Source organism: Aulonocara sp. 'chitande type north' Nkhata Bay, linkage group LG7 (genome assembly GCF_057382095.1).
Source record: "Aulonocara sp. 'chitande type north' Nkhata Bay isolate Kocher_YH1m ecotype deep benthic linkage group LG7, A_spYH_male_GT1.1, whole genome shotgun sequence".
Lineage (NCBI taxonomy): Eukaryota > Metazoa > Chordata > Actinopteri > Cichliformes > Cichlidae > Aulonocara > Aulonocara sp. 'chitande type north' Nkhata Bay.
In genome coordinates, this window is record NC_141350.1 from 51,152,443 (window position 1) to 51,293,273 (window position 140,831).

At 41.7% G+C, this 140,831-nt stretch overlaps 1 protein-coding gene and 1 long non-coding RNA gene across 10 annotated transcripts in view; one reads left to right on the top strand and one right to left on the bottom strand.

Annotated features, from left to right (window-relative positions):
* Positions 1-47,511: 47,511 nt before the first annotated feature.
* ntng2b (netrin g2b) lies at positions 47,512-121,425 on the top strand. Of its 9 annotated transcripts, XM_086301173.1 has the most exons (26): positions 47,512-48,193; positions 49,496-50,254; positions 63,817-64,460; positions 88,886-89,064; positions 90,131-90,160; positions 91,090-91,278; positions 99,573-99,686; positions 99,860-99,982; positions 100,299-100,394; positions 100,567-100,680; positions 100,815-100,919; positions 101,107-101,211; positions 101,341-101,436; positions 101,526-101,627; positions 102,561-102,641; positions 102,746-102,795; positions 102,871-104,368; positions 105,548-105,628; positions 105,813-105,908; positions 106,069-106,146; positions 106,264-106,359; positions 108,680-108,772; positions 109,912-109,986; positions 114,964-115,131; positions 118,862-118,996; positions 120,104-121,425. In XM_086301173.1, exons 2-26 carry the CDS (start codon positions 50,036-50,038, stop codon positions 120,325-120,327), a joined length of 4,791 nt encoding a protein of 1,596 aa, XP_086157299.1. In that variant the 5' UTR covers positions 47,512-48,193; positions 49,496-50,035; the 3' UTR covers positions 120,328-121,425. The 9 variants fall into 9 exon arrangements, with proteins under 9 accessions (XP_086157299.1, XP_086157296.1, XP_086157298.1 ...); XM_086301170.1 differs by having other exon boundaries at positions 102,746-104,368; XM_086301172.1 differs by having other exon boundaries at positions 101,344-101,436; positions 102,746-104,368.
* Positions 121,426-140,267: 18,842 nt separating this feature from the next.
* The window catches only part of LOC147326160 (uncharacterized), a 719-nt gene continuing 155 nt past the window's right edge, over positions 140,268-140,831 (bottom strand). Inside the window, exons 1-3 of the long non-coding RNA XR_015130595.1 lie at positions 140,692-140,831; positions 140,465-140,614; positions 140,268-140,383 (exon numbers count right to left, since the gene is read on the bottom strand). The exon at positions 140,692-140,831 is cut by the window's right edge and continues 155 nt beyond it. This is a non-coding gene — a long non-coding RNA (uncharacterized LOC147326160). The remainder of the gene's footprint in view (positions 140,384-140,464; positions 140,615-140,691) is intronic.

Consider the following 140,831-nt stretch of genomic DNA (forward strand, 5'->3'; position numbering starts at 1 on the left):
ATTAGCGTGGACCTTTTGAGTTTTGATCTGAACACGGATTATAGGATATTTGCCACTTTTGCCCTCTTGACCCAGGTCACATCCCCCACCTGCTTTCATGCTGGAGTGAGTGCAATGGGGGTCATGGAGGAACACAGGAAGGCCCTACTCTGAGAGAGTACGCAACGCCCATAAAAATGGACTCAGATCGGCCACTAAACAAGCAGCTTTTTTGATTCTCACTAATTGTGAAATGGTTAAACATTCTATGCGTGTTTCTCTGCTGCGCTTAAGTTAAGCCTCCGTACAACCGCAGTCTTCCTCCAGCCCTCAGATGAGCTTCGTCAATTAGAGCACAGGCCAAAGCGCGGCATGTTAATTCACAGTAAAATATTCCTCCTCCGGCGCTAATTAGGTGCTAGCTGTGGTCGAGAAGCGCCGTACACTGAGCAGGAGCAGCCTGTGCTGCATAGCAGTCCCCCCAGTATCGTTTGGCTGACCAAAGCAGCCGCGATAACAGGGAATTATTTTAATTAACTGGTGCCGCCTTCTGCAGCTAATGAGCCTAGTTAAAACGAATCCGACATCTTGCTGCAGCATGCGCACGTTCCTCGAATCTAGAACCAGGACCATGTACTCAAAAAGAAAAATGTGTGGATACCTAAATTACAAGGTGAATACTTAAGAAACAGTACTTGCCTAGATAAGCAAGTACTTTGAGTACCGTGAGCAAAAACTGGCTCACCGGGAGACGATACAGTAAGCATCAGAGAGAGTCAAAGTTCTCATGTGCACCTGAACGCTACATGTGACCGTGATATGCAGGTAGGTACAGCGTACTGAAGACGAGACAATGGCCTCTTGTTCATAGTCTACACTCAGACACCAGAATGATAAATTTCTAGCATGAATGTAGGAGAAGGACACTTTTTTCTTCCGACTGAGTCAGAGTGAGAAAAGAGTAGGCTTTGAAACTGTGCCCAGTCTCCTGTACAGCGCAGCAGAGGAGGGAGAAAAGAAAAAAAAAAACAAGCTGGCCCTCAACGTGGTTATTACTCTTCAGTTGTGTAACAGCGACATTTGCCCCCAGTCTGGAGCACATTCATCTCTACCTCCAAACCACCTGCATTTTAGAACTGCTGGCTATCACATCTTAACCCAAACCACTAAAAGAAAAGAAAAAAAATTTGCTTACATATTGTTTAACCTCCATCTGCTACACATGAATGGAGTGACGAGAGTAGCACAGTAGGCTCGGACACAGATGTTAACTGACCTACTGAGTTGCTGAGAGCAGGAGCCTGCAGCATCGCACTGTGACAATGTGTTATGTGTGTGTGTCTAGTGAGGAGAAAGCACGTTTGCACTGGGGAGGCCGCTGAATTCTAGTAGCTGACGCGGGAGATTAGGGCGACATCACCCTAATGAGGTAATCGTCATCAGGGCTGTAGCTAACTAGCTCCGAGGCAACCCGCACCACCCTCGTGTCCACTCGAGCACACTGCAGATGTCCGACCTCAAATCAGCAACCCTGGCCTCTTAGCGAGATGCTGTTGTTAGTACAGAGGCTCTCATTACCTTTACTTAGGAGCTGAACTTTAAATTAGTCAGCGTGGCATATTCATTAGCTTGCCCGAATTTAGCTCCTCTAACCCACTAAAGTGCAACAGCACACTTCATCTCCACATCACACATCTTGTCGTCATACTTAGCCTCTCATCTAAAACCAAGCGGCGGCAGCAGTCAAGGTCATTTGATGAGAGCGAGAGGTGTATGTGATGTGAATTCACTTGCCGGATTGATTCCTCCCGTACGTCCTAATGATCAAACCCTGGTGGATTTAGAGGATAGTCAGGCCCCTTAATGAGAGTGCGGAGGATACCGGTGTACAGGGAAATGAGATACTGTAAGGTACACGGTGTTACAGTAGGGAGTGCCAAATAAGAGGCTCTTTCATGGCGTGAACTGCTGATCGTGTTAGGAGTGAGAGAGGAAAAGCCCACCTTGTCTTGTTAAAAATCAAACTGACGAGCTTGAAGTTGAATTTCAAGAGCATCTTACAGCTTTCTGTTTTTAAGACACTGTATGTGATGCGTAAGCATTTCCAGTGGTAAGTAGTAGTCTTTCAAAATGACTACTGAATGCTGCTACTGTAGTTCAGTAAGCACATCAGGTTCACAATTTTAGAAAATTATTTTTCCCAGATTTTGAGATCACTGTCTTTAGTACCTTCTTCTGCACAGGCAGTAAAACTGGAGGTTAATGTAATTTTATTTGTAGCACTCAAAGTATTAGAGATAAACTGCCTTTCTAATCAGTTTGGATCAGAAAAACTTGGTAATTTGTTATTACATTTACATTTAAAAAAGTTCTTCTTTGTAAGAGGACTGATCTCACAAGCCATCACGTGGTTCAGCCTTCCATCTTGGGAACCACTGATATCGATTAGCAGCATCGGCTGCTTTTTTTTTGGATGTTTTTGAAAATCAGACAGTTTGTTCTTGTGATTAAATGGTCTTTCAACTGACCAGAAATTCAAGGAAATTTTTCTTATTCCGTAACGTTTACATAAGGTGTTTTAACTCTTTGGGTTCAGGCGATAAAAGGTACTTGTGTGGGGTGGGATTATAATCTGCCCCTTCACCACAGCAACGAAAACAAGCTGAGAGTGACCCAGTCTCTCTGAAGCCGTAACAGGCGCTGAAGGACACCTTGCGTGTTACCGAGACGCGCCAGCAGCTTTGAAATTGCGACAATAATTGACAAGACTGAATCAGAATGAGCTACTTGAACCATACATCCCATAATTACATGCTTTATATTCACCTCAAATGGAGTACATTTTGCTGATGTAGGCCATGCCTTTTTCACTTGTATTTTATTTTTTTTTGCAAACGATGTCTAGTCAAACTACCTGCAACCTCCCTATCATACCCTGGGGTACTTGTCTTGGGTCTAAATTGCGTGGGGCTGCTTGGACCCTATTATAATTGCTTGCAATTCTATTTTTTTCTGCTTTTACTCACTCATTTGCTGCAAGATAGTAACTTGCCAGGCAGGGAAGGGGGGCAATTAAGATCAACCCTAAAATGAGCAGAGGGAGAAGAAGCAGCACAGAGACAGAGAAAGGCAATGAAGTCCAGAATAATGGAATAACAACAAACCAGAAAAGAAACAAGCATAACAAATGTTGGCTCTGAGATGGAGGTCTGTGGTATTTCCTAGTTGGGTCCTCCATAAATCAGACTCCTCTGGATATGTGGACATGAGGGTTTTTGTAGCCCGGAACTCATTTTGGATTTAAACACGTCTTTGCTTGCTATGATTGAGCAAGTGGAGGTGTATGTGTGACAGTACAACACGGCACTAATGAGATCCCAAACCAGCACCAAGCAATGCTGGAATTAGTGCCTTTCACACCTCCTCCTCCTCTTCCCCCTCTACCCAACAGCCCCTTAATTCTCCCAACCCTTTGACTGGCTTTATTAAAACCTGGACATGAGGCAGAGTTGAAAAATGAGCTGAACTCAATCACGGCTTTAGACGGACGCAGTCGGGGTTGTGTGCTCTGAGGGAGGGGAGCGGAGGGAAATGACCTATGAAATACAGCCTCGTCTCAGCCCTCGCTACACACATGTAGAGTTAGAGTGTGGGCTGCGCACACACACTCACACATGCTTGTGCAATCCTACGCGTATACATGCGCATGCCAAGCATCGGAGCAATTATGTGATCTGTGTTTCGTGTAAGAGATGGAAGCGGACAGGGTGCCGTTTCATAACGAAGTCTTTGCTCGAGACAAAGCCCGAGCGGCGACGAGCGCTCTGATTTAACAGATTACAACTGAGTAAACAGCCGCACGCGAAGAAAAAAAATATAATGAAGCAGTTATGAAAATGATACATTTTAAATAAGATATATCAACACAATCTCCTGGTGTCGGCAGCCAACTCACACAGTGGGCCTTACCAGATGACAGCGCTTAGAGAAGTAGAGCAAACACTGTGCTGCTTCTTATCAAAGAGCTCCTGCTGTCTCTGACTGGTTTTAATGAGGGATTAGCAGTAAAAGATAAATAAACAAATTCTGATTTTACTATTCACTCGCGTCTTACAGTGTTCCATCGTTCTCTCGCCCATCAAAGACCTAAGCAGATCTGAGTGATGGAAGATTTTTTGTTTGTTTGTTTTGGGGGTTTTTTGTGTGTTTTTTTGGTCAATGCCAAAGCTGTAAAATCTTACTGGCTCATTGGAGCTCATGCTTTGCTGTTTTCTCATTGATTTTTTGTTTTTTTTTGTGTGTGTGTGTGTGTGTGTGTGTGTGTGTGTGTGTGTGTGTGTGTGTGTGTGTGTGTGTGTGTGTGTGTGTGTGTGTGTGTTAGGGGTTACACTACTTTCAGTGTTTGACTGACCAACTTATTAGCTGTGGCTCACAGAACAGCAGGGAGTATGTGTTCCTTGTCATTAAGGTGCTTTGCTGGGTCATTAGCAGTTGAGCAGGACTGCAGCACAAGGAGGAAAGCAACATGTACACACCCACAAAAATGCACAAATACACACACACGCACACACAGGATGAGCGTGGGTGGGTCACCACTGACTTCAGCCCGTGGCCTCGCTCCACAGATGATTAAAGCCAGTGGTGACACAGAGAAACAAGCGTGCGTGCGCAGGCAAATGCGTAAAACAAACATACAAGTGAGCGTGCTCACATGCAGACATGAAGAGGAAATCTGCACAGCAGTGATGCTGCCATATACAAAGGCAAATAAACAACTTTTGATCAGCTTTCAGGGAGAAAAAAAAAGCTGATCCAGAAACAAAAGATCCTCAAAAAGCGACAAACAGTGACAGTGGCGCAGCACGTTCAGGGGAAGACTATGGGTGGACTGCCCATAAACTGTAAAAAAACAAAAAACAGAGTTCAACTTTAGACAACAGATTAACATATTAAGTCAAAACCTGAAGCTAATCTGCAGGCTGCGTCCCCCTACTTGCTCTCTTCCCCCCTCTCTGCCTCGCCCTCATTAGTCGGGTACATTAGCTTTGCTGCTACCCTTCGAGCCAAAGAAAGAAAATAGAGCCTGCGGCAAAGTGACCTTCTGGGGATGGAGGGAGGCCAGGGGAATTTTCTGACACCACTGATCTCCAGCAAGCTCAGCCTCGCCTCAGACAAAACTCTGATCTGATGCAGCCACCGGTGATTGACGGGGGAGATGGAGTGAATTTTAAGTGTAGTTCCTATGCGAGAGGAGATCATTTGACTACTGACTGACAAGCCTGCTGATGGCTGCTAGCAAATTAAATCCTTGAAGAAATGTCACGAAGGAAGATCTGAGGTGGAGAAATGTCTTGCGTTTGATTAAAGAAGAGGGGGATACACAAAGGATAGGGTTGATCAAAAAAATGGGCTGCTAGTTCCTCGTAGAATTAACCTGATAAACATACTCTTGAAGGTCTTGAAAGCTCTCCAAAGAAATGTTACCCAGAGACACGATCCTTTGAGAAGTACCCAGGGAAGCATAATTGAAAGTTTGCCTTTGTCTTTTTCTTCATAATCACCACTGCAGCTATATCAAATTTTGTGGCCATAGCTTTGGGCGACACTTGAGAGACCTCCAGTGCCCCGGCATTACCGCCCGACCCTGTCACAGTCAGCGCTTCTGCATAGAGCACTGCTCAGCATGTCACATAACCTGCAGTTCACCGTGTATTTGTTTTTTTGCATGCTCATGTAGATAGATAAGAATATATCGCCAAAAGTATTCACTCATCTGCCTTCACACGAATATGAACTACAGTGACATTCTTAATCCATACAGTTTAATATAATGTCAGCCCACCCTTTGTAGCTGTAACTGCTTCAGCTTTTCCGGGAAAATCACGTTTGTGAGGTCGGACACTGATGTTGAATGAGAAACCCTAGCTTGCATTCTCTGCTCTAATTTATCCTAGAGATGTTGTGTCGGGTTGAGGTCAGGACCAGTCAGGTTCTTCCACCCCAAATTCGCTCATCCGTGTCTTTATGGACCTTCTTTCGTGCACTAGTGTGGAGTCATATTGCAAGAGGAAAGGGCCATCTTCAAGGTGCTTCCACAACGCTGGGAGCGTGAAATTTTCCAAAATATCTTGGTATACTGAAGCATTAAGATTTCCTTTCACTGGAACCAAGGGGCCGAGTCCAACTCCTGAAAAACAACCCCACACAATAATCCCAGCACCACCAAACTCTACACTTGGCACAGTACAGTCAGACAAGTACCATTTTCTTGGCAAGTGCCAAACCTGGACTCATCCATCAGATTACCAGATGGAGAACTGTGATTTGTCACTCCAGAGAACACGTCTCTACTGCTCCAGAGTCCAGCGGTAGTATGCTTTAAACCAATACATCCAATACTTTGCATTGTACTTGGTAATGCAAGGCTTGGATGTGACTGCTTTGCCATGGAAACACACCCCATGAAGCTCTCTATGCACTGTTTTTGTGTTAATCTGAAGACCACATGAAGTTTGGTGGTCTCTGCAGAAAGTTGGCGGGCATTGCTCAATATGCCCCTCTGACCCCACTGTGATTTTACGTGGCTTACTACTTTGTTACTGAGTTGCTGCTGTTCCCAATTTTTACCACTTTGTTATAATACCACTAACAGCTGACAGTGGAATATTTGGTAGTGGGAAAATCTTCCGATTGGTTTAGCTGGACAGCTGGCATCCTATCACACAAATGTTTGTAGAAGCAGTCTGCATGCCTAGGTGCTTCATTTTGCGCACCTGTGGCAATCCAGTCTCACATTAAAAAAAAGAACTGATGATGATGGTGCTTGATGTGATCGATAGAAAGACAAGCAGATAGATTGATAGATTTAATAATATGTCGTCGATACTACTGTTTGTACCACCACCTTAAAAAACCTTGAATGTCGGGCACCAGATGCTGCCACAGATTCACTGGCCTTGCAAGATAATAAGGCCCAAACTCAAGCTGACTGAATCGGGGGAATGGCATTTATAAATTACTATAAGACCTGAATTTCAAAATGAATCCTGAAAGTATTCGATTTAAGATCAAAAACATCAGCATGGATACAAAAAAAGGTAAAACTGTAGCCTTTTAAAATGTTTATATTGCATAACCAGTGAGATGATCAATTTAAAGTCAAACGACATTACTAATCTACAGTGCAATAAGCGTCAAGGCACCTGCCAGAAAGTGTAGCTGGTAACCAGTGAGCACTGTGTCCCACATTATGCTTTGTATCATTATTGAAACAGCATCAGGGGCGGTGGGTGATAGGTGGAAGCTGTGCTCATGTAGTCCTCACCATCCTTTGTGTGGCTCTGTGAAACTCTACGCCAGTTTAAACTGTTCACAGTCTGACCGAGCCAAAAGTGAAAAAAAAGAAAAAGAAAAGAAAAACGAAAGAAACAGTTGCTACAGCACCACATTGGCTTTGAAACACACCCCTGTCATCAGCCATTACGAGGAAATGCACCAGCAAAGGAAGCATCAGACTTCAAACAGAGGAACTGTGATCAATACACAACAGCGTGACAAAGATATTTTTCTTTCCCAGAGAGAGCTGATAAAAAAGACACACAGATATGATTCAATCTCCTCAGCACATTTTGCAAGTCCAATGAATTATACAAACCAAAAATAATTTGTTTCTCCATGAAAGTCCTAGAACGACACACATGAGAGTTTTGTTTTTGTTTAGTTTTTAATTTGGTGACACTATCTGCAGAATTTACTTTCCAAAACAGCTACAATCCTTATTGCAATTTTTTAAAGCTTTGGCTAAGATTTGGTCTAGTATAGTAAAAGACCACTGAGTTGCCTTTTGGGATCGGCTGGGACAGACAGTGAATTTGAGGAGCGGTTAAGAAAATGATGACTTTAGTTAGATTTAGGTCAGAAAACATTGTGACTTTTGTGTTAACAACAACTGTGAATCAGTATCAAAATCATGTCTGTTTTGCTGATAGTATGTAGCAGCATGTGGTTAAACTTATCTCACACTATATTTTGGGGATGGGGAGGGGCTAACAACTTGAGACTTTACAGATACCTTCCTAGGCAAAGTATGGGTATGCTACACAGATCTCTGGTTCAGAGCCCCTCTTTGCTTTGGTTTTTGCTCATATTTTCTCCAGACAGAACGGCCTCCTGCCCAGCTGAAGGGAAACTACATAAAAAGCCAATTATCCAAGAGAGTCAAATTCCCATAGTCTCCTTTTTTGATACCCTGAAGTAAGCCCCACCTGTGGAAGCCCCCACACTCCTCTCTGTCCCAGCTACAAGAAAGAGACAAAGGGCCCTTTAGCTAAGATGGCAATATGTATAATGGGAATAAACAAACATGACAGGAAATGATCTGAGAGTATAATTATTACCATGTTGTACATTCTGCAAAAATAAAGACAAGCTGCTGGTTAGGACCAACACTGGCACTGAATCTGCTGCAGCTGCACCCCCTGCTCTCCTCTCCCCTAGCTCTCCCTTCTTCTTCCTCCACCTCTTTCTTTATACTTGGTATGAGGCATCCCTACAGGATTTCTGTGCTTTCCTCTCAGCCTGTTTTGTTTGTTTGCTCTTATTTCTTAAAACACACTGCCAGACTCTACAAGACAAGCCAAAGACTCGGACACTGTGATCTGAAGTCTGGTGGCTGAGTCCAAGGACCAGTGGAAGACTGAGCCGGAACAAAGCTGACCACAGATCTGAGTAATGGAGCATTTAAAGGTGGTACAACAGTTTCGTTCCAGGATTAACTGGCCAACTTGTGGAGGTCACGCTTGGAAAGATGGTGGAGACATGAGTTTAGTGTGGTTTTCTATGTTAAAAGCGATTAGGCCAAAATACACAGCAGCCATACAAATATCTACGCATAGATATGTGGGACTAAATTTGCCTGCGTATATTTTTTTATATGTAGTATGGGACTGTGTGAGTGAGACAAGGGGGAGGGGCGGATGTGTAGGGGAGTGCAATGGTGCACTTGATGTCTTTATTATGTGACGTGGGGGGGGATAAAGCAGGTGCTTACACGGCTCAGCACTTCCCCACAACCGTGCCAGCACCGGGAGCAACCACACATCCAGTCCAGTGTTAATCACCATGTTCCCTGCCATTTCACTTGCAAGCATGCCTGCTCTCACACACGCACACACAGGCACACACAATGAAAAATACAGACACACTTGGGGCGCCCCAGTAGCCTGCAGGGAAATCGGGGGCTAATCCGACAGTGATCTAGTGACTCTGGAGAGAAACCTCTTGCACACAGGAAAGTTGCTGGCTTAGGGCTGAGGAGTGTGTATGTGTGTTTCTGTTTTAGACGGCAACTGGGGACAAGACGTGGACTTGGAACCTTTGACTGGGGATAGCTTTATATTTGCACTGCTGTTGGGATTGTTGTATGGACGGTAATTAACTATAAACTGGGTTCGAATGATTTAAAAAGAGGATAAAATATGTTAACTAACAAAAGTTTACAGTATAGCAATGCTAGTTTTTTCCCGGTGGTCACACCTGGCAATACAACAAGTTTTATCATTTCAAGCTTGAAAGTCAGCCTCAGCCTGAACTCTTTTAGGCAAGTTTTCTTGTAGTTTCTTGAAGTAGTCTTCGGGAGCAGTTCTCCGGGCTTCATGAAGAACATTCAAAGCTCTTCTTTGGATTTTTGTTGCCTTTTGTTTCAATCTCTGTTAAGACAATCTCACACTCCTATAATGTTGAGGTTTGGGCTCTGGGGAGGCCAATCAATGACTGATAGAGTTTCATTCTGTGTTTTTCTGCCAAACAAATCCTTTCAAGACGTTGTTGCATTTAGGGATTATTCATAAATCCACCAATTATGACAAGATTCTCAACACCTCTGGCTGAAATGCAGCCCCAAACCATGACAGAGCCTCGGTCGTGTTTTACAAATGGCTGTAGACCCTCGCTATTGTACCTGCCTTCTGAACTCTCCGCATACAAACTGATGATGATTTCAACCCAGTTTCAAATTTGGAATCATCACTTCACAAGAGCCACTGATTTTCAGGCCAGTTGTTGTAATTTGGGATACTTCAGCCTTCCTGAACAGACACCGTTTCCACTGAGATGTCTTATAAAGCTTGTCCACCACTTTTTCAGGTTTCACGATGTTTTTAAGGATGCACTGCACACCATGTTGAGAATTGCCAAGTTTTCATCTAATAGTTCTCTAAATCGTTGATGTAAAAATGCTTATTTTTTCTGTCAAACTGCGTTATCTTTGGATTTTTACGGGAATCAACTAAAGAAATTTTGGGTTTTGCGACAAGTAACAAAGTGCTTATAGATAAAATGTAAGATAAGATAAGATAACCTTTATTAGTCCCACATGTGGGAAATTTGTTTGCTGTTTGCTATCTTTAGAGAAAACAGTAACTGATCTTTTACTGATCTTTTTAGGTTTTCATACTTTAATGATTCATACTGTAGGGCAGTGTTAAGTGGATTAACAAACAAACTAAAAAAATGCTGTGGAAATGTTTTTGTTTGTTTGTTTGTTTGTTTTTTAAAACAAGGACCAATACAAAGACTGGATTGAAAATAAATGAAAAAGCAGCTAATGTCTAAAGAAGAGCATTGAAAGACCTTCAGAAAGCCTGCAGAACTTGACAGCAAAATATAAATTATTGATGGGTGACTCAAGACTTTTGCATCATACTCTAAGCAAAATGACTGAATGTTTAATTCATGGAGGGAGACATTCTGTAAATCCCAAGAAACAGCAGGATCGGTGGGTGAAACAGGAAACGAGTGCACAACTGTCTATAACTGAAGTTCCTTTAATGGTCACTTGAAGCTTGCTCCAAAAGCACGTCAGTCTCTGTAAAGTCATATGAAAATTCTCATTTTTATAGAAGAAGTAAACTTCCAAAATCTCAAACTTGAGGATTTAAACCTGTAGTAAACAATCCCAAAGATGAGGTCAAAGTACGTATCACTTAGGGACTTAGGAAGATGTATTCTTCCTAACTTCTTATCAGTGTAACATATGATCTGGGGGAAATAGTAATATTTGAAATGTGATCACCCCGTTTGTGAAAGTAAACCCTCAAGAATGATTTTATTGGCACATTTATCATATAAGCACATCATTCAAATCAACTAGTTTTGTAGTTAAGCAGTCAGTTCATCTTATACATAAACCCATGGGTAGCTCATCAGGACTACTGATAAATTAAAGCTGCTGGATAATGCCAATAGTTTTATGCTATTATTACTAAAATCTTAACTCTAAACTGATGATGGGGATAAATTAAGTTAGTGAATCATGAAAGTAATTTCGATATACCATCTGGGAACCATGAATATTTGCACAAAAAGCTGGGTGGATCCAGAAGATATCAAGGTATTTCACCTTATCAAGTGGCAACTGATCTGTCAGTGGTAGTTTATATTCTAGGGACCTTCAATGAATGTTGTCACAGTGATGACATAAATGACCCCAATGAACAGGAACAGCCAGGGGACCATCACAATCAGGGATTCATCTATCTGAGACCACGAATGTGTGTATAAAATTGAATGGAGATTCAGTCAACAGTTTAATATTTCAGTCTGGATCAAAAAGGAAGATTTCAACAGATTTCAACACTCCTTCATAAAAGCAGCGACTTCTGCGTATGTCTATGTTGTGCGTGCGTGTGTTTCTGTACATAGACGGCTCGCATTACTGGCAAACATTACTGTAATCACAGGAAGTGAAAAGAGAGTCGGGTAACAGGGGGGAAAAAGCAAACTCAAACAAAATAGAAATAGACAAAAGATTATAGAGATCAACCAGATATAAAACAATAAGAATGCTGGCAAAAAAGAGAAAAGGATGGCAATAAGAATGAAGCAGATATGTGGAGAGAGCTGAAGCAAGCAAACAGTTTGGACTCTCCTGGGAAGGATCTGTTCATCCCACACATATCGAGGGATGAAAGAGAACAAATGTTCTGGGGCCCACATGTCACATAACAAAGATCGGACCGTGCCACTGCTCCATCGGATCCCTCTGAGCTTCTATTGTTAGAGCACAATTCCCACGGGATCCCGAGGAGAACGATCACGAATAAGCCACTCAACATTTAGAAGGTACAGCGTGAGAGACTCCAGAAATCTACTGGCAGAATATATTTTCACCTGGCTCAGAAGGAGAAGAACAGGTGGAAGTTATTAGAATTACTGGAGATGTTCCAGTGAGCCATAACATTAATTGTATCTTCATCTGTTTTCAGACACATTTTGAGTTTTCACATAAAAACAAAGCTTTAAACATGGTACATTTGAGGAAAATGGGCTTATGGTTAGATTAAAAAGTTATGGGTACCCAAGAAGAGGACCTGCAGCTCAAGAACTTAACTGGGTAAGTTGAGCCATCTGAAAAAAAAAGGTTAAGAATTTGAATGAACTAGATCTGATAGTATTAAAATAGTCTGTGGATTTTACAACTTGTGTAACGTGAATAAATATGAGAATGTTGTGACAAGCCAGACATGGAAACCTTAAACTAAAACAATATTCTACACTTTTTGATGACCACGAACTTAGATTGTTTTTTAGCCAACAAATATTACATTGAATACTGAACACTTTGTAGAAAATGGCTATTTAAATTAGCAAAACAAGAGTGATGTTTCAAGGAGGCAAACAAAAACTAGAGCTATAAGCATGTCTCTGTCCAAAACTGGAGCAACAGTGGAGCCGTTCTCCATTTTTCTTGTATAATCATGTGGATTAATAGCTCTTAACTTCATATCTATGAAATATTATGTCTATGATTCATGGATAAGTGTGTTCACATGCAGTGGCACACTCTACTGCTTTGCTAGCGGTTCTGAACAAACTTAAGGCATAGTTGTTCATGCATCCCTTTAAGCAATCAGAATGTCAGAGAAGTAATGGTAGCTCATTGGCTTGTGATTTGTCACAATTCATAGGTAAGTGCCTGTAAAATAACAGATATAACCTTAACCTTGACATAAAATTGGATGATGACCATATCAGTGTCAAAGTTTGACTAAATTCTGATTGATGCTATAGGAGGAGTAGCAATTCTTGTAAATTCTGAGACGTTGTTGGATGGATGGATGCCTCGTCATGGCATGTGCTCACTGGTTCTACACTTAAATGAGGAAACTATAGAAAAGATAAGCCTCTTAAAGTCACTGTGAAAACTTATCAAAGATCAGTACAACACGTTAAGTCCTTCAGTATGTGTCAGTTGCATTATTTCCACTTGGTAATGCCCTATGACGTCATAGTGCATGATTTTTTTATAGGTCGGCAACTCAAGTTGCGCAAGCAATCATGCAGAGTAAGACACAGAACAGTACTGTTCTCTGCAAAAGAACATATTGCATAAACTTCAACAAGCTATTCATAGTTTTCAGTCTAAGACTGACACAGGGATCAGAAGGGAAAGGCGCTGTTGCATCAGGGCTAACACCAAATGCACCAAAGAAAGGCAGCACAGGCCTGTGACGTCTATTTGATCATCTTTGTCTTCTTCCTGTGGCTGTTCCTTTCTCTTAGGGTTCGCCACAGAAGAGGATGCTATGCCTAGGATCTGATTCTGTGATGGAAACTCTCTGCATGCCCTCCTCCACTACATCCATGAATCTTCTCTATGGTGTTCCCCTTTTTTCCTTCTTTCGAAATCTTTTGTCCAATATATCCACTATGTCTCATCTGCACTTCTCAGCCTTGCTCTAATGTTGTCTTCAAAACAATCAGCCTGAGCTGTACCTCTGATGTACTCATTTGTAATCTTTTGTGAGTTGTCTGTTGACCCCAGGTATTTAAACTCATCTACCATCACCTTGTAGACAACCTGTCTCACATGTATTCAGTCTTGCTTCTCATGACTTTTATTCCTCTTCTCTCCAGAGCATACCTCAGTCTCTTGTGACCAGGAGATATTTTATTTTGTATTCTTATGATCACAGTTATAATCAGAAGTATCAATCATTAATCATTTACCATTGTTGAACCAGTTGACAGAATAATCTTTGAACCATATCTATGTTAACATTAATCTACACAGATTATCAGTACTTTAATCAGTCTATTGTTGTTCTGTACTATTCATGTTATTTGCTTAAAGCTGTTTCACAGTTCTGTAACCACTCAGAAGCCTGTGGGTCCTGCTGGACCCTGCCTTAGTTCTATGTTCAGTTCTGCACGTACACAGGCCTTTAAAGTACATGCACGCTCTTATATAACACATGCATGTGTACACACACACTTAGTAAGAATAGGAGGGTCGTCTGAGGACAGTTTTCTGATAGATATACTTTCACAATAGACACGAATAGATATACACACCACACGCACTGGTTTTCTCTGAGTGCTGGGCTGAGTGGAAACATCTGGAGGCCTTATAAGGAGAACTTGTGGCGTGAGGGGAACTTCCTGAGTTCTGAGAACTGACTGATACTTATCATGTGACTTGACGTCATCATTGTAATAAAAGCCTTGTGAGATGCTTGTTCGGGGGAGATCGGCTCTAAAAGGCTTGTGATGCTCATCTTCCCCATATGTACATATGTATAATAAAAATCACTATTCTGACATCTACTGAGACCATGCAGTCGTTTGTCTTCTCCTCAAAACTCGAATCATGACACTCTCCAGGCTCTCATATACCTGCTCCTTATTCTCACTACAGATCACAGAGTCATCTGCAAACAACGTAGTCCACAGAGACTCCTGCCTGACCTCGTCTGTCAGCCTGTCTATCACCACCGCAAACAAGAAGGGACTCAGAGCCAATCCCTGATGTAATTCCATCTGGTAATATCTTAAAAGAAAAACACCAAAGGCAGCTGAACTTGTAAAATGAAAACAGCAAAGTCCCTGCCAGAAATCCCTTTGCATTCCAAATATCTCGTGGAGAATTCTTCCTTGTACCAATACTTGAATAAAAGCAAAACTAAATAAATAAATAAAGATACATTTTAATGTATTCCTGACTTGGCTGGGTCACTAATGCTGCTGTTTAGAAGGCTTAGTATTGCCAAAGTGTACTAATTAGTTCATATAAGCTAGATACCTAATGTTGAGCCACTGGGCATAACTTTTAGAGTAACTGTAACTGCAGTTGTGATAAGGTGGTAAGAATTTAGTTAGAACCATAGAAGATAGATGCTAAAAAAATATCTTGTAACACACCAAATTAAAATTACAAATAATTTCCAGTGTCAGTTCAAATTCCCCAAACATGCCAATAAACCGAAGTGGACAACGAAGCATTGGTACCATTTCCAGGCAGGTCAGGAAAATGTTGTTAATATGCAATGCCACTAACTTTACACTTTGCTGGAAGGGTAGAAGCTGTAAGTTAATGTATCCACATACTGGGTAGTGTGGTGACTGTCATGAACTTGATGATTTTAAACAGAACATGATGAACAAAAACTGAATATTGTCAAGTAACCAAGGGCCACTTCAAACACGCGTCTTAGCAACACGATAGTCAAAAGGTGGCCGATCATAAAAGCATTATCATTGATCATCCTTTGAAATGTGAGAATTATTTTCACTTAGAGTGACTGAATAGAGTCCTGCTCATTGATACCCAGGATTATACGAGATCACTAAAGAACATTAATTTAGGCTGGTAAAGAGAGTTAAGAGTTACAAAAGAATTTGGCAAATTAGTTACAGAGACGTCAATAAAGCACAATCTACAAAGAACTGTGTGGATGTGAACAATTTACACACCCACACAGCCCTTTAAAAATTCTCCCTGTAGGTGCATTAAAACATTCTCCTGAGATTTAAGTGTTAGCTAAAGTTAACTTTCATGTTTGCCTATCGTTTGTCTCCCACACGTTTTCTGACTACAAAGTTAATCAACAAGGTGTTTTCACCACGGAGATTCTGACAAAGCAGAGAGACCACAAGCCAATCTTAGATTAACGATAGCTGCAATCCATTTAAGAGTTCAGTTTCAGCACTCTGCTATTATTCACAAATAATTACTATACTGACTTATTTTAAATTAAATCATGTAAAGCTTTTAATAATGCTTACTGACCCTTTGTCTGAGGTCTGTATAAATAATGTCGCTATTGAGTATCCATTCTTTTATATCAGTGGATAGATGAAGCCACCAAGTCCAGTATCATCTGATAATAATAGATAATAAGTAATATTAAGTTGGACTGTGGTTGTGGTGACTCAGTTTCATAGTCAGCAAACCAGGATCAGGATACCTGAACTATACCTGAACAGCTACATGCATTATTTACTAATGAGTGATAGCTTGAAATGTCTGGAAAAGGTCTGCCATTTTCTTCTTTACTACTCTTTAAAAAAGCAATAATAATAGGACTAATGATAAAACTAACAATATGTTGATAATTTTATTTTAAACCCAGATGTACAAACCCAAAATGAAGATCTGATGGGTCTAAGATGCTGAAAAGTAGGACATTTTCTATTAAACACAAAAAAACATGAATGCATGCATGCATATAGACTTCCTGTTTAAAAGGAGTTTTTCCTTTCCACTCTCGCCAAATGCTTGCTCATAGACAGTTAAAATTGATCTGAAAATGTCTTTATTCTATCATAGTGTGTCTTCAGTTTAGGTTCAAGAGGTGGACCCTACAACAGAGCAATGTTTATCTATATTTTCTATATCTTTAGTACAACAGCCTGCGAGCTGCAGTATTCATCCATAGTTTATGGTTCTATACTTCACTGAGTGTGTAGTGTTTTTTTCTAGTGACAGCAGATGAGACAACACATCATTCAAAAAGGAGCTGAGGAGGATTTTAGATGTGCAAACACAAAGTCTTTCCAGGTATGATTAAAGATAAACATTGAAAAAAAAAGATTAATGTTTGGGGGGGAAAATGCAGATGAACTGATTATGGATGTGAATGACAAGTGGTGGACAGGTGAGGAACAGCAGAGACAGAAAAAAAACAACCAGTAAAGCCGGAATCATGATAACTAAATGATTTCACTTTGGTACAGATCAGTGAGAAAGTTTCTATTTTTAAAAGCAAATTGCTTCAACCTACCAGTGTGCTATTCAGAAAACAATGACTAGGCTCAAAAGCTGTCAAAAGTCAACAAAACCAGAATAGATTTATCAGAAAATCCTTTTGCCTTTTTTGACACTGAAAGGAGAGAGAATATTAAGATTCATACAGAAACTTCCTGAATAATACCAAATCTAACATTGCAGAGGCTCCTAACCTTCAAAAACCTTCTTAAAAAAAAAAAGAAGAACAAACAAACTGTGAACTTGAACACAGAGCACAGAGTGACACAAAATTTAAATGCTTATGAAATATCAACCGCAGTCTCCGTTGATGACCAAACTCAACGGTGGAAGGTTAAATACCTAACCTGTAATAAATAATAGCACATAATTAATACAAAAAAATATTTCATAAACTTAGAAACGTTTAAAGGATATTTATATAACTGCACTTAAAATAGGTTTTCACATCCTGAAAGAATAAAGAAATGCTATAACATGTCAGAAATACAGTGGAGATTTGAGCAGATGTACAGACGAGCTGAGGATAACATCATTATCACTTACAGGATTCTGAAGGGAGTTATCTAAATGCTGGAGGTTGAACAACAACCTGCAGCCATCTATTCAGGTGTTTGGAGCTAGAAAAACAGTGTAAAGACAGACTGGGGCAAATAACAAGAAAAAAAAAAAAAAAGAAAGCAACCTGAGTGATATAGGTGAAGATGCCTATCAGTCAAACAGACTCCCATTTTAACAATTCCCACACTGATATGGAATACTATATTATTGATGGTGTGCTTGAATTTGAGTTTTGCACACTGAAATCCTGCATAACAGTCGTGTGTATATGCAACTGTGCTCGATGGATTGATATTATAAGTCTGAGCATTCAGGTCACTGTCTGTGCTTTCAGTTCTGTTCCTGCAAACACTCACAAGCTGTAAGGCAGAAAAGTACATGCACGTACGTGTGTGTGTGTGTGTGTGTGTGTGTGTGTGTGTGTGTGTTCTCAGACTTCTGACAGGTTTACTCCATGGTAGAGTCTTGTCCTGAGCTTTGCACACACACAAAAAAGTCAATATACTTTGAAGTGACTACAAACGTTGCAATTGGCTGTACGCTTCAGAATGGTGTGATGTGGCTGTGAAACAGCCAGCCTGCTGCTACCTACAGATCTTGGCTCGATCACAGACTTCACACTAATAACATAACTGAGCGAGATAAAATGACCCAACCAGTTAAATCTCATGTTATGTATAAGTCTCTAGACCGATGTGAAATTGGACAAAATTAACAGTTTTTTTTTTTTTTGTTTGCTTGTTCGTTTGTTTTCCCAGAAGTCCTAAAATATCACATTAAATGTTAATGGGAGACAGAAGGATGAAGAACATCATAAATATGACATCAAAACTGGTACGGACCACACCGTGACTGCACAAAACATCGGCACATCTGTAACACTAGTATTCCACAGGTTTGGTATTGTCATGAATCGCTGTGCGGCAGGCAGGAGTTGGACCCAAAGTGCAGGACTCACAGACTCAGGGAGGTGAACTCAAAACTCAGCTTTATTTGCTGGCAGGGAAAAAACATACAAACTAATCTAAACTGGGAACTTGGAAAACTCAGAGAGACACACAGGGAGATCCACACAGCATGAGGGACGACGCGACACTGACTCAGAGAAACACAGGGTTTAAATACACTGGGAAGTAACGAGGGGAATGAGACACAGAAGGAGGGCACAGCTGGGAGAAATCAGGACTGACGAGACAAGCAAAGCAGGACGCATTCACATGAGACACGGACCATCAAAGTAAAACAGGAAGTATCACACAGAGACGCGAACTTGACACAGTGGAGACAGCAACTAAGAAATACAGAGACATAAACCATAAGGCAGAGGTCTAAGAACCAAAATACACAGGGAAATACTCAGCTGGGAACACAAGAGACTAGACTAGAGAGAGTAACAAAAAACCAACCATGAGAACATAATGCACAATGCAGAGTGACAGAAAACAAGAAACTCAAACATGCAAAGACACACAATTACACAGAACAGAGGGGACACAGAGAGACATGAAGGGCAAGGGATCAAAACTAGAAGCCATAGAATAAATCACACACAAGTACAATAATACAAAAATCACAAAGAACTAAAAACGCTGGGTCAGGAGACCCAGGACTGTGACAGGTATTGAATGTACGTTTAAATTTTTCAGCTCTTGGAGTTACGGATTACATGGAGTCAGTGTGGAGACTAAACACTAACAAAGCTGAATAATGAAGAAGGAGAGCAACATATTCCTGTTCTCAGTAGAGTGTTGCCAGGACGGTTGGAATATGAAACCACTTGCAGCCAGTACAAAATGTGGTAGAGTATACAATGCTTTGCTACAACATTTGGATTGAGAACCTTTATACTTGCAAAAACTCCATCGTGTCTGTTGTTGTTTCTGAGGATAAAACACAAAGGAAGTTGAGCCAATAACATGACCGAGAGCGCTGTAGAAGAGACAGCAGAGGAGTCATTGGTGTTGTAAGAGGGAAAAAGATACAAGGTAATGTGTGTTTTAGGTGCATAAGTCATACAATACCTTAGATACATGTTTGCTCTTTCTGAAGTTGCAGTTCATTCAAGTATATAGCTGCCACCAAACAGTTGGCATCATCATTCTGTTGATTCACTGACATTTTAGAGGAAAAACGATAATGGTGTGTTTTTTCTACCACACAAAGCAGCACAAGTGATGTTTAAGTGTACAACTTTATTTTTTAACTTTTTGAAAACCTTTTGCATGAACTATTCCATACATCACTGTAACTCTAGGGTAAATGTGAAGACTGAACTTCTGTTACTGACTTATTAGTTTCCAAAAGAATTTCTCTTTGCTACTTAAAAGTTAAAACCAGAGCCTTTGATTGGAAGAGTCACATCATTGCCATTCACTCTACAGCAATGGAGCCTCACAAACATTCAGAAAGTTAGCAATATAGCTGTGCCATAGAGATTTAGCAGTACAGAAGTTTGAAATGCATTTTTAAAAGGTAAGATGTTAAAAAAGAGGGCTGTCTGTTATCAGCACACAATCCAACTGCCCGCTGGCAGGTTCTAGCAAAGTCCAAACCCTGACAGGACTCTGACTCACTTGAGGTAGCTGGCTAAAAGTAGTTTTAGCCAGAGCCCTCGAGTAAGTCAGAGACACAAAGTACATTCAAGTGCAGTCAAGAGAACAAGGACATTTAAATATGATGGCTTACAGAAAGATGGTGAGAATGAGGGAAGACTCCGACCTCATGGTTCTGTGGTTTCACTCTCTCCTTTTAGCTGTGCAGGTCTCACAACAAACATATTGATCGTGTTTACATTAATGGCTACGTGGGGAGCAGCAGAGGAGAGGCCGGCCCTGCCTTTGCTGCAGTCGAGGAGGGCTAATCTTACGGCCAGACCTCCACCCACTGTCTGCTTTATTCCCATACTAAGTGGACAGGAAAGGTACACCAACAAACACCATCGCCTCGCATCTGCATGCTGTGGGAAAAAGATAAATCCATGCATGCAGTACTGTACACATGCTACACGTACACAGAGACAGAACAGAAAGATGAATGAAAAAAAGATGAGCCCATACTCATGAGAAGAACAGCAGGAGAAGTGCTGCACACATGCTCATTCAAGCACAGGTAAATTACAGCACATAGTCTGGTAAACTGTGACCCAAGCAGACAGGCTTAAAAGCATGAAGGAAATCATCCAGTTGTGGTGGAGCGGAAAAAATAATTGCACGAGAATCAATGTTCTTTGTCTCGGTCTAATAAGGGAAACATCAGGGAGTGAGGGAAGAAATGCTTTAAAATCCTGAAAACTTTAGGTTGCAGCGAAGGCATACACTGAACCCCCGCAGCGTGCAGCTACTGTAGGGCGTTGGATCTGACGGTAATTAACAGAGTTTCCATCCGATGGCACTGGGTCCTGATGAGCTGTAGCTCACATAAAGGGCTTTTGATGCAGAAAAAAAAAGGCAACAAGTTCCCCACCCAATAAAATAGTCAGAGGTTTGATGCATGGTTACCAGTTAGTGAAAACACAGCTTCCAACTAAATGATCTGATCAGTCAGATGTTTCATATGTCCAAAAATCACCAAACAGAGCTTTACTGGTTTTAATGGGCTTAAAAGGAATTCTGGTAGACTTAATGGATGTTCAGCTGTGATATATATTTTAAAGCCTATTAGGCTAACATGCAAGCTAATGATCATATGCTTAGCCATGCAGCAGGCATGGAGGAGCAATAATTTGTGTGTGAAATATCTGACTCTTTAATAATGACTAAACACTTTTCCTGTGTTAAAGCACACCAAGTCAGTAAAATCACAGGCTCCACACACTGAGCTGAAAGACTTGTCAATGCTCTTTAAAGGCGAGAGGAGCTCCGGAGTTTGGGTGGTAAGTTTCACTGCATTTCTCCCTGCGAGTGATACATTTCACATTACACACTAATTTAATCCACTGATAATTAGCTGGTCTTCCAACCCAGAACCCAAACAGCACTGGGAGACCCTGAGTGATATACAGAGGAAAAAAATATATTGTGCAGTGCAGTAATTATATGGAGCGTTTGCAATATGCTAAGAAGGTCCAATAAGCGAGCAGCAAAATAAGCCACATTAAAATTCACTGAAACTGAAACCAAAGCCATCAAAGTTGGAAAATTCAGCAAAGTTTTTCATGAAAGTTTCTGCTGAAATGAGAATGTTAGATGAGCTGCTTGGAGAGTAAAACTGCAGTAAGATGAAGAGTTGTTTACATCCTGTTTTGACTGAGGGATTGATTATGCTTGCTTTTCCTCTAATTTCCTCTAACGTTTTTCTTCTTAATCGAATTCTTCTCGTCTTAGGCAACAACAACTTCGAGAAATTGTTTGGGGATGAATCTGTTACCAAAATATCTTAAATATACATTTATTATTATTGTTTACTCAGATAGGTATATAGATATATACTTCTAAATAATCCTTACATTTAGGAAATATCGAGCAAAAACGTTACCTTTGCTTTACTTTTTTAATGTATTTAAATTTTTTACATGATCGGTTTTGCTGTTTTTTTGTCTTGTTGTGTCTTAACTCTTTTGAGCCTCTTGATTTGTAATGTTTTGTGTTTTCGATGCATTGATTAATATGACAACGGTTGTGGGTAGCAGTGCAGGACATAGTGGGAAAGCGCATAAATACACATAGAAATATAGCATAAATAGTTTCCTCCAGCCTCATATCCATTTCCCTTGGATCGCCACTGCTGACCTCATGACCTGTTAGATGTAGAGCTTCCAAAGACGCAAGCCTCATTACCCAGACTCCTCTCTGGCGGAGCGGGGTCTTATTTACCCCCGAGGAAGGACAGAAATAAACAAAGACCACCACTGATTGAGTGATGGAAACAAAACACCACTGCAGTAAAAGGTTACGATGCCCGACATCCTGTTCAGTGCCCACTGGCTTTCAATCATAAAAAAAGAAACACAATGTCGCTGACACTGTCTCAATTCTGACAAAAATGTCAGCCATAAACAACATTTACACATGTTAATTATCACAACAGCCATGTTAGAGTGTTAGTTATGGGTTACTGACTGGTTATAGACAAGCCGTCATTAGCAGTGAAAATGCACAATGTTCCAGCTATCAGTGTGCCATGTGCTACATCGGCAAATCAGTAGAACATTGGTAATAATTAAGACAAGTACTTTAAAAAGGCATACAGGCTCATGATATGGTGAATGCTTTTCCATTAGAAGACAAAGAGAAAGTTTGTGATGTTGCTCTTAGAGTCCACAGAGGGAGGAGGTCAGGGTGGTTGATGGGTCAATGAAGCGATCACCTTTAATGCAGGAATGCACTTAATAGTTTCCTGTTTCTGTCACTTTTGCTTTCTTTTGACAATTACCAAAGAACCAAAAACCCAAACGGCTCAAGCCTTTCCCCAACTTTGTCTGAAGCAGTGGTGGAAAACTAAAATTTTGAAACTCAGGAAATATTATACAGCTGCTCAAAGGTTAGCAGTCACTTTGACATGTCCTTGTACTTTTTGTGAAATTGAACAGAAATATTATAAATGATGGTTAATGATTAACTGGATCACTCATCATCAATCATTTATACAGGCACACAAAAGCCAACAACCACCGATCCTAAGTTCAACAATGTGTTTCCTCTGATAGTTTAGCATGTTTAAAAGTCCCTCAAAAAGAATTCCAGTTTAGTTGGAAGATGTAAATATGGTTCTTCCAATTAAAGAAGTCCCAAATAAATTTCACACCTGACCTGTTTAAAATGATTTCTGTTTCATTTTCCCACTGATTTCTTGCTCATTTAGAGCTCCCTTAGAGTTTTCTTTGTTTAAAAACAAATAAAACCACCAGACAAAGTTAAAAGTTGACAAACTCATCATCTAATTCAGACCATGGTAAACAAACTAGGTGTGAAAATGCTATAAGAAATTAGGCCTGTTACACGCGGCAAAGTGGAAAAAAGGATCTCACTGAACGGTGTATCTAAATCCCATCACAGAACATCAAAAACTGACTTTAACCAGAAAAGAAGAAAGACGTGTGAGATTCCAGAGAACAAACAAATAAAAGGAAAAGCACATCAGAGCCTCAAAGGTCCTCCGGTGGCAGCCTCGTTGATAATACCTTTGTGGGTCATCGTGGGACAAAAGCTGATGCTACAGGCATTCAGCTGGTCACATTTATAGTTTTTTTATGTCTGTTTGAGGTCTACGTCCTGATCTGTGATCAGCCCGACCCTAAACTAGCCCTGATGCTATTGAAATACATGCTTTATTTTCATACTTACATTTCACCCTCCCCCAAAAAAGTCCTTTTTGTCTAGGCCTTTAGTAATCATCAGTGAGGTCTTAGATCTCACACGGTTAATTGGTGTAATTGTACATAATCGGAAAGACCTTCAACGTAATAGACTTGTGTAGGGTAATACCAAAACACAGGCATTGTTGTTGCTGAGAGCTGGCCTTTGTGCAATAAAAATCCTCATTGAATAATGATGTTTATGTTGATGTGTCCATAAATCAGAAATGATCATGTACAATATTTTGGATCAATTAGCATAAATAGTCCACAAGTGTGAGTCTAAGTTTTCTTTGGATTTCTTTGTTTGTGGCTTTGTTGAGAATCTGTTCATACTCAGAGATTTGCCAGCACCGTCTGCATCGTACGTACAAACAGACAGAAATTAAATCTCACCAATCACTGTTAGGGATAGTTTCTTTCCTGTTTTAAAAGATGATATTGTGAGATCTCTAAGAGCTGCTGTCACTAAACAAAGGCACCATCTCCTGCTGGTGAAATTGATAGGCACTATTTGTAGCTATATGAATGAAGAAGAGCATCCACAGGTGACATCAGGGGTCAGCGTGGCAGGAAAAACCTCCGGGTGTGACGAGGGCGAGGTTGGGTGAGCAAATCAATGAGACGAGAAGCTGGTATTGATCCTGCTTGGATTTATCCCCCACGCCCCTCCAATGTCAACATGGAGCGTCAGTATGAAGAGGAGACTGCACCCTGTTTGCCCTGAGAGCACCAGGATAAATCTCGGTCTTTCTTCTGCAGCTCATTTAGTGAAGGATATAATGGTGTGAGTAGGCTGAGAGACTGTTAGCAAACCATTCTGTTGAACAGACTGTAAATCTTTTGTCCTGCTCTAGATCCGGCATCTATTTGCTGAAAATAAAAATCTGAGTTATGAATTTGAAGTGGGCACACGAGCGGCTGTAGCGCATGCCAAATAATTTGTTCGCCGTTGGTTACATGAAATTTGCACATTCATTACCTCCAGCGCCACGTAGAAACCACTGTTAGTGCGAAACCACTTCATAAAACACTGATGTAACAACCATTAGGATCAATCAATAACCATCACCATTAAAAGGAACAACTCAATAAGGAATCGCAGTGTTAAATGAGGAGTGCTCAATCTTGTCTGATATAAATAGAAAATATAAACATAAATAAATCAGTTGGTAGTAATTCCCATGACATCAAGAGAGTAGAATCGCAACCTGTAAGATGAGAAGCCCCTCTTTAAAGGGGCACTACGCTGTTTTTTTACATATCAAAGTCCTCAAAAATATTCTGAATATGAGGAGAACTCACTGAAGGAGGCCACGAAGGAGCTCTGAAAGGACAAATTTAACCAGATGAAAGCGTCAAGGTTATGTCAACTTTCAATGCTTCAAGAATGAAAGCCTGCATTATAAAATGGTGTGTGGATTTACAAAGAAGATAATGTTTTGTGGGTGGACAGGCTTTTTTTTTTTTTCAATGTACAAATTTGACAGATGCGAATCTGGAGAATGAATCATACTGAGGATTAAAGGTCCAGATGTCAAAGCGTCTGCACATGCTACTACCTCTCACAAGCCTTTCCAGACTTGAATTGCAATATTAAACTTGTTAAAGCAGGAGTGTCAATCATATCTGGCCCACTGAACGGCTTTGGACAATGTGAAGGAGGACTTTTAACTGTAGACTTTTAACTGTATTTTAAGTTTTACAGCTTTTTGTATTGATCAAGATCTCACCGATGGCAGTAAATAAAGAGTTTCCATTTTATAATTATAGGGCAAACAAAGGGCTAACAGAATCTTTTCTGGAATTTTACACATTTATTTCTTACCGTTTAAGATGTAGTGTTGAAATCGCACTTCTTTTTGTTATTTTTAAACATTGCAGTGATTAAATCTGTCGTTAAACTTCTTTACACAGACAGAAAGGACAGCTTTGCTGGTCCGTTTATCATACAGAAAACACTGTATCGCTTCATCAGCTTCAGTGCAGTTGTCATGTCTTTAACCAGTCCTTTTGATTTATTTATTTATTTTAATCACTACGCCTTTGATTCTTACATCTTCTTTATCAGTATTTGAAGGTTGCTGCTGTAAGCTACCACCCCCAGTTTTTAATTTAATTTTCCTGACATGTTTTGCTACACCTTATCAGTAGGGGGTGCCGCAGCACCCTCTGCACCCCACTTCCTGTAGCCATGCATGACTGTGCAAAAGACTGACGAACTTTGATTTTTGTGTCTTTTGTGATGCGCTCAACTCAAAGTGAATTACTTTTTAAAGCACCCTGAAAACACTTGTGTTACATACAATACATGGTGTTGTGTATCAGTAGATCCCTTGCAGCAGATCAATATACAACAAGAACATTAATGACATAGTAGCTCATTTGCCACACAGTCCATAAATGTTACCCTGACCTTGACCTTGTGTACAATTTGGGTGGAGCTAAGATAGGTCCCAGTGCTCCCATGACCCGGAAATAAATAGACGGGAAAAAAATGGCTGGTTGGCTGGTTGGATGGAACTATTGGATGGATGGACTCATTAGATGATCATTGCATGTAAGTTTTATCATTTTCATACTGTAATAGCAGTCCTTTGGTCAGATGAGCTTATGTCATTTTCAGATCCAAAGTGTTTTAATCAGGTGGCGTGGTGGTACAGTGCTTAGTTCTTGCCTCACACCAATGAGGTCCTGGGTTTGAATCCAGTCTGTGTGGAGTTTGCACTCTCTCCCTGTGTCTCCATGCATTCACTCCAGGTACTGTTGCTTCCTCCCACAGTTAAAGGACAGACATGGCCCTTGAAATCTTCAGAAAGAAAGTGTCCTTTTCCACTCATATATGTGAAACCCAAATCCATTGGGGAGTGTCATGAGAATGACAGCAACAAGGAAGGCTCAGCAGTGTGTGACTGAGTCAGTAAACAATGAGATCAGCCTAAAGTGTGAGAGAGTACGTGAGCACTGCTCGAGTGTCTGCTTTGGTCACGTCAGTGAGATTTACCAGCAGGGCAAAATCCTGGCAAGAGCCAGTACACCTCTACATTTGTTGAGGTCGCCTTGTTGACAGATAGGCGAGCAAACAAGTGAGTAAGGAGGAATGAGGACGCGAATGACTAATCGAATAATCCAGTGAGTAAAAAAGGTGACAGAGAGGTCGTCTTTGTAACTGTAACCTTGAGTGGCGACAGACACTTGCGGTGTTGAAGAGTGGAGTGAGGAGTGTGTGAAAGGCACCTCCAGAAGTTCTCATCGATCACTGGATCATATGGGAGCTCTGAGGCGGTTCAGTCGAGCTGCAGCTGACGAGCAGAAAAGAGGCCACTCACTGTAAAGCACCTGCACAAATGCACAAATGCAGTGCGTCTCACAGATGGATACAGCTTTAACACCCCTGTACTGCTGCATACACACAAAAAACAGAAAAATAGACAGTGACCAGGTCCTTCCACACACAAATCCAAACACACACTCACTACAGCAGAATGTGTCTGCTGTCGGCCCAGTGTGGGACAGGACACCAACCGGGCCCTCCACAAATGCTGTTAATCTCAGACACAGCACCTTGTCATTGCGTGTTGCAAAGAGAGGATGTGTGATGTAGAAAGACGAGCGCCTGTGTGTGTCACAGCGCTTCATTTGCATCTTTAAGCGCTACCTCTCATCAGACTTCCTAGGACTAAATTACACAGAGGTCTACATCTACAACTGTTTATGTTAGGAGTAAAAGAAATAAAAATAAAGCTATAGTACAAAGAGGTAGATGTAGTGCTGATACCTCTTTAATAGTACCTCGGTATATGGTGGTTTCTGGGAATGATGTGAAATACATTTCAGGGTCACTCCAAGGTTATATCTGGGTTCCCTGGTGGGCAAACACCAGATGTAAGTGAAAAGAGCATCTTTCCCCAAGGTAGGATGACTAACTAGGAGTTGCTAGGAGACCATGATTGGTGTGTGTGCGTGTGTATGTGTGTGTCTGTGTGTGAGCGACACAAGTGTGCATGCTTGTGTGTGTATGTCTTCATTCATTGTCTGGAAGGCCCATCTGTTTTTTTTGTTTTTTGTTTTTTTTTTACTTGAAGAAGGAAATGTGTTCATAGTGACAGGTGTTTTGTAGTCGGACAGAACATATGGGGCTCACTGGTGAAAATGCCACGAAGTACATTCATCTAAACTTTTAAACAACACATGAAAGAAGAGCAAAACAATCAACAGTATTTATAAAAATGTCAAAAAACACAGTTAGTTAAACATTTGGCTGTGTAGAGTGGCAGATTATATCCAGGAGAAGGCAAATAGTCAATGTGTTAGATCCAAACTCAAACCAGATCAAGACACAGCGGACTGACTGTACAAACAATACAGGTGGGCTCAGGGCACAGGTAGGAAAGGCAAATCAGCAAATCAGAGGACATCCAAAGACAGGAAACACATAAGGAAAAGCAATTATCAACTTAAAACAGGAAGTTGAAACAAGGAAGACAGGAGGTACTAACAAAACAGAGGCAGAAAAAAGCTCGGAAACACTGGGAATACTAGGAAAAATAATAACATTACAAACACAAGAAAGAACATCATCAAAATCAAAGCAGTGACAAAAACTCAGTAATCAATAACAAAAAAACCCAAAATATATGGATGTGATTGGTGAACTGTCTCTTTAAGGGAAAAACCTCCATCTATATTCTTATCACTGTTTGTCCCTGTGTGCTAGTGATTTTAAATATCTTCTTATAAGTTATGTAGTTATATATCTTATAAGATATTAGCCAGCTGAAGAAACCTAATGCACAAGCAGCAAAAGAAGATGAACATGAGCACTGGGCTACCTTCACCAACAGGAGTTGCTTGGCTATGGAGACCCATGGTATGAAGCTCGCGGCTCACACCGTTTGTACTGATGTTAATGTCAGAGGAGGTTTGGCCGGTTAGGCGACAACACTCTGTAACTTATCGAGGTCTGAGTTGCTATGGTTCCTAAATGCTCCTGCTTTGCAATAATACCACTTAGAGCTGATCATGGAACATCTAGGTGTAAAGAGACAAGCTGTCTGATTGTTAGCTTTCTATCACAGCACCACACTTGAAATCAGTGAGCACTCTCGAACGACCCATTCTTTCATGAATGGATGTAAAAGCAGACTGCATAGTTAGGTGCTTGAGTTTATGCACCTGTAGCAAAGGGACCGAAAACTGATTATGGGCTTTGCTAAAGTTTGCCAAGGATGCATAAATGTGAGTCTTGCACAAGCAGGTTTTTACAGAGAGAGAGAGCGACAGAGCGAGAGATGAGGCCTTTCCTGAACCTTTTCCAAACTCCACAGGCTGCCACGATCAAGGGTGTATATTTTATCAAGGTCTGCCAGCTAGGCTACTCTCACAGCCCTATCCTCTGCCAAAACACAAATATGGAGGGAGTGAGAGTGAAAGACTGGGAGAGTGTAGAGAAAGTTGGGGAGACACAAAATAGAAACAGAGGATGGAGGAGAGTATGATTTGACACCGTTCATTTGTGCGGTTCACACAGCAGATTTCAATCCAAACCGATTGCAGATTAAGTGCTTTTTTTTTTTTTAAAGGATGGCATGTCATGTCAGCAGCACCCCTTTGAACACTGCGTGGTCATGGACTAACATTGTTGCAGGAAATGAATACGGCAGCGTCGCTTGCTGTGCTACATGCTGTTATGTGCGCGAGTCTATTAGCCAGGACAGCCTGTGCTATTGTTATTGATGCTCCTATTTAGGTAGACATAATTGAATTCCAAAATACAATATCAGTCATTCATCACATTGAGGGTTGACATTTCGATCAGATTATTGATGCCCATTCAAGTGAATTAAGAAAAGTGGGGGGAAAAAAATCAAACGTACATATCGAAAATGGCTAAAAACACGATTAGGATTTCTGTTAGAAGCGATAAGCGGTAAATGACGTCAGTTGCCTGACCGGCTTCACTGCCTACACCTGTAATCTGCATCCGTTTGTGAAATAAATGTTTGGAGCTTATTCACACTAAGTCACATTTCAAGCACGGCTGACGCGCTCTGGCCATTGCTGAATCAGTGATGAACTCTGGCTTCAAATCAGTCACACCAGGAAAACAGAGGAGTGGAAGAAAAAGTAGGAGGGTCAGTTGCTCAAAGTTTCAAATTCAAACTAGTAAAAATCTGATGACCTTTGGAAGTCTAATACTGAAAGTGAAATATAGGCTGCTACATAGTTTTTTCGCAGCCTCTGACAAATGCTACACTGTTCGTCTTTCATCTTTGACTCCGAGGCGGTTTGATAAATTGAGTGGGGCCTTTTTTCTTCTCTTATAGTGCAGTGTCGATTAAAGGTCTATGTTTTTTCTATATCGATAGCCTCTTATAACGGTGAATGCCATATTTGAGATGCCCTATTGATTGCAGAAGGAGGGATTTGTCTTTCAGCTTGGCCCTGCTTAAACTAGTTAGAAAAATGGTCTTTGCCTCTAAAATGCTCTGGGAGTTTAAAAAAAAAAAGGGTTAAAACTCATCTCAAAGACACGAAAAGAGAGGGAAGGCCTGGCAAGGACAAAGTATTGATCCTCTCCTGGGTTTACTGCCGGCGTTTCATACAGAGGTTCATAATTTCCTTTCAATTGTACATCTCTTTCTCTGTCCCACCCCCTGCGTCTTCTGGCCTCTTTCTACTTCTGTTTGTCCTAAAATGTGACCGGAGGTGTGAATTATGTAATCCCAAATGCTTGTTGTTCACCTCTTAAGTGTGAATTAGTGTTCTGGCCCAGTATGAACTGATTACACATCTGTTCTTGTGTTTTGGCACCACGACAGCGTTACTTATGCAGCTTGGTGTCATGAACTGGCACACGAATGACACACCAAGTCATTTTGTGTGTTACAGCTTAGTCACACTAGTGTAAAAATAGTAACCTCCTTGCAACTAGGAAAAGATGGTTGTCTGGCAAATGTCTTTAATTTTTCTTTTTGCATTCAGCAACCAATTGCAACACGATGATTGCGCAGGTCAGCGGGAGGGAACAACCAGTCTCTAACCAGCGCAAATAATCGGAGTCAGTCTGAGCTGATGAGCACAACCTGTTGGTTTCTTTGCAATTGAGGACTTGACTCAACTAGTTTCCAGCTGGTTATATTCTATTTATATTACTACAGGGAGTGCAGAATTATTAGGCAAATGAGTATTTTGTCCACATCATCCTCTTCATGCATATTGTCTTACTCCAAGCTGTATAGGCTCGAAAGCCTACTACCAATTAAGCATATTAGGTGATGTGCATCGCTGTAATGAGAAGGGGTGTGGTCTAATGACATCAACACCCTATATCAGGTGTGCATAATTATTAGGCAACGTCCTTTCCTTTGGCAAAATGGGTCAAAAGAAGGACTTGACAGGCTCAGAAAAGTCAAAAATAGTGAGATATCTTGCAGAGGGATGCAGCAGTGTCAAAATTGCAAAGCTTCTGAAGCGTGATCGTCGAACAATCAAGCGTTTCATTCAAAATAGTCAACAGGGTCGCAAGAAGCATGTGGAAAAACCAAGGCGCAAAATAACTGCCCATGAACTGAGAAAAGTCAAGCGTGCAGCTGCCAAGATGCCACTTGCCACCAGTTTGGCCATATTTCAGAGCTGCAACATCACTGGAGTGCCCAAAAGCACAAGGTGTGCAATACTCAGAGACATGGCCAAGGTAAGAAAGGCTGAAAGACGACCACCACTGAACAAGACACACAAGCTGAAACGTCAAGACTGGGCCAAGAAATATCTCAAGACTGATTTTTCTAAGGTTTTATGGACTGATGAAATGAGAGTGAGTCTTGATGGGCCAGATGGATGGGCCCGTGGCTGGATTGGTAAAGGGCATAGAGCTCCAGTCCGACTCAGACGCCAGCAAGGTGGAGGTGGAGTACTGGTTTGGGCTGGTATCATCAAAGATGAGCTTGTGGGGCCTTTTCGGGTTGAGGATGGAGTCAAGCTCAACTCCCAGTCCTACTGCCAGTTTTTGGAAGACACCTTCTTCAAGCAGTGGTACAGGAAGAAGTCTGCATCCTTCAAGAAAAACATGATTTTCATGCAGGACAATGCTCCATCACACGCGTCCAAGTACTCCACAGCGTGGGTGGCAAGAAAGGGTATAAAAGAAGAAAAACTAATGACATGGCCTCCTTGTTCACCTGATCTGAACCCCATTGAGAACCTGTGGTCCATCATCAAATGTGAGATTTACAAGGAGGGAAAACAGTACACCTCTCTGAACAGTGTCTGGGAGGCTGTGGTTGCTGCTGCACGCAATGTTGATGGTGAACAGATCAAAACACTGACAGAATCCATGGATGGCAGGCTTTTGAGTGTCCTTGCAAAGAAAGGTGGCTATATTGGTCGCTGATTTGTTTTTGTTTTGTTTTTGAATGTCAGAAATGTATATTTGTGAATGTGGAGATGTTATATTGGTTTCACTGGTAAAAATAAATAATTGAAATGGGTATATATTTGTTTTTTGTTAAGTTGCCTAATAATTATGCACAGTAATAGTCACCTGCACACACAGATATCCCCCTAAAATAGCTAAAACTAAAAACAAACTAAAAACTACTTCCAAAAACATTCAGCTTTGATATTAATGAGTTTTTTTGGGTTCATTGAGAACATGGTTGTTGTTCAATAATAAAATTATTCCTCAAAAATACAACTTGCCTAATAATTCTGCACTCCCTGTATATAGAGTGCCGAATTTCTTTGTCGGACCTATGACGGTCCAGCTGAACTCTGAATGTAAGTACTAAATATAAATTTCTGTCTAAATGCCAACAGATTCACAACAAGTAGCAACAGATTTTGCAATTTTTGCTGATTTTTCACAGTTCATTGCCAAACTACTGCAAACAGAATTCATGCAATTGCCAACTTGACCTCATTCAATCTCAAATCAAACAATCTCACACTTATGAAAGACTGATTCCTTTTTGTATTGCTATTTTATGTCCATTTTGTTGCAGTCTCTTTAGAGACAGTAGCTGACTGTGAGTGATCGCAGACCTGCTCCCATCTGTTGTGTTCCGTAATGTTTATATCATATTGCACCACTAGAGGGTGGTGTCGCAAAATAAGAGGTAAAGCGGAGCCGAAAAAAGTTTAGAGAATAGAAAGAGATAGAATACTGTAACGTTCACAAGAACCAGACGGTTGGGGTCTCAGTTTGTCCGTTTATTCGGCACATAAGCCAGCGGGTTGTTAACTCAGGGGGAAGCGCTCTCGAACTACACCTCTCTTCAGCCTGGCACACACACAGAACAACCAGGTCCCCCCACCCCTTCCTGTACACCACCCTCACTACTTCCTGCAGCCCAACCAAACATGAATCTTAAAGGAACAACAACAGTGTGCAGAGAAAACCAACATGTCACTGTCCAGTAACACTTAACCATCGTTACACTGCCCCCCCAGCAATAAGTTCCTCGTCCCCGAGGGAACGACACAGTCTCTGAGGCGGGGCGGTAGCCTACGTTCCCTCCTTGACCTCCTGAGCCCCTGAGGAGGACGCGGAGCTTCGGGGCTTTGGGGTGAAGAGTCCGAGGGGGGGGGAACGCAGCCCCGGTCGGGGGCCCCTCTGAGCAGGGTCATGGACGCTCTGTACACGTCCCTCTGGAAAGGAGGGGAGGGACTGTCCTCTGTAGGGGGCCATCCGGTCTCTGTGCAGCGCTACTATCCTCCCCCTAGGAGGCAACTGCACCCTGTAAACAACCTCCCCCACTCGCTCTAGGACGCTGCAAGGCCCCACCCAGCTGCTATCCAGTTTAGGACACCGTCCCTTCTTCCTCTTTGGGCTGTAGACCCACACCAGCTCCCCAGCACGGAAGTGCCTCCCTTTAGTGGTGATGTCGTAATTCCTCTTTTGGCGCAGGCCTGCCTTCGCCAGCTGCTCTCGGGCGTAGGAATGTGCAGAATCCAGCCGGTCCTGCAGCTTCCTTGCGTAGTCCCGGCCCGGTGGTGCCTCTGGCGCGTCCGGGGGTTTCCCAAAAGCCAACTCTGCAGGAGTTCTCAGCTCTCTCCCTAACATGAGCAGGGCAGGCGTACATTGGGTGGAGTCCTGCACTGCCGACCTGTAGGCCATGAGGGTAAGGGGAAGATGGTAATCCCAGTCCCGTTGGTGTTCTGAGGTAAGGATGGCTAGCTGCTGGGCCAGCGTCCTGTTAAACCTTTCCACCAGCCCATCGCTTTGGGGGTGAAGTGGGGTGGTGCGGGTTTTCTTAGTCCCAAGGCGTTCACACATGGCAGCAAATACCTTGGACTCAAAGTTACGCCCCTGGTCACTGTGGAGGGTCTCTGCTGTTCCAAAGCGGCTGAACATCCCCTCCACTAATACATCAGCGACCGTCTCAGCCTCCTGATCTGGGATGGCGTATGCTTCCGGCCACTTGGTAAAATAGTCCATGGCCACAAGAACATAGCGGTTTCCTCTGTCTGTGCGAGGAAATGGGCCCATGACGTCCACAGCTACTCGCTCCATTGGGGCTCCTGCTGGTTGCTGCTGAAGCTGAGCCCGGGACTGGTCTTGTGGCCCTTTGTGTGAGGAACATGCATCACAGCTGCGGCAAAAGTCCTCCACATCCCTCCGCTGTTGACCCCAGTAATAGCCCTGGCGGAGGCGGCGAAGAGTCTTGGAGACCCCAAAGTGGCCAGAGCCAGTGCTCCCATGGCAGGCTCCCAGCACAGCTGACCTCAGCGACCTTGGCACCACAACCTGCCACCTCTCCTCCCCCGTGGCAGGATCCTTCCAGGCACGCTCCAACACCCCCTCCTTCAGCCTGAGAGCTGCAAACTTGGCCCACAGCCCCCTGGTACAGATGGAAAACCCAGTGACCTCATCCCAAAGGGGTTGCTCCCCCTTCTCCAGCCACTGCAGGACCGGCAGCAGGTCTGTGTCTTGTTCCTGCCGTGCCCTCCACTCCGCTGCATCCACCACCAGAAGAACCCTGCAGGCGAGCTGTGCTGCTCCGTCTATTGTCGTGAGTTCCCGCTCTATTTCCTCTCGCTTCTCACAGTAACGGCAGCCAGCTGCAGCACATGGGCGGCGAGAGAGGGCGTCTGCGTTAGAATGGTGCGTCCCTGCTCTGTGCTCCACGGTGAAATTGAAGGCTTGGAGCTCCTCCAGCCAGCGAGCCACCTGTCCCTCTGGCTCCCTGAAAGACATCAGCCACTGAAGGGCAGCATGATCAGTTCTGACAACAAATGCTGTGCCGCACAGGTAGTATTTAAAGTGTCTCACCCCCGCCACCACAGCCAACAGCTCTCGTCGTGTGACACAGTAGCGCCGCTCGCTCCTGTTCAGGACCCGGCTGAAGTACGCCACCACCTTCTCCCCTTCCGGTCCAACCTGCGACAACACCGCTCCCAGCCCCACATTACTTGCGTCAGTGTCCAGGACAAAAGGCAGGGCGGGGTCAGGGGGGGCAAGGACTGGGGACTCTGTCAGCGATCTGCGGAGGGTGTCGAACGCCTGCTGACAGTCCTGGGTCCAGATGAAGTCACGGTCCTTCTGCAGCAGGTGGAAGAGTGGTGCGGCTATGGAGGAAAAGCCCTTCACAAACCTCCTGTAATAAGACGCCAGTCCTAGGAAGCTTTTGAGCTGTTTCTGGTCTGCTGGTGTGGGCCACTCGGTAATGGTGTGAATTTTTTCCTCCAAAGTGCTGATGCCCTCACGACCCAGCTTGTGGCCCAGAAACTCCACCTCCCTCCTCATGAAGTGGCACTTGTCGGGATGCAGCTTCAGGCCTGCAGCCGCCACCCTCTCCAACACTTGTCTCAGGGCATCTAGGGCAGCATCAAAGGAGCTCCCGTGCACTAGAAGATCATCCAGGTAAACCAGACACCGTTGCCGTGGGACGCCAGCCAGCACACTGTCCATGAGCCTCTCGAAGGTCGCAGGAGCGTTGCAAAGGCCAAAACTCAGGACTTTGAACTGCCATAGTCCCCTGTTAGTGCAGAAGGCTGTCTTCGGTCTGGATTCCGGGGACAGTGGCACCTGCCAGTAGCCACTCCGCAGGTCCAGGGTGGAAAACCAGGAGGACCCGGCTACTAAGTCGAGGGACTCATCAATCCTGGGAAGGGGGTAAGAGTCTTTCTTCGTCACTTTGTTGAGTGGTCTGTAGTCCACACAGAAACGCATCCTAGGACTTTTTTTCTTAGGCACCATCACCACCGCGGAGGCCCACGGGCTATCAGATGGTTCTATGATGCCCGCCTTCATCATTTCACACAGCTCCCTGTCTGCAGCCTCCTGATGAGCCAGGGGCAGGCGGCGGGGGCGCACTTTAATAGGCTGGGCATCCCCGGTCTCAATGACGTGCTCTACCAAGTGTGTCAAGCCAACATCACTTTCTTTCAGGGCAAAAATGTCACTAAACTCTTTTAGTACCTGCCATAGACTCTCTTGCTGCTGTGGAGTCAGCCCCTCACAGTTCTTTGACCAGATACTCCTCACTGCTGAGAGCCTCTCCTCCTCCTCCTCCTCCGCTCGCTGTTCTGCTGGCGGGTCTGCAGGGGTCTCTGCGGTGGAGGTGGACGCCGCGGCAGATGCTGTGCAGACCGGGGGAGGAATAAGCGGCACCTTCTTCCCATCAGGGAGTACGAGGAGGCCTTTGCCTAAGTCCAGTACACCACCAATGGCTCGTAAAAAATCCAGCCTAAGGATGCAGGCGTCCTGCACGTCAGCCACCCAGGCAGCATAAGACACACCGAGGTCCCCCACCTTGAACTGGAACACTCCCTTCCCTCTCATTGGGGCCAGATCACCGGTCACAGTCTTAAGTTGCACGTTAGTCGGTTGTACAGCAGCTCCGGTTGGGACAATATCGGGTCGGACCAGCGTTGCATTGGATCCCGTGTCCAGCAGGGCCGTACAGGACACCCCCGCAATCGTCACTGGAACATGGCAAAAGCCGCCAACCTGGGTCCAGCCCACAGTGATGGCCGCACCGGGTGGAGGTGGCGGTGGTGTGGGGATGTCGTTCTCCCAGGCCCGTGTACTCCCGCCTACACGGGCCCGTGGGCGTTTCCCTGAACCGCTGCAAGCTTGGGGCACTGCCTGATGAGGTGTCCGACTTGTCCACATCCCCAGCAGCTCTGAGGTCGGCGGTGTGGGCCAGCCCGAGGGGAAGGCGACTGCAGCGAAGCTGTCTGCACCAAACTGCACAGGCCCGCTGGCGTCTCCATCTGTTCCACAGGTGCTGACACAGCCCTCACCACGTGTGCGTCGTCAGCGCCCCCAGAGGATCCTGCAAGCATCTCCCTCTCCAACGCTAGCTCCAGGGCTGCACTGAGTGTGGCCGGCCGAGCAAGCTGAGTTTGCATGCGGAGCTCTTTAGGGCTCAGGGCCTGCAGGAACTGGTCCCGAGCTAACTCCGCCTGCACTGATGGTGGCATGCTGTCATACGCCCTCCGGCAAAGGCACTCGACTTCATGGGCCAAAATGCGGAGGGGCTCACCTGGCAATCTGCGTCTGTTGTGGAACTCCGACCTCAGCAGCACTGGTTGGTTATACTGCCCGAAGCGCCTCTGAAGTGCTCCGACCAGAGCATTATAATCTCCCCTCTGCTCCTCGGTCAGCAGCAGCAGGCATGCAGCTGCATCCTCACACAGGCACAAAGCCAATTGGAGAGCTTTATGTTCCTCAGACCAGCCAGCTGCAACAGCTAACAGCTCGAACTGTGCGATAAACACTTCCCATGGCGTCTTGCCGCTGAACTTAGGCGTTTTTATATTCGCTGCAGCTTGCTGGGCGCCGCCATGTTTGTTTACATCACGTGACGGCGCGCCAAGCGAGGTCGACTCCTTCCCGCCGGAATCGCGGCCGCTGTGCGAACAGTTCCCGAGCCTAGTCAAACCTGGAGAAAATCCAGCCTCGGCAGACAGCCGCAGCGCCGTTTCCCTCACTCCATGGGCGGGCGAGCGCGGACGAACCTCCCTCTCCTCCGTCTCCTTCTTAATCCTGCCCGGCAACATCCTCGTCTCGTAACGGCAAGCGTCGCCGGCAACAGGGTCTCGGGCGTTCTGGGGTTCTTTTTTCTTTCTTCACTTCTGACACCAATGTAACGTTCACAAGAACCAGACGGTTGGGGTCTCAGTTTGTCCGTTTATTCGGCACATAAGCCAGCGGGTTGTTAACTCAGGGGGAAGCGCTCTCGAACTACACCTCTCTTCAGCCTGGCACACACACAGAACAACCAGGTCCCCCCACCCCTTCCTGTACACCACCCTCACTACTTCCTGCAGCCCAACCAAACATGAATCTTAAAGGAACAACAACAGTGTGCAGAGAAAACCAACATGTCACTGTCCAGTAACACTTAACCATCGTTACAATACAGTTAGGTGGCTAGCTGATAGCCGATGTGTGTCACTGCTATCCCTTGGATGTTAGTCTGTGCTGAATTCATTAAAGAGCACTGTTCTTCATGAGGACTGGTTATTACCGCCCACCATTACATTTTGGCGACGAGTAACCCTGCGTGTTTTTTTTCCTCTGCTTTGAGTTTTTTTGCCGAGTCATCATGACTGCAAACGTCCATCCGCCACCGATGTTTTTGCCTTGCCCTGGAGACCCTCCTTTGCCATTCAACATGTGGATGCGTATGTTCAACAATTATTTGCTTGTGATCAATGCAACAGGGAATGCTTGGCCTGAAGCACGAAGAAGAGCTACTTTACTTCACTGCTTAGGAACTGAGGGACAAAGGATTTTCTACTCACTGCCAAATACAGGTGACACTTTCGCCTCTGCTGTTACTGCCCTAGAGCAATACTTTTCACCCAAGGTAAATGTTGTTGTGGAAAGACATGCTTTCAGACAGCGAACACAAGCTTCACATGAGACTGTTATCCAGTATGTGGCCAGCTTGCGTGACCTTGCTTCTAAATGTGAGTTTGATGACAGGACAGAAGAAATGATCCGTGATCAGCTAGTTGAACATGTGTCTAGCCCCAGCATAAGAGAAAGACTCTTGCTGGAACCTGATTTGACACTAGATAAAGCTGTTACACTGGCAACACAAATGGAATCTGCAGTTCAACAAGCTAAATCCATAGCTGCAGACAGTAGTACCCCAGTCCAAGCTGTGCAGTCTCACTCGCACTCCATGCAGAGGAAACATAAGTACAATGCTCACCCTGCAAAGCCATCTCATGCAACAAAAACATCTAAGAACTGTTTTAGATGTGGTTCAAACAGTCATTTAGCCAACTTTCGTCAGTGTCCTGCTGCCAAAGCTACTTGTAAACTGTGTCATAAAATTGGACATTTTGCTCGTGTCTGCTGCTCATCCAAGACAAGAGATGTACGGGAAGTCCATTTACCAAAACTCACAGTCCTTTACTTAACAGATCCTTCTCATGCATCAAAAGGATTGCAATGCAGCATAAATGTGAGCACACCTACGTCATCAGCTAAGGATATTGAACTGATTGTGGACACAGGTTCTGCAGTTTCTATCCTGCCTAACCACATCTACGAAGAGCACTTCAGTGGTACGCCACTAAAACCACCTGACCTTCAACTAGTTACATACACAAAGAAAACAATCCCTGTGTTAGGCTGCCTGCAAGTCACAGTGAGCAGAGGAAATGCATCTGCCTCAGCTGTGTTCTTTGTTGTAAGGAAAGGAACTCCTCTTCTTGGAAGAGATCTGATGGAAGCGCTGAATGTCAGCATTGCAGGCAATACTATTCTACCTCCATGTACTGATCCTACTGCTTCTGTGATGTCTACAAATCCATCACCTGCTTCTTGCATCCCTGCTGCCCCAGATATTGGCTGTGTGCGTGCCTTTGTGCATAAAGTGAAAGTTGACCCAACAGTCAAACCTGTGCGTCAGAAGCTGCGACGTCTCCCGTTTGCTGTGAGGGCTTCAGTTTCAGCAGAACTGGATCGTTTACTCAAAGCTGGTGTCATTGAACGGATTGATGCATCACCATGGGTATCCCCAATTGTTGTGACAGGACGGAAAACTGGTGGAATAAGGCTGTGTGCAGACCTCCGTGAACCAAACAAAGCTGTGATCACTGATTGCTACCCCTTACCACATGTGGATGAATTGTTTGCCAGCTTACAGGGTGCAAAAGTGTTTTCTACAATTGATCTTGCAAATGCATACTACCAGCTGCCCCTGCATGAAGATAGCAGAGATTTGAGAGCATTCATTACACATGATGGACTCTTCAGATTCTGTAGAGTACCTTATGGACTGGCCTCTGCCCCCTCAGCTTTTCAGAAAATGATGGCTGAAATTCTTAAAGACCTCCCAGGTGTCCAAAACTACCTGGATGACCTTATTGTCTACAGTAAAAGTGCAGCTGAGCATGACCAAAACCTTAGCACTGTCCTGCAGAAGCTCAAAGATGCTGGACTTGTGCTTAATGAAAACAAATGCCATTTTAGGAAGACATCGCTACGCTTCCTAGGTCATGTTGTCACTGCTGATGGCATTCTTCCTGATGAGGAGCATATGGATGCTGTTTTGAGAGCCCCTCCCCCATCTGATGCTGTTGCTCTGAGATCCTTCCTGGGCTTGGTGTCATGGTACTCCAAGTTCTTGCCAAACTTTGCAACTGTTGTAGCCCCTATGCGTGCCTGTGCTAACGACAAGAACACCTTCACATGGACTTTAGATGCACAAGCGAGCTTTGAAGAAGTAAAAAAACTCCTGGTGAATAGTTCTGCACTGGCACTGTTTGACCCTGCCTTGCGTGTCGTGATCTCTACTGATGCAAGTGACTATGGGCTTGGTGCTGTATTTGCTCAAGTGCAACCTGATGGCACAGAAAAACCTGTGGCGTTTGCTTCCCGCACACTGTCTGCAACAGAACAAAAGTACTCAACTGTTGAAAAAGAAGCTTATGCTTGTGTGTGGGCTGCAGAGAAATGGAGAACGTATTTGTGGGGCCGACGTTTTACTCTGCGGACAGACCACCAAGCTCTGACAACACTGCTGAGCACCAAAGGGATTAATAGGGCTGGAATGCGCATCGCCCGCTGGTCATTTGTTAAAATGATAAAAGAACAAGGACAGACAACTTAGGTTAATCACAGTTACCTTTTTGCATAACAACTGCGGGGGAAAGTCAAAAAAGGACACTTTAAAAAAAAAATCTTTTTGCTCATCAGTTAAAATGATTATTTTGCACGGAATGGACCACCAGTAGTTGGCACCAGTTACATTTCACTGTTATTGTCGTTGTTCTTTACATCCACAAAATCAAACTGATGCTAATTCTGCCGTCTCCCCAAACTGAGCTACATAAGTGCACTGACATAAAAGAAGGCAGATGTTTAGCCACCGTGACATAGCCCGTTGACTTAGGTACCTGCATTTTCAAGGTTCAATGTAGTGTTTAGTTTAGTGTTTTGGCTGTCACAGTGTTGCCTTTTTTCAGTTAGACATTATTGTTTTTTGGAGGTTAGCAAGCTCTGTTAGCAAGCTGCATCCACACAAGTAAACAGACTAATAAAATCACTAGAATTTCATCCACCAAAACTAAATGCACAAACTTTTGTGTAAAGCAAGCCATAATATTTGCCAGAAACGCCCATTAAAATGCTTGGAAAGACACCAAAAATAAATATACTGGTTGCTCCAATAAGCGGATTTCATCTGCTATTCCCAAAATCCAGCATTCAGGTGAAAGAATACTGGAGCATGACAACTTCTCACCCGCTGAGGAGTTGTCATGAAGGTTGGGGACTTACCCATTAAGGCCAAGAACATTTTAGTATCTAGTAAACAAGCGTTTAATGCTATAAAGTTGGGCATCTTATCATGGAGCTAGCCCCAAGTGTCCACTAGAGGAACTAAAGTTTTTGGCACTTCTGGGTTGGCTCTCATTTTGCAGCCCTGGAGGTTGCTGCTTGCCTGACAGTTGTATTTGCTTCAGAAGCATGACAGTAAGATTTTTAAGTATAGTTTTTAAGTATAGTTTCTAAACAATGGTAATGTTAATCATAACAAAGTGCACAATTAACAAAAAACAAAGAAGTAACCTGAGTACTATAACAAGTGATTATTGTATGGCTCCAAAAGTTGATTCTGTTCATCTGGACGTAGCGTTTTGTGGGAGAAACGTTTCGTCTCAGCTGACTGCAGGTTTCCCCCAACCTTATAAAGAGTACATTTGCATAACTGGGTGTCATCAGGACGCTACAACACAGAGCGAACACCATCCCCACTGACACAGCGGCCAGGGAGGCAGAAGAACAGCACATCAAGAAGGCCCAGAGTAAATGTGGTGACCAAAAGAAAGCTCCAGCCGATCCAGGAGAGAAGGACAACCGCTGCCTAAGCGAAAACCTGTAGTGATCCCGTACGTGTCAGGAGTATCGGAGCATTTGAGATGCATTTTTTCTAAACACCGGGTCTCTGTGGCTTCAAAACACGCTGCGCCAAAAACTGGTCCACCCCAAGGATCGGGTCCCCCGACACAAACAGAGTAACATAGTGTACGCTGTTAAGTGCCAGGAGGATTGCCAGGATTTATACATCGGGGAAACCAAACAACCTCTGGCTAAATGGATGGCACAACACAGAAGAGCCACCTCATCAGACCAGGGGCCCGTTCTTCGTACCTCGCTAAGTAGGTTAGCCGGATTAGATTGTTGACGATTTCGCGTGATCCTGGATCAGTCGGTTCCCCGAAGCTCATCCGGGACTTGCTGTCATAGCAACAGAGCCGTAAGCGTAAACCTGCTCGGGAGCAGGTTTACTTTATGTAAACAGGATTAGATCGCGGCCACGCAGGTATGTCCGCTTCATTTATACGAAAGCAACAGCGATATTTTTCCACTGTTTCACCATAAATAAATAACATCAATGTAACTAAAGATAATGCAGCACTTGATCCTTTTATTGATGTCACACAGATACATACAGGTCATTTCCTAAAAAAGGGAAATGTACTATTAACATTCTATTACATGTATGTGATTATTACAGATGTAATTCATATTTCAGAGTAGTAATTGTAAATTACTTCGTGTAATCAAGATGAGAGACCACGGCTATAAAAGCGAAGGTGGATTTGGGAAGCCTGTCGCAGCCATGTCCTGTCCGTATACGCGACCAACCCATTGCGGAAGGTGCAAGATTGATAAGGAGAGTCCTCAGAATTCAGCGTATATTGCGGGACAGACAGGATCCTTTAGCTCAGCGCGACAGTGTGCTCATAGAGAGATATCGATATTCCCGTGAGGGTATTATTTACTTAACCAACTTGTTGACGAGGCGGTGCAGGACCACCACCTGTCTTTTTTCCTCTGCCCTTTTCTTGGTTGCTGTTATGAACAAACTAACAGAGTATTACAGGCCAGTATTACCTTGCCAAGAGACGAAAAGCAATCTAAGAGATAAATATTACCATTCTGTAGAATACTCCTGTATTCCACTTTTACTTGTTCCCATGTTCTTGTGGGTCCTGTTGTGGCTCTAATGTGAAAGGGGATATAATATAACATATTATAATATAATATAATGCCATATGATATTGGACAATATAGTGTCATATGATAGATCTACCCTACCGCCTACTGGTGTTGGCCAGAGGGGCCGATGGCGCGATATGGCAGCCTGGCTACAACCGTAGCTGCCTCCACCAGTGTGTGAATGTGGGAGTGAATGAATAGTGGTATCGTAAAGCGCTTTGGGTGCCTTGGAAAGCGCTATATAAACCCAATCCATTATTATTATTATTATTAAATTACCTACGAGTTTGATTTGTCAGCAACTTTCTGCCAGCCCTCTCTCCTTGCTTTTGCAGCCTTTGCAGTGTTCTCTTGCGTTTTAATTAAACTCTGAAACTCCTGAAATCCCTCACTCATGAGTTCTTGCTCTGCTGCCGGAAAATACCGAGCACGCCCCTTGGACATTTTCGCCGACCAATCAGCGGGTTGCCGATCAATGTTTCTACTATCGATGCGTAGCCCCTTTTACGACACCCAGTGATGTCACATTCCTGCGTCCAGCTGTAGTAATCGTCAACAGCAGGTGTGTTCGGGGAACCGGATTAGCGAGCTCACGGTTAGCGCGATGATTTGATCTTGGATGTGTCATTTGATCTTGGATGTAGTAAGCGACGTACGAAGAACGGGCCCCAGGACTCTGCAGTCTGTTTACACCTACAGGCCAGTGGACACTCTTTCAAGGATGAGGATGAACACATCCTGGACAGGGAGGAACGCTGGTTTGAGCGCGGAGTCAAGGAGGCCATTTACGTGAAAAGGGAAAGACCATCTCTGGATCGAGGAGGGGGCCTAAGGGTACATCTGTCACCATCTTACAATGCTGTGATAGCTGCCATTCCCCAGCTCTCTGTGAATGGTACTCATGGCCAGTGATCAGTGGGCTTTGATCAATGGTCATGAGAATTTGCATAATTAAGATTAAGGATCTGACCTCCCAGCCCATTGTTCCTTCAGTGGGCTGGTTTCACTCATTATGCAAATGTACTGTTTATAAGATTGGGGAAACCTGCAGTCATGATTGAGCATGCATCAAGACATTACCTCCAATGCATCACACAAGAAGTTTAAATGTGTGGATCTAAAACATTATATCATGATATCACGTTGATGTTTGTGGTTTCCAGATGCACGGACCTTTAGGCTTATGCCAAATAAACCGTTTGCATATGTTAGAATGAATTATGAGGTACATCCCGATCTATCAAACAACACTCTGAGTGGAATAAGACCAAAGAAAAGTCACTAAATCACCTTAGTGGAGGGTTCTGTTTTGCTACATTTGGCACTGCTGTGCTGTGTAAAATATGGAGAAATGCTACGTGAGCTAAAAATGGCACCACAGCAAACCTGTCCCAACAGCAGTGTCTCTGTTTGAGATTTGAATATGTCACATCACAGTATTTGCCTCTGTTACACACCAGCTCCCCAAGTTTCACTGCTCTTGACATTTTTTGGCCTAATCTCCCAGTCCAGTTTCAACTTTCTTAAAGTCAGAGGCTTTTGGTTGCACTTCTGCTATCCACGGTCAGAGTGTTTCTGACCTGTAAACCCACTTGAATAAAAAATAAATAAACTACTGATGCTGGGTGTGACCACTCTTGAACTTTCACATCTTGCCAAGATATAAACATTCTGAGCTTGGCAATCAGCGCTAGCAGGAGAAGCTGATAATCGCTTTCACTGATAAGCAAGTTGTTTATGTCTAACCCTGAAGATGACGTAACGAGTAAAGTAAGGGATTACTATTGCAAAATCGGTAATTAGATTACCGTTACTTTCCCGTAGGAACGCTGCGTTACTGCGTTACTAAAACCGTGATTTTTTTTGCGAGAATGTCTCATGACAGTGACGTAAGCAAGTGCGACGTTGGTGACAGCAGCTGTGTGCAGATCAACAATGGATAATATATCGAGTGCGGGAGAGAGTATGAGCGTGCAGCTTTTAAAGTGTGGAAGTACTGACCTTACTTTGAGTTTGATTCCATAAAAAGTGACAAAAACATTAGCGTCCATCGTGCGTGGGAAGAAAACTTCTTTTTACAGCGAAAAAAACCCCTAAACTTCCGAGCAAGCACCGAGTAGCTACGACGTGATGGGAAACTCACAGAGACACTCGCGCGGATTCTTCAACTGACCACGGCACACCTGCACCAGGGTAACCCTCCGCCTACCCTGCTCCTGCTTTACAGGTGAAAATAGAGCAAAAGGACCGCTGAGTCTTTGACTTTATTTATTTTCTGCTGTGTTTTACTTGCATCTGTTTGAAAGACTGAGTGTAAACACAAAAAATATTTTATTTTATGTGCTGGAATGTGTAGAAAATAGGTTTAAATGTTAAACTAATTTATTCAAGTCAGAAAGTTAAAAGATTAAAACTGATAAAACAAGTTAAAAAAAGAGACTTTTCCATTTGATTACATTTTGTATGATGGATTATGTAGAAAAAGTAGAATTGGGCTGAAAGATCTATCACTTTATCACCTCTTCAGGTTGTAAATCGTGTTTTTAAAAAGTAACTAAGTAACTAAGTAATTAATTACTTTTGAAAATAAGTAATCAGTAAAGTAACGGGATTACTTTTTGGGGGGAGTAATCAGTAATTAGTTACTGATTACTTTTTTCAAGTAACTTGACCAACACTGCCTAGGAATAACACGTTTTTAATAAGAGAAGCACGCTCAAAATTAGGTCAACAACAAAAAAAAGTCCTGACCACAACCCGATAAAACGCCTTTGTAATGATGTCTTGATGCATTCTCAATCATCCAGGAAAGTAAATCTCCAGAAAGTTGATTCTGTTCATCTTGACGTAGCATTTTGTGGGAGAAACGTTTCGTCACTCATCCAAGTGACTTCTTCAGTCTCAGCTGACTGCAGGTTTCCCCAATCTTATAAACAGTACATTTGCATAATGACTGATCAAAGCCCCTCCTCGATCCAGAGATGGTCTTTCCCTTTTCACATAAATGACTTCCTTGACTCCGCGCTCAAACCAGTGTTCCTCCCTGTCCAGGATGTGTACATCCTCATCCTTGAAAGAGTGTCCACTGGCCTGTAGGTGTAAATAGACTGCAGTCCTGGCCTGATGAGGTGGCTCTTCTGTGTTGTGCCGTCCGTTTCGCCAGAGGTTGTTTGGTTTCCCCGATGTATAAATCCTGGCAATCCTCCTGGCACTTAACAGCGTACACTATGTTACTCTGTTTGTGTCGGAGGACCCGATCCTTGGGGTGGACCGATTTTTGGCGCAGCGTGTTTTGGGGTTTAAAAGCCACAGAGACTTGGTGTTTAGAAAAAACAAGGAAATGCTTTTGATAATTAGTGTAGCACCATAGTTGTTCTTCACATTCTGATGATATTTTTTTTAGTCAACTTTCAAATGTTTTAAACTGCTTTGAAGAAAAAAAAACACATTGCTCCTTTAATGGATGCCATGCTGTGTAAGTGGGTGCACAGTTATGATTATGAGAACTGGATTCGTTTTGTTTCTGTACTGATGTGTTTTTTTTTCTATACTGTTGATTGACTCAAGTCTAACAGCATACATCAGGTGAAAGTCACACAACCTTGAGTCAAAAAAACACATTCACTGCTTGAAAAGTTAAAGAGTCTGTTTCACAGTAGGACCATGGACAGGACAAAAGCACTACACATCACTGCGCGGGCGCGCACACACGCGCAGCAGTGTAAGGAAACTAACTACATGTACCTCACGTTTATCAAAGTACTTCGATGCAGTGCACACAGGCACCACATGCTGCAGTTACTGCAGACACATGCAAAAGTCATCCTAATATCTTTGCAAAACATTAAAATTAAAATTGCTGTTACTGAACCTCACAAGTAAATTTAAGGCGATTTTGCGGTTCAGGAATAATGATAAATAATTCAACAAAGTGGGATGGGGTCACAACGTTCTCCGGCACTACAAGTCCCGTCAGGAGTAGTGCGGGAATACCTATTTTTGAAGGGAAGGGGGAGATTATTTTGAATAAACTGATAAACAGCGCGGGCAGAAGAATAGATGACGTTATCTTCACAAATCTGGACGGATAAGGTCGGAGGTAAAGGCTACGGTACCACCGGGACCCCCACCTCTCTCTCCGGCTGCTCCTTTAAAGCCGAGCGGAGTGCTGATCAGAGCTGACGGGGAACAGTTTGGAGCTGGAGCGGATAGGAGAAGTTGCACCGCCCCGGTTCAGGCAGCAGGGCTGGAGCAGATAAAAGCTCAGATAGTGATTGAAAGTGATGGTAAAAGGATTTAGCCCAGGCATTAACCGAGGGAGAGAGAGGGAGAGAGAGAGAGAGGAGGGAGGGAGATATTTTCCATAAAGCCTTTTTTTTTCCTCCTCTCTTTCTTTCTGCCCTTGAGCATCCCGGGTAAACCCGAGCTTTGTAAAAGTGGGAAAAGGAAGTGGAGAGGAGGGGAAGAAGGGCGGGCACAAGCCTTTTTTTCACAAACTCAATATTTTATACTTTTGATACTCCTTGACGCTGGATTTCAGTCCTGTTTTCGCAGCCGTTTCCAGATCTAGGACACCGATCTACCGTGCGCAGCCATCTACGCTGTGATCAAAAAGTATCCGTCGGACGGCAAAAAAAAGGGGAAAAAAAGAAATAAAACAGAAAAAGAAACCAAACAAACAGCGAGCCGGCTGATAACGGGAGTACAGTGAGGACCGCGGCGGGGAACGAGTACACTGGATGGTAAAGGGGATTTTTTTTTTTTTTTTTTTTTGGCCAAACAGGGGGGGTGGACGTGCACGCACTCCGAGCAAAGTGCTGACCTGCCCGACAGATGCATGTCAGAAGTAAGTGTTTTATCTGATTAAAGCATTTCACAGCGGGATGCGTTTGTTGCGAAAGCTCTGCGAAGTCAGACAAGCACCGGAGAGCTGCTGATGAGTTGTAGCCTCCACAATATCCGGAGCACTTCAGGATGTTCGGGGGGACTGGCAGCATAATTCATTCTGCTTTAGACAAACGCGCTGATGCATTCATTCTTGAGCGTGCATTATAGCCCGCACACATACATATATATGTAAAATTGGAGTGATGCTCCACGGAAGGATGCACTACTGTAGAAACTGACACACCCCTGCGAGACTGCCAGTGCCGGGCCGGGAAACAGCTTTGGCGACTTCACTTGACAAGTGAAGTAAGTCACCGGGTGTGCATGGGATAGGCTGTTTAAGCACCAGACTTCCTTTGGTGTGGGATGACGGGCGGATTATAAGCAGTGAGTCCACGCTGCAAAAAGGGGGGGAAATCATCATGAGTAGCTATTCATTTACTCGGCCTAAAATGGAAACATAGTTAATACAAATAATATTAGTTTATTTATTTATATTAGCGAATAACTCAATTAGCAGTTTGTTTCTCCGGAACTTTATTATCACACCAGTTACTGATGTGCTGAAGCAAAGCTGAATTTTGGATAGGCCCGAGGTTGATGAAGTATAAATGAAATGACACTACGCTGAAGAACGTTCTTGAACTAGACTGTGGATGAGTCACTCTTTATTTTTTGCACCATTTGCCGGGTCATAAAGTAAACAGATTATATTGGGCTATTAAATACCTCTTGCCGACGGATATTTCTTGCAGTGCAGTTATTACCATCTGTATAGTCCACTCTCTGTCGCCGGTATTGGAGCAAAAACAACTCTTACACACATACAAAAAAACACACACGCACAGGCTGCACCCGGCAGCAGCACGTGTTTTTACGCATAAGGTTATCCACGCGGTGTGGCGTTTTTTTTCTGTTCTTTCTTTTATTTTAACACTCAGATATTCGGGCTGTATGTAAAACAAACTCTTTGTAACTAACTGTTCGTGGCATATATTCACTTTAAATGTTTTCATAGTTTGGGGGCAGTTGTGATGTTTTCCAGAGTAAATCAGTGGGATTTGTTGCATTTTTAATCTGACACCGCGAATTAAAAGCTCAACGTTACTATAAAAATGACATTTCGAAGACGGGCACTTAAGTTTTATCGAGCATAGTCCTGTCAAATGCCACGTGTATTTATTTTCAGTGAAATTAAGAATGCGAAAAATTGCGGACACAGGTATTAACCTATTATTTATGCCCCCCATTTCACCTCCAGGACAATCGGAAGAGCTCAACAAATCTGAAATGTCCAATGGATACATCTGGAGACGCATCAACTTCTCCTCCATCCTCTCCAACTAGCTCCGCCGTTTCCCTGAAGGACACCGCTCTGTGAGACATGGATCCGCGCAAACATCTCCCACCCAACTCCCTGCAACACTATGGTTAGAGTGCATGCCGAGACTCCTCTCCGTAACATTATCCACCCCCACGCCCACTGCCCATCTTCCTCAGGAAATCAGCCATCAAAACAGTGAAGTGTCCTGCTTTCCTTTCCTCTTTGGGGCTGCCAATAACTGACGAGAAACGCTGAGAGAAAGCTGCCGATTCAGTGTTTCGTTTTGGGGAATTAATAAACCTGGAGGCAGGTGATGTCAATTTACCCTGACCTCTCCATTCCAAACACAGCAGTATGGTGGTAGGGATGTGCACTCGTTCCCTATGATTATCGCTCCATGCTCGTAACCTGTCCTCTGAGCTCCGTGGCCCCCTCACCCTGTGCCGGACCCCTCTCCAAATACCCCCCCAGCCTGCCATGCTCCTTCAGGCTGTGTTGCTGCTGCTGCTGCGCTGCTTGGCCTCCACTCTGGGCCAGTACGAACTGTGCAAATCCCTGGTGAGCACGGACGAGGGCTCGGTGTGGGAGCATTACGCCTGCCAGCCAAAACCTAGGTCCATGAAAGACTTTATGCGGATCAAGGTGGATCCGCCTGGGATCACATGTGGAAGGCCACCGGAGAGGTTCTGCACTCTGGTGAGTCCATGTCAGGGCTTGTATCATATATGTTTCACTTTTATTAGTGACTTTAAAATGTAGGATATCGTAATAATAATGTTTCAAAGTGGTAAAAAAATAGTGACCAGGAACACATGGGCCACATGCACAGTAGCCTTGGTCTTGAATGAAATGCACCTAAAAGTGTTGAAATAAAAGTTGAAACTATTAGTTTGGAAATCACCAGCTCACAGGGCTGAAGCGTAAAAGAGTAATGACAGGCATTTCTAACTAAGGTTAGAGCAGGATTCACACTGTAAAAGCCCCAGGGACCCGAAAGGAACGACACAAGTGCAATGACTGGGGACTGACCTAAAGGTGTTGTTTACATTAGTATGGACTTGCCAGCCCGGTGTCCGGTTTAATTTAGGGCTTCTAGAGGGGCTCGCATTTCCTGTGGTAAAATGCATACACTGGGACCTTAGTTCCAAGGACACTAAAGGGTGAGCTGCAGGAAAACTCGTTAAAATGTCTGCTACAGCAGTATTTAACACACTTTAGCCTGGAGGCTACTCCCAACTAATGTAGGTGTAATAATTAGAAATAAGGGTTATAAAATCGTACGAATGAAATTAAGCTTCCTCCCGCCTCTTCCGTGGAAAGTTTTATATCTGAGGTTTGACTCATGATTTGACTCACAGCACGTGTATGTATGTGTGTGTGTGTGTGTATTGAGTGCGTGTGTGAGACAAGTTCACCCTCTTGATGATCAGCCCTGCTGTCGCTGAGTGTCCACTCACTGGCAGGGCCAGTACCGGGGGTGCCAGACCCGTCTCAACAGCCCTGAGTCAATCTCACAACAAGTGTCTCCGCAGAGCGTTGGTCGGCCGACAACACATTATAAAATCATGTCATGCTGTTAATTAGGTGTTTATATTCTGAGTGACTGGAGACTTGTTAGTTGTTAAGACGATTTTGCAAACAGCCCTCCACTCTTGTCTGCCTCCCTTCCTCCCACATAGGCTGGCATTTGGGGGGTGGAGGGGTCATTTGACAGGAGCAGCAGAGGATACTGTGGTTTTCGGATACCTAATGGTTAATGATTTGTTTAACAGCGGAAACCACTGTTGTCTTGAGAGAAGCCTCTCATGTGACTTATCCTGAGAGGGGAGATGGACATAGCTAGTGGAAAGAGTGTGGCGGGGGGGGGAAAGAGAGAAGTCAGGAGAACTGCTCGCTGCCATAACGTATTGACGTCTGCCCCCTAATGGCCTCAGCCTGGAAACTTCTATAACTATGTTTCTGAGTGAGCAATGATGAAATATTGATGGACGCCTTAATGGGCTTCCTTACAAGGACTGGCCAGCGTCTCTCGTTCTCGGGGATCCAGAGTGGTGTTGCTTGGTAGATGAGACAGAAAGAGAAAGAGGAATGGAGGGCGGGACAGGAAGGAGTCTGGCCTTAGTCAGCAGTTTCACATCGGATTGGGTCTTTAGAGCAGAAAGTTCTTGTTCTTCTCAGGTCGTCGGTGGTTGTGGGGGGATTTAGAAGCAGCGCTCCCCTCTAAGTGCATTAGATGGGGATTTAGTGAGTGGGGAAGCTGTCAGATAAAAGTTTACTTAAGAAGCAAGGGATGTCAGAACAGCGGGTTTAATTCTGTACCGTGACTATATTCTTGTCATCACTTTAAGTCCTCATTCTGATTTGTAATGACCCATGAAATCTGTTCATTTTCGCTACAGAATCACTGAGCACTGAGGTCAGGATGCGATCGTGGTTAGGGTTAGGCTTACAGGGCTTTAGTTAAGGGGTTAGGGTCTGGCGTGATGGTGTTTCCACATCACAAAACAATGACATCACAACAATGTGATTGGTCGCTTGCAATGCTGAACCTTAATTTTAATAATCCAGGAACAGCACCAACACGGGGATATCATATTGTGCTTCTTTCTGCTGCACATGCCAAACAGGTATTGGTTGAGTGATATTAGGATACAGATCATTTATTTTCAAGCAAGTGCTATATTTTTCTTCCCCCTCTTCCTCTTTCTCCCCTCCCACCCTTCCAGATTTGGCAGCTTTACAGAAAAGCCAGTTTCTTATCTAATTGGTGTACATTTACATTCACTCATTCAGCAGTCCCACAAGTCAAGAGAAAGTCAGGGCACTCTGGAAAAAAAAAGAAAAAGCATCACCCAAAGCGCAGAGCTGCTCACTCTTAATAAGACTACAGACATACTGCGGAAGATGTAAAATAATTTTTCCCCCCTCCACTTCTCTCACTCTACGACTGCTATGTAGCAGTCGTAGTAAAAGAACAAAAGCTGGGGGAGAATTTACTTTTGGGGTTTTGATGTGGAGGCATGCTGTAGCTCCGTCCACCCCCTCCCGCTCACATTGGTTTACAGTAGTTTTTTTTTGCTCCCTCCATCTCCACAGGGATGCATTTTTTCTACTCTATTTATCTCTCTTGTTCCCTGGGAATGCAGCATCCTTTCTCCTTCGCCAAACAGGCCAGCATGTTGGCTTCTTTCAACATGACGGGCTTCCAAGCACTTTGACAAAGATGCTACTGTCACTAGTGCTGTGTTAGGAGCTTCAGTAGTCTCTTTGTAGCTTCTCTGTACGGCAGCTGCTATGGAGTTGTAGCTTGCAGTCGAGGGGCGATGGTCTAAGGAGATTTGAGGCAGCACGGTGTACTGGTGGATAGGTAATAATGAGGAAGAAGTAATAATGATCCAAGCTTAGCTAAGCAGATAGATGAAATCAACACTAAATGCACACGGTGTTGATATATATTAAAAAACAATGTAGCATTCAAAGAGGTCTCACCGTACTGTTGTTTGTTATTTTGTCTCTCGGTTTTGAACCAAAACCTTCAATCAACGCTCTCCCTCGGGGCGGAGAACATAGAGCAGCTGAATGCAAATGGGTAGCGTGCATGTGTACTGGAATGTACAGTGAACCAGCAGGGCTGCATGAAACGTGCACGAGTTGGCCAACAGTGCACACTAGTATGTCTAAGAAAGACACACACAAAAAACATGCGCGCACAGACGCACACACACCTTCCTGTTTCAAAACACATTTGCCCATTTTAGAAGGTAGAAATCTGCCAGCTCTAAAAATAGACATGATAAGAGAGAGAAGCCGCGCAGCAGCGGAAAGGGAGCATGCAGGAAGGGGAGGAAGATGGCAGCTGGTAGCGTGGATCAGTGCATCCCAGACTGGGCCTATGGCCATACTTCATACTCCCTGCCCAGTGTAGCCATGCCAGGCCCGGCTGGCTTGCCCTGCCCAGCAGCGGGACTTCAAGGCTGCGCAAAAGGGCCACCCACATCCAGCAGTGGGCCATCGTCAGTCAGCCTCCCTGGGGGTGAAAGATAGCTCAGGTGGCCACTGTCCTAATAATACACCCATGGAGGTGAATTTGGGCACAGCATGAGCAGCTTTGACAGCGCAGGGGCATAATTATCGAAGGGAAAAGAGAGAGAGAAGGGAGCGGACAGCTAAAGAGAATGACAGAGTGTGACTATACAAACAAGGCAGGAGGGGGAGGGTGCGGTGATGTAATGGCATGGCTTGCTTCCCCCATTAGGACACAGTTGAAAGTGATCAGAGAGTGTTTAGATGTGTTGGCAGAACGGGAGGATAGTTATAAGTGAGATTTATCCCTGACTGAGGTGAAACTAAGAGGGATTGGCTGCAGGGCTTAGACAGTCTGAGGTGAACTTAGCAAAACACCTTGTTTAACCTATCAGGATGTGTGGAGAGAAGTAATGCTTAGTACTGAGGGATGTGTTGAGTGGGGATACTACTACGAATGCAAGAAGCTTTCATGTATCCGTCCAGTGTACAAGAGATTGAGTGGCAACAGTGTAAGGAGGATCCTTTAAAAGTCTGGGTTAGAAAATTCAAACAAGGGCAAGGATGCAGCATCCTGCAGCTGTCCAAACGCTTCAGTGTATCAGAATCTATCAGAACAGACAGAGAAAATACAGATATCCCCTGGAACAGCCTATTGACAAGTACTTGGTATGATTTCCTTTGATTTGAAGAGTTTTTGGCCCCCCGGCTCTCACTACAATCCACATGTTCTTACACTAAGGCAAAGCACCCCCCCCCCCCCCCCCCCCCAAAAAAAAAACAAATAGTTTGATGTCAACTTTCTAAAAGCCTTTAAAATCAAAAGCAACCCTCCACTCTCCTGCATCGCTTTCCCGCACTTGCACACGAGCATACTTCCTGTGCTAACTTTCAGGATGACTTGAGGTGCATATAAGAAGTTTTCAGATTAAGGTTTTCAGTGAAGCTGTGAACACGGATCATCTTGGTTTACCAAAAAATCTATAAGGGAGAAGTAGTGACTAAAGTGTTTTCAAAAGCAAAGATTGAAAGTATGAGGACGCCCAGGCTTACAAATACCAGAGTTTGACATTTATTTCTCTTAGCGCAGCTCCTCAGTTCAAAAAGTGTGCAGAAGAAAAAGATGCACAGTTCTGCTCAAAAAGATTAAAAAAAAAACAGACATTTTTTAAATCTGGCTGATACCCCCTTCAAGGCAGTCTTCTTGGGTAGCAGTTCACTGTTTTCTATTTTTTAGATCACTCCAGTGTGTCAAAAAGGTTGTCTTTAAAGTCACAGGACATAGGACTGGTGGTGAGCAAACTTTATGTTACTGCTGCCTAAAAGATTTGATGGAAGGATGGCACATGCAGTTCAGGTCGCTTCTGCCTAATGTTCTCTGTCAGATGCCTACATTAGACTTGACAGTCTGACTCTCGGGGTTGACTTCACAAAGAACGACCCATGAATTTTTAAAAAAACATAACATCAACAACAGCAACGAGTTCCAGGAAGTGATTTAAATATAGCAACAAGGAAGCAGTGCAGATGTGCACAAGAAGAAGGAGGGATAAGCCAACTTTAAATTAGGTGTAAAAGTCAGTTTAAAGGACTTAAAGGTACAGTTTGTAAAATTCGACCACCAGTTGTCAGTAGATTTCAATTCAAGTGTATCATTCTAGCTACAGTGGCTGCTGTAGGACAAACATGTTTTAGGCAAGCAAGCGAGATAAGAAACATTTAATTTTGATTCCATCCCATAACAGATAGATTCACTATATTACTGTTTGTGTAAAAAAACAATTTTTCTAAACATTATATTTTAAAAATGGATATGTGTCAATTAAATACTTTGCTATATTTTCAGTTTTTACCCTCAAGTCTTCTCGAAAACTCTGGCTGCTTTTCATCTGTAGAACCGAGATAGCAAAGTAAGTTCAGACTTGATCTGAGTTTTTTGCATTCTGGCTATGCTGTCAGGCTGTTTACCTCACAAAGTTTACTTGTCAATATCGTGGGTGAAAACATCCATGTCTATTTACCCTGGAAGAGAAGAAGAAACTTTGTGAAAGCAGTCCAATACTCTCCAATGACATTGATATTGAGGTGAGGGGTGAGGATGTCTTGAATTTTATGCTGGTAAGCGGTGCTGTTTTTGCTGCGCTAATGAAACTTTGTTGGACTCAGACACTTAGAGAACAAATTCTCATAAAAGATGAGAAATTAATCAAACTGTGCATCGGAGTGAGAGTGTGATTCTTAGGACACTCAAGCCTAACGTTTGCTGGTGTAATGTTAGCTTATAACCAGCTGTTGTTGTTTAGTTGGCGCGTTGTCATCTGTCCAGAAATAGCAGGGTTGCATGTCCAATTTTAATGTGTAATTAAAAATTTCCTCCACTTTTTGGCATACTACAAATGTGGCCGATCTCTAGCCACAGACATAAAACACAGTCAGACAGAATTGCATTTTCTATATCAGCCTCTGTAGTTTGTTGCCCCATCATCTACAATACAATGTATTTTTAATGGATTCATTCTCAGTTCCTAACAAAGCATACAAGTGCAAGTACAATATTATCTTTGTCTTTTAAACAAAATCTACAAACAACTGTCTGCATCTTTAAAATAAAACTTCATGCAGCTTAAGAGGGATCCGAGAAAGAAGCGGGGACCTACCTCAAGTGATCCGTCAGTGTCAGTTGCAGTGGGCCAAAGATTGTAAAGCTGTCATGACAAAATACTTGGAGGTGTGACATAAAAGCTTGCCACACTTCTATATCCCACCCCTCATCCCCACTTGAGGTTAGCCACCATTAGCATAACCGGTGCGCCAACTCTCAACTCATAGCTGTCAGTGTAGGCAAGTTAGACATGATCAGAGATGGGCAGTAACGCGTTACAAGTAACTTTTTTTTACAGCGAAAAAACCCCCCTAAACTTCCAAGCAAGCACCGAGTGCGCAACGACATAATGGGAAATTCACAGAGAAACTCGCGGATTCTTCAACTGACCACGGCACACCTGCACCAGGGTAAACCTCCGCCTACCGCAGTCCTGCTTTACAGGTGAAAATAGAGCAATAGGACCGCTAGTCTTTGACTTTATTTATTTTCTGCTGTGTTTTACTTCCATCTATTTGAAAGAGTGAGTGTAAACACAAAAAATATTTTATTTTATGTGCTGGAATGTGTAGAAAATAGGTTTAAATGTTAAACTAATTTATTCAAGTCCGACAATGTTGCATATAATAAAATTTTTGCTTGATGCATAAAGTTAAAAGATTAAAACTGATAAAACAAGTTAAAAAAAAAAGAGACTTTTCCATTTGATTACATTTTGTATGATGGATTATGCAGAAAAAGTAGAATTGGGCTGAGAGATCTATCGCTTTATCACCTCTTCAGGTTGTAAATCGTGTTTTTAAAAAGTAACTAAGTAACTAAGTAATTAATTACTTTTGAAAATAAGTAATCAGTAAAGTAACGGGATTACTTTTTTGGGGAAGTAATCAGTAATTAGTTACTGATTACTTTTTTCAAGTAACTTGACCAACACTGGACATGATATGTCTGATTCTGTTATATGAGTTTTAATGCTTTTCTTAAATTGTCAACTGTGAATTCAGCTGTGTTTGCAGACTGCATTTGAGATAAACTGCTAGTGCAATATTTAAAAAATACAGAAAGGTAAAGAAAATGATATAAAGATCTCTGTTGCACAGTTCACATCTCATCTCTTCTGCCTTACCTTACCTACATCTCAACTACCACTGGTTTAGATTTTACAACGGACCCTGAATCCATCTAATCGCTACACTTGGAGACAACAGTAACTCTGCCAGATATTTTGGATCTGCTATAAGCACTGCCTGAATTCTAAGATAAGTTGCTAATAAAACTCGTGCTGGTTCAACTGTGGTAATTTGAACAGGAAAAGCTCTGCTGCTGCTTCAGATCAGCGTGGTGTCGCCGCTTGGTCCTTCTTATTCTCTCCTCCTCCTCATGCACAATCACACATGCCTACAGTAAACATTTACTTTTTCCTGCCTGCGCACACACATGCACACGAATACACGCACACAGACATAAACAACACCCGCCCACACAAACACACACCTAAGACACTTTTACACTTGCCAACTGCTGTTTTGCACCCAGCAAGACATTTTCCAGCAAGCGGATAATCACTTTTTCAGGTAAAGTAAAAGGTTTGTAATCCTTTACATGTACAAATACACAGTTACGTACGCTCGCTGGCAACACACACACACACACACATACTGATGTACTGTCTCCATCCAGGGTAACAAGAACTTGCAGCATGATGGAAAAGCTTCCAACAAAATAAAAGATTACGTTATAAGTGAAAAAGCAATATCTCTTTCTCTTCCCCTCTGTGCCCTTTTTAATGGGGAGGGCCATTTCATTTGATGTTTCTCCAAAATAAAATAAATTGCGTTCTCTGAGTGAGGGTCGGTACCTCTATTCCCCTCGCTAGCAATGTATTGTGGAAACCTCTATAAGTGGAGGTAGAAATAAAGCAGACAGCGTGATAGAGAAAGGTGGCAACAGAAAATATTTCTTGGGAACACAACTAGTCATAAGAGCAAAGGAAGGGACAGAAATGTAAAGGAAAATTTTTTGCATACTTCTTTGTGAATGGATGGTGGACTTTTTCTTTTTCTTTACAGAACAAGAGTTGTTTCGTCGCTCCTGATGTGTTCAAAAACAAGGCACACAGCCGTAGCATGAGCCACATTTTTAGCACTTGAGGTATTTCTAATGATCATTTAGGATCTCACTGTATTCCTGTGAGTGAAAACAAGAAAGCCACTGACGGCAGGGGCATCATGGCGGCTGTTGTCGTGGAGACGGGATCCCGGTGAGGATAATTGCTGGAGGGGCTTAGCAGTGCGGGCCACCTGCCGCAGCATTTGGCTGGGATCTGTGTGTCTGTGTGCTTCTGTGAGGGAAAAGATTGTGTTTGCTGGTGTGTGTGTGTGTGTGTATCCTGGAATATAGTGATATATATATATATATATATATATATATATATATATATATATATATATATATATATATATATATATATATATATATATATATATATATATATATATATGTATGTTGAGCCTGGCTGGGGAATAAGGAGGTGGAATAAGGAGGACACGGGCAGACAAAGGGCTTAAACATAACCTCATGTAAGTCTCTCACGGGGGATAAAATCTTCCAGCTTATTAGAGTACATATCACCTCCAGACTAGTTAATCCTAAAGGGCCGGCTGAGGTCGGAGGAGGTTGGCGAACGCTTTCGACCTGATGCTGTAAAATACTGTAATGACTCCCTCATGTTGTCTGGTACTCACATGCTTTCTGTGTCAGACAAAACAGGAAATGCTATCACCGGTACACTTCAGGAGCTAACCTATATGTGCTCTATCTGGGACTGTGTGACAGTGCGATCATTTTCAATCGGATTTGTAGGTCAAGGGTCATCCTCAGAACAACAGGCGTACTAATCTTACTTTGAGTGTGTGTAAACACGTGTGTGGACGGGTCTGGATTGAAGGGCACAGAAGCAGCTGATCCACCACGGAGCTGCTACTCTCACTCCGAGGCTCGCTATAACCCTCTTCATCTGATCCTAATTACTTTTTCTGGTTGCAGTTGTTTATGAGCATTGTAGATGATCATCTTAAGTGTGTTTGCGCTGACAGCGATCTCGATGTGAGTCAGTGCAAAGAGAGATAATTGGGTTATCAGATGGGGAACAATGCTGCTATGTTGCTCCAGTGAGCAGAGAGATAGATTATCTGCAGTTTCTGGTATAAAGATACCACTGCTGTGTCTTCACATGCATTATGATCCCGCACAGTGTCTTTTGTGCCATACAGCTTCTCTCAGCACCAGCTCAGCGTTTGCTTATGTTTGGAGTTTTCCCCACTCTGCACTGTCACCATAAATCAGATGATTTATAATCTCAGCCTCGCAGGATTGTAACTTTTGCTTTTGTTATCAGGCCACTAGAGTGAGCTTGAGTGACTGCTCACTTTTCTGTAGCGCAGTCCAATGACTTTATTCAAGAGGGCTTGGCAATAGATGCAAAGAAGCAGCGACACGTGATACGCACTTGCAAGGTTCATCAATATTGTGCAGTACTGCTTTCACAGAAAGAAGAAACTGCTGTTTCATGTGATACTCCACCCAAAATCTTTATGGAACTGAAAGGTGGCTGTAGAAAGCTTGATTTCTTTTTAGTAGGGGGGGGGGGGAACCAAAGGAGCTTCTCTGACCGCTTCTCCTACTCTCCATCTGTATTCTCAATATATTACAAATACTCAGATATCCATGAAACGTTTGCACCTCAGACCCAACTCTGTCAAGCTTGTTAGCAGCTGTGTCATCTTGATGTTCAAGCGCCCCTTCAAATTCTATACAACCAACTTTTAAACCCTGCAGGGTCAGTGTTTGATCGTCGAAACACAAATTTGTGGTGAAATCATCAGGCGACCAAATTTAGCCTTGTTAAAATTTAAGCAGCAGCACCATTACATTACTCTACATTAAGGCTTCTATCCATGGTGTAATACACTTTTTCAGTTCAACATGTAGCCATGACTACAATTTGATAAATGGCTACACCAAAAGTAATTAGATCTCAATTGATCGAATGACTACTATATTTGCATAAATAAATTCATTACATTTTGACAATATTTTAACAACACACATTATATGTGCATTGAATTTTAGCCAGGACCAAGAAATTGGTATTATCAAGAGAAATTTTTTTTTTCTTTCTTTCTTTTGGTCTAATTAATACAAGAATAAACAATATGGCAGATCCTTGTGATAAATTGTTAAAACATCTCATTGGTTGTTAAGGCTCATGATATGTGATGTTACAGGTCCAAGTAGGAAACTGTTCTTCTTCCCCACCTTCCACTAAACGCAACAACCCCCAGGGACCCATATCAGGTCCTCTTCTCTTCTCAGTATACATGCTCTAGCTTTCAGAAACACAATATTCCCTTATACCTGGATGATACTGAACTTTATCTACTTGCCACACTTGAAAATATCTTCTCAGTGAAAAAAGTCTTTGTCTCAAATTGTGGACCCTCCTTCAACTAAATGATACCAAAACCAAAACTATTGAGTTTGGTCCATCAAACTCCACAAATATCTTAACAAACACACCTGGTGCTCCTGGTTGAAAATCTTGGTGTTTCTATGGAAAGTTCCTTTATTAATCAAATCAGCAAACTCAGCTTTCACTAATTGAGAAGCATCACTTAATTAGAGCTGGTTTAGGCTCTAAAGGATATGGAAACATAAATCCACAGCTTTATCACCTCACAGCTGGACTCTAACTGGTACAAATAAAAGATAACATGTCACTTCTGTTTTGGCTTGGCTGTCCTGGCTAAATACAAAATTAATTTTAAAAAGGTTATAGGTTGTCTTTCAAGCCTCCCTGTGGATCAACTCTATTAATTTCAATCCATATTTTGCCTCTGGGTCCCTGAGGTCATTTTGTCAACAACTTCTCTCATTGGCCCCATTTTCACCTAAAAACGACTAAAGGTCATTTAAGGTAATTGAGCCTTTGCATTTATTGCACCGAGACTCTTGTACAGTTTGCCAACTCACATAAAAACCTGTCCAACAACTTAAAATTTGAAATAATTTTTAAAAACCTACCAGTTTTGGGATCTCACTTGCAGGTCAAATGCTAAAGAATCAGTACCTTGCTGAAGAATTTTCTATATGGTGTAAATATGAAAGCTAACTTTGTCTGCTTTACAACAGCCCATCTTTACTGCATAATAATTGAAAATCTTCAAACTAATTATTTAACTAAACATGTTTTTTTTTTCTCCCTGTAGTAGTTATTTTCAGCCTAATTACTATTATTTTACCAAATGACATTTCAAGTTGAGCTGGTGCATTCTTAAACACTACAATTAGAAACAGCACAAACGCTAAAAGTAAAAATAATATGGGAGGATGAAAAAAGAGAAGAAGAAAGGGGAGGAAGCAGCGGAGAAGCAGGGGCAGTAGAGGTGGAAGAAAAAAAGAGGGATATTTATACTCTCTAGTCCATCAAGAGCTTGTTAAGCACGCAGCGGTAAAACACAGAACGACAGCCAGATTTCGAATAAATAAAAGAATAAGGATGACATCAGCTGTAGAACTGCAATCAGTTACTACGAGTGGAGAAAACCAGAGAGGAGGATGAAAACACAGCTGAAGATTCATTATTGTAATTATGCAAACATAACGCTGTTATGGGAATCCTTTTTCACAAGGTACATAAAAACTTAAATAACAAATAAATATACTGACATAAATTTAAACACACATTCAATATATAAATACAATATACTGACATGTATTGTTTGTGACATGTTGAATTTTAAATGTGAAGTGATGTGTAATGAAAGAAGACAGTATATGAGGGCAATAGAGTGAATGCTTGGTCAAATAATACAAAGATATTTGTATTTGATGCAATTAGTGACTTCAGCTAAATATTGTAGAAAATCATAACTCTAACAGTCTAATTAGTGCATCTTGGGGGCATGGTTAGCCTTCTGAATGTAAAACAATCCAAACAGCACGAGAGCTGAGCTTTGCAAATTAAGCACCAAGAGAGATGGCTGCGGATCTGTGGGATTTCCTTATGTAAATATTTTTACTTGGGTGGTGATGGGGATGTCAGACAACTGGCTTAAAACAGTCAGCTGCATCAATTTCACTGAAACCTCTGCAGTGGTTTTAATATGACGAGCCAGCATCTGTGGAATTAAAGATGTATAAAACTTATTTGAAAAGTTGGTGGAGTTGACAACTCTTAATGTTAGTTGATGCTAACTTAGGCTCCTAGAAATTACATTTATCACACCATGTTTTTTGTTAATTAACATATTTGGCAAGTTACTAAAATGATTAAAGCCAAGCTATTTTATTTGCTTTTCGCTGGAATATCAGATCATGCAGAACATTGGTGTAATGACTATAGCACTGATATATTTTATAGTTATGTGTAGACAGTCAGAAATTGGGCTAGGAAAGGACTGTGGTCTGGTTTAATATATAAAATGTCTTGATACAAAATGAACTGAAGGCACAGCCTTGTCGCCTAAATCTACATAGAGATGGGAATCACTTGTCAGGAGCTGCAGCCCACCCTTTACCCTCCTCTCTGTGACTGTGCTGCAGTACATACACTAAATATAGCACTTCATTCACTCAACCCTGATCCCAAACATAATCCAGCCAAAGATTACATTTGTCAATGCTGAGAAAGCCGTGCTGTATCACGTATATAAAGTAGTAATGGACCTGATGTTTTTTGTTGGAGTTTTTTTCATTATGTTTTGTTTTTTGGGGGGTTGTTTCAGAATTTGCAAGCCTAAACAAGTGGAAGATGAATTTGTCTTACTGGTATCAAGGGAAGATGAGATGCATGAGATATTCTTACAGAAGCATTTCTCGTTGCAGGTGTAAAGAGGCTTGTAGCTCTCTGTGAGCAGCGTGACTAATCCTGTTGACTTTTAGTTGTGTAGAGGGGCAGCAACTTGAAAGTCTTGGCATCACTAGAAGAGGAGGATCAATTCTCTGGAGTTAAAAGTGCAGCAGCACTCTGCTGTCTATGCAAAGACAGTGATGATGCACGATCCTCTTGACCTTCACACTTCCTGTTGTGTTGTTTGGCAAGTTTACTTTTAAGCTCTCTGTCCCTTGGTGCATTGGAAAGGCCCTCCATACACGTCTCTTTTTGTCTTTTTTGGGAGGATAATATGGAAGATTTTGGTGTTGAGCTGTGGATATTGTGGGAATAAATAAATATCTTTTGAATCAGCATTTGTACTGGGAACAAAGGAACATCCTGATGATTGTGAATAGAATTTGTAAATCCGTAGCTTAACATAATTTTCCGTTGCAGTAATGATGGCTGCAGCTACTGCAGGGACCACAAATCCATTTTTAAAGCAAAGACATTTTGTTGTCTTGTCAATTGAGAATTTGCTGAGCCTATTTAGGGCTGGATGACCAGAAGAGAAAAGCAGACAACTGCCCAAGGGACTCAAAGGGCCCCAGTGTCAATGTGAATTTGCAGTAATCTAATAAAAATGCAATTTTCGGGAATATGCACTGTATTATCAAGTATTCATTACTGTTCCTCTTGTTAGAGTCATTCCCGAACCCCGAATGAAATCCTTTCTGTCTGTCTTTATCTCTCTTTTAGGAGAACCCATACCTATGTAGTGACGAGTGCGATGCCTTAAATCCAGACCTTGCCCACCCTCCTCAGCTGATGCAGGACAATGAGCGCAACGGCCTACTTACCTACTGGCAGACAGTAACATGGCGAAACCACCCACTGCCCCTGCTGGCCAACGTCACCATGTCCTGGAACAAGAGTCTGGAGCTCACAGACGATATCCAGATCTCCTTTGAATATGGCCGCCCTACGATCATGGCTCTGGATAAGTCCATGGACCACGGACGCTCCTGGCAGCCCTACCAGTTCTATGCCGACGACTGTCTGGATGCATTCAACATGCCACCCAAACAAGTGCGCGATCTCTCACCTGCTAACATCACACGGGTCATCTGCACTGAGCAGTACTCGCGCTGGGTTGGCTCCAAGGCTGAAAAGAATGTGAAGTTTGAGGTGCGGGCACGATTTGCTGTGTTTGCTGGACCTCGGCTACAGAACATGGACAACCTGTACGCCCGAATGGAAAGTATGAAGGGACTGAAGGACTTCTTCACCTTCACCAACCTTAGGTTGAGGCTGCTCAGGCCTGCCCTCGGAGGTACCTATGTCCAGAGAGACAACCTACTCAAGTACTTCTACGCCATCTCCAACATCGAGGTACCTGCCAGGTGAGAGCCACTTTTGACTACATCTTGATACAAATTCACACCTTTGAATGTAAATCTGATTATGAACATAAGAAATTCTTTGGTGAGAAGAATACAAAACATGAAACTATTAAGAACTCCGTACAGGACAAAAAAAATAAATAAATAAATAAATAAAACTATTAAAAACATATGTGTTAAACTGAAGTTCACTAAGAGGAACATTTGCAAAGTATTAAAACTCAGACAGATTTATATATTTATAAAATGGGAGCCATTTTATTCGGTTTATCCAGTTATAATATCTTGATAAAATACCAGCATCCTTTTTAAAATCAAACATTACTCTTAATAAGAATAGCTTAACAAGGGTTAAAGGGTTTTGTCAAGGGCACAAATAAATGTTTGAGGATAGGAGCAGAAATCTCAAAGATGCTCAGCTGCTAAATTTCTGTAAAACACATTAAAGGCCTAGACCAGTCAGCAAACACCTGACAACCTCCAGCTGCTAATGAGAAATGTGTTCAAAATCCTGTGTTCAACAGCCAGCAACAAACAAACCCATCAGGGAAGACATGTTTTATGTATGCTAGCTACTTCTAGCTACTTCCTAGAAGTAGCTAGAAGTAGCTAGCAATGACTAAAGGTAAGCTGCAAAATATTGATATCATAATTTAAATAATATTAAACTTTGTTTTAATTGAAAACCATTTTAACAATGACTTACATAGTCTCCAATCGAAATATTAAATACCAAAGCAAAACCACAACAGTTCAATTACATCAGTAACAGTTTTCCATTTCATATAACTTGGTAAGGATCCAAATGCCACTGAATCTTTTATCAATTCTTGAATGTAGCTTTGTATTTTTTAAGTAACTAAAACTAGAAATATAAACTTATTCAATGAAGTTGAATGATGTTACATAATTTTATTTTGGTACAAGAAGCTAGAAATGATTCTTGCTGGGAATGTTATTGTATTTGCTTGATTTTTTTAGTAATTAATTGTTGCTTTATAAGCTGTATGTTGTCTGTAAACTTTGGATGTTTTCAGTCCAGTTGCTATAGGTGTACGAAATGAAGCACTTAGCCATGCATTTTGTCTTTACAAGCCTTTGTGAAAGAATGAGTTGTTCTAAAGAGCGCCGTGAATTCAAGCGCCATAGTGTAATAGGATCCCACCATTGCTGCAAATAAGTTTGTGAAATTTCTTTCTAGGTGTTCAACAATCAAGAGTGGGTGGTATTATTGCAAAGTTAACATGTTTAGGAACCCCAGCAATTCAGCCACAAAGTATGAAAGTTAAAGGTTCGTCGGTTTAGTTTTAGTTTTTTAGCTTTGAAAATGATTTCCGTGTTTGAGTTTCGTTGTTAGTGAAAATGTTTTGTTTTTATTAATTTCAGTGGAAATTTTAAATTTTTTAAGTGAGAGGCGTATTTTTTGACATTGATTGTTCGGACACATTGACATTACATTCACACAACTCGACCAAAATAATGAAGGTCTTGATTCAGAGCGGCGAGGTTAATTAGTTCAAAATATTGATCTTATGTATGAAAATTTTAACTGGAGCCTTCTGTATGCATCACAGTAACGATCAACTAGACCATTTCTCTGCAGAACAGTCAGCACTCTGTTTAACTTAAAAAAAAAACACTGTACGCTTGCAGTCGTTGACGATATAGTGGGATGTTTCTCTGTACTCACACTATTTGGCAGAGTACAGTCAACGGCTTGGAGAGAAGCCGCTTGGACCGATAGACCAGTTTTTCTGGGTAGCTGATACAGAATTAACTGGCACTGCAGCCACAGAATGCAACATCCAGCACCAGCTATAAAAGTGAAAGTGTTAATTTTACATGCGTACACTGTTTAATATGAGATTAGTGAATCTTCGCAGACCAGATCCAATATGGAACTGATCATATTTATGCTTGTAGTTCAGTATTACTTTTCCTGCACTCAGACATGACAGATAAGGTATGTTCACCTGCCAGTGAATGTACCCTCTGTTCTGACATTCAGCCACACACTTTCACACACAGCTACTGTGATCTGAGGGCATTTCAAATGACACCCCCCCACCAATCCCCACACCTCCACACATACTCTCTCTCAGCCTGAGTCCTGGTCTGGCTGTCACTGGCCTGTGAAGACAATGATTAATGACAGAAACACGTGGCCTCGGTGGTCGAACGTAAACCGCCATCCACATTCTGCCAGAGGAGCCGGGAACCCTTACATGGCAACTTTGTGACAGTGAATGATGCCCGGGCCGTCATGCTGCTGCTTAGCATCAACAAGCCATCTTTCCTGCCTTTCAGAATTCTTCCAGAATTATTATTCCAATCAATACAGCAGGCTGACATTTGAATGGTATTTAACATCCTTGTTGGGATGGCATGGACTCAGAAGAAGAAGGCATAATGTGTGTGTGTGTGTGTGTGTGTGTGTGTGTGTGTGTGTGTGTGTGTGTGTGTGTGTGTGTGTGTGTGTGAGAGAGAGAGAGAGAGAGAGAGAGAGAAGCAGACAGGGGTTGAGAGTGAGATGGGGAAAGTGAAAATGAGCTACTGTTTGAGTGAGGCGTTGACCGATGGGGCCTTTGTGTGTGCGTGTTTGTGTGTTTGTGCGTGTGTGTGTTGAGTCAAGGTATGGGGGTGGGGGGTGGGATGTCTGATAAAGTCCTGAGTGGATGCTGACACAGCACACGCACACAAACACAAACAGCCCTCTGGCAGTGGTGAAAGGGCCTGCAGGTATTGATCACAGCCACTTTTCAGGCTCAGCATAGCATCAGAGAGAGCAAGGGATCGACCTCTGGCTGCAACAGTCCCTCGCCAAACCAGAGCCGCAACCAAACTCCGAAAATGTAACAATCAACCATTTCTGGCTTTGATATATTCGAGCAAACGCTTTATTTAGTGGCCTACAAGCGCGCAGCATCTAAGAATTCATCATCACACATGAAATCCCCGCTGTGCCACTCTGCTTGAAACAGCTACACTTACACTGTTAGCTCGGGGGAAATTTCTCTTTGTGTACGTCTCTTAACTTCTCTCCTCATCCTCAGAGCCTGGCCAGTGGCAGCTGGTGATAGTGTCAGCGTGTGTTGGATCTGGTGACAGAGGAGCCAAATTTAGCTCTGTGGAGATGACTGAGGCCAGTCCGTCTTCCGCCCTGGCCACCCACACCTCCCGTAACATAATCAGTAATCAATAAGTTATTCTGGGCAGCCAGGAGGAGTATTAGGTGATAGTGGTGGGGGGTCCTCAACAGTACAGTACAATCAGGAGTGTCTGATGCTTACGGCTGGGAAATTGATTTTAGGGGAGCGAGACGATTAGTCAATGTTCCCTGGACAAAAGGCTAAGCCATTCCATCTCATCTCATCTGGCCTTAGTAACATATTAGGATTTCCAATGCTTAAAATTTGAATAATGAATATTCCACTCTGCTGGAGCTCCGCCGGGGACAGCGCGCTGAAATGGGTTTTATATGATCAAGCCCGAGTGGCAGTATACCACAGGTCGCAGCAGTAATGAGATATGCTGGTGTTATCGATGGAGAGAGGCTTGTAGTCACTTCCTGACCGTATTGTATGTCCCCGGGCCTCTAGCTGTGGCTCTCTGACTGAACCCAGTTAAAAGTAATTATTATTGGTTAACTCTTTTTAAAAACCCAAACTGACCGCGGACAGAGACAGCAGAGCAAGCTGTTTTCCCATCAAACGGTGTAAGATGTTACCTCTGTGGAAAGCGTTTCACTTTTATCTGACGCTGCATTGTCAGAGTGACTGGTCAGGCTCTAAAAAGCTGGCACAGGTATGCGGGAAGTCAGGTACTTGGGGGAGGATGGGGGCAAATGTTGCTGCTTTATCAATAAATAGGTAACCTGATAGGCCATTAAGTGCAAATGCAGGCAAGTTGGATTTGATGAGAGTGAGGTTGTAAATTTAGATTTGTGGACGCGATGAAAACACTCAGCAAACCGGATCTCGGGCGAGCGGCGAGAGGGCGTTTGGGGTAGAGGACAGCCAGAGGTGGGGCGGGGGGTTTTGAAGTGGGCAGAGTGGAGAGAAGGTCAAACAGAGGCAGCGTGGGGAAAGTTAAATTGGATCGGGTTGATAGAATATTATCATAGGATTCAGCGTCACTCACTTTGTGTTGCAAAGTTCTCCCAAGGTTAACTGTAATGAGCAAAAGTACTGACTACAATTGAAACTCTAAGCCAAGGTGTTTGGGGTTTTAAAAGCCCTGGGCTGTATGTTCATTTTGCAGGCTATATTCAAACCCCAGATCTGGCCATTTCCATATCATTGATGGGCCATGTGAAAGCCATCTCCAACCATCAAAGGCAGAGTAGCACAGCCTCAGCTCTATCATCATTTACATCATTGAAATCACATTCACCGGGAAGCTTCACTCATAAGCGGAGCTCTCAAATTCTCCCTCATTCATTGGGCCTCCTTCTCTCCATCCCTGTTCCCGGTGTTCCATCTGTCAGCTGGAACGTGGCGTGTACTATAGCAGGCCGTGCCTGGCCCGTAGTCTACATTATGGATTAGACATAGGGTCATGGATAGGGCCTTTTTAATGAAATAAGCAGCAGGTCGTACAGTGGGTCTTTATAATGGAATAAGGGAAAGGCTCTAAGCTCAGGAAAGAGGCAACTAAGTGGATTAGGGGCCAAGACAGAGAGGAGGAGATGGAGCAGGATGAGGAGTCTGCAGCGTTTCTCTCCCCTCGCTCATAATCGCTGCAGCGTCGAGTTCGCTTCTGCCTAACTTCTCAATTTGATTTGATTGGCTTATGGAAGAAGATGACATTTAAGAGAAGCCAAGTAGTCTGAGTGTCTCTTACTTCTCATTGTCAGTGAGCTGAGTAATGGGTGCGATTTGCGCAGGTACATTACAGCACTGATTATGTTTCTAGAAAACATTAATGATCCTGGTATGCAGCTGGGGATATAAATTCAGATTTTAAATATTTGTGTGCACATAATTTGTATCAATGTTTGTAAAATAAACCCATCACTGACACCTCTATCATTTTTATTCAATCGGTATTTTTTTAAAATCTATAGGCTTCTGCAAACTACAGAACAAATGGTGAGGGGAGACGTGTCACAGTCATAGACTGTATCCAAAAGATGACCTTAGCCACCATGACATCACCTAGTCAGATAGTGGGTCTCAGTGAGAGGTAAATCCACCTGGGAAACAAAGGGAAGCTCCACACTTATACAGTTTAGTGAGTCCACAGCCACAAGGCAGCTATGTGTTAATGCTTACCCTGTGTTACTGGTCATTATTTACAAATAAACATCATATTATTAAAAAAAAAAAAAAAAGAATTGCAATAAACTTGCAGTTGGGACCAAAAAGTAATCTGGGAAATGTTTATTGAACTAATAAATCAAGGGAGTAGAGGTGTAATTTCCTCATAGACAAACTTGTTTCTGCAACCAGAGAAGTTGCCCCCTGGTGGCGATTGCAGAGACTGCGTGTTCATTATTATTTATTATATTCATTTTAACACAAAAGAGTAATCAACTAGACAAAGGCCAAACAAAGTTTGAAACATCATTTTGTCAAATACTGTCAACTACTAATTGTTTAATAATTAGCAATATGTTAACAGCCTTTTATCTCAAATAAGGAGGCCCTTGGGCAGCTAAAATATGTAAAGAGTATTAATATCAATACCACTGAAAATACATCTGCAGGCAGAGGAACACAAAGAACGTTCTCTGGGCTTTAAACACTAATTACAGCTGGTAGGCCCAGTCTTGTCTGAAAGGCCCATCTTTTACCAACAACTAATTATTCTCCAATAGTGAAAATGAGTTAAGAGCTGACCAGGCAGGAAACAAGGCACATGAATGCTAATGATATTCAGAGTGTTTTTACACGGTCATGCCGTTTCATGTCTGCTCGACTCATTTATCCGTCGTGTGTTTGTGTTTGTCTCAGTGCCGGCCCCATGCTGACAGCTAATGTGCTGAGAGGTTTAAGCTCTCCATCTCCTCACAGACTGGAACAAGCTGGCACAGAAAACTTTCCTGGTGTTTGTTAACATGTTGCAGAGGGAAAGAGCAGTAAAAGGAGTTTTGTGTGAATTCTTTCATGTACTCGTACATCTTCTTCTTTTGTGGTTTTATCAAAACAGCCGTTGCAGCAGAAGTCCTTTGTAATTCTCCAACAAATGGCTTTACTTCTGTTAAGTAAAATGCTGTAGTCGTGAATATTATCTATAATGAGATGTGTTTCAACTTTGAGAAAAAAAATAGAGGAAATTTAAAGACTTTTTTTTAGGAACGTTAGTTTTTTAATGTAAATTATTTTATTGCGCCTCGTTAGGTACGCTACGCTATTCATCACCTACGAGGAAACGTGCTGATTCTACCAGAGTCCAACATTCAAAATCAGTGTGTGTGTGTTTACACTTTGCACTGACAGATTTCCATTGTACTGATGGGATATCCACAGGCAGCTAGTGTGTTAATGCCATCAGTCAGTGACGTGAAGGGGGGACATTTCTGGTGCCAAATCTTTAGATTCTTTATGAAGACGTTTTAATCGAATCTAATTAAATAACACCGCAAAACCCAAAACGAAACACGACATGGGCAACACGCATTGTGAACGAGTCCACGCTGTCTGGAGCAGAGGCTCCTATCTGGGCTCCCTTTCCTCGGAGGATTGTATAATATCTGAGGGGTTGCAGAATGAACAAAAAAATTAATTAACAATAAAGAGCACTTCTCCATCCATTAAACCTTAAAATCAGTTAATCTGTCACTTTAATGCCCCACTTTAATTTCTCTTTGGTACCTTTGAATACAACAGACTGCAGCTCCTTTTATTGATCTAAAGTTTAAATGTTGTTTTTATGTTGTTGTTTTTTTAAATAAAATTCCATTTTATGGAGGACTGCTTCAAAGAAAAGTTGTTTTAATTTAATCCTTTATTGTTGCTTTTTTTAGCAGCTCTGACAGTGACGTGAATTACAATGCTAAGAAGTTGTAACTCATTAAAACCTGGAAGTCACGATCCTTAAGTAACCCTGATTAAGTAACCCTGCAGTTGCACTCCATCCTACAGGAAGGACTAATTAGACCCCGAAAGGCTCTCAGTGCTTAATCCAATTGTTACAAAGCTCTATCGTTGTAGTAGAAACATGAATGAGGATGACGGGGCAGGTAGCGGGAGATCTCGGAGGCCTCGGCGTGTGTCCGTTTCCCTCACCGGAGAGCAGATGCCTCTGCTCTGCTCTCTCTTTTTTGGAGCCTCCGGTCTTTTTCATGTCTTGATTATCTTCCAAGGGTGACTTTGACTTTGGAGACTGTCACCCTATTTTTGAATCACACCAAAGTTTCCTTTCGTGTCCTTTGCAAGAGTGAAGGTGAGAGGATGGGAGGTATAAGCCTGGATCAGGTGGGGGAGAGGGGAGAGGGAGAAAAGAGGGAGGCAGATGATGGATTAACTCCTAGTTTCATGGGACTAGCTGGGGTGTGTGATTCTGTGATGAATGATGCGAGGTGCGATGCTCTGTAAATATTATTCTCCAGTTCACACACAGCCACCGCCGCGGTGCACATCATAGTCTCGCATAGTGTCACAGTCTCGCCACATACTCGCCGCATTTCCCAACTACAGTTGAAAACTTCCGCATTTATTCTGTGTGATGAGGAAAACTGCTTTGTGCTTGAATACTGCCACCTTTCACCACCCTTCATGAATGAAATACACAGTCTGTGCTTGATGTGCGATGAGGAGAACATAAAGGTGGTGGCTCGTATGTTCGGGGAACCTTCATGCGTGGCCCACCCTTCCTTCGCCCAGACTCCTCCCCTCCGAGTTATCTCCCTCCGAGGCAGCCGAGGCTCCGAAACGGATCACTTTTTAAATCATTCATGAGCACTCCCCCAGAAAAGAAAGGCATGCAGAAAGCTGAGGGACCGGAATGAGGAATGTGTCATTGCTCCCCTCATATGCGATGATTTATGACACAATGGTTGTAACTGATTTGATAATCACAGTTTATTTCCCCTCCAAAGGGAAGAAAGTTATAGTCAGCGATTTTGCCTGTTTTCCCTTTATTCCACGTCTTTTTTTGTTTCACAGATTAATTTTTTTTCTTTAATCCCCGCCCTCTTCGATTGATTTCTCTTTTCTTCTTAAACGCCCTCGCCCGCGCTCGCCAACTCATCCCATAACCATCCTTTTAAATTCACAAATACAATAAAGAATACTCCCCACCATGCGCCAGCATCACGCCCTACCCAGCATCTGGTGAGGGGGGAATCTCTTGATACCGCAAGCGTGCTTTAAAGCTGAAAAGCATGCTGGGAATTGTAAGTGGGAGAACATGAGGTAGAGGGAGGGTGTCCTTGGAAAGATGGCTTGTTCTCAGTCGGCCACATTAATTAGCATCGCATTATTACAGGCGTGCTCAAAAGCACACAGCATCTTCGCTCCTGGAAGGCGTCTGTCATTACTAACATGTAGACAGGTAAACAACTCGTCAACTGGCGCCTCAACGTGAGAGACAATGTGTGTTTGTCTGCGAGGAACACAACGGCTCACACTGTGATCAGCCGCCGTTTGATGTCGGAGACTTTCGCTCTTACAGCCGCATCGTCCCATCATGTGCCGTGGAGTCTCAAAGTTTTCAAACCAGCAAAACAAGGCAGCAGAAAAAAAGAGACTAGAGAATAAGAAAAATATTGAGTTGTTACAGCTATTAATGATAATTAACACCTTCCACAACCGTCAGGCCAATACTGTTGATCACATTAAGTGATTAAGTGAGAACATCCATTCATTTTCTTAATTGCTTATTCAGTTCAGGGTCTCCAGGGGAGGATGGAGCCGGTCTCAGTTGTTACAGGCTGAAAGGAGGGGACACACATGCTGGACAGGTTGTCTAGTGCAGGGTTTGGGGAAATCCATTGTATAGAAATAGACCTGAAATGGCTCTAAACCGCTACCTCCGGACCTTTCAGCTGTACTGCAGTCTGCAAGTTTTCGCCTTCTCAATAATTCTCAGCACTTTTCTGACTTTTTTGTCATCTGCTGAAGACTCATCTTTATCTGCTGATGTAGCCCAGCCAAAAACTCTATAACAAGATATTGTTCTGTCAACTGTGCTTTTCAAGGTCAAGAACTTGCTGCAACTTCCTGCTATGGTAGTGAAGGAGTACAGTTTAGTAAATAGCTCAGTTTACTGACCAGTTTCTCCTATATTCCTTGTAAGTTTTAATTAGCTGCTAAATACACGAAGAATAAAGAATTAACACCTTTTTTTCATTTATCACATTATGAAAAAGCTAAATTATTAATCATAACGTCAGTTTAGTTGGCTGTGTACTTTTGTGTTTCTCAGCTAACCAGCAATCTGATATTAAGTCTCCAAAAATAAATGAGAGAATATTAACAAAGTTATATATGCTGCATAGTGTATTAGGGTTAATTAATGCAATTTGTACTAAAAGTAACAAATAAACACAAGCTTCTTTCAGCTACTCTCTCGATTTGGCCAAGAGTTTTACACCAAATTCTCTTCCTGACGCAACAGTACCAAGGAGTCTTCCCATACTCAGTTAAGGAATCTTTCGCGGTAGCTCGTTAACAGAGATTTGCCGTGTTGTGGCGTTAACGTCATTTCAGATTAACGCTGACAGCACTAGTGGGAACACAACGAATATGACTGCACATTTACGCCGACATCACCCTAGTGCAAAGACAAGTGGAGGCAGACAAAAACAACAAGCATGCTACAAACTTTACCCGAGTCATTTAGACAGCCGTTAGCACATGATTCTCCTTATGGGGACCTGATATGTTTAATATGCTGCTGAGAATATAGCCCAGAAGAAGCGTAAAGTATAGCTTTTATTTTGGAAAGAGCCATTTCTCTGTAATAAACTCTCTTTTCCAAAGACGAGTGATTTCTCGATCAGATAGATTAATTTTTTTATTACTTTGTTATTTCAGCAACATTAAATTTAAAAACTGTACTTTTGAGTTAAAATATATTTTTATAATTTTAATAAATGACAAATTAAAAAGGCATGAACATTTTTTTTGTATTGAAAAAATATCGAACCGTGACACCAAAGTATCGAACCGAACCGAACCGTGAATTTTGTGTATCGTTGCACCCCTAGTAAATAACAGCTTAAGTTTAAAAGCAACATTTAACAGATTAAATTTTAAAAGATTAAAGTAATAGATTAGACAATTGTTGTAATTGACAGCCATGCTTATTTTTCAAGCATTAAAAAAAATCATGCCACTTTTTTGCGTGGCTAGAAAAATGTACAGCATTCATAAAGCACTTGATATGGTTTATTTCTAATCATTATCTCTATTAATAAGAATCTTATTATAATGATTGTAGGAAGTGTATGCATTCATTTCTGGCTCTCTTCCACAGAGTCTTATAATCCGTCCCCCTCCACTCACATCCAACCGGTCGTGGCAGATGACTGCCCTCCCTAAGCCTGGTTTTGCTAGAAGTTATTTCCTGTTAAAAGAGAGTTTTTCCTCCCCACTGTTGCCAAATTCTTCCTGACAGGGAATTGTCTGGTTGTTGGGGTTTTCTCTGCATTATTGTAGCATCTTTACAATATAAACACCTTTAGAGACTACTATTTGGATTTGGGCCTGTATATATCAAATTGAATTGAAAGTTTTCTGGTGATTATCGCCACCCATATATATCATTCTGTTATGTTATGTGTTCATAAACAACCCAGTTTCTGTCATTTGGCTACATACAGTGGGCTAGCAAAACCTTAACTTCGCCAGTAGGGTTTAGGGTGGGGTTTCTTTTCTTTTTCTTTTTTTTGCATTAATAATAGGAACAAGTCACCTGTGCATCTTTCAGCGCTACAAACTCACGGAGAGTTGCAAGGTCGGTCAAAGAGTCGTTGTTTGTTGAAAGAGTCGTAACAGCAAACGTGACTCCTTCTCCCTGAACTTTAACAAATCATGTTTTCAGAGGTGCTTGGGTCTTATTAACACAACCCACGCGGGCTCCCCTGTAGTTTGTACGCTGCTCCCCATCCCTTTCAATATTTCATACAAAGTCACCCCCACCACACAAGTTATGCCCACCATCCTCACATATTTCACCTGAAGTGACAAGAGGAGGACTGATCAGTGAATTCACCTGCTCCAAGTGAATCTTTGAGGTCTTTATTATGCTTATGAATAGAAAATACTGTGCCCTTCGATAAAAACGGCTTCATGTTAAACCTCCTTAAAGCAGAGTTCATTCCATTTATTGCAAAATTATGCTGAGAATTTGCCTCAAAAGAGCATCATTATGTATATAGTTTAAATATGACTGTAATTTCATTCAATTCATTTTTTTCCTCCAGTAATTCATTTATAGAGAGATTATTAAGCAGAATATAACAATTACTGAATAAGCGACACAGTTTCAGCCACTGCTTAGAGTGCTATTAAACACTGTCCTTTCTTCTTCTTTTTTTAACAAGGACCCCCAAGTTTTACTCTTTGTGCTAATTGTCTTGCTAACTGCACTGGTGGGGTTTTGAAGCTCTGCTTTCCTATTTCCCCTTTCTCCTCCTCTGTTCCTCTCTCCTCATCTCCTCTGGCCTGCGGCTTGGGTAGCTCTCCTCTTGCTATGACTAATGATGTTCTTTCAGTCTCAAGGTTTTAGCAGGATAATTATATTAACCCTTGTCCTCTGGATGATCCCAGCTCAGCTCCTCTTCCCCAGGCATTCTCCCCTCTACGGTCTCTCCGGAATTAGACTTTAACACATACGCACACACACACGCACGCACAGAAACACAAATTGCGCTGTAATACAAAAACTGTTTGCATTCGCGCGTGTATGTTTGCGTCTGGTGTGAATGCACATGTTCAAGTTTTAGTGACTTTTGGGAGACTTTTTACAAACTAGTTTTTTTTTCTGCTTAAATGAAAGGACATGCACCTAACAAAAAGAAAGCATGTATAGTAAAGTAATTAGATGAGTGGCTAAACACGGGTGAAAGCCTGCGGGTGTAGGTTTGCAAATGTGTTTGCACAATGCTAATTTCTGAAAACAGATTTGTAAGTGCATTCATGGTTCAAATTTCAAGTTCATACAGCGGGTATATGCCATCAGAGAGAAGAGATCCACATATGAGTTTTGTGATATACGCAACAGCTTAAAAAGCCTAAAAAACAACTTAAAGATCCTGCAAAGATCTATATCGCCCTTGGGGGTTTCAGGACTCTGCGGGGGACCACACAACAGGAAGAACCTTGCATATTGTCCCGGAGTTTCTATTTCTTCATCACTTTTTCACCCCCCTGCCTCCCCACGAACGTACACACACCCAGCTGCCTCCCTTCATCTATTAGGCCATCTTCCTTGTTTATATCTTAAATAAAGGAGGATGTATAACGACTCCCTCCCTACAACTCACACCCAATTTCCTCTCTCCCCAGGTGTTAGTCTTTGCTGTAGTGTTCATTAAAACACATTCAGCAGCAGTAAGGACTCTGCAGGGAGGCTGCACTCTAATATCCAGCACAGTCACACGGTGAGCTCAAGACAACCGGGGGCCGGCTGGAGCAAAAGGCTGGACTCTCTCTTTAGTGAAAGAGGGCTTAAGATGCAGTGACATGTCTGCCTCAGTACGACAGTGTCAGCCAGCCTGCATCATTCATGCTGCATCATGCATCATGAATATTACAATGCTGGCATGCAGGCTCTTAAATTACCACCTGCCAAGTGCCAAATGCCAGTAAAATATGTCTTGTGTGTACGAATTAATAAGGGTCACCCATCACAGTGGTCACTGACTTTTGAGGGTGCATCTATTCATGGGTGATAACATTCAGCATATGTTATTTATAGTGCAATAACTTTTCATCAGAATCATGTAGAGACGACCAAACAAAGAAAACAAAACAAAAAAGAAAGTAAATGGTCTGTATTTGTATAGCGCTTTACTAGTCCCTAAGGACCCCAAAGCTCTTTACACAACCAGTCACCCACCCATTCACACACTGGTGATGGCAAGCTACATTGTAGCCACAGCCACCCTGGGGTGCACTGACAGAGGCGAGGCTGCCGAACACTGGCGCCACCGGGCCCTCTGACCACCACCAGTAGGCAACGGGTGAAGTGTCTTGCCCAAGGACACAACGACCGAGACTGTCCAAGCCGGGGCTCGAACTGGCAAGCTTCTGATTACAAGGCGAACTCCCAACTCTTGAGCCACGATCGCCCAAGCAAAAACGTCGATGTGGGGCTTTCTCATTTCTGTCTCTATACTAAACACAGAGATTAGTTTAACTGTAACTAAAGCGCATAAAGAATGAATGACAGTTTCTGGCTGCATGAGAGGTTTTCTAATTGTTTTTGATGCAGAATCAAAAAATCTAAGATTCTACTCAGCAGCTTCAAATACAAATGCTATTAATGACTTTTAATGATGTCACATATTTTAAGCTTTTTTTAATGTTATCATTTTGATTCATTGTCTAAAGGGGTTGATCAGTCAGCACGGTTGGTTGATGGTTCTCATCTCAGTGTGTCTGGCTTTACTGTTCGGTCACACGTCCCATGGCGCTGCACTAAAAAACACAAGGTTTTCCTTTTCATCAGTGCCGTCACCCACTGGCCCAACTGGTCACGGCAGGTGTCTGCCTCTCTATGAGTCTGGAGGTTTCTTTCTGTTAAAAGGGAGTTTTTCCTTTCCGCCGTCAGCAAGTCCTTGGTTGATTGTTGAGGTTTCCTCTCTATTATTATATAAAAGGCCTTAAGGCAACTCCTCTTGTGATTTGGTGTTGTAGAAATTGAACTGAACTGAATTCAATTAAGCAGTGTAAGGGGTGGCAGTGGAGTGACAACTTCATCAGCCATGACACTGCAGTTCCTGTTGGGAGCTTTGCATTTTAAAACTTTGGTTCACTTCTGATTCTGCTTTTGTTTTCTCTTGTTCGGGTGCTTTGTGAGGTTTAGGAAAAGACTGTTGCTTGAGTTAAGACATTTCTGTCCACAACATTAACCCTACATGACTGAAAGGAAGCTCACGTATACCAGTGCATTTAAATCTGATGTCAGATGTGTTAGGAGATAGATTTATCTCGGTGTTGCCATTATAAGGTTTCAAGGTGTGTCATGATACCAGTGCCTATGAAAACATCTGCAAGACGCTGGCAGATTTGACAAAGTGGCAGTATTTGATGCCTGGTGAATGACTGATGTATTTAGGGCAGAGGCAGGCAAAACATGAAGGTGTCAAAAATGCCAGAAATGATCATGAATATAGCAAGAAAAACCAAAACCAATTATTATTTTATCTTCTTTTCCCTTCACCACACAATTTTCTTCATTTGTTAATAAAAAAAGGGCCAAAGTTTAATTTAAATGAAATTTTGAAAAGATGAAGAAGAAGAAGAAAAACCAGCACACCAGCATCAGCAAATTTAATTTGTTTCCTCACTTGCTCTTTACTCCATATCCTTCCCCTGGATATCTACATCCCACTTGTAGAGGCTCCATGGGGACCCTGCTCCTGTTTTGGAGCTATGGATGTAGTCTAGGGTCTGCTATATTCATGGCTTTACTAACACTTTTTTTTTCTAATACGCAAAATCAAAAACCCGAAACGATTACAGGGGGTTGCCAGGGTAACAACTAAGAGCCTGTACAGTTTATAGATGTACAGTATAATGAGTATTGCTTACATGCCCATTAAAGCAAACTGCATGTTAAAGAGGGGAACTGAACATTGGCAGCGTAAATGATTTTCTTACAGACCACAAATTTTAAGAAACCAGACAATCTCCTCCTGGAACCAACTCTTAAAGCAAGTTATATATTCAGTGTTTAACTGAGTAAGAAAGTCATTTACAAATTGTGACCACATAAAGTATCACAGGAAACAGCAAAGGAAATAAAAAGCAGCATATTAATTACCTCTGCGGAGTGAAAGGCCAGCTAAAATGGTAAACATTGGAACCTGAATTGTTCCAATGTATATCTCTGTCACTCCTGGCAGGTCCCGACTGGAGAACAGGATGTGCTAAGGCTCCCTTATTTAGATGTTTGATGCTGTGCATATAGTACATACTTCAGAGAGCAGGTTTTTTAAAATTTAGAGCAAACTGTGCTAAAATAATGAATCACCCCACAAACGCACCAAGGAGGTCACACGTCCCAAAACACTCCACTGCAGAAACACACACAAACACACAGTGTACAAATTCACACAGGGTGTGGATTGCAAAGACAACCAAGGTCATTCCTTTGAATTTGAATTTTTGCCGGACTGTTCACTTCAGTTTTTTCCCAGTGCCGAAAACATGCAGTGACCCCTCAACAGTGAACATATTTAGAAAGTGGTGTGTGTGTGTGTGTGTGTGTGTGTGTGTGTGTGTGTGTGTGTGTGCGTGTGTGTGCGTGTGTGTGTGTGTGTGTGTGTGTGTGTGTTACAACGAATGGTAGCCCATAAACACATAGTTCCCGAGGCCTTCCCCTTGTTCGAGTAGATGTTCTTTTTAAAAACCTTTCTACAAAAAAAACCCAAGAACAAAGCAAAAAGTTCAAACTAAAAAAATGGAAGGCAGGGAAGGAAGGATTGATTCCGAAAATATATCTAAAGCATCTGTGTTTTTTCTGCTGTCAACAGTTTACATTAGATAATGACCGATAAAGTGCTTGGGAGGAATGATTTGTTTAAAAAGATATCATCAGCTCTGCTATTAATGTGAAAGAGTGGGAGGGACTGAGAGAAAACATGTGAAAGAACTGCTGTGGTTGTGAAAAGAGGCAAACTGTAATTCCTGCTCACCATCCAATAGCAGGGGTGGTCAGTTATAGATTACCTGTTTAGTCTGGAGTGAAAGTGGGAGTACACGTGAGTGGATGGATGGATAGCTGAGCGGGAGGGAAAAAAAGATAAGGTGTGGTAGAGAGGAGAGGGAACGTTTGAAGAAGCTCGTGCTGCTACGGAAGGTTGCACTCGAGGAAAATCGATCCTCTCCCTTCAGAGAAAGAAATTTATGAAGCTGGAACATAAACGGAGTCATGTCCAATTAGCTGCTCTGAATTTACAAGCCGAGGCAGGGGAGGAAGTGGGAGGGGACGTGGTGATAAAGACTTCAGCAGAAGCCAATAAGGCGTGCTGTTGATCAATGATCTACGCTTCATGGAACTCCCACTTCATACTCGGTTGCTTTCTCGTATGCTTGGGATGCACTGTGCCGTAGGACTTTCCTGCAGCTGTCATCGTCTAGCCAGAGGAAGGACGTATATGACGTGTATGCAAATACGGTTTTCCACAAAGTCATTGGTATTTAGAGATAAACACAGCTGAGTACAATCAAGAAAACAACCAACAGGAAGTAACACTGGAGACAAGATACAAGGGACAGAAGGCTTGAAAATGTAACAGGAAATGAATACCTGAACCACTGAATAACTTAAAGGAAACAAACTGTAACACAGAAAAAAAGTGAAAATACTGCCCTTATCTGCCCGTGTGAATGCAAACAGTTTAGAAAAAGCACACTTTTATGCATGTGATCATGATAAGAACTGTTTAGAGAACTAAAAAATGTGTGATGTGCTACGAATTTACATTTGATAAGGTTCTTGCATAGAAAGTTGAATTAGCCAGTTAAAATTTGAAGGTACAAGTTAGACTGAAGATGCCCTTCACTCTTCCGTTTTTATACTCAATCCAATCGGTCTTCCAAACTATTTGTGATCTAACAAAAAAAAATATATTCAGAACATGTTTTGAATTCTGATTCAAGGGGCACAGAAAAAACAATTTGTAGACTCAAACCCATCAAATATGCATCATTCTGCACAGAGAAGGTCAAATATTTAGACACAATTGACAAAATATAAATTACAAAAAGTTTCTGGACCAAACTACGAGCTCAAAACCACAGAAACTAAATCGAATCTGTACAAAATCTGGCATTGTAGACAAACTGCTGGACTATTGCATTCGTTATGATTATAGTGCACTTCTCTGCCTCTTTTATCAGCCCTGTCACAGAAATTGTGTTTATGTAATATCAGGATTACACTTTTTAATCAACATAATGAGGAAATCTGGCGAGCTGCAAACTATCAGTTCACTGAAAATGTGTTTCATTTGTTGGATGCCAAAATATCCAACACTGCAATACAAACACAGTTTGAACAGTAGCATAAGTGTACCACGTAGTATAATTACACTGTTTTATGGGCACAGCACATAAAACACTTGCTTGAGGTTACTGAAATGTGCTTTTCTTTCTACAATTTAGCTAAAACCACAATCATAATACAAATGTAATTTATTATAATACTTAATACAGCCACACATTATGTATATCCATCTACCTCATTCCTGTGTGGTATAGAAATAAACAGATTCATAAAGCAGTCATGTTAAGGCTTTCTGTCTCTGGCAAACAGGCCCTGACACACAATGCCTATTAGCCTCTCTCTCTACTATTACTACGCAGGTTGTTTAGCCAGTTGTGAGTTTTCCGGTTTCCAGAGAGGGAATAGTTGCAAGTGTCGAGTGGGCCTTCTCAGTGACGGTTGATCGAACAGAGAGTGGAGAAGGAGGGAGTCCTCCTGCTGGGTCAGAGCCGCATCAATGCGGTCTGTCATCACAGGTTAGAGCACGTCAATGCAGACCCTCCCTCTACTCCTCCTCCAACTCTCACCGCTGTAGTCGGAGAGGCAGGCAGACTGTCAGGGCTTTGACACAACTGCCCTACTCCCTGCTGTACTGACTGCTCAGCCCCCCACATGGTCTAAATCCCCTCTATTTTCTCCTCAACCCACTCCTCTCAAACACATGTCCGCAACCCAATTTAGTCAATGCACTCTTCGGTGAACACTGATGCGACTGGCTAAAAGGGGAACATACGTAAACTGACAGAAGGGGGAAAGAGATGGAGGATAAAATGAGAAAACAGAGATCAAGAGCCAAAGGAAAGGGTGGAGGAGATGGATTTTTTTTTTTTTTTTTTGGAGGGGGGGTAGCAACAGATACAGTGGGAGAAGAGTGCAAAACGGAAAATAGGAGAGAGGGAGTGATAGCAGTGTCCCTAGAGAGGAATAGAGGAATATGCTTCAACTACAGTAAAGAGACAGATAAAGCCCCATTAACTGCTGCTTCCAGCTGCTTTCTCAGGCTCTGCCACCACATGACTCCCCCTTGATGTTTGTTTATCTTTCGTCTTATTTATTCCCCTAATTGCTGCGTCTCTGCTGTCTAAAACAGGCAGTCTTCATATCATTAAATACACATGGCCGACATGACTTCAGACAGACACGCTGCGGGGAGAATGGACAAAGACAAAGGCAGACAGGGCTGGACACAGATGCACATAGAGAGATATAATAATTATATGCCCTATAATAACCACCAATCTGCAATATGTCTGAAAATTGTTTCAGGGTAACCTGAAAATACCCTGCTCAAAAAAATTAAAGGCACATCAGATCTCAATGGGAAAAGAAACATGTTGGATATCGACACTGATATGGACTGGGTAATGTGTTAGGAACCAAAGGATGCCACGTCGTTTGATGGAAATGAAAATTAGCAACCCACTGATGCGGCAGGTTAGTCCATTTTACGAAATGTTATAGTTTTTACAGCCCCCACGTGCTCGTATGCATGTCTGACAACGTCAGGACATGGTCCTAATGAGAAGACTGTTGGTCTTCTCCAGACCCTGCCAATACTCGTATTCCACCAGCTCCACGGTGCTGAGGACAACATCATGAAGTCTGCCTTTGATTGTTTGGTCAGAGACATTCCCTGCTGGTCACTTTGTAGCTCTGGCAGTGCTCATCCTGTTTATCCTTACACAAAAGCGCAGACAGTGGTCTTGCTGATGGGTTAATGACCTTCTACGGTCCTGTCCAGCTCTCCAGAATCTCCTCCATTCTCTGTGCTGGGAGACACAGCTGGCAATGGCACACATGCCATCCCGGAGGTGTTGGACAACATGTGCAACCTCTGTAGGGTCCAGGTATCGCCTCATGGTAGTGTAGGTTAATGGAGTGTATGTAGATCGCTCCCATGATATGACATTAGCTGATATTTAATAACCGCAATTCTACAAAATACGTTTAAATCCAACTAAATAGATTTTCATTTCCTGTTTTCATGGCCAGGATGTAGTTAGGTTGTGTTATTTGGAACTTTGGAGATATATTTATAAAAGGGAAAGTCTGGACAAATAAGTGGACACATATGAATCAAAAGCTTAAAGTCTGCTGTAATTATTTTATACTGCAGAGCTTAATGTATATAAATTGGATGAGTTTGTCACTAACAATTCAAACTGTAAAGCACCAATTTGCAGGAATCAAAGCACGCTAATTTGGAAAGCTAGTGCATCGTGCACTTCAGGTGGTGCAGAAGAAGTCACAGCTAGTTCATCAAGCATTTTCTTAACTCAAAACAGTGTCACACAGCCCATGGTTTGTTGGGCAATACATTTTCTGCTCACGGTGTGTTAACATCCTGCAGCAGTCAGTGAACTTCACTTAACATAACACCAATTTTGTTTATAGCCTGTATTCGCACCAAACACAAGAGAAGTCTAAAAAAAAGTGTGTTTGTTCATGTTCATTAGTAGGCAGTCGTCTACTTTCTGCTTTAGCTGGCACACTGCTGCCTAACTGGTGCATTATGGCCTCATGTAGGTCAGCAGAGTTGTGTAAAATTATTGGCAGAAATATGCATTATGTCACTCGTGTCGATGCATGTGTGAGAGAGAAGAACAAACATGCAAGGGATCACATAAGCATCAAAGAAACCAAGACTACCTTTAAGGCAAAATATCCTTAGATATCATAGCAGCTAATTAAATGTATGGTTTCTTGTATAGACCGGAATTCATTTGCATTCTTTATTTTTCCCCTGTTCCTAGACACTCTTATTACCCTGCTTTCTCTTGCCCTTCCCACTCTCCTCCTCCGCTCACCTTCTCTAATTTCGTCTCCCCTGTCTCTCCCACTCCAAGCAAATAGACTGTTGTGATGGATCCAGCTGTCCCATCTTAACTTCCTTCAGCTCAGAGCTGATTCTCCCACTTTGATGACTTTGCAGCGAAGGCAGACATCTTGCACATTAACATATGATTGTGCCCATGTATTATTTGTGTGCGGGGGGACTGGAGACAGGGATCGGGAAAAATCCCAGTGCAAGCTGTCATCCGAAAGAGAGACAGAGAGAGCTACAGGAACACTGCACTTGAAAAGTCAAGAGTGTCAACATCATTCATGCGGAAAGAGTGCAAGGCTAGATGTACTCCGAGTCTTCCTGGGTTGTCCTGTGTGGAAGGAGTCAGAAAAGGAGGTCAAGGAGATGAAGCGTCCGAGAAAAAGTTTCAGCCTGTGAGACTCTGAGGCTTCCTGAACGCGAGTTAATTAACAGAGAATTTTGTTAAGATGAGAAAGCAAGTGATATTTCACAACTCGAAACACAGACCCACACAAACACACACGCAGGTTTTTGTGCTCTCCAGCTAAGTGACAGAAAGAAGGCCATTTCTGATGGCATGAAGCCCGTGAGCCTGAAAATGCACAGCAGCATACCTAGAAACCGCTCGCTCTTCCTCAGCATTGTGTTTAATCTCCAGCTTCTAGGTTTTGGACTCAGCCCGCTTACATTTTCAAGATGAGACAGATGAGATTTATCACTGAAGATACAGGAGATGAGAAGTAGTGATATGTTCGGCGCTGTCAGTCACTCAGTGCCGGCATTAGTCACCGCGCCTCAGCTTCTCTGATCTGTTGTCTGTCATCGACGCTCGCAGGCAAATGCGTCACACGAAGCAGAAACACACACACAAACGCGCACGCACACACTCGTCTCATTTGAAACACGTTCGCTCTCGCGCACGCACCGTTCTCTCCATGAAAAAGAGATGTTCAATTTCAGTCTTTGCTAAGTGGACAGCTCGTGTCCTTCAGGAAGCAGGCAGTAAACAAGGCCTTGTTGGTGGATGGATTCTCTGTGGCACATCCTGTCAACTCCTCCAGTGATCGGAGAGAAACTGAGGTAATCTGCGCGACTCTGTGTAAGACTCATGGTGCAGATCAACTGTCTCGATTTCTTTCCGTTTTAAGTTTTAGTCATCATAATTCATATTTTTGAAAGTCCCCCCCACCCCAAAAAAAAAAAAAAAAGGATGCAAAAGGAAGATTGAAGTAGTCATCTCGTCAGAATACAGAGGCCATTCTTTGAATATTTGATGCAGACGGATAGGTGTTCACTCCAGTGGAACAAACTAGATTGGAGTCCAGTCGCTCATCTGGAAAAGGCTGTAATTTAAAGTCGTAGCTGCCGAGTGTCCTTAAGATCCTCATTTCCTTTTTTTGGCAGAACTTCAGCCTCTGGATCAGCCCACCTGGGCCCTGTCCTCTGCTGAGGTCAATTGCCCAAAGGTGCGCACACACACACACAACCACAGAAGCACCTACGCTCAGATGCTTGAATTTCACCGGCACTAATTGCAAACAATAATTTGCTCAGAAATGACGGTGTCAGAAAGCAAGTGGATAAATGGATTATCAACAGTTGTGGCACCTTCAGTGTACTCTGATTTGTTTTCTCTTTAAAGTCCAGACTTAGTTGGGGGGGGGGGGGGGGGGGGGGTTTGAGAAGGGAAGAACAACATTAACATATACTTTGACTCACAAATAAATAAGCTGATAAAATTACACTATGCAGATCTCATAGTACCATATCACTCAAATAGAGTACGCCACTCTCGGACTGCAGGCTTGCTTGTGGTTCTTTAGCTGTGTTTTATGGAACCAGCTCCCAGTTTGACTTCGGCTGTGGCACATGGCTGCTCTTCCCTGAGTCTGACGTTTCTTCCTGTTAAAGGGAGTTTTTCCTTCCCACTGTCACAAAGTGCTTGCTCATAGGGAGTTGTCTTGTCGTTGGGTTTTCCTTTCTAGTATTGTAAACAAATGTTGTTGCAAATAACATTGAATTAAACTGAATTCAGTCATTGTTTTTGATTTTAATTAATTTATGATTAAACTAATCAGCTGATTCCACTGTTACTATAGTTACATATTAATATTGGCAATAATAATTTGTGTAATGATCGCAGCGTAGTAATATCTTTACAATATGTTTTGAAAGATATTAAAAATATGGTAACATACTTTTGATTAAATAATTTAATGAGTGCATTATTTAAATTAAAAGGGGGTACTGTATGTTCATTTTACAAACGTCATGGGCTACTAGCAGTCTAATATAGAGGGCCATTACTAACACGAATGATGTCATGAAGTGAAGATCCACACACTCCAAATAACTTCTAAATAACATTAAAATTGTAAATTATGTTCAAATTCCCAATGAAAATATTAGTAACAATAAAATAAATCGACATAGATGCCATACTAACATTCACCTAGGTCTCACCAGTAGTTTGATATGCACCAGTGATCCATGTCAGACTACTGGCTACAGACTACTGCTGCATATCAGATTACTATCAGTGATGCATCACTCTGTACTGGAATTCATTTAAATAGCAGTACAGTCCCACTGCTTTTTTCTTTATTTGTTCATTTTTTTAAATTGCCTGGCAGCGGTTTTGTGCAGATATCAGGTGTGGTGTACGGGGGTCCTTAATAGACCAAACTGAGGTGATCTGTATTTTATCTAGGTGTGCTCTAACACTATATCACCGGTAATTAATACTGAAATACCTTCAGGCATTATGTTCCATACAGGGCTCCCTTGTTTCAAGACAATACAGTAAAAAATGTTATGTTTGTTGTTGTGATTTGTGTGTTTGCTACCTGAAGACCCTTGTAAAGTTCAGTAAAAGTTCTGATGACTGCGGGCTGCTAAACGCTACCAGTTTCTATTTCATTTCATGTTATTATTATGGTAAAGGACCTTTACCCTGTTCCAACATACACAGTTATACTGAGAGTAATCACAAAATTTTTAAAAAGGGATTAGTTAGTTAGTCCAGCTATTACACTGATGTGCTGGCAGATTATCCCATTGTTACCAACATATTAAAAATACTACTACGATCACTGTTCATTGATATGTTTAAATGTGGAAAAAAAATCATGAGTCAAATAAATAAAATGTAAAAAAAAAATCATATGAGTATTTATTACTCATATCTCATGTGTTCTACTGTCAGTTACTTCTCTATTTCATATACTATTATACTACTGGCTATTATAATCATATTAATGCTCAGATGTCCTATAAAGTGGTAGTACTAAATATTGTACAATGTGTGACAAAGGGCTAATAAAATTTCCAGGAGTACAGATCGACCTTTTTAAGTTGCCCCACAAGCCAAATATATTTAGTTTAATATTATATGTGATTAAAAGAAAAACCTCACCTATGACTTCTTGCACCCAAAAAATTTGAAATAATGTTCTGAGAAGATTATCAAAATAGCTGCTGATTTATTTTCTATCACCTGACAAACTGATGAATTAAGTGTTTTTGACTCAGTTGGGACTTTTGTTACCCGGCAAGGTTTTTTTTAAGCAGTTTAATTCATTGCTGTCACTTTAGACTGTCAGTGTGAGTACAGCTGCCAGTAAAATACAAAAAAACAGAATCAGATGGACTGGCAACTGTACAAACTTTACCAGCAAACATCAAAATAGAAATGGGCGCTGAAGTTCTGCCAGTACTTTCTGAGAAAGCACTGAATACATTTGAGAGCAAAAACAGAGTTAAGTAATAAACCTATCACAGTGACAAGTCTCAAGGGCATCGCGATTTTTTAACTATGATTCTGCTCGTCTCGTTTGCTTGGTACAAGTGCGCCGGCGAGGCCACACTTAGTTGACTCTTTGTGACGTGCTGTGATTTAGAGCAGCGGTCTCCAACCTTTTTTGCGCCACGGACCGGTTTATGCCCGGCAATATTTTCCCGGACCGGCCTTTAAGGTGTCGCGGATAAATACTACAAAATAAAACCAGTACCGGTACCGAAAAACAGAAGATTTATTCATAACACACGTGAAAAGACCCAGGAAAACCGAGTTAAAAACGATAACAAAATAACGCTGAAAAACGATAAAAACCCTGAAAACTATACATTTCACACCTGAGCCTCATCTCTCGCGGCCCGGTACCAAACAACTCACGGACCGGTACCAGTCCGAGGCCCGGGGGTTGGGGACCGCTGATTTAGAGTATTCGCTAAAGAATTAAACACAAGAACAAGAAGTGTGCGGCATGTCTGTGCACAGGGAACTCAGCAGTCCACAGCTGCACTTTGGTGAACATGGAAAATACAGAGTATGATTAACACTGTAACTGTAACCTGGGTGTGATTACAGCTTATTCCCGCAGCTTTATACACAGTCAGCTCTCACACATCGCATGAACATTTTGTCTTACGGGCGTCCGTTCTATTTCTGTTTAAGGTGTAAGTGTAACCTCCACGCCTCCCAGTGCCTGCCAGATGAGGATGGCGGGAACCTCCAGTGCCAGTGTGAACACAACACCACAGGCCAGGACTGCCAGCGCTGCAAGAAGGGCTTCAAAGCCAAGTCCTGGAAAGCAGGTTCCTACCTGCCGGCACCCAACGGAACCCCCAACACGTGTAAGTTAGAAATAACATCACTGACTCTTTTTAATAACACCTATCAGCCTTCTTTATTATAATAGAGCTGCACAACTGTAAGACTACTTTTTGCGGAAGCAATCTGAACCGTGGCTTCCATCGTTGCCGACTTATGAAAGAGGTTTTCTATCACTCTGACGTCCTGCATAAAAGCAGGCTGGAAAAGAAAGAAAAGGGTGAAGAGGCTGAGTTGTCGTCACCTCTGTGCAGAGAGCACATCAGAGCCGTGTCATGACGTGGGAGTGTGTGGGGAGGAAATCCTCTCAGTAGCCAGCTACAGTAGCTAGATATGATAAAATAATAATCTAGGGCAGCCCCTCCCTAGCCTTTCTCCTTCCAAACAGACACTGAGACACTTAGGAGCACAAGAGATGCACACAGAAACCCGCAACTGCACACCTGTACTTGTGCACTCACACACACACACAAACACACTGCAGAGAATGGCTCTATTGTTAGCCTTTTGTTTTAAATCTGCCTGACATTTCCGACCCAGTTCTAATGGTACCGACGCAACTCCCGAGCCCACCGCCCATTTTTTCTTTTTTTTTTAAACTGAATCCCATTAGTGGAATTTTAAAAATTCAAATGTTTGCAGCTCGCTCCGTCGAAATGCTACACAAAACGGCCACAGCTCACGAAAGAGCCTCTACAGATTGCATTATGCATGCTCGGGCTAGGCTAACTGTTAGTACAATCTCGGGGAAAAAAAAATATGCAAGAGAGGCGAAAGTTTTGATGCGAATGTAGCAAAGTGGTAGTGCTCTCTTAAAACATCCATATGTGATGAGCGCCCGTGAATATGGGGATTAGAGAGAGAGCAGCAAGATAAAATTAGGAAGAATGGAGGAGGCGGGTTCAGTAATTACTTCAGGACTTTGAGAGGTAGTCCAAAACAAGCCTTTATTTTTGCAGAGCAGCTCTTTAGCTCTCTCTGCCACCTGAGTCTGATGAATGAGGCAGAGTCAAGTCTTTAGGCAAACTGAATGCATAAATAAACAAGCTCTCATCTCATATCCTCTTCCCTTTTCTTATTCTCTTTCAGGTACAATTGCTGGTTCCCCCTCTGGTTCTAGTAAGTAATAATGCAAAGCGAAGCAGAAGAAGTGCTATTCTACTCTGCTTCTCTCCCTGTCTCGTCTCGGTCCCCTTTTTGTTGCATTGTTTTAACCCCACACCTCGCCATCTGGATCTCCTAAACCCCACCCTGCTCTCTCTCTTTGTGATGTTCAGCTGGCTCTCGACTCAGTCATTCCTCTTCCCCCCCTCTGCATCTCCTCTCCTCACTTGCTCCAGCTGAAGCCCCGCGTGCTTCATTATTAATAGGCCTCTCTGTCGCCCATGTCCTTTCATCCCAACACATCACACTAACCTGCACAGGAGGATTTCTTCCACAGTTCTGCTGTTTTTTTTATTTAGACTAAAGACAGTTCTGTTGATGGATTGAAGAAAAGGGGCGATGAGAGAGGGCTGAGTGAGAGAACGGCGGGTGGATGGAGCAGAAAAGGGAGCTGAGCGAGGGAGAGAGAGAACGAAAAGGGAGAGAAGGATGTGGGCATATGTTAGTGTGTTGTAATGCAGTGTGATTCCGGGTGAGGAGCGTGGGGAGGCAGGAATAAAAGGGAATTTGATTAGGGATTCTCTCTGTGGAGAGACTCGCAGCCTCCGAGCTGTTAGACAGAAACGATCGGCAAAGTGGCAACATCAACCCTGACAGCACTGGGCTTTTCTCCACATGGCCCAACAGTAAAGGCTGATGCATGGATAGACTGAGCAATTGGACTGCACTGCAGAAGCCTTCTTTTTTAAATGGTCTCCTCTGACAGTTAGACACAACTGTCTGCTTATTTAGAGAATGAAAAGAAAAAAATTGGTGTTATTTATCAAAGAAAATAATGATTCTAGCTAATGGGATGATTACGGGTTCGGTTTTCCAGTTTCAGCCTACCCACACAGTTAGCTTCTGTTTATTAATGGAGATCTGTACTTGTTGTTGCCAAATAGCCACAACAGAAACTTCATCTAGGACGTTTACCGCTCCCAAAGCTGATGACGGGACAGAGGTGAAAGCTGGAGTTGAAACTAAGGGTGAAACTGAAGGTGAGGGCGGGCCCGAGGGCGACGTGGAAACAACCACAACCATCTCTGAAGCTGAACGGTCTCCCACTGTTACCCACAAACCACTTCAGGAAGGTGCGACAAAGTAGATTAGGAATAGGTAGATTGAAAGTTGATGCTTTATACTTTTTCAGTATGTCCTCAATATGATGCAAAAGCAGTTCTGATGAGCAACGTGCCTCTGTGGTGTTAATGCTCGGCCTGTCTCTAATGGTAATGTTAAAAGCTGGTTGTCTTATCTTGAGAGCAAGGTCATCAAGGTCATTCAGAGTTTATTCATTCAGATTGAATGATTTTTGAGCAGTCCGGGATAGATGTGAACATTTCGGTCAGCCGCCTCGATATACTGTACGGTAAAGTGGCCTGTAAAGCGCGGCTTGCTTTCATACTAAATTAAATCCTGCTATTTTGGTAAGCAGCAGACCTCTCATGTTGTACCAGGAAAGCACTTAGAAAGTGGGAGGAGCTGTGATAGTTTTTTTTGGTCTTAAGGAAATCCATTAAGAGCATGTTTTGAACAGCGCAGCAGTTTTGTTGTTTGGCTGACGACAGGAACTCAAAGAACCCACTCATTTGCTTTGATTTAGGTGAGCCTGACAGGAGCTTTAACATTACATAAACAGGACTACAACCCTCAGAGAGCCTTTTAAAGTCCTGTTTGAAGGACACAAACTTTACAGAATATCTCACGTAGACTTTTAAATTTAGTCATAATGCTACAATAAAGCAATACAATGCATTCCCAATGGGGCCTCAACCTACAGCTTCTTTTATTATCATTTACTTCATTCTTTTTCTTTCATTAATCAGACAAAACGCAAAATACTGAATTAACAATTGGAGAAATGTTTTGCAATGAAAAAAAAAACACTGGACTGAGGGATTGAACCAGTGTTATCAGTGTGTTGTGTTACAGACTTTGTTTGTAGCAGCCTGTTGCAAGAACATAAAATGTGATGTAATACACGGTGGAGGCTGTGTCATGGTTTGGGGCTGCGGTGAAATCAGAGGTGTTGAAGATCTTGTCAATAATGATGGAATTATGAATGCAAAAAAATACTTTCAGCTTGTGATTCACCATGCAAAACAATCCTGAAAAAGTTCCGAATATCAAGAACTGAGGAGTGGCTCAAGTTTTAATACATAAAAGTTGTTTCTGCTTGACTTCTATCTGTACATACCAGATATAAATGTACAATATGCAGCAATATTAAAAAATATACAACACTGCTCTGTTACACTTCTGGTAGACCAACGTGAAAGATCATCCTATTGTAGAATTGTATTCTTGCCTATTTTTAATCTCAGCTTTAGAGAAATGTATTTGGCTTGAATCTGACCCCGATGTGAGCAAACCTCTGTTATCTGTGTGTGTGTGCGTGTGTGTAAGTGCATGTGAATGTGTGTTTGTGAGCAGGTGTGTTTAGATTTATGGCGAGCATATGGTGCAGTTCAGTAAAACCCATAAATCATCTTCATCCCCTCCTTCACCTCCCAGGGATCTCAGGTCTTAGGTTCCATTCTCACAGTGTTCGCCACTACTGTTTGTACATGCACACACTGATGCACACGCACACACGCACACACACACACACACACACACACACACACACACACACACACAGGTTTTATCATATCATGTAACTGAAGGTCCTGACTTTAATATCTAGATCAAATAACACCATTAGTCTTGAATAATACAGCATAAACTGTTATTTCATTTATCTTATTTAAGTGTATCTTAAGAACCTTTTTAAAACCTCCAGGTTAGAAGTAACAATACATACTTTAACTTTTTCCCACTTATAATGCTTGATTTTTTTTATATCCACATAAAAAGCCGGTTATATAAACAATATTTTCAATACTATTACCGTTTCCAGGAATATAAAAATGAAAATCCAGGCTTAGTTATTCATTGATTTTGATGTAAAATCAAACAATGATAAGTTGTATTTTTAATATGTTCTGTGCTTCCCGAGCAGATGTACCTTTTAAAAAACATTACAGCAGCTTATGCTTGGACAGGATGTTATAGTAGTCGCAGCCTTTGTCGTGCCTCTGCCCCAGTTAAGTCAGTGAGCATGCTCAGATAAGGATTAGCGATGCATTGGCAAGAGGCTCTGATCCAATGAGCCCGTTGCCTATTGGTCAGCTGGACAGATGGGTGTTTGGTGAGTGGGGAGGGCTGGTGGGAGAAACCAAAATCCCCAAACCCTGTCGTACATCTACCTATCCAGACGCATGACCCCTCGTGACCCATGACTTCATCGTTTATCCAAAACCGGATCCTCTGGGCTGAAAAAGAGCCATACAAGCATAACCTGTCACATGCTGAACCGCACATGCAGATGACCATGTGTGCACACACACACTGATGATGCATTACTCTACTGAATTACTTGCATTTTTTGAAAAGATTGAACTTGGCCTTGGTCTTGGAGAGATTGGATCATGTCTGGAAAATCATGTGACATATTAATAACATCCATGCGCTCTGCCACCGTCAGGTGTTCGGGCAAAATGTTAACCGCCTATGAATCCCAATGTATTCATTAGTGTGACTCTAAATCAATGTTTAACACTCCGGTAATAAATGATGAGAATGCTAAGACTGACAGGTGGCATTAAAAATTATTGTTATACTTTTTTCCCGGGCTACATTAATTGAAGTGACAAATGATCTCATTACATGCAAATGCATAAAAATGCCAGTGCGCGCCAGCAGACACTACATGCTCGCTTCAGCACGCGCGCTGAGGCGAGGTGTGTGCATGGAAGAGTGTGTCATGGGACAGTTAGTGAGTCCATTTGCGCAGACAGACAGGCACATATTAAGGGATTTAAAAATGAATCAGCTTAGACTGCCAATGCATTATGTGTGAGAGTGGTGGCACTGTTGCATGGCTGGAAATGATACAAAGACTTATTTTTTAATTTTTTAACCCTTTTTCTGTATATACAGAGTCTATTACATTCCACAGCTCTGTTTCTGGGGTCGGAAAATCACATTTCAGCTCTCTAAACCCCCCATTATTTCAATACAAGTGAAGGTAGGCGCCGTGTGAGACTCACTTAATGTAGTTTAGTTTCGATTGCAGTAGAGTGATATTAGGATTGATAGCTATGAGTGCGATGGTTAAAATGCCTTCCTTTACATCTGATTCAGAGTTTTCAAAACCCTCATACTCAAAATCCACTGCTAGCCCGAGTTTAAAACCTACCAGATTCCTCTTCTCCATTCCTTTCCCGGTTCTGCTTTCAAACCTCTCTGTGGAACTGGACAGCCTACTGTCCTTCCAGAAATAGATTTGTTACATTGTTGTAGAATGTAGAATGAGTTTTATGATGTACTTTTCACCAAACATCTTACAAAGAAGCTTTGATCTTGTTCTCATCATACAGGAAGTTTAAAGTATCTGACTGTTCTGGATCTGTAAGGGGAATAATCCTGTATTTACATGTATTACATTCTACAAACACACAATAAGCCCAGAGACAGACTGGTGACCTGTCCAGGGGTGTATCCGCCTCTTGCCCCGTGGTAGCTGGGATAGGCTCCAATCCCCACCCACCCCCCACATGACCCTTAACTGGATAAGCGGAGAAAATGAATGGATGGATGGATGGCTCAATGGAAACATACACAATATATGTCTTAATTAAATTATTATAAATAAACCAACTGCAAAATAAATATATTAACGATGCAATAAAGTGAAGTGTAGAGGAACCGCGCAGCTAGTATTACCACTCAGTTATTCTCTCTCATTAACTGCTTACTGATGATTCACTTAAGTGGAAAATAGCATGACGATCAACCCGGACATTTCCGCGGTTTCAATGCAGTTTCGTATAATTAGATTATGTGGCAATCTGGTGCACCTCTGTGCAGCTGTGTTACATTTATAGTGATCCAGCAACTGATTTGTAGCTGTTTTGAAGGTGAGAGATAAGCGTTGCCATTATTTGTCATTGTTTTTGTCTGACGACAAAGCTGAGTGTGTGCAAACACATACGGACACATCCATGTAAGTGCAAAGAAAACGGCGTAATACACTTTGACAAACACTGTGTGATTTCATTTTACAACCGCATTAACAATAGTCACACCTTTTAGCAGTCACAGCGTTTTCCAGAAAGGACACAATTTTCAGCACAGAAAGGGTTTGTGGAACAGCTTTTTGAGTTTAGCCTGTCTCAGCAGTGTGAAATCACACTTTCATTGCGGGTTCTCACTTCCGTTCGTGTGTGAACGTGCGCATACTTGTGTGTGAGTGTGTGTGCGCGTATATGTGCTCATTTGAAGGGAAAAAAGGGGGGGGAGCGCTAGGCTTTCTTTGGATAAACAATCTGAGGCAGCATCTCTTATGCTAATGCCATAGCCTGCACATTCCTCATTGCATTTACATTCTCCGTCCTCATGCAACTGATGCAACAGACAGCAGAGCTCCACCAGCAGAAACCCGAGTTACAGAGAGCTCAGCCCCGCTAACACACAATGTGTTATCCACCAGCGCTGCGCCTAAGCCTCTACTGATACCCACGGGAGAATCTGACACACTTCATATTACAACAAAGGTTCACCCTCCATCACCATCCTCTCTGCCAGAGCAGCGCAGAGTTCCCCTGACACCAGAGGAGTTTACGCCTTCAGAAACAATCCCCGAACACTTGCATCTGTCGCATCTAGTCCTGAAGAACTCTGCACATGGCTCAGCGGTCGATCAACATCATCGCCACCACCGACAAAAGATCACAGAGGAGCCCGATGTCCATCTGCTGACACACCATCACACGAGCTGTGTTAAAACTGGGGATAAATGCTCAGAGCTAAGGCACAGTAAGACATAGCAGTAGATACAGAGTAGAATGGAGGCCCACAGAAATGAGAGTAATCTAATTTAGAATGAGATCGTTTTACAGCCAGCGTGATGGGGTTTACAGGGTGTCAAAGTCTTTTAAAATGGGCAATTTTCAGGCCTAACATGCTTTTATACACAAGCTACCATCACTTTTACGCTCACCATTATATCATATGTCTGAAGCCTTGCTCAGTTTAGGTGCTGACAGTGAAATCCACTTAATGTGGGTGAATGAGCGTGTGAGAAGCTACAGAAAGAAACAGAAAGTTGGATTAGTTCGGCCGACATCGTCTTTGCATCATTTAAAGTCACAGAGAGAACTGCAGAGCATCAGAGGATCGGAGACTGAGCCCAAATTTATGTGAACTCACTGCAGCACATGCCCTTCTTTCAGTCAGCGCGGAGCAAAGGGGGAACACCGAAGGCTCCGGCTGCCAGCGTCTCCTGTCAGATGGTTCGAACTGAGCTGATTGAGATTAATGCCAAGAATGGTTCGGATCACTCCTACCCCCCCAAGGCAGCGCGGGTTACTGAGATTAAATGCGTTTATGCTCACCGCTGTGCTACATCAGCCAGTTGAAACAACTGTGATTCAGAATCCTGCTTTCCCACAAGAGAGTTCATCAGCCGGTGTGTGCGCTCTCTCTCACTCACTCACACAGCTGTGACAGATGTGGGGCCAGAGTAGGACATGAGTAGAGGTAGGCAGGGGTTACTATGATGAGATGTAATGATGGCGCAGTGCCAGTTGTGTGAAACGATCCCGGGTGCTCTGAGAACAGCTGCTGGCGTCCCGCCTCCCTGGAGGCCCTTGGGAGAGGGAGGGATGAAGAGGAGGAGCGATGTGGGCGGGAGATTGCCTGAAGGGGGATGCTCCGCAGGGGAGCGGGGGACGCTTGCAGGATGCCCCTCTCTCTGGGCAAGAACAACTGGAGACGTACATTGCTTGCATGAAAAACACCTCAAGGGGGGGAACACAGATGGAGGCATGCAGGAGAAATGTATTCTCTAGCGGTCTAGTGATCATTAGTCCCTCGATGACGTGCACGGTGTGGTCACATTATGGGATTGGCTATCTGTATTTTTAACCATCTCTGTGGTGGATTTATTTATTTATTTTTTAATTTATTGAACTGTGCCGCTCTGTGGTGCAGTTAACGGAAAAGGTGTAAGCTGGAGGTGGTTTGATCCACAAACTGAACTAGTTTTACATCTCTCTTCTCTAGCCCTAAGAACTTGAAGCAAAGGATTCTGGGTATGGCATAAACCCCTCTGGGAAAGTGGAATATACAAAGGAAAATGCTCGAAAAAGGAAAAGCAGGAGCGAGTGACAATTATAAATGCAGCAAAAGTGGAATGTGTCTCTGGTATTGATTTGAGATGTTTTGTGTGACTGTGGCAACAGAGAGCACGTTAGATCTAAAAACCAAGGAAATCCACCCATAAGAAGAATTTGCTCCGATATCCATAGCGTCTCATGAATATTCATAGTTCTAGTTTAATATGATAAAAAGACAACAAGAGCAGAGGTGGATCATCCTCCTCCATTATGCGAGGGAACAAAGTGAACGAGTGCAAAAGCAGTCAGAACATTTCATGACATTCAGATAAAAGGAAGTGCATGTCATTTCTTTCACACCCAGAGTGAAAAGCTTTTTCCCAAGCCCAGGGCTGAGGCCCCTGATGGGCCAATCCGCTATCTGACAGAGAGAAAGGCAGAGAAGAGGAAAACAAGGTCTCGGAGGAAGAGGGGAAAGCAGGCAGACGATATCAGAAATCTTTACCCACTGCAGTATCAGCCTAATTATAAAGCTCTTATTGTTCAGGTTGTCGAGGATAGGTGCCTGTAAAATAGCTTAACAAGAATGGGCATCCTGTGAGGTAACTGTGTTTGCGGCGTGCCAGTCTCCCACAAGTCTTTCCATGAGACACAAAGCAACAACGTCCTCTGAGCATGGGCAGAAAAGGGAGGAAGAGGAGGAGGAAACAGAGAGAATATTTGAAAAGACGGGTATTTCTTTAACTAAGTGGAGTAAATTACTCGATTTCTTTGAGTGTTCGGTTTTGTGATAGAAATGTGACAGCTCATGATTCTTAACTGAAGCAGAAATATATCTAAATGTCGCTTCTCGCTGACAGGCTGTCATTAAGCTTATCCAAAATGTTGGCTCCAGTACATTTATTTGGTTTTAGGCTTAAAAAGAAACACAATTTAAACCCAAATGCATTATGCAATTAAACAGATTAACTAACGCTAGCTTAAATTTGCTCAAAGAATTCAAATACTGTAATGTACTTTCGAGTTATATAAATAAAACTGAATTTAATTGAACATGTTTGTTACATTATGTTTAGATTTAGGTTGCATTTGATTTAATATAGAAGGCTGATTCAATAAAAAGTGTTGTAGGTAGGTTTCTGACGATTATTGTGTGAAACTCTTTCAATCAGCTAAAAAATACCTGCGCACCAGCATAGACGGCAGGTGCATTGGCGGAAAACTTCTGCAACATGTTAATTAAAACTCGGTAGGAAGTCACTTTATGAACAAGTTGGTAATTATTTGTACTACTTGATATTTGTATTTCGTCTTCATCGGTTTATATATTTGAATATGTGGGAAAAAACTGTGTAAATTTGTGAAAGATCTTTGCCATGGTGTTGTTGCTAATGAGTATAGGCTATTTTGGTGATGTTTTCTGTGCAGGTAAGAAAAGGGTTGGATAGATGTTATTTATGGTTAGCTTCAGTCTAATGCTTTGGGTTTTTTTTAAAATAATATTCTGATTAATGGCACATACATGTGAAATGTGCTAATCACACTTTAAGTTCTGACTGGATGATTGAAACATTTCAGGAGGATGTGTGTGTGTGTGTTTGTGTGTGTGTGTGTGGTGTTAGTGAAAGTATGGACATTAACTATATACCTGATAAAGGTCAACCAGCCAAAAACCTTGTGTATGGTAGTTATATTTAAATTATAAAAGAAAGTCGTTAAAATGAACATTTAGGTAGCTTTGTTGGATTTCTCAAAAGTGAAATATAGATTAGGTTTCACAGATTGATAAGATAAGACTGTTTTTATTAGGTCCTGTGGACTTAATCCCATTGGAAAAGTAAATGAAAACTAACTCAGGCTGATTTTACACTGGGACAGTACAAAAGATGGACATAGTTAGGAAGACGTCACTCTATTTATTTGTGTCCCGTTTTGAAGATTTTTCTTGTAGTCGATAACTTGACGTTTTGACGTTTGTTGGCTTCACTTTCCAACCAAATCCAGAAGATTACTTTTAAGTTCATCAGGTGGAATTAAACGAGGGCAATCAGATGCCTTCATTTCTTCTTTTAGTTCTTTCATCTTTTAAAAGGCAACAGAGAAACAGGCTGAATCAAGATGTGACTCTTTATGTATGTTAATTTGATAATTTGGAATAGATCAAATTAATAACTACATCTTGCATTGTTGCTTTTTCTGCAAATGAATATTTTGGATTATGTCAGAAACCCACAAGTCAGAGGAACAGCTGCATGAGACTCATGGCCACAAAGCTACATCTTTGTTTGAGCATGGGGAGAAAACGGAGGAGCATTCAGGAGGAGAAACGGAAAGAAAAGGTATCCCTTGTGTATGAAGTGTAGCGACTGTAGTTAGTAGCTCAGTGTAGTTAGTGGTGTGCATGGTAAGTAGATTGCACTTTGTAACTTAAAGCAAAAAACAAAAACTGTAAACAGTAGAACTGTATTTAAATTTTTGTTTCTTATGTTAATCGTGGTTGTGATGTGTTAAGTCTCCCATGAGTCTGAAAAACATTCACATGAGATTCGTGGCCACAAAACTACTTCCTTGTCTGAACACGGAGCAGGAAGGGAGGAGGAAGATGAGGAAGAAGAAAGAAAATCCAAAGAGACAGGTATCTAGTGGTGGAAAGTACGAAAATCTACAGCATATGTAGATTTATGTACCTTACTTTACTTGTTGTGCAGATGTGCTGTAGACTTAAATGAAACTTGGCAATCCCTAGGTCCCCTAATACATTGGAAATGACAGAGTATTTATCATAAATTCTCCTCATTATTTCAATCACAGCTGTGGCGTTTCAGACCACCACCAGTCTTAGGGACACATACATGACAACCAGAGCTGTAGTTAAAGTGTATAATAGTAGTAGTGTTCGCCATGTGTTACACATCTTCCCGTTAAGTTGATAAAAATATGTGGTGTTTCAGTCTCTCACAAGTCTGAGGAGCTCGTACAGGAAACTCACGGACACGCATCCACAACCCAATCTCAGCACGGGGAAGAGAAGCATGCAGAAAGCAAAGGTACTGCGTTTTGTGCACAGTGGTCCAAATGATGTCATAGTGTTCACAATTCGATTTGGAGATCATAAACAGAAGACTTTTAGCTTCTTTTAAGCAACTTTTACAGTTAAATACTAACATGTTATAGAGGCTTTTGAGGGACGTTTTGTGAATAAAAGCTGTGGTATAACAGTTTCCCACGCATTTGAGGAACACGACGCTCACGGCCACAAAACAACAGCCTCATCTGAGCACGGTGAAAATTCACATGAGGTGGTGCATCGAGAACGAGGAGAAGAACGGAAAGGTGACAGTTCTATATGCACTGTAGTGGCAACTCTGTAGCTAACTGTAGTAAACTTGTAGTGTCCTGACGCAAAACCGCAGAGATGCATTTTTATTTTTATATTTAAACACACATTCATGCCTGTCTTGTGACAGTTTCCCACATGTTTGACGGGCACACACGTGAGACTCACGGCCACAAAACAACAACCTCACCTGAGCATGGCGACGGGCATGAAGAAAGAAAAGCTGAAGGGAAAGGTATACAAATGCACTCTTCCTGCTCATGCTAAACAAATGCACTGTAGAATTATATAGCAGTGGGCATAGGCGAGTAAGGAAATATGCAGGTGATAAATGAAAACATGATTTATTTACTACAGAAGCCAGACATGGAAATGTGTCTCAGTTTTGGCTTGTTATGTCAGTGACAATTGTGGTGTTTCAGCTCCCCACAATTTTGTGGAACACGTACACGAGATTCACAGCCGCAAACCAACAACCTCATCTGAGCATGGGGTGGAAAGAAAGGAGGAGGAGAGTGAAAGTAAAGGTATTTTTAGAGCATAGTGGAGACAAAGTCTTTATAGATTTAACATGGGCTTTATTAATAAATAAAGCAGAAGAAATTAATGTTTGCCCAGTGAGATTTTTTTCTGGTTCTGACTGAAAATTGTGTCAGGAGAACACACACACGAGACTCATGGCCACAGAACAACCTCGCATGTGCATGGATGGAGACACGAGGAGAATAATGAAATACATCCTGAAACAACAGGTACTTTATCTTTTATGTTGTAGTGTCACGCGAAACACAGCACACAGAAGAAATACAACTTGTTAACAATAATGACTGTGTTGTGTCAGACCCCCACACATTGGAGGGGCATGTACATGGGGCCCACGGTCACACAACAACAACCTCACCTGAGCACAGACAGCAGGAGCATATGGAAAGAAAACCTGAAGGTAAAGGTATTGTTGAAATCTAGTAGTAGCAGGGTTTTTTTTTTAGATTTAATATAGCATTTTAGCTTAATTTTAGTACTAGTAGCAGTATTTGTATTTATTTATTATAGTTTTTATTATTCTGAAATCAAACCCAATAGCCCGATCATGAATCGAAGCTGTTCTGAAGGTGACTTTTAACCACAAGTTAAAAGTCTCCTTCAGAATAAATATGGAAACTTGCTTTTTTCTTCTGTTCAAGGCAATTGTGGGTTGCCAGTTCCCGTTAGTATGTTGAGCTCCAATGTGGGACTCATGGTCATAAAACATCACATGGACATGGGGAGGAGGAGCATGTGGGAAGCAAAGCTGAAAGTCTCTCAGTTTAATACACAGTAGTAACAAGTTTCTTTTTAAAACTCAAAAACCTCCTAAAAATTGGGGCCTGGAAGGACTGTATTAAGAAAAATAATTTGAATTTAATGTCTCAGCAGTTAGATTGTGTATTGGTTCATTTAAGATATAGTGCTAAATTTTAAATATAACAGCATAAAAAAAATACAAAACAAACTAAATTGGCATTTCAGTTTCCCAACATAATGAGGAACACTTGCATGGGACTCGTGGCCACCAAACCGTATTTGAGCACAGGCATCAGGACAGGAGGTGTATCCACTTTACAGTATATTTAGTGGGAACATGCAGGAAGCAAAGCTGAAAGGACTGGCATTTGGAACTGGGAGGATCATATTCAGAACAATAATTTCAATTTGATGTTTCAGCAGCTGGATTCACAGCAATTAGGTTAAGATAGCTATTCTCCTGAATTTAATATGAATTTATTATACATATTATATACATTATACCAACGTATATTCAGATATAATACATTATCTGAATATTAGAAAAAAAACAACAGAAATGTTTCCTGATTATATAAATGTGTTTTGTCAGGCCAACACAAGTCTGAGGAACACATACATGAGGCCCAGAGCCACAATATACCACCTGAGCACAGAACAGCTGAAATTACAGGTACCATATGAATAATCTTCTGCATTATATTTTTGCTAAACAATGGCTAGACTGTTCCCCCGACTTGAAATTCCCAGCTACTATTAATTGTTGTGGTGTTTAAGCCTCCCACAACCCTGATGGATATGTGCATGGTGGACATGCAGAAGAAGCTCATGGCCATAGAGCATCTGAACATGGACATCACAAGCCTGAGGGACATGTGCATGGTGGACCTGCAGAAGAAGCACATGGCCAAAGATCTGCATCTGAACATGGACATCACAAGCCTGAGGGACATGTGCATGGTGGACATGTAGAAGAAGCTCATGGCCATAGAGCATCTGAACATGGACATCACAAGCCTGAGGGACATGTGCATGGAGGACATGTAGAAGAAGCTCATGGCCATAGAGCATCTGAACATGGAGACCACAAGCCTGAGGGACATGTGCATGGTGGACATGTAGAAGAAGCTCATGGCCATAGAGCATCTGAACATGGAGACCACAAGCCTGAGGGACATGTGCATGGTGGACATGTAGAAGAAGCTCACAGCCATAGAGCATCTGAACATGGAGACCACAAGCCTGAGGGACATGTGCATGGTGGACATGCAGAAGAAGCACATGGACAAAGATCTGCATCTGAACATGGACATCACAAGCCTGAGGGACATGTGCATGGGGGACATGTAGAAGAAGCTCATGGCCATAGTGCATCTGAACATGGACATCACAAGCCTGAGGGACATGTGCATGGAGGACATGTAGAAGAAGCTCATGGCCATAGAGCATCTGAACATGGACATCACAAGCCTGAGGGACATGTGCATGGTGGACATGTAGAAGAAGCTCATGGCCATAGAGCATCTGAACATGGGCATCACAAGCCTGAGGGACATGTGCATGGGGGACATGTAGAAGAAGCTCACGGCCATAGAGCATCTGAAAATGGACATCACAAGCCTGAGGGGCATGTGCATGGGGGACATGTAGAAGAAGCTCATGGCCATAGTGCATCTGAACATGGACAACACAAGCCTGAGGGGCATGTGCATGGAGGACATGTAGAAGAAGCTCATGGCCATAGTGCATCTGAACATGGAGACCACAAGCCTGAGAGACATGTGCATGTTGGACATGTAGAAGAAGCTCATGACCACAAACCTACAACTGAACATGGACATCACAAGCCTGAGGGGCATGTGCATGGAGGACATGTAGAAGAAGCTCATGGCCATAGTGCATCTGAACATGGACATCACAAGCCTGAGGGGCATGTGCATGTTGGACATGTAGAAGAAGCTCATGGCCATAGTGCATCTGAACATGGACATCACAAGCCTGAGGGGCATGTGCATGGTGGACAGGTAGAAAAAGCTCATGGCCATAGTGCATCTGAACATGGAGACCACAAGCCTGAGAGACATGTGCATGTTGGACATGTAGAAGAAGCTCATGACCACAAACCTACAACTGAACATGGACATCACAAGCCTGAGGGCCATGTGCGTGGGGGACATTTAGTAGAAGCTATTGGCCACAAACCAACAACTGAACATGGACATCATAACCATGATGGACATGAGCATGGGGGACATGTAGAAGAAGCTCATGGCCATAGAGCATCTGAACATGGACACAACAAGCCTGAGGGACATGTGCATGAAACTCATGGCCACAGAATAACAACCTCATCTGAACATAGACATGGAAGGGAGGAAAGGGGACATACAGAAAGAAAAGGTATCTGATATATTAGGTATGATTAGCAGTGTATTTAATAGTTTAATGTACACTCATTGGACACTTTGTTAGGTATACATTGCAAGTATTGGATTGAACTCCATTTTGCTGTCAGAACTGTATTAATTTTTCCAAGTGCTAAGAGATGTTAGTTCTTATTGACGTGATAGCTTGGAAGCCATTTCAGTGCAGTGTTGTCACAACCAAAAATATCTATCTATCAAACCAGAAAGAGATAATTTGAGCTTCTTGACACTGTTTTCCTTCTGGAGGCAGCCATCAGAAGATAGGTACACTATAGTCAAGTCCATGGATGGTACTCATTTGGAACTGCTGGAACCCTAGGTGTGCCAAGAAAATATCCACTATACCATTAGGTTGAACAGCCTGAACCATTGGTTAAGAAGGATGGATGCATGGTTTCATGTTTCTGTCATGTGAACATTGCAGCAGAAATCAAGACTCATCAGACCAGGCAACATTTTTCCAAACTTCTGTTGGCTAGTTTTGGTGGGCCCTTGTAAAATCAAGCCTCAGTTTCTTGTTTTCAGCTTGCAACGGTTGATTGCTGTGTGGTCTTCTACTGTTGAAGCCAACCAGTTTCAAGCTTTCAAAGTTTTTCTGCTTTCCTTGGTTTTAACAAGTGGTTATTTGAGTTAATGCTGTTCCTATTAGCCCAGGGCAGTCTGGCCATTCTCCTCTGATCTCACCAACAATGTATTTTAGCCCAGAGAACTGTTGCTCTCTGGATAGTTTGGCTTTCTTTGGAACCATTCTCCTGGATTCTCTCCATAAAATCCAGAGATGATTGTGTGACAAAATCCCAGCCGTTTCTGAAATACTCAGGCATCAACAAACATAACTGTCACTTAAATTGCCTTTCTTTCACATTCTGACGCTTGGTTTGAATTTCAGCAGGTCATTTCGATCATGTCTATGTGTTTAAATACATAGAGTTTCTACCATGTGATTGGCTGATCAGATATTTCCATTATTAACAAACAACTCAATGGGTGTAACTAATGAAGTGGCTGGTGAGTGTATATTATTGTACACCTGTACTGTCAGATGATCTTTCTCCATAAATAAAGCATAGCAACCCTTAGAAGAAAATTCCACCTGAATACTGAAAACAGCAGAAATGTTTTTGTCTAATACCAATGGCAATTATTTTGTCAGACTCACACAACTCTGGGGGACACATGTATGGCCACAAAGCTTCATCTGAGCATGGAGAGGTGGAACATACAGACAGACAAGGTATATCTTTTTTAGATATAGGGGTAGTGGTAGTGATCACCCATGTGATGGAAATACGCAGTAGATATACTTTAATTACATTTTTTTTTATGTCAAAAGAGAGAAATGGGGTCTCAGATGTGAGACGAATGTTCCCAAGCTTTAGTTGTTAAACTGTTTGCGTTAATAACAACTGCTGTTTCAGACCACCACGAGTCTCATGGACATGTGCATGAGGCCCATGGCCACATAACAACACATGGACATGGAAGGGAGGAAGAGAGGCATACAGAAAGAAGAGGTATCTGTGACTGGGATTGTTTTACTGCAGTTATAGTTCCTTGTGTAGTACACCTGTACTAACAGTCTTTCTCTATAAAGAAACCTTAGCTAATCTGCTACTGCATATTGGAAATTGTAGAAATGTTTGCATCTAATGTTGATAACAATTATTTTGCCAGTCTCGCACAGCTCTGAGGGACACACACATGGCCACAGAACCTCATCTGAGCATGGCGAGGAGCATACACCCAGGCAAGGTATATAATTTAGATATAGTGGTAGATGTGTTTGGGTAGCTAGTGAGTGAAATATGCAATGGATAAACTTTAATGTTTCCAAGTTTTAGTTATTAAAAGTGACAACGGCTGTTTCAGACCACCACAAGTCTGCCGGACATGTTCATGAGAATCATGGGCACATGACATTAACAACCTCGGGCATGGGGGAAGAAAGTCATAGAGAAGGAAAAGGTATTTGATGGTGGTCAGTTTGTTAGTTATATAATAAAACATACAGCAGAAAACTTTTCTTACAAGTTAACAATATCACTTGACAAGTATTAAAAATTGGGCAACTTTAAACAGAAGAAATGTATCAAAATTCAAACTAATGGCAGCATCATATTAACTGAGATGACAGAAACTGCAGTAGGACCAAGTAAAGGAACAGAGATCGACATTGTTCAATTAGTATTTTTGTTAGTTGAGGAAAGAGCTATTTTCTTATCCCTTTTTTGGTTTTGATATGACTGTCAACCACATGTGTGACGTGCACTGCACAAAAAGTTAAGGGAACACTGAAAACATGTGAGACGTCAATGGGAAAAAAATCATTCTGGATATCTATACTGATATGGACTGGACTGGGCTGAATTCAAAGACACCCTGACGTCAGATGCATAACATAATGTCCCAGAGATGTTCTATTGGATTTAGATCAGGTGAACGTGGGAGTCAGTCAGTGGTATCAATTCCTTCCTCCTCTAGGAACTGTCTGCATTCTATGTCGGGCATTGTTGTGCACCAGGAGGAATCCAGGACCCACTGCGATAGTGTAGGCTCTGAGAAGGATTGGCAGTCAGAGTGCCATTGCCCGTCCTGTATAGGTCTGTGCGTCACTCCATGGATATCCCTCCCCAAATCGCTCATGCTGAACAATGTTACAGAGTATAACGTTCTCCACAGCTTCTCCAGACCATTTCATGTTTTTCCACATGTGCTCAGGGTGAACCTACTCTTATCCGTAAAAGGGACGGGGCGCTAGCGGTGGAATTGCCAAATCTGCAATTCTGTGGCAAATCCCTGTCAGACTCCACTGTGCCCGTGAGAACAGGGTCCACTAGATGATGTCGGACACCCATGACGTCTGTTTCTGACATCTTCACCAAGGCCTGCTGGGGGTCATATTGTAGGGCACCGGCAATGCTCATCCTGGTAGTCATTGCATAAAGGCGTAGATACTAGTCTTACTGATGGTTTAAGGGCCTTATAGCTAGGCCCTTATCTGCTAGAGTCATGCCCCCCCCCTTCAAGGAATCTCCTGAATGCTCCTCAGACTGTGCTGGGAGACAGCAAACAGCTACCTGTGCAACTTCTGTAGGGTCCAGTTATCGCCTCATGCTACCAGTAGTGACACTGACCTAGTCAAATGCAAAACTAATGAGAAAACAGACAGAAAAGATAAGGAGGGAAAATATGTCAATATCTCCACCTGTAAACCATTTCTGTGTTGCTGGGTTGTCTCTGGGTTTCCCCTCTAGTGAACTTGTTGTTAATTTTATTATAACCAAAACAGCTGAAGCTGATTAACAACCCCCTCTGCTACTTAACTCACCAGATCAATATCCCAGAAGTTTACTTAGCTGAGTCTACACTCTGGTTAAAAAGTGTTCCTTTACATTTTGTGAACAGTAAACATGTACATGAGACTTGTGACCACAAAGCCTCCAGCCTCACATGAACAACAGCCGAAAGGAAAGCTATCTATGCTATATGTTGTGCTAGGAATTTCATCATGAAATGTAGCTCATTTTTTCTTGATGTGTCATTCACTCTCCCATAAATTTGAGGGACATGTATGCGAGACTCATGGTCAAAAACAAAAATTTAATTTTACCACGGTCAAGAGAATGAGCATAGCGAAATAAAATTTGAAAAGACATTTTGTTAATATGTAGCCCTTTTGACGTTCACTTGAGTTACACAAGCTAGAAAGAGTATATTACTTGTGATGCAGGCAGTAGAAGAAACTTTCACCATCACTTAACCTTGGCAGCCTAAGGTGAAAAATGAAAACTGGAAAAAATAACTAAATATATGTCTTCAGCTACATGATGGCCTGTCTGTCAACATGAACCATAAGGCTAAATTTAAGTCTGTTAGCAAAAGCAGAGCCATTTTTTAATCTTTTTTTTTTATCTAAGACAATGAATGATGCAGAAGGGCTGGACAGAAAAAGCAAATAGCATAAAGGATGGCACAGAAATAAATGGGCAGAGTAGAAAAGGAAGATGAATTTCACACTGAAGATGCTCCTGAAAAAAAGAAAGTGCTGTTTCTGTGTTTTTCCCACATTTTAAACACCGTCGTGTTCTGTCTGATCAACACATTATAATGCAGAAAGAACACATATCGTATTACATTAGAATGCATGAATGGAATCTGCATTAGCAAAGGCTTTTTCCACAAATCTTTTTTTGATTTTTGTAGTCTCTCTGTTTCTTTACAAAAACCTGAGATAATCTGTGCAGCATCAATATAGATTGATTTCTGAGTTGTTGCTCATTTGTAGCACACCATGGCATTGAAAAAGCAGAATGGGAAGTAGTCGGTCGTGAGGAGGATGAAGACAGAGAAGAGGAGAAGCAAAAAGGGAAAAGGCGAGGTGGGATTTTAAATGTGAAATAATCACTCAGTGATTCATCTCTGGTCAGACAAATTTATCGTGATGAGATTAACAGGGCACAATGTCCTGAATTTATAAAAACGTTATAAAAAGCCAGCATGGAAGATACCCCGTGAAATGTAATGACTTTATTCATTTGAGCTCCCTAACAGATTTCATTATCTACATATGAAAATAAAATTATGTGCAATGTTTCATTCGGTCCCTGTCTGGACACAAGATTTGCTAAATATGTCGCAATGTTGTGGATTTTATTCTCTGCCTCTAGTAACTGAAACAGGGTTGTCACCAATTTTCTGCATAGCTTTAAATTTGTTAATACAATATTTACCATAAGTTTACCCAGTTATCTGTTAAAATTTCTATATTAATGTGTATGAAATCGCCCTTGTCCTTTCTTTACTTTGGACCACCAAAGTCTCACCACAGTCTCACTGCAGCACTGTGGTGGGATTAGTGGCTTGTCTTTAGCCTCTGGTATAATGCGAATTTGAATATGATCATTTATTGTGTAACTTTTGTGCACATTTGTTTATAATTAATTGGCAGTGTTTCAGGACCAGATATTAATCTTAAAAGCTAAAAATATGCTTTTAAAAAAAGAACTAAAAGATGATTACCTAAAATGAAAGTTTTTTTTAATTTCAAGTTATTAAACAATAAGGAAATATGCTTGATATATACTGAATATATCCAGTCAGTGTATCCAGTCAATTGCATTTATGTTGGACCAATTCCACAAGATTTTACATTTTGCATTGTACTTATGCAACAAAATTACATGTAAAAGTCAGCTATACCAAGCTGAAGCCAAGTGTGGCATACCTGTACTTTCTTTACTGCATATAAATGCTTGTAAAATCTGCGGTCTGACCAGTGAAGAAACACTGCACTAGTTAAAGATTTTGTCAGCTTTATAGAACAAAGCAATCCCCTTTTTTAAGGTAGGATCTAGTGGGAATCCCTGCCACCTCCTCCAATAAGCACCTCTATAGTACTGACACTGACCTTTAGGGTATACTAGCTCCTGCTGTGTGAAGCTATGGTGCTGTAGATGGCTATAGCACAGTGAATGATCTGGAGCTGACTTTTGAAGAGAGATTGCTTCATCCCTCAAGGGCTGCTGAAACTTTTGATCTCAGGAGAGCCTCAGGCCAAACAGTTGTTTGGGATCATATACGATGATTTCAAAGGTAAGAGACCAACACAAACACAAGGTCTGAAGAACAAGACAGAAAATCTGAGCTTAATTAAATCCTGTGGATTTTGGGTCAGTGAATTGTAAAGTGTTTCTTTGTCATTTCACTAAACTGTTGATGATGCTTTTCAAGTAGAAAACCTGTGGAAGAATTCCCTCCTTTGTATTTTGTCTGGGCTTTTTTTTTTTTCATTTCACTCATTCTTTCTCTATGCATCTCCTTCGTGGTTGTGTTTATGTGCATGATCAAGGTAAGAATTTGGATTTAAATGCACCATTATTCCACCAATTTTGAAGCTTCTCTGATGCAGGTTGTTTCCTCTCAGTCTTGCAATATAACTGTCGTTTAATGTTAACGGTTCACAATTGATAAATACCTATAAAGCAGCATCTTGACTCATAACGTTCATTTGTCTCATTGCCTCTCTAGTCTGTGGAGTAATTGGCCATTTATATTTAATTAGGCAGTTCTTCCTCCCACTGCTAGCATGGTTCCCTCAGTGCTGAGAGAGGCACTTTACTGTGCTCCTCTCGCTGGCTTCCTTTAAACCAGCTCATTAATATTTCAGCTGGCATCATCAACCAAACAATAATAAAATAATAATGTGACGGCTGATTAAACAGCTAAACTCCGACTTTTTAATGTGCATTTAAATGTGTATTTGCATAAACATGCCTGGTAAACGCCTCTTTAGAGGACAGTGATGCCTTGCAGCACACCACTGCTGCCAACTTCTGAAGCTTAATAAAACCTTAATTAGGTACGAGTCTCAGCCAAGATAATCGTAAAGAGACTGTCGAGCAACCTCTCCTCTCTTACACCCTTCTGCACAACACAGATCCTACACTAGGTTATAACCGGCTTTTTTTTTTTCTCTCTCTGTGGAAAAATTATCCAGAGATCTTAAACCATTCTCCACATTATCACTTTTTTTCTTCGTTTTGGTTTTAGGGTGCAAAACTTGTAACAAGTCTTAACTTATCAAGTGTACAAGCAAAGGGAGTAAAAACCTGAAATCAAATCCGCTCGAATAATTCATGAATTACAAAGAGAAATTTTAATTAAGATCTCTGATTACGCAGCACTTTATAAAAGGGAATTTAAAACAGTGTGAATGGAAAAACCAACAGTGAAAAGAGGAGGAAGCTGGGCTGCAGTGTAGGACCAAAAATACTCACAACATTTTTTGTTATATTGATTTATATTTACAATATAGAATAATGAAGGAGGAAACGGCATCTGCACATTTATGCACAGCTTGTCCTGGTGTCCACATTGATATAAACATATGATTTTTTTAAGAAGAACAATTAGAAAAATTACACAAATTCAAAACAAAAAAACTTAACTCGAAGTTTAATTAAGAGATCTGAAATCTGTAGACAGCACCTTTCTGCTGGTAGTGCAGGTAGGTAACTTGCACACCTGTGAGGACACAGTTATTGCTGAACAACATAAAAGCTTTGTTGCCAGCCACACATTTTGCAAGGTCCTGATTATTTAAATAAAGAAAGAAGTTGTCAACTACCTGATTACTACAGTGTTGGGTAATGCAGTAATGTAACAAGTTACTGTACATAATTCAGTGATTGTTGTACATTATGTTGTTACTCAGGTTGTAAAGGTTCTTAAGTTATCTGCACGCCGGGAACATGGAAAGACAAAAAAAAAAGCACAAACAAACTTGTGTTTTGTTCCCAATTTTTGTTCACATGCAGGAAATTTGGCATTGAGGTGTGCAACTTTTGAGCATTGGAGAGATCAGCATTACTTTTATAATTACTGCTGAAGTGCAAACTGCATGCAGGATAGAAACAGATGGAATATGCTGAGAAGTATCAGACAGGGTCCTAATGCAAAGCTGGCAAAAAACTCAGATTGATGTTAAAGTTGAGTGCATTTTGACCCGAGCCCAGCAGCCAGACCCTGAACTTTAACAAGCAACAAAGACAGTGATGAGCAGTCAGGCTTTTAGCGTTATTGCCTCCATTTCTACAGTAGAATCACCATGGCAATCATTTTAAGGTCTCTTTGTGCCAGTTTTCATCTTTGCTTTGTCTTTTTGTCTTGTGCTCGTACATAAACACTAAAAGAAAGGTCTTATATGTGTCCTCAGTAGTTACCTGGTAATTACAGTGACAGTATGTTTCAAGTCCTTTACTGGGTAACAGCGAAAGTACGGTAACGAGTAGTTCCCCACAACCACTTGCTAACGAGTAGTTAGCAAGTGGTTGTGGGACTGTTGTTGCAAAGTAAAACTGGTTGCAAAGAGCTACATGGTGCTGCACTGAAAACCTTGCAACTCCTCTGCAAACACTCAACAATTACTCACTTGCACATTATTAAGTTTTGCTCCTGCCCGAGTGTGCTTGGGACCAGCCTGTTTGGCGCCCCGGGCTAACACTCCCTCTGCCCCCCCCTCACACACACACACACACACACACATAAAGCATATTAAGGATTGTACATTAACATAAGACTGTTGTCGAAATTCACCAGAGAAACACAAACACACACACATATGAAGAGAGAGAGAATATGCATAGTATGCAAACAGCCATAATTCGTCATACAATGAGAACAGGACAAATCAACAATTGACACTGACAAATTAATATTAAAATCTGTAACATAATATATTGTTTGGAGTTTAGTCTGTTACTGTTACTATTTTTACCATTTCTTTTTGGAGCAACTGTAACCCACGTTATTTCCTTAGGGATTAATAAAGTATTCTGATTCTGATTGTTTCAGGATGACCTGCCATTATCCAGTGACACATCTGCTTACCTGTATCTTTTGCTCATTTCTCCTCCTCTTCTTTTCTATTTTTTCTAAACCGAGGACCTGATGGCTTTGAACTTTTCTTGTCCATCTTCCATTGGTTTTCATTTTGCATTCCAGTATGAACACCCATCCCCCAACCCGAGGTCACCACAACATAACCTAACACACCTACACCTTAGTTCACAGATTCGCTTTGTCAAGGGTTTATTTCTGGGATTTCACACAACCCAGGATTCAAATCATGAATACATAATGGGCTTGGATTTACAGCATTATGAATGAAATGTGCTCTATTTGGAAGCAGCTGCCCTCCTCCCCTTTCGACGGCTTGTGTGTGAGACTTTAAATCATCAAACTGTAAATTATAAATTTTAAATTGTTATTGATCCCTTTACCTCCTAAAGTGTATATTTATTTTCTTACTGTTCTTATATTTATTGTTTGTTCACTTGCACTGCTGTAACTGCAGCCTCGTCGTCTCGTCTCTCTATATCCAATCCAATCCAATTTTATCTATAAAGCACCTTAAAATACCCAGCACAGGAACAAAGTGCTGTACAGAAAATAAGTTAAAACAATAGAAAAACAGAAAACACCAAAAATAAATAAATAAAACACATAAAACATAAAATAAAAACAGCCCAATATTAAAACAACAACAAGATAAAACAATATATACTGGACTGTATGTAGCGGAGATGACAATCAAGTTTACTTTGACTTCAGCAGCAAGCAGGTGCACCGATGGCTCTCGCGCTCACTTTTTGCGTATAGAATTTTGAAAAAACATCGGTGCAAATTATGAGTCTGTATCATAATATTGTTGGTTATTAGATGCTGCTCCAGCTAGCCAGAGAATCCTCTCCTGCCAGCGCCGCAAGCAGCAGGCGCACCTCGCAAACAAAGGGCACCCTTACTCCCAGCAAATGGGCGATAGAAAACCGATCGGTGCTTATGCCATTCCCAATATGCGCTGGTTGATGTCGGGGCAGCATGAGTACGAGCAATTCTTTATTTTTATTTTTTTTGCCGATGCCCGTGATGCCGCCCCGGGCAACCGCCCGTGTCGCCCATATCAAAAACCGCTACTGCTTGGGACCAGTCGGCATCTTACATTCAAACAGTGGGTGACTGTAGCAAGATGCTAGCAACCAAAGTAATCAAAATGAGGTTGAACTTGTCCAGAAAGAAAGTGTGTGACTGAGGCACAAGACAGCGGCAAACTAAAGCTTTTATATACTCCAACAATATGGCTTTGAAAAGTTCAGGTGCTAAACTGGCCTGTCTTCAGTCCAAACCCTTCACTCATTAAAACAAAAAAATAATAATAATAATATGCATGTTATAAAGGAAGCCCTGAACTGCTGAGCAGCTGAATTCGGTATCAATTTGCATCGTCAACATTTTGATCCACCGAGTTCCTAAACTGAGTTTTGTTGATAGAAGACCTGATGCAACATGGGGCAAACCTGACCTTGGTGGGAATTTACACATCGCTGCGTTAAAATTAAAAAAAAATCATCACATTTTAAAAATAAAGAAACAAAGTTTCACACATGCTCCAATAGTTATTCAGATTGACTCGTTGCCGAGGCGTGAACAAAGGCCAGTTTTCCATCAGCCTAACCAGGGTCAGACCATTTTCATATTGTCAAGCGCAGTCTCCAAACACTCACTGTACCACTCACCTCAAACTAATTCCCTTAGTTACTATTCTACAGCTTATAATCTGCTCATTCTGTAACACAATTAAATTCCCAGAGACAATTACCATGCTTGTATTCACACAGCTGCACACATAGCCACAAACACGTGCACACTCACACACACACCCATAGCCAGGATAGTGCAATTCCCATCAGTAATCAGTGCAGCGCAGTGAAGCAGACTCAGCAAACCTGTGAGTGTAGTAATGGAGAGGGAGTGGTCTGTCTTTATTGAACCAATATAGAGTGAGAAAGGAAAGCCATAAAACACACACGGCATCATTTGTTTCTCCACTGACATCTAAAAGTAAAACTTTCAGACATTTTATATAAGCTCAGCTCATTTATCATTTCCTTGTGTCACCCAAAAACACCTCCAAGACTGCAACACCCCCCACCCTCTATCCCATTTCATTCATGAATCTTTTTTTTTCCTACACCTGAGAAGAAATTTGAAATCCACCACTTTTTCTTTCAGACTGCGAGTGCTACGGCCACTCCAATCGCTGCAGCTACATCGACTACCTGAACATCGTCACATGCGTCAGCTGCAAGCACAACACCAGGGGCCAGAACTGCCAACACTGCAGACTGGGATTCTACCGCAACGCCTCTGCCGAACTGGATGATGAGAGCGTCTGCATCGGTGAGTCTGCTGGGAAACGGGGAGAATATGTGGAGGGGGGGGGGGGCGCATCGGTACGACAGCAGTGGGTGTGTGTGTGTGTGTGTGTGTGTGTGTGTGTGTGTGTGTGTGAGACTGACAGTGAAACAGGTAAGAAGATCCATTAGGCGCGTTTAAATTTTCAAACAACAAGATGATGCATCTTAAGTTAAAAACAAAGTTACCAACACTTGGTGGTGTAGCAGTGAAATTTTAATGCGTAATGTTTAATGCAAATGTTTTTTCAGCGGCACTTTTATAAAACATATTTGCCTATGTTTGCTTTGAATTTAGATAGGACACGATAATTACGGGATTATAGTGCTGTCAGATTCAAGCCGTGTGCGTTTACATCCATATCAGAGAAAAAGTGAAGAAATAGCCTTGTTTTAGACACTTATTCTCAAACTGCAGGGAACATACAGTTCTAACAAAATCTTAAAGCCACTCTAATTGATAGGAACAAACAAAGCAAAGGATGATACGACTACTTGTGATGAAATCTCTGCTTGTTTCAGGGCTTTCTTGCCTTTCAGCGCGGTCTTAAGTAAGTGGAACAGTATACACAGGTGACTGATGTGGCCACTCAAGAAGTTTTTATTGCTTGGAAATCAAAGCTTTGTGAGTTTCTAAGGGCTTTTTCGCTACTATCTTAAAGCTTGGCGGACTACAGTTTGAATAAAAGAAGTCAGACACTGTTCAGCCAGTACTAATGCGAACACCCTCAGGCATCCTTTGAGCTAGAAGCCAACTCTTTAAACTCATATCATGTCTTCTGTTCTACCATGCAAAGCCAAAACAATGAAGAACAGAAACTGTGGGATTATTTTATAACTGTACTGTAAAAAAAGAATTGTTTTGTATTGTTATTTGCAGTGATATGCAGGATAATGTGTGTTTGTTTTAAAGTCAGTCACATTAAGGGCATGTCCTGATAAGAGGTCACTCTGTTTGCATAGCTGTGGAGCGGAAAATCTGGTGTTGATTTGGATCCATCTCTAGGTGAACTGCAGGGGGTTGGAGGGTAAACTCACTGCGGTCAGGGCACACACAGGGCCAGGCCTTGGAGTCAGCACAAATAAGGTCCCATTAGCTTATCTGCCAGCACACTGGCACACCAAGTGTGGCAACAGAAATCAGTTCAAACTAGCATCTCTAGAGCAAGAAGCCAAACACTGTAAAATACAAATGTGTTTGCACTCAGTCTCCCCACACACATTCACAGATAAAAGCTCCCATACGTCAACCAATACTGATGCACATGACCCACAAACACAGGAATGACAACCACAGCGCTGTGGTTGTCTTAATCTCAGACTTTTTCCCACTTCTATTAATTTTTAATGCTAAATTTTATAATAAATTACTAAAGGCGATCTCGGGTTTTCTCAAAAGACAAGCTATTGACTTACATCAAATTATGATAGAATCATCAGTTCATCATCAACTCACTGACAAATGTATCCTAAATACGCAGCTCTGCAGTTTGTGAGCCTTTTATCTGCTGCCAGCTGTCACTGATCTCAATATTATTCAAGGATATATGGATTTGGAATCCTAATGACTAGTGGAAATAAAGCAATTTATTAAGAAAAAATAGTATTATGTTTAGTCTATACATACTAATATAGGGCGCCTGTGCACTGACTGACAGCTCTCACATCAGCTCAAGTGAAATGCATTAAATAGACAAATGAACTGAGAGTGTTTTAACCAAACTACAGCAGGCAGGGGAGACTTCACAGCACACTGTGTATATGGAGTATTTTTGTGACTTTGCAGCTGTTTCTCCAGCACAGGCAGTTTGTAACCCAATTTAAAAACTACCTGATAATGGCATTGGGATACATCCATCTTCTTCGGTTCATCTAATTCAGGGTCATAACTGGACTGGAGCCCAGCTGTCATAGGGCAAGAGGTGGGCTATACCCTGGACAGATTGCCAGTCTATCCCACAGAGGGAGAGACACAACAGCTATAGCCAATTTACAATTACCAGTTAACTTAATGTGCATGTCTTTGAACTATGGGAGGAAGCTGGATCACAGCCTGTAGATTTGAACCCAGGACCTTTTAGCTATGAGGCAGTGGTGCTAACCACCACACTACCATGCTCCCTGCGTTAAAAACTCACACTTTAAGAAGGCTTCTAAAGTTGTTGAAAAATGCTTACCTGCAAGGGTCTTGTGCCATCCTTCAGTTCTTGATATTTTGCTTTCAAGGAGCCAGACATTCTTGTATTTCTTAAAGGTGTCTTCAGCACTAGTTCTCCAGGTTTTCTCACCCATTCGAGCATTTAAAAAGTTACCTAATTCAAGGGAAGAACCAGTGTAGTGTCTACACACAAAAGTTAGCAAAGAACCAAAAGAAACCATTTTAAATTGTATGTTTAGGCACTTTGTTACTAGCAGCCCGTCACAAAACCCCATCATTTGCTCCCATTACTTTAGTTAAATCTACAAATAATGCCAAAAATAATTTTTTTTAAAATATGCAAATAGATGAACACTTGGCATTTTTCAGCATGGTATGCAGTGTGTCTTTAAAAAGAATTGAGGAAACTGGACAAGTGGAGGCTAGAAGTAGAAGTGCCAGGCCTAAAAAAACGATCTATAACAGATGAACAATATCTGAAAATCTTGTCTCTAACAAGTGGGGGGGTGGGGATCCAGTAAAGACCTGACGCAGGACCTGAGAGCTACATCTGGCCCCTCAGTTCATCCATCTACTGTTCAATGAAGCCTCATCAGAAATGGTCTCAGTGGAAGTTTTTAAGAAGCCATTCTTAAGGAAGAGAAACAGGGAGAAAAAGCTGAGGCATGTGTAATTACACAAGAACCATTGAGAGGAGAGAAGAGAGGTGTAACAGTGAGTGTCTACAGCAACCTGCGAAACACAGTGGAGGACCTGTCCTGGTTTCAGGCTGCTTTTCAGCCAGTGATGTTGAGGGTCTTGTCAAAATTGCTGGAATTATGAACACAAAAAAAGTACAGCGAACATCCAAAGGAGAGCTTTGAATGTCCTTCAAGAAGCCTGGAGAACTATTCCTGAAGACTACTACTAAGAAAGTAGAGAGAGCTCAGGCTATTTAGAGAGTAAAGGCGGCTGTACCAAATGTTGACATTTAGTCTCATTAGAATCGTACAAACTCTGTTTTTTCCTTCTATACTCATAATTATATACTGTGCATGTTAGCATATGCATTGAATTTGGAGACAAATCAGAAAATTTGTCTCCAAATTCAATTTGTGCTCTGCTGTTTTAGAATAAATGTTACCTGTGAGATGCCTTTGAAATCATAACAGTTTGGTAGCCCAGACAGGACTACATTGATCACATAATCATGGAGTTTTGCATGAAAAAAGAAAGTAAAGAAAAAACTACACTGAATGTTCAACAAGGTGATACACTGCAGGCTAAACACTAATATATTTCTGGCTGAAAAATTGCCTCAAATTCAGCCCTGAATGTCTTCAACGCTTGGACGCCTTTAGAGAAACTTCACCTCACATGCACAGAACCAGAGCTCTGAAGATGTTGAACATCAAACACAACTCAGTGGTCTGAATACAAATGTGTAGATTTTGAGCCAAACTCATTTCAAGTCTAGATTAACCCCGCCCCCACCCAAAAAGCAGAAAAAAAATGAAATGAGACAAGCATTTATAACTGACTCGTTCTGTTCTTCTTCTCCACCCTTCTCTTCTTCCAGAGTGTAACTGCAACCAGATGGGCTCTGTTCATGACCGGTGTAACGGCACAGGTTTCTGTCAGTGTAAAGACGGGGCCACGGGGGCCAAATGTGACGACTGTCTGCCAGGATACTACTGGAAGCAAGGCTGTTACCGTGAGTATGGGGATACTGACTTTTGGTGGTTTAAAAAAATTTCGAGTTGAGGAAACGTTGCAGTCTTTCCAGGGCCTTTGCAAGTGCACCATCCATTTAGCTTGTGCAGCTCTGGATGTTGTCCGTTCTCACAGAGGAATAGATCACGTAGCTCATTAGTGACATCAGCCTCTTATTTAATTGATGACCCTGTCGCACCTTAACCCTATTATGGGGAAACGCCTTCCTTATGCCATCTACCATCAAGCCATTGGTCTCAGTCTCAAGTAGACCCAACTACCCACACACACACACACAAAAACAAATGCATCTGTCTGTGAGTTTTTTATTACAATATGGAACATGCTGCACTAAAAGGCCGTGCAGTTTGTTTTAGCCGTGACATCTTACTCCAGATACTCCCAGGCAACAGAACCAATTATCTTTGGTGTAGTAAAAAAATGTTAGCACATGTAATTACTTCTTGTCACGGAAGCTGGATCCCGTTTCCCCTCAGAACATTTTTAGGTCAAGTATGTTATGTGGTACAGTTACCCAAGTACCTATGGTTCCCGACGATGCTCATTCTTCCAAAAGACTCCTGAACAAATAAAACACATGTTGTGTATTTTCTGCTGGATTTGATACAGTGATTCTGACCTCACCCTGAAAAAGTGCATGCTCAAGAAAAACAGTCAAAGAAAAGGGCTGCAATAACGAAAGAAAAAAAAAAGACAGGTGTTACCTGTTGTAGTCCCCGAGGCAAAGACTGGAGAATTTATCTCGGCTCTTTCCTTCCTGCTCTTTCTTTTCTACTTTGTTCTTTCTGCCCTGGATTCCTCTCCTCCTCCCCATTTCTGTTTCTTATCATGTTTTGTCTAACATTGCCCCTTCTATCATCCCCCACCTGTCTCCCTCTTTGCCATACATCTTTCCTTCGTCTTTGTGCTCTTTACTCCCCCACTATCCTTTTACCGCCTGTCATTCTGTCACTTCCCCGCATGCTCTTTATTCACAACTCGTCTCTCCCGTTCACCTTACCTCTGCAAATCCTTCACCCTCCATCCTCTACGCCACTTCCTCCCTATGCTGCACTTTCTATTCTCACCTTTCTTTTCTTTTCTGCAGCTAACGTTTGTGACGAGGAAATGCTCCTGTGCCAGAACGGAGGAACGTGCTACCAGAACCTGAAGTGCATCTGTCCTCCAGAGTTCAAGGGGGTACTGTGCCAACATTCGCGCTGTGAGGCGGGCAAGGACTGCAGCGGCGCTTCTTTGCCGCACCCTTCCACGGCCACCCTGCTGCTCGGCACTCTGCTAACCTACCTGCTGGCCACATTAACGCCCCATTGAGCCACGAAAATCCTCCTCACCCCCCAACTCCGCCCACCCCCCTGCCTCACACCTAAAACATGTGTATATGAGCGTATTTGTGAGGCGACGGGTGACCCAAAATGGGAAGGGGTCGTCCCTGTAATGGACCCAACACTGCAGCACTCTTAAAAGCGCACACGCTCACCGATCACTACTCGACTCCCGTTCCCGTTTCAAACACACATGCGCACTTCACAGGACTGTAATGGCACTGGGTGTACACTCAGGTGTGCGAAGGACAAACAGAGAATAAATATGAGCAACCTCACAGAAAAAAGATGCAGGGGGGGGAAGAAAAATCATACCAACCACTGTTCCCTTTATTCCTAAGCTGGAGCAATGTGCATCAAACCAAAAAGCATAGACAAAAACTTAATCACCACTGTTTCACATCAAAGGGAATGGCTGTTGTTATCACAAGACTTTTCTTTTCTTTTTTTAAATTTCTTCTCTTTCTCGGTTGACTTGCGGATCTCACTTGCAACTGACGTCGAGGGCGTGCGGTCGGGCTCAGAGTGAGGACAAGGCATGTTGACAAGGGTCGAGCGGAGAGGCGCTTGTTTGATCCTATTGCTGAGGCCTACGTAGTATATTAACCAGGTTTCATTTTTTTCTCTTAATCTGAGACTTGATTTTACATTTATTCTATTCCTGCTGCAATTTTTTTTTCTAAAAAAAAAATATATATATCTTCAGTCATTGTATCTAATGTGCCCACTAGCAGTTGCTGAGATTATACATATTATATAATATCCAGGGGGTTATGAATTATAATACATTAGTCACTATTATGGTTGTTATAGGAATGAGTGATTGTTGCCACACTTAGCGAGATTTAATCTTCACACAGTATTCAGGAAGAAGAATTTAACTAATCAGAAGTCTAAAAGAGAGAGAAAAGATATGAACCACGTATCGATATTATATGACATTATTTGAATATTTTTTGTAGAAATTATTTTTGTTTGGAGTTACAATAAATTATAAAAAAAAAAAAAATACATTTACATCTATTCCAAAAAGAGCATTTTATTACACTGAGTCTAAACCTTGCAGTAAATATGACTGTTAATTTGCCTTCTTGATTGTACTTTTTTTCATTCAGTCGGTGTCCACAGTTACTTGCTATTAATCATCTTCTTTTTCGGGGGGGGGGGGGGTTAGCAGGCGGAGAGGGGGTGTTACCAAAAAAAAAAAAAAAAAGAAAGAAAGAAAAAAGGCATCATTGCAAGTCATTCATTTTATCTATTTTATTCTCTTTGGACATAGTGTTGAATGCTTATTACTACGAACGGATTATTCCGATTTATCCACCGACAGTCTGTCTGACAATCACAAAGAACTGTTTCCTGTCAAGAGAATATAAATTATTTTATTCTGATAAAAGTTGCAAAAGAGTTTTTATATCTGGAAATGCCACTTGCAGATGCAGTGAAAATAAGGGGCTAATTAAAAATCTTTTCCACAGTATAAACACGGTGATTCACGTCAGCCCTGAGTGACCAAGGGACTGACCCTGACGCCAGATCTTCCACTCTTCTCTACTTTCAAGGCTACGAGACCTTCATGCGAAAATGTCTTTAAAGCTTCTATTTTATGCAAAACTACAGTTTAATTACACTTATCCCATTGCTGAGTCAGCCGAAGTACAAAGTGGATCAAGATACATGAATGCTGCATTACATTAGGATACAGTGTACATCAAAGATGAAAGCGGGACTAAGCCTGTGAGAAATGACAAGACGGGGATTCTGGTATTACTCCCCTCTGTCTGAGCTGCTGGTAGCTGTATTAGCTATTCTGTGTGTAGGGCTCATCCCCTCAGAGCCTGAACGGTGTCAAGAACTGAGACTTGGGAAGGAATAGTTTATGAATGTAGAACACTGAGAGATGATGTAAGCCCACGTTTCATTGTGGATCAAAGACCAGGTAATAGTCATGCTGAGAAAAAAATGCATTATTGACTGAGTGTACTAGACGCAGTACAAATATCCACCTTGTGAACAAGGAAAACGTGATTAAGTCTGGTTGATAATAAGGTCGGTGATTTGAAACGATAAAGAAGTGCATGACCTTACTAAGTTACTTCGTGAAGTTCAGGACTGTAAAGACAGCGCACGGTATTTTAAATTAAAGAAATACTTTTACATTTTGGAAATAAGCAGATTTGATTTATTAAGAATATATATATCAGCTTCATACTGAAAATACACAGAAAGGTTACAGAGAGAAGGTAGTTAGGTTGGCTTATTAGGCACGTTTGAAGCGCAAGGAAATAGCAAGCCATTGTAAAATAATACATAGGCCACGACATTGAATACTACTGATCATCTGGTTGCAACACAATGTTATGTTGGGACACACTGGCTTATGGCATTTCTGTTTCTGACCACCCACCAAAAGGTTGTTGCTGTGGGCTCGCACAGTAGAAGCACTCTCATCAACGCATTGCCAACTTCCCATTCCAATCAAGTATCCGTGGGATGTGCTGGTAAAAGATTAATCCATCGAGGCTTCACTTGTATCCCACAGGACCCGAAGGATCCACTGCCAATGTCCTGGTGCCAGACTTCCCCAGAGCTCCTGTACTCATATCCCACCCGGCCAGCGCTGTTATGGGTGAAAGGGAAATACACAGTTTTACCAGATGGTTTTAATGGTTTAATTGGTTTACAGGAATTTTTTTTAAAAAACACACATTTACTATATATATATAAGTTCCATGCAGTGACTTTTGTAGAGCGCTAATGAGAGAAGACATCCCCTGACTACACACATTTAACGCACTAATGATGAGACAAAACGTCCAGATTTATGATTATGTGATAAATGACTTCTAGTCTTTTATATGTCCTGACAGTTTTGAGTATTTTCTGCACTCCTTCCTGGCCTGGCTGAAAAAGGTTATTACCTCCATGCTTGCCATCAAATATTTACCATTAGATGACAATGAGCAATGGTGGAGGACTTTTCAAGAACTGTTCCCTTAGTAAAAGTAGCAACACTACACTACGAAAACACATGACTGTGTATTACTAGCAAACTTTAAATATCAAATGTAAAGGTTCTCATTCTCCAGAAAATGATTCCCCATCAGTGTTATTTGGGTTATTATTATGGCTATAGATGGTTACGTTTGAGCTAATTTTTAATACATTGCTTTGTGTACACTTTAATCTAAGGTAATAAATTGTAATCTAAAGCACTGTCATAAGTTAGTAGCAGGGGTGTTCTGTAAGCTCAGAAAAACAATCCTACACCTTAATTAAAATTAAAATGTATTCATATAATATAAAAAAAACCATCACAGCTGAATTAGAAGTCTTGAGCAATGTGTAACAGACTTAACAGTCAGTATACTGTATACAGGGAAATAAAAATACTAGTTCAACTTGGTCCATCTGGTCCACCAAGCTGATTTCTGCACCTGTTAGAGTTGATAGGCTAGGTAATGATGTTACTTCTTTACAGTCTGAGTTTTGTTGCTATCATGTTTAAAAGTCTCTCTTTCTAATAATAGGTAATTATAGCAGAACATATCTTTAAAGATAAGAAATCACATTAGAGTAATTTGATTGTTCACTTGCTAACGTTTACTCTGCTTTCACACGTCAGGAATTACAGATCAGAACTAAAGCAGAGTCAGGAGTAGCAAGCAAGCTAGTCACCCTTCAGCCTCGAGCCAGACAGCTCAGGTTTATCCACAATGTGTATGTGCAAAGAGCTAAAAAAGCCTCTGTTAATGGGATATAAACACACCCATGAAAATGACAAAGTATGAAAACCAATAGCTCCGAGTCAACCGAGCTTCCACATACAACTGATAACTGCAGTCGCAAGATAGCTTTAATTTAGAAGATAGATGTAAAGAGGCAACATGAGATCATTTGTGGGACACAACACTGTCTGAGACGCAAGTCTGAAGGTTTGTTTCATTTTTTTACAAACTTGAAAAAGCAACAAGTTGTCATTTTACCTAAAGACTCACTCATGATTATAATAAGTGATCGACACATATACTGGATTAAACATAATAAGCAAGAAAATAAAAAACAAGCAACAAAAGACAAAAACTGAAATAACTAGTGTTTGAGTACAAAGATGAATGCTAAAACAAATGGCTGTAATCTGTGGGCCTTCACACACCTCTGAATTTAAAACCAGATAAGCTAGCTTACTGGTATTAGATCTCAAATTTTCTTATGTTTCAAAGAAAAATATGGTTCCTCACTTTTGCTGTGTTACCTTTACAGACAATTTTTACCATAACCCAACTTTTTTCTGGAAACAGGGCTGTAGTTCATCAAAACAAATAGTGCACTTCCCTTTTTTGTGATTAGAAACAGACAAATAAGTTTGGAACTGACAAAAGATGCCACTATTCAAGGCAAAACTGAGCACTTTTAACACCAGGGTTTATTATAGACATTAATGAATATTCAAATTAACCTACCCAATTAAATTAAAACAGAGCAACACTGTGTTTTGCTAGTCTGAGCTGAACCCAGAGATCTATAAAAAAATGAATGAGAGCAAACTCTTTGATCAGCAGACGGCTCATCTTTTCACTTCACCTCTTAATAGTTGAATATTTAGTGAAAACGAAACAAATCTTTTAATTTATGCTAATGCTTTATATGTTTTAATAGAGAATGGGTCTGTGTAAAATCAGATTTCAATTTCAACAGCCAACCATTAGATAAAGGAATGAATACATGGTGCCACATACATTCCACCGACATCACTACCACGCTATGATCTTATAGATGGGCTGGTGTGTGTGTGTATTTTTAAGATCAGAGACAAAGAACGACAGCTGAAGTTTGTCTTTATCGCCTTGAATGTAACTCCTGAATCTGACTCAGTTTGCTGAAAACCGTCTCTATTTGCCCACGTCATCTCGACACTGTCGTCCCAGCTGTAACACTGACTCCTGTTTAAATTTTCAGCTTCTTAGATTTCCATTGGGTCCTTGAGGCTTCTACGTCTTTATTGCCCTAATATTTCCTTTTCTAAACGTCTTTTGTTTTGCGGATACAATTGTCGATTACCTTCCCCCTGGCTGGTGCCCAGGGATCTCTGCCAGTCATTCTTTACACAGCCTACCATCTCTTGTACATGACCTGATTTCTCTTCTAGGGCCAGTTGTTTCTCTGAAGTTTTACTCATGTTTCATCATCTTTTGCAAAAATGGTTAGCAAAGCATTGCTCGATACAATCCCCGTGGAAAAAGCCTGACAGAACACCTCATGTTTTGGGGGTTTTTGGAGTTTGTTTAACTTGCACAGACTTGACATGACTTGACAACTCTGTGTATTTCTGTTCATACTGTGATATCTGTTTACATCACTTGATAGGAAAAAAGGGATAGACCAGTAATAACATCCGTAACGTAAGTCCGTAGTATCTCAACTTAACGTAGGTAACATAAGTTGAGATACTAGCTACACAAAAACCCAATACCACAGAAGACGTATCACTACTGGCCACATCAATCCATGAAAATAATCCATTCAGTCAGGGTACATTAAGTGATTGATACAGTACATAAGGATTTATTAGCATGGCAATCATTTTGATAGTCCTGTTGTTAATTAAAGAGGCAACACTGTAAAAGAAAGTATATGGTGTCCATAGATGGTTTAGTAAACACTAGGAAGTGACTCGGATTATTAAACTTACTTCTTAAACTGTGAATTTAAGCAAAGTAGCTCATAAAATGGATTTGCTTATTATCTGTTTATTGTAAGAAATTAATGAGACTGACACTGTTTTCATGGATTAGCCTGTGATAAACTCAGAGGAGAGACTACCACAAACAACAGAGACAGCGTTAGAGTGGGCATCCTTCATTTGTTATCATGGTACTGCTTTTTTGGAATATTCTTTAAATACATGTCTTTTTGTGAGCTAAGCAACTCACAAAAATACACCACAGGCATGCACACTCAAATGTTTTTGTGTCTATGCTTTAATGCAGGGGTGCCCAATCCCAGTCCTCGAGAGCTACCGTCCTGCAGCTTTTAGATGCATCCCTACTCCAACACAGCTGAATCAAATGGTTTGGTTACCTCTTCAGCATGCCATCGTGTTTGGCAAAGGCCTGATAACAAGCCATTCATTTGATTCAGCTGTGTTGGAGTAGGGATGCATCTAAAAGCTGCAGGATAGTAGCTCTCGAGGACTGGGATTGGGCAGCCCTGCTTTAATGTAACTGCGTGCATTCAATCCAATCCAATCCAACTTTATTTAGAGGGCACTTTAAAAACAACATCGTTGACCAAAGTGCTTTCCAGTAATAAAAAAAAAAAACAGAGATGACAGTTAGAAACCATACATTAAGCAGACAAAGAAATATATATAAAAATAAGAATAAAATAAATACATACAATGAAAAAAGAAAAGATGAAAATAATGAATATATATTAAATATTAAAACATGAGTAAAATGTTTTAATATTTAAAAGAATAAACAATAAAATAAGCAATAAAATATACAATGAATAAAATTAACAAAATAAAAAGATTAAGACCAAAAACGGACTAAAACTGTTTACTGTTCAGACAAGTCTAGTAAGTCACATAAAAAGTCTGTGAGACCAGGTTCAATCTGGTATTTTGCTATTGCAATATTTGTGAAAACGTGTTCAAATCTTGCAGATGTTTTATTGAATTTCGTCCGATATGTACTAGAAGTTAGTAACCTCCATAAAATTGAAGGACTCCAATTCACTGATTGCAAGTACATGAAGAAAGGATAAAAACTGAAAGCACCAAGGCAAGAATACCGCAAAAGAGTTTTGTATTTTCTTTAGTCGTAAGAATTTTGCTTTAGAAATAGTCACTTAATAGCTAAACCGCTACAGCAACAGAAGTTCTTTTAACTGTTAAGCAACCTACAAAAGCAGATAGGGTTAGCAAGAAGTAACAATTCTTACGAATATATGTTCTAAATGTATGGAAGCCCGTTTCCGCCACTAAATAAAAACAAAAAAGCTAGTATCCTAACTCGAAATTTCGAGTTATTTTCTCGAAATTTTGAGTTAGCTCTGCCAATCAAAAATATATGTGAATGAGGTCGCTTTCTTGTTACCCGGAAGCATATGGCGCAGAGGAACGCGCACTCAAAAACGGATCCCAACAAATTGGCGCTTTCGCGAATACGTTTGCTGATAGTAACACCATGTGATTCAGCTAATAACACAGGGATTTCATCATTTGTGAAGCCAGGCTGAAAACACTCAGCAATCTGTGCATTCACGGCTGGATGTAATACCGGTAGCTTAGCTGTAGCATTTGTAGCTGACGGCTTCAGCTTCCAGGTAACGAGGAAATGACGTCATTCACGTAGATTACTGATTGGCAGCGCTAACTTGAAATTTTGAGTTACTTTTCTCAAAATTTTGAGTTAATAAATCGAAATTTCGAGTTAATATGTCGAAATTTCGAGAAAGTAACTCGAAATTTCGAGAAAGTAACTCGGAATTTTGAGAAAATAACTCGAAATTTTGAGTTATGGATCCTTTTTTTTTTAGTGGCGGAAACGGGCTTCCATATAAATGTATCGAACATATTTCATCGAGATACCTTAATTAACAAATGGCAAACAAACTAAACCACCTATGGTCATGTGGGTATACTATAAGTTCTACATTAACATTCAGAATTAGCATACTGGTACTCATTTTATTCAACATTATTTCTAATCCTTAGCAATTCTTACCAGAGATGATGAAGAGTGACCAACCGAAATAAATGCTGAAATAAACGTATCTTCAACACTCTGAAGTCCACATGTTGGATTGTAGTTAAGAAGAAACGAGTTGGATCAAGATGTACGGTGGAGGTGAGTGATGCTAATGACAGGTCAAAACTGAAACAGCCCATATACTGCTACACTACAGTTTTGAGGGCAAAATATTTATATATATATTTAAGAAGGTAAAAAATCTGTTGGGTACAAAATCCAACACAAATATTTAAAAATAAATGAAAAAAATTAACCGGTCAAATTAACAGGTTCACAGATGCATTACAGAGAAAGAGCATGCTAAAATTCTGCACATGAAATAGTTCAGTGAGGTGTCTAGGCACTACTTCTATGTAAGACTACGACACACCGGCTATGTGAGTTTGTGAGAGCGACTTATTTGCTGAGCAGAGCAAATTTACCGTAAAAAAAAGAAAAAAGACAAAAAGCGCTGAGAGGAGTGGCCGGTCCAAAAGAATCTACTAACAATGTACAACTTCATGAACACAGGAGCAGCCAGTTCATGTCAGCAATAATGAAATCTACCTAAAGAGGAAATCAAATTAGTGCTGGGTCACAAAGAAGCATCCCTAATGACAGCAGGGATAAAATACTAATAATGTTCTTATAACGGAGCTTATTACTTGTATATGGCATAAATGATACAGAATCAGTATTGATTTTAAGCATGCAAAGTTTATGCTGTATAGGGTTTCTGACTTTAGCAGGGCCCTTTTTCATACCTTAATACTTTTTGGGGATTTCACCACAGTATAGAGAATTTCTCTAGTAAATACTAATTTATTGAAATAATTATTAGTGTCATAAATGTAGAACATCAGTTGGCTGCTGGGTTACACAGCCACTCGTCTCCACCTGGGGCTGCAGTCTCTGCTGCTGTGCACCCCCTGATGTCAAGCACTAATACCCATAATGGATATTTTAAAAGTGTAGGAGCAGGAAGGCTGACATGTCTCAGTGGTGTATTCTCATACAGAAAATGAATGACTGTATTTATGGATGTACAGATGAGGACATAATTATTAGTCCCCCTATATATATTTTTTAAGTACTGGGCCAGAGATTGTTCACAGAAAACAATAAAACTTGTCTGTTCACACGTCATCGTATCCTAACAACCTCACGGATCCCTGCACAGGTGTAACATCTGCAAAAGATGCAACATTACCATCTTTATTATCTCTATAAAGGTAAACGCCCAGTGATGCCCACTGAATGACACATTACAGTGTGTTAAATATGAAGCTACACACTCTAGTTGTCCTAGATCCTTAAGTGGCAATGCTTTTGCCACCTAAAATGAAATGTTTAACCTTGTTGTCACAACCTGCTGAAACATTCAAGGTGATGGTTTTATTGTCTGTTGACTGTTTGACGAATAAGCAAGTGAGAAGAGCTTACAATGGCCCTTAGACTGGCTGTCTTCCCTATTCTTATTTCTCACACTGTCCTTTAGTAGCACTCGCACCTCTGAAGTATCAGTGTCCCATATTTCAAATGTGTTGGCATATGTCTGAGAAATGGCTGCTGCTGTGCACCATGTAACCCTCAAACTGTCGGTGCTTCAGGCCAGAAAATAAAATCTTTGTCAATTCACTGAGCTGTCAGGCTCAGGGTAGCAGGGGTTCTGACACCAACGCTCCAGAATACCAGTTGTAAAACTTAAGGGCTCAGATGTCTGGCCTTTATGCTGCTTCTGCAAATGTACATTAATGTGGAAATGTACAACTTGATGTCTGTGAACTTCATAAACTAACACTTTACATACTTGTTGTTAGTAACTACAGAAAAATTGAAAACAAATTTAGGGGAAAAAAACTTTCTAGTCTAATTTCTTTGCATTATAATCCCTACTACTGCTGGTCACAGTTTGGAGTGCCTTTTAAGGAACAGGGTTAATCTGTATATGCATCTTAAGTAAAATGCATATAAACAGCACATTTATACCGACACACAGATGGTACTTTGAAATATACTCAAAGAAAGTCAAAAACGAACTTGTGCTATATTAATGCAATAATAAAATAATATTAGTAGAGAGACTAAAATAAAGTTTGTATTCCTAATTTTTAATTCTAATTGTAATCAGCTTGAATCACTGAAGTAGAACACAAGCAAAGAAAAGACGGGAAAACATTATCTCTCTTTTCTGTTGCCGACATTGTAGGGAGTGACTTTACCTCTAAACAGCAAGATGAGTGGGAACGAGGTTAAAGTGGGATTCAGCATTTGGGGGAACCCTGAAATCGGTTGTAGTGACTCAACACGGGGAAACAACTCACAATAATTGCTATTAAGAGCTCCAGAGAGACTTTGTTGATATAAAGGCTATGATCAGCTGATGTGTGCTATATTAATCTCTGCTACACTTCATGTAACCTAACTCCAACCATAAGAACCACAGCCACTGTGCACCATGCATTGCATTTCATACAAGCTTTAAATAACACAGTTAGTGTACCTTAGTTTGTTTTGCAGCATGTTTCACAATATAAAAAACATAATGTCACATGTACAGACCCAATCTCTGATTTAAAAACATGAACATCTAACCTTTACATTTCCAGTTTATCAAATCCTACTGAGCCGTTCTTATCTTTAAATCTAACCTCTCTTCTTCCTCTCCTGCCCTGTCTTTCTTATCTTTCTCCATCTCTGAGTGAAGTTAGCTCTCGTTCTGTTCTCTCCCTGTGAAATACAGCTGCTGGACCTTTAGCCAGTAACAAGGCCCCTGACTATGGCATGAGGTTTCATCTGTTTTTAAGCTACATGCCCTGGCGATTAATACACAAACAGGACTGCCTTTCATGTGTCTCTGTTTAGACTTAAATTGGTTTGATATTTGAAGGCTTGCACTGACCAGAAATAATAACCAAAACCAAAAGTAACAAGCCTGAAGATGTAAGGAGTAGGAAGTACAGGTATTTGTGTGAAAAAGTAGAAAATGTGGGGAGTAAAAGTAAAAAGTTCAGCAGCAAAGTGTTGTACTTCATTACTTCCCACCTCCACTGACACAATTATATTGCTTGAAAAATTATATTCTGACATTTTAAGAATTTTACTAGAATATCTGCAACCTTCCCACATTAAAAAACAAACAAACAAAAAAGAGTCACATGAGAGGGAGAGAGAGATAAAGGGAAATGAAGGCACCAAAGTACACACAAGGCTTGAGGTGAAAAAGGAAGGGGGTTGTTTTCTGTTGCTGAAGCAGCATTTTAGTTTGTACTCACACTAGGCCACCTGTACGGTACCCAAGAGTGACTGATTGAGTGCGAAGTCCAGTTTGTTTGACTGGTTGACATGATTGCTGCATGTCATGCCCAGGCACAGATCCCCAATGCTTCCTCGGTGACAGCAGCGTCTGAAATAAAAATCAATCAAATCCACCAATCAAATTTTGCTAATACGTGAGAGGACAGTGTGTCACTGCAAATGCATAAAATCTTGAAATGTGAGCTCTGCTGGAGTGCATTTCAAAAGCCCTGCTGTGCATGAAAGACAGAGATAGCGAGGGTGAGAGAGGAGTTAAGATGCTGAGACAAACTGTACTCTGGCCTGGACAGTCAAGGGCACTGTGAGCGCAGGCTAGATAGATGAGTAAATCATCATGAATAAGACTGATTCCAATGCACCTCTGCTGGCAATCAGCTTTTTGGCGTATGCTGACTTCATCGCTTTCTCGAGCAACACACAATATAGAAAAATAGGAGACAATTAGGAAGGCAGAGGACGGATGAGAAAGCATGTCCTGCAGACAAGACGCTTTGTTTCATTGCAAAAGGAGCCTTTGTCACACCACAGCAGCAGAGGCCACGAGAGCAGGGTGGGTCACAGATTAAGTGAATCAAAGCACTCACAATATTAAGTCTAATATCTTGCAATACTACATTAACATCATCATCATCAGGTTTCTTATTTCTTCTCAGAATTTTCATTTGTTCTGCTGAAAATAAAAATGAGAGTGAGTTTGAACGAGAACTCAAACCGTACACTGATGAAGGTTCAGCTTTAAATACTAATATTTCCTGACTTCTTATATAAGCTCCTGACTCATACTGAAACACAACTTACAAAACATAAATGGATAAATTAGGACTTTTTTTTAAGCCTTTTTGCACATTTTATAAATCATCACAAAGACAACAGGTGACTGAATGAACATCACACTGGGAAAACTATGAATGCCTGATTTCCCAGGCCTGTGAAAAACCTCCGCAGGAACTTCACTGCAGGTAGTTAAATACTGTGCAAACAGCGATGGCACGACATTTAACCACGAATAATGAAAGCGTGAGAGAAACAGGAAAAACAAGGCAAACGAGGTGTGAATTGGACTCACTTTTTCGTGGAAGTCCACGCTTGTTTATTTCGTGGAGATAGTCCTTTAATCTAGTATGCCCTATTTGTTGCTGTCATCTCACAGCAGTGGCTTATTTCCTACACAAACACTGCAGCTAGCCAAAACGAGGAGGTCAGAAAAACAGCAGTAACAAGCTAACTCCATCGTGTTTTTCATTACTAAATGTGCTAACTACTTTTTTTCACGGATATGCAAATTTAACACTGTTTGCCTCTCAGTTTGTAATGAAAAAATGAGAAAAAGAAATTCTGCAAAACTTTGTAAAACTATCCAAATCAAAAATGTAAAAACAAAACAAAGACTTTTGTGTGACAAGGAAACCGATCGGGATGATGTAAAGTCACACAAAGTGACACAGCAATATATCTGATCTGAAACTGGTTCCACACCAGTGTCAACATTATGGACGGGGCTCAGAGGTCCAGGTCCACCCAATAAAATCACCCTTCCCCCACAGCTGAATTCTGCTATTACACTTTGCTTAGGTTATAATAATGCATACCATTTGGTGATGTAAACTTAAACATCCGTATTACTGATGGTTCACTGTAGTTTGGTGCTTTTGCAGCAATCCTGTAGTGGTAACTAGCATGACTGAGGAGGACACTGTGCAGGTCAGACTTTGGGAAGTACCTCATGTCTCTTTGAAACTAAAAAGAGGACATTCATGAGCTAATACAGCTATTTTAAAGCATGACCCTACTTGAAAATTGCAAAACAAATGGAATAGAAATGTGCTGAGAATATTGCACGCTCGCAGTCTGTTGTAGCGTGTGGTGAGTTCATTGATCCAATTCTACACATGGAGAAAATGTCTCCACTGTTTGTCATCTGCATTGTCTCTGCAATGTAAGACAGAAGTTCTGCACTTGATAAAATGGTTCTAAGGAGAATGTTTGAAGCTCTACAGCGGGATTTCAACGTTTGCATGAAATGTTGAGCATGAATATTTTTGCATTTTTATCACTGATACATCTGGTATGCGTTTTGGCAATGATATGCCAAAATCACAGGTGCAGGGTGCCGCCATCTGCAGACTAGACACTTTTATTCATATGAGGGAACTTTAGCCATTAAGGGACACCAGGGACCTGACTGTCATTCCCCATCATCCACATTCAAGTTCCAGAGTCCATGTACTTTAATGTTTACAGCTAGACAGCGGCACAATTTTTTGTAATTATACCTTTGCAGATAGACGCAGAGCCTTTAAATCAGATGTACAAGATGTGACTGGTGACTTATCAAGAGTTTAGACGATAAGGGTCATAGATGGTAAGGCCTGTCCTTTTATTATACCATGACAAATTAAGCAGAAAGCGCTGTACAAGATACCAAAGGGAAAGTGTCGAACTGTTAACACAAGTGAATCAGCCCATTATTGGGCTTAAAAAGCCAAATAAACTTTAGACATGCTAGGTGTGGCCTAATCTACAATCTTTCACATCCTCAAAGCTAATTCACTGGCCAGCTCAGCAACATCAAAAGGTGGGGAAAACCACAGAAAACAGCTACAGTAGACGACTGCAAAATTGTTTCCTTGGTTAAGAAAAACAACATCACAACTCAAGGATACTGTTAAGTAGATAGATGTGCAATGCCAAAGTCCATAACCAAGAGATGTTTTAATTTCTATATTAAAGGTTTGCATCAAGGTGCACTCAACTGGTTACACTGAAGAAGAGGAAGGCGACATTTCTGAAAAAAATGCAATATTAACTTGCACTAGAGTGATGGGAAGATAAAAGTATTGCAAAAGCATACCTCATCGTCTGTTAAACATGGTGGCATGTATCACCGCCATTTCGCTGGTGTCTACTGATGATGTCACAGCTAATAGAAGTATCAGAAGGAATTGTGAAGTGTACACATCTGTAGTCTCTGCTCAAATTCAGTCAAATGCTGCAAACCCGATCAGACAGTTCTTCGTCTTTGACTGCAAAAGATCTTCGTTCGAGTATTAAAAGTAACCCTTATATTTAAAAGGATGTCAGTTTGTCGCCTTACTTTTGAAACTTTGAAAATGTGTGAGCTGTGTATAAAAATGGCTGTAATTCCTAAACAGTTAATGAGATAATTTTGCGATACCATTTTCAATTAAAGCTGAAAGTCTGCGCTTCGATCACATCTTGACTGTCTTATTTAAAATCCTCTGTGATGGCTTACAGAGGCTTACAAAAATGTGCCAGAAAAAATGAACTGACTTCACTCTGTCACGAAACAAAAAAGACAAATTGAGATTTTATTGCAGAAAATAAGAAATATTCTGTGAAGAATAGAGATACATATTTAACGCTCTTATTTTAAAAATCTCATGCCTAAGGCTGGCAGTAAAGAATTGGATTTTCTATTTTTATCTCTCTCTGGTGTCCCGTGTTTGGGTCCTCTTCCGCTGAACCATCACACATCAAGGCAGTTAGGTTTACACATTTATTCAGTGCAAGCACCGAGAGGGAATTCACAAACCAGCTTCTCTGATTTCAGCCTGTCCAACTGAGCCGATTAAAAATGAGATCCGAGAGGACTGCGCCACTCAGCAATATGGAGGTCAAAACAAAGCACAGCAAGAACTATACTGTAAAAGAAACAGACACAAGAGAGACAACGTGGCAGCTAAATAAGCTTGGTACATGAGCAAAGTATCACCAGGATTTAAGAAAAGCATATCTGCAGAGTAAACATCATCGCTACCTGTCGTTTAGGTCACCTGAAGACTGAGAATTTTGCCTTAAATACAAAACAGCTCGGTCTCTTCTCAGTGAAACTGTCAGCGTAAACTGGAGAAGGCATGCAAAAAGTCAGTAAAAGTGATGCTGTGAAAATATTTGACCAGGGTAACATATATCGTTAGCTTCATAGCATAAGTGCCTAAGTCATTGACTTAGTCAAATGACTTAGGCAATTATGCTATGAAGCTAACGATATGCTTCCACTGTTTTAATGCAGTATTTTTTTGTTTGCTTATTTCTTTATTTTTCTTTAACCTGTGGGTGTTAAATACTATATTAAATCTTGAGTGCACATTGCCCTCCTGTATCTCTTCAAGAAAAGACTCCTTTTTTCAATGTATTTGTTTTCTTTCCATTTTTAACAGTTTTTGAAAGGACGTCCCAAGTTGCCCTGCTTTTGTTGAACACTCTGTTAGGAAATATATTTCCATCCCTTTTGCGGTCTCTGCTCTTGCGTGCCTCTCTCAAACGCTCCTCTCACAGTCATCCCATTCTTGGAGCTTCTTCATGGATGGCAGAGCACTGTGTCAGCTACTGTCACACGTCTAAATGATCAAATGAAAGCTTCAGATGTGCATTTACTGTATACTGATGGGGAAAAAAGAAATACGTTTCTAAAATAAGAAAACAATAGTTGCAGGTTTTCAAAGTCCACACTGCTGTGCAGGAATAAACATGTGACTTGGATTTGAATTTGGCATTGGCGAAGCTGCTGTTATTTAACTTTACAGGAGACTTATATGTAAATTTCATGGTAATCCATCCCATACTTCTCAAGAGATTTCACTCTGAAGACACAAATCCTTCCAATAATATATGAGAGTTTTCAGTCCAAATCAAAGAGAGGAGGTGTGCTAATTGGGACCCATTATAATCCATAGAACAACCCCAAAAATGAGGAAACTAAGCAATCACAGTCATTTTCACTCTGCTAATGAGTTAACTTACAAGCCTTACTTTTATTTAGCCTTTCATCTGCATTTTTATTTTTGGCGTCTTAGAGCTCGCGTCACCACTGAACTCTCTAAATATCAAGACTGAAGAGGTTAGGAAAAGAAACGGAGGGACTTTAAAAATTCTGAGTAGTTCAACAACTTTTCAGTGTTGCTAAAGAGATGCAAAGCCTTGAGGAGATCTGCTATATACCTCTTTTAGATGTAAAGTCTAGCTTTAATGAGATCTGCCAAAAGCACTTTATCACAAGAAAGAGAGAGATGAAGTCAATAAGGTCAATTTAAAAAGAGCAAGAAAGGCAGCCTGTTCAGCGTCTCCCTACAGACCTAGGAACCCGAACTCAGAACTAACACCAGGGAGTGCAATTATCTGTCGCGCGACCGGTTATCAACATCTTTGGATTTTACATAAAACTCTGCTTGTGTTTAAAATAGCTCTTCGGAAAAATCAACATAATTCAAAAATGTAAGATTTTCAATCTTGAGGATATGAGAAAATACTAATACACTCATCTGTGTGTCAAGCTTTTAAAATGTACTGCATACTGCTAGAATTTTGTTTTCTTTTTGCAGCATGCTGCGGCATATGTTTTGCAGATCTGATTTTAGCACGTTCAAAACAATTAGGGAAAGCAAGACTTCATTCACAACTGCTGTAAATCCACTGCATATCCACCGCTCTCAACACAAGAAAAAAAGAAAGAAAGAAAGAAAGACTGAGCTTTATGAAGAATCTGCCAGATACCCAAAGAGCATATCAGTGATATTTGTACAGGCGAGGACCTAACGAAGGTGTTTGGTCAGCGTGTCTGAAGCGGAAGCAGAACATAACAGTGTTTTCTTGTGTAATGTGTGTGTCCTGCCAGCAGGCAGCCTCTGGGGCGCCTAAGTGTACCATCTGTGACCAGGTCTGCCATGCCATCATATGCTGTACCACTGCCATTGACGATGGCGACGTACTGGAGCACATGACTTGTGCTTTCACAGCAGGAGAGCTGCAGATAAGAGCCAACAGGAAATAGCGTCATTTGTTTTTCTTTCTTTAAACACCCTGGTGGCCATGAGAAATGCTGTTTTCACACATATTGCTCTGCACACTTAAAATGTTTTTTGTTTTTGTTTTGTTTTTTTTACCAAAATTCAGTGGCCCAAATTTAGTAAAGTGACATTTATTTTAGGAGCATTCTAGTTTTAGACCAGTGCCTATTAAGTCATTTGTTTCCTTTTTCTTATTACCCAGCTCTGACAAAGGTAAGATAACAAATAAATAAATAAAGTCCTCTGTAAAACTGCAAGATATGCCGCAAAAACCCGATGTTGTACCTGCTGTTTAAAATGAACATTTACAACTGCTTGCACACCGTTATCAGATGGATTGAAGTGTTGCAAACTGGAAGCATTTCCTTAATGCATTTATAGAGCAGCAGTGCTCCATGCAGTTCTATACTGTTAAACCATTACTAATAGAAACTTTTTGACTTGTCAAAAAAGGAGTAACTAATCCTAGATAATGGCTCATTTAAAAATAATCATTATCATCACCATCCTCATTATTATCATATCTTTACTGTTGCTGCTTTGAATGTAAACACCTTAAAATGCTTAAAAATATGCCCATAAAAATATCAAAGTCTGTAAATATTACCATAAAAATTTCTAAAAAAAAATTATACATACAAAAGTTCCTGCCAACACATGTAACAGTGTTATTTAACCTCGTAACAACGAGGTTAAATTTTGTAAACACAATAGCTTGAAAATGTTTTGATAAAACTTTGTAGGGGTGTAGAGTGTGCTCATGTTAACAGTCCGCAGCCAAGGTCAACGTAATCACTTATTGGTCAAAAATTGATAAAAAGCCTTACACCTTTGAAATTGTGGTGTAAGTACTGTATAAAGATTTAAAATATCATGTCATATTTGACATCAAGTTCAAGGTCAGGAGACTGAGATGTAGGTCAAAGCAGTAATAATAATATATAGATCTATATACACACACATTATATATATATATATTTACAAGAGTCAGACTGAAGCATAACAGAGCAACATTTATCTTACTAGCACTCTATTTCTGTTTTTTTAGGCTTTGCTGCGATTCTCCTTTAATCCCTCCTTCCAATAACTACCTTGTATTGAGCCTTGCGCTTGACCTCAAACTAGGGAATCGATAAATCTGTTGATTCAAATGACGATTTGATGTACAAAGGCAAATCCTCGAGGATAAACTGCTGCTCTGATTTTCACGGTGGAAAATTATTAATTGCTGGCCTGCTGCTGTTAAAAATAAATAAACAAATAACTAGAGCTTGCCTAAAAGCTGCACACCCTGTGGTGTTTGAAAATTTAACGAGATTCAGGAAACATTCAGAAACGTTGCAGTGGTGAAGGGTGTCGATACGGGCAAATATTCATGATGCTGTCAGAAAGCTCAAGAAATCAGAAAAGCATGTGAACTAAGCTCCCCGCAGCTCTCAGATGGATCTCTGCTGTCCATCACTGCACACTTTGTGACACGTACCATCAGTTAAACACAAAGCATGACAAGGAGCTTCTCAGGAATAACTTACTGTTTAACTCAGTGCAGTATTCAGAAGTACTGCAGTGAAAAACAACAAAACCGAGCCACCAAATCACACGCGCAGAAAATTCATGTCACTGTTTTGGTAAATTCATACGCCAATGCATGAAAAATACTATGGATGATGAGAACGTAAGAAATATGGACGTCAATAGAGTTCAGCTTCTTTTCCACAACTGGATATCCGGACATGCAACGGCCAGCCCCAGTCGTGCAGGTGACAGGGATCCCAGGACCTGCCCAACCGGGCTACAGCACTGCTTGGCTGCAACGAGACATTTTTTTGGAGAGGCAACAGTCAGTGCTACACTTCACAAATCTGGACTGTGTGGGAGAGTGGCCAGATGGCAGAAGACAGGAGTTTACAAAAAGGCACTGAAAGATTCTAAGTGCATGATGCAAAAGACTGTGGTCTGATAAAATGAGTGCCGGAGACTTGTAAACTGAGATTTTGGGGTATTTTTAGGGTATTGGTCGGAATTGCCCTTAAAGTTGAGTAATCACACAGGCAGCATTCTGTTCAGGTTAACCTGCAAAGATCATGGCAAAAACCAAAAATGAGAACATTAGATTGCACAAAACTTTAACTTGAACCAAAGATTTGTCATATTTTAGATGTGAGACTGAAATCATCATAATAATTTTACATCTAGTAAAGTCCAGTGCTCACTATCTTGAAGCCTTCATCAGTTTGATTGGGCTGTTGAGTCGTTTAACATTACAAAGCCTATCTGAGTGATTCCTGTAAACAGTGGAAAACATAGGAGATGGATATAGGCAAAAAGTCTTGTTATATTTGAGTTATAAAGGACAAATCTGCCATGAGAGAGAAGAGAAAAACAAATCTGATGCATTCATTTATGGTTATTATATTACAATTTCCATTAATTTTTCTTTCTTGTGTATTACTGGATAGTGATTCACCTGCTGCTCCACATACAAATTACACAAATATAGCAGTTCAAATTTTTCCTGAATTGGATTACGCCAATTCTTGTCTTTGATTGGTTTTCACTCAAACTCCCTCGAAGACAACTTTTGTATCAGAGTGCTGTAGCAGCCCATCTACGGTACAGGATGATAATAAGAAGCTATAATGGGAAGCGTCAACATCCCTGTTAAGACACAACAGAAGTATGAACAGGTGACAACACACATAACCACAAGAAGGCTCACAAGCTATTCTTTCAGACTGTGAGGATTATGAAGATGTGGGAGGAATGCAGACAGATCCTGGCTGTAATCCTGAGCCTGATGTCTGCCTGATAACCTAATAGGAAAGGTGCTTAGAGTTTAAGAATTCACAAGGAGTACACACATCCAATGAGCACAAAAAAAGCTTAGTTTTACTTTAAATATAAATGTATATATTTCAAAAGTCAACATAGGATTAGCGACATGTAAAGAAGAAGGAAAGGTGTTTGGTCCATATGCCATATTTGTCAAGAACCGAAGTTCAACACACAAGCTGGACCCAGGAGCAGAACACACACACAGCGGTACGAGAGAAAAAAATAAACTTTATTATAACTGAGAGTGTCCCGGGAGAGTAGAAGGGAGAAAACGCACGGAACCAGAGAAACCGAGGGACCGGGAGAAGAATCGCGCAGGAAACGCCGAGAGCGGGACCGTGGGAGGCTGAAACAGAAAAAGAAAAAAGGATTATTGGGGTGCGGGTAAACCGGCAGCATACGAGGGGAGGTAGTGTACGCGTCTTACGATGATAGCGGGGCCAAGGGAACCGGAGGGAGGGGTGAGGGTCCGTGGGGAGAAGCTCCAGAAAGGGCGAGGCGGCTGGGGTTGATCGTGATCCAAATTCTGGACAGGCAGGTGGACAGGCTGGTGACTCAAAACACGCCGAGCAGTGATCTGGGTATACAAGGCAGAGTTAGTACTAGTTCACACGGATAGGATTGCCTAAGGACTTTCCCGTAGGTGTGCGTTACCGCTGAAGGACGATTACGGACTGGCGTGGAGCAGCAGGCTGGGCAGGATTAAATGGTCCACCTGGTGATCGCCTGGGATGGGATGCAGGTGTGGAGTCAGCGGCCACGCCCACGGGAGTGGGCATCCCATCAGCACCTCA

Excerpts from the sequence above, each read along its gene's own strand:
- ntng2b (XM_086301170.1), top strand. The coding sequence starts at position 50,036 with ATGCTCCTTCAGGCTGTGTTGCTGCTGCTGCTGCGCTGCTTGGCCTCC. Across the intron at positions 101,212-101,340 it reads GGAGGAGAGTGAAAGTAAAG|GAGAACACACACACGAGACT; the intron begins GTATTTTTAGAG and ends AAATTGTGTCAG. Across the intron at positions 105,629-105,812 it reads GGAACATACAGACAGACAAG|ACCACCACGAGTCTCATGGA; the intron begins GTATATCTTTTT and ends CTGCTGTTTCAG.